Below are 125,470 nucleotides of genomic sequence, written 5' to 3'. Positions count from 1 at the left end.
AAATTCAATTATAAATTTAAATTCAAAGGAAAAAAGTTTAAATTTCTAAATCGTCCGTATTATGGAACGAACTCACCCATTATATGGTGTTCTCGTGTCTGAGCCGGTGGTGCAAGAGGCCGTTTAGGGGGGCCTATGCCTTATGATGTCATTGCCGATGCTGCAGGAGGCCGTTTAGGTGGGCCTCTGCCTTATGATGTCACTGTCGATGCTGCAGGAGGCCGTTTAGGTGGGCCTCTGCCTTTTAGTTGTCACTGCCGATGCTGCAGAAGGCCGTTTAGATGGGCCTCTGCCTTCTAATTGTCACTGTAGGTTTTGCAGGAGGCCGTTTAGGTGGGCCTCTGCCTTTTAATTGTCACTGTAGGTGGTGCAGGAGGCCGTTTAGGTGGGCCTCTGCCTTTTATTTGTCACTGTAGGTTTTGCAGGAGGCCGTTTAGATGGGCCTCTACCTTTTTTATGACACTGTTGTGGTTGCAGGAGGCCGTTTAGGTGGGCCTTGCCTTTTAATTGTCACTGTAGGTGTTGCAGGAGGCCGTTTAGGTGGGCCTCTGCCTTTATTTGTCACTGTTGGTTTTGCAGGAGGCCGTTTAGATGGGCCTCTGCCTTTTTTGTTGCACTGTTGTGGTTGCAGAAGGCCGTTTCGAAGGGCCTCTGCCTTTTATTTGTCACTGTTGGTGGTGTGCAGGAGGCCGTTTAGATGGGTCTCTGCCTTTTTTATGACACTGTTCTCTTGTTGCGCGTTGCGGCGCACTGATGATGTTCATGCGCGGTTGGGGTATACGTTTGTAGGTGGTATTGGCGTGCGGTGTTGTGCTGTCGGCGGTGGTAGTGCGTGGTGTGGCGATGGTGGAGCTATGAAATAAGAAAGAATGCTGTTAGTGTTTTATAAGCGATAAAAACGTACAACATATTACATGGATTATGTATTGCTTTAGTTTACAATTTGGTCATAATCCGTTTTCATTAAGAACAGGGCTGCTCAACCCCTGTGCACTTGTAGCACGTTTGTTTTGTTTTGCTCCGAATCATATGCGCAGATACAAATTCATACTTTAATAAAAAAAATTTTTCATGCGCTCGCATATGCCCTCACATATAATTTTGAGTCGTATGAAAATGCTCGAATTTCTTATGACAGTGCCAAGAAAAGCACTTACGTATGAAGCTTAGGCACTTGTGTAATGCAAAAATGTATTCAAAAATAAATAGCACTGAAAAAAAAGGTAATTAAAATTGGTTCATAAATAAAATTGTAATAATGATAATTAGAAAAATAGATAGCTAACCGCATATGACCAAAGAATATAGGCAAAACTGTATCCAAAAGAAGAGGAGCCTCTTTGCACTGGTTATTTTTATGCTTGGTCGAAGAACGTTAATGAAATCTCTTCTTGCTTTAACAACGTTAAGTCGGTAGATCTAAAATTTAGCAAGCTTTTGAGAGATTTCTTGGAGCAAGCTTAATATGAATGAATATATATTTTTACGCAGTTATGTGCGTTTAATTTCAATACTTCCGCCAATATACCCTTGAGCGACTTTTAGTACCACGAATTAGGCTTATTATTGCCATGTTTTTACTTCCCGGTTTACAACAAAATTAGTTAAAACTAAAAATGGTCTAAACTTACCAATTTATTGGGTTTAATTTTAACAAAAACGCACTTTTTATTCCTCTTTTTTTTCACTACCACTCACATTGAAAAATTCACTTGGTGGAACATACCGCCGCCACTGATTGCAATTTCGCGAATGATTTCTACAAATGGCGCCCCCACGCCGTCACTTGTTAAAACAAAATTCCACCATTATTGCGACTGCGCAGTGGAACGGCGCCGTTAAACCGCATGATTTAACTGTAGTTGCCATGGTGGAACCATACGAGGTGGTGGTCGCTGTGACATTCCTGCAGCCATCATTAAGAGTTCCATATACTTTGTTTTTGTGAACCGATGGACTAATGTCAAAATCGAACTGCAATGAAAGTTGATGTGTCAAATCGTATAAAACTACAAGTCAGCTGTCACCTTGTATAGTTACGCCATTGGATTATTTCGCTATGCCACCTGCGCGAAATTAACAAAAATTTGCTTTAACCACCCCAGGCAGACATGAGTGAGGGTGAATCCTACATTTTTCCCTATCACTAGTCAACTGGTACGTTCCAAGGGTGAATCTCCCAAGTGGACCATAACAAAATTTCTATAGCACTTTAACTTACAATTTACACATCTTTCAAAACTTTAATCCACATACATATTTATATAAATTGGCGACGATAAACTTAAATTGCATTCTTGTATATTTCACATTTCATTTTGCATTGTTTTTACTAATTATGAATATTTTTATTAAATCAATCGCGCTTTTGTAGCAACATGCACATTTATATATATGTGTTTTATTGATGACATTACAAAGCTGTGCTGCCACATCAACAAAAAAAAAAACATATATAAATATTACCTTACCACCTTTCAGTTAATAAAGAAAAAGGAAAATATATATTTTTACTACTTATTTTGAAAAGAAATTATAAAATAACAAGTTAGAATTATGTCTCACAAAAAGCACAAAAAGTATGAATCACAAAAGCACAAGAAACAAACTAAATGAAGAAAATGACGCTACTATGCAAAAGCAATCAGTGGTGCCGACAAAAAAAATTCTAAGCAGAACACCTTTCCGCGTAGGCGGCCTTCGACCGCACTTATAAAAATAACTCTTAGCCGGTCCAACAATGGCTTCGCGAACCACAGTATGTATTTCCGAGTAGAACGCGTTTCCATGTAGGTGGCCTTCGGCCGCACTTATAACAAATAACCCTTAGCCGGTCCAACAATGGCTTCGCGAACCACAGTATTTCTGAGTAGAACTCCTTTCCGCGTAGGCGGCCTTCGGTCGCACTTATAAAAAATAACCCTTAGCCGGTCCAAAGCCGGCTTCGCGAACCACAGTATTTCTCAGTAGAACACTTTTGTGCGTAGGCGGCCTTCGGCCGCGCTTATAAAAAATAACCCTTAGCCGGTCCAACAATGGCTTGGCGAACCACAGTATTTCTGAGTAGAATACCTTTCCGCGTAGGCGGCCTTTGGCCGCGCTTATAAAAAATAACCCTTAGCCGGTCCAAAACCGGCTTCGCGAACCACAGTATTTCTGAGTAGAACACTTTTCCGCGTAGGCGGCCTTCGGCCGCGCTTATAAGAAATAACTCTTAGCCGGTCCAACACCGGCTTCGCGAACCACAGTATTTCCGAGTAGAACACCTTTCCATGTAGTCGGCCTTCGGCCGCGCTTATAAGCAATAACTCTTAGCCGGTCCAACACCGGCTTCGCGAACCACAGTATTTCCGAGTAGAACACCTTTCCATGTAGTCGGCCTTCGGCCGCGCTTATAAAAAATAGCCCTTAGCCGGCCCAACTCCGGCTTCGCGAACCACATTATTTCTGAGTAGAACACTTTTCCTCTAAACCGTGTGAAATCAGACGAATTTTTGCAATGAAGACGAACCAACTGCACCATAAAATAATAAAAGGGGCAGGACCCCAGAATCCTATTACTACTACTACTGTTAATTCGTGGAAATGGATATGGTAAGACCGCACTTATTCTACTTGGTTTTTTTTTTAGATGTGGCAGCACAGATTTTTAATGTCACAAAATATATATACGTATACACATATACAAGTTGTATAGAAATTTGCAAACTTTAACACAAAATAACATTCAAATTATAAGTTTGCGGGGGGTTTTGGCCATTTTTCCCTCACTTTAGAAGATAAAAAAGTAAAACTTGGTGAGATATTTGCTACTAGTTCATAAAAGGCTTTTTACAAAATCACTTCGATCGAAGCTATATATAATATACATATATCCCATACAACCGATTGTTCAGATATGGGCTTTTCTTCATTGTACCCTAACCTTGGCAGCTACAACATGAAACTTCGTGTGATATATGTATCATTGAAAATCATTTTACAAAATTATCAGGATCGGAGCTATTTAAGCGTTTAACAATAAACAATGTTGTCATAATAACCTCAGTATGATAACAGAAATCATATAATCCTATTTCTGCTCCGCTTTATGCCTTTCATAAACGTGATATGGTAAGCATGAGAAGCAGGCGCATAAATAAGGATTTCTTTATCCTTATTATCAAGACGATGAGCTAAGTTCATTTAGGTAAGTTCGTCTGTTTAATTATATTGAGTTTCCACATAAAGGGATTCCTGGCACAACTTTTCCTACTAAGTAACTAAAACGTATTTTGGTTTATTCATAGCTTTGAAAAAAGGTTAGATTTTTATACCTTTCTTGAACATGAAATGGTATATTAACTTTGGTCCGATGTTTGTAACGTTGAGAAATATAGAAGATTGACTCACCATTAAGTATACCGAATTGATCCGGGCGACGAACTGATAGGATTATTGTTCAGCCCCATTTATAAAAGGTATGAAGTCTTCGGCACAGCCGAAGACAGTCCCGTCTTTACTTGTTTTAATTGTATTTTTGTCTCGCAAACCTGAACGATAGGCAGCTCTTATAACTACGCCAGCGATTCCATCGAATGCACCCTTTCCGTGCGCACTAGCAAAAAGTGCCATTCTGTATCTACGCCGAAATCTGTTTTGTGTAGAAGCAAATTAATAAAATTGTACTTGTTCTTGTACTGCGAAGCCGCTCCGTCGGAAAAATAATACATTTTTTTCACATTACATCTACCAAATTTGTTAATTATGTACGAAATTAGTTTTGAATTAAATAAATTAACTGCCGAACTGTTATGGTCCAAATCTTCAGAAATGATCACAAAGCTCTTATGATTCAAATTGCGGTTTTCCTTGTAGTACACAACATATGGATGTATTGTTGCCTGAGTCGTGTTCCAGTATTCAGATTGAACAAAATTTTGGATACGACACGAATAATTTTCTGAAAAATCCAGACACAAACTCCTTTTCACCTAGTTGCTCTTTAATGCCCGTAAGATATTGAGCTTGTGATTTTGCAAGGAAACCATGTTTTAATACATCACGCAAATCTTTCATCAAATTTTGAACGAGTTCTTCACAAGTTCAAATTTGACTTGTTGTTGTTTTTGTTGTAGCAGTGCTTCGCCCCACCTTACAGCTGCGACCGATCACAAATTGTCATCAATATCCTCTAACGGGAGTCCAAGGAAACTTGCTGCTTCAACAGGGGTGGACCATAATGAAAGGGGTGTTAGAGGCATTGTTTCCACATTACAATTAAAGAGATGGTTGGTGTCATGTGGGGACTTATTGCAAGCGGGGCATACATTTTGTATGTCGCGGTTGATTCTGGATAGGTAAGAGTTTAACCTGTTACAGCATCCAGAACGAATTTGAGCTAGAGTGACACGCGTTTCCCTGGGGAGTATGCGTTCCTCTTCCGCAAGTTTTAGGTACTGTTCTTTGAGTAGTGGATTCAACGGGCAATTCCTGGCACCAAGGACCTGCTTGTGTTTTTTTGCTTCATACGGCTGAGTTCCCAGGTACCGTATTTCCTCAAAATGCTTACGAGATGACTCCTTAAGCCCCTAGGCGGTATTGGCTCGTCAATCAGATGTCTGTTGGGATGCCCAGGTTTCTGGGTATTCAACAGGAACTGTTTGGTTAGCATCTCATTTCTCTACCTGACGGGGAGTATTCTCGCCTCATTAAGTAGATGGTGTTCTGGGGACATAAGAAGACAGCTCGTGGCGGTTCTGAGAGCAGTATTTTGGCAGGCCTGTAGCTTCTTCCATTGTGTAGATTTTAGGCGATGCGTAACATGCAATCGGCTGGCCAATTGCTTTGTAAGTGGTAATGACCTTTTCTTTGTCTTTTCTCCAAGTCCTGCCAGCAAGAGGTTTGAGGATTTTATTACGGCTCTGGATTTTGGGAACAATTGCGACTGCGTACTCACCAAAATGTAGATCCTGATCAAACGTCACACCCAAGATTTTGGGGTGTAGGACAGTCGGTAGCGTAGTGCCATCGACGTGGATGTTCAAAACGGTCGACAATTGGGACGTCCATGTTGCAAATAAGATCGCAGAGGCTTTAGTCGGTGATGCCAGGTTTCGCGAGGCGAAAAAACTAGAGAGATCAGGAGGTAGCCGTATATTCTGTTGCAAAGTTCATCGATCTGTGGGCATGGACCTGTGGCCATTATTGTGCAGTCATCGGCGTAGGAAACGATAGTAACTCCTTCTGGTGGCGAAGGTAGCTTAGATATGTAGAAATTAAACAAAAGTGGGGATAGAACACCACCCTGGGGCACCCTTTGTTTAATTCTTCTTGGTTTTGATGCTTCATTTCTAAATTGCACCGATGCCTGCCGACCAACCAGATAATTTGCGGTCCACCTTTTAAGACATGGGGGAAGGGTAGACCCTTCCAGGTCTTGCAGTAACGTGCCATGGTTGACCGTATCAAAAGCTTTTGATAGGTCTAGCGCAACGAGTACTGTTCTATGGTGGGGGTTTTGATTTAAACCGCAATTTATCTGGGTGCTGATGACATTTAGCGCGGCTTTTAAGCATCGGCATGGCTATGCCGTCTGGGCCCACTGCTTTGGATGGTTTAGCATGACCGATGGCATCCTCAACCTCTTTGGCGGTGATGGTAATTGGTGACGCGCTGAATTTATATTTATGTGCGTGTCTTTTGGCCCTCCGACTATCTTTGTCGACCGTAGAATGCATTGTATATAGTCGGCAGAAGGCGCTCGCGCATTTTTTCGCATCCGATAGCACTTTATCGCCAAAGGCGATGAAAACTTTGTCATTGTGCCTAGACGGATTCGATAGGGACTTTACGGTGGACCAAAGTTTACCTACACCGGCAGAGGGGTTACAACCGCTTAGTTGCTCCTCCCATTTCGCCCGCTTGTGTCCATCCACAAGCAATCTGATGCGTTGGTTTATGTCCCTTATTTGGGGGTCGCCGGAATCGAGCTGTCTTATAAGGTCACGTTCTCTCGCTAAATTTGCCGCCTCCGCCGGGAAGTGTGGCCGAAATTCGGGAATTCTACCGGTGGGAATGAATCGTGCCGAGGCGGATTCAATGACCGTGCCGAAAGCACGCTCCCCTTGGCGGGCATCAGTCGGGATAGGGAGGGCAGCGAAGCGGTTGTCTGTAAAGGATTTGCAGTTTAACTGCAGAATTCTGAAGTGAAGGGGGAGGCGTTACCATTCTGGGAGTAAGTGACGGCCCTTGGGTTGTGGCCCTGGGACTGGACGTTCTTGGGTAAACATTGGGGTACCCGGTGTATTTGGGTATGCGGCCTGGCAACATGGCGCAATGAAACCCGTCGAGGGGTTGCCGTCGCGGAGACCAGAACATCTAGGAAAGTAGCACCGTCCATGGCAGGAGCTGCATTGGGCGGATGTCGCAAACATATATATTCTGCGCTGGCAAACGGTGCAAAGGGAGGTGGACTAATAGTCTGTTTCCCTGACCTACACAATTGCTGCCGGAAAAGACGGGGGCTGATGCTCGGAATTGTTCCCGACTCTACTACGGAGATTGTAGGTATGAGTGGGAGCAGCCGTATGAGTTGGTGGCGCCGTGCGGTGCGAGTAGCAGCGGGTACTTGTTGTGGTTTTCTGAGCAGCGGGGCCGCTGGAAGGTAGGGGGGGGCGCTTAGGCGCAGACTACGGGACGTCCTAGGACGTGAACAGCAAGGAGCCGCAAAAGATTTATAAAAGTTACGTGGATGTCAGGTTTTGGGATTTAGCCCAGAACAACCTGTTCGATGCAACCATCCCTTACACGAGACGCACTGACAAGAGTATGACCGTCCTAAAAAGATTCTTTTCCGGCAGATGCAGCAAAACCATTTCTCAGGACCGGGGTCAGGAGACGGACCCGGATTGGGTTCGATACCTTCCCGGAGCAAGAGAATATGGAGCAGTCCCGCTGCAAGGAGCTGCTGGGAGGATGACAATTTGTGGGAGGGACGCAACAAATTAAATTGGGTTACACTGAAATGGCAGTCCTTGGTCGGGAAAAATCCCGAGTCGCTCCGGTACATAGTACCGACGGCCTTTGCTGACTTTTAGACAGCATCTATAAACAAACTACGTTCGTAAATTAATAAAAGTGTCGCAAAAGATGAAATAAGTTGATGGGTTCGAGCATGATGCAATTACAAGGTGACTAACGTTGGCTGCTTCTCCTTCTAATCCGCCATCTTGAACTCCCACTTTGAAACTAAATTTGCCTCTTTGCGAAACTACTTTTATTTTTACATAGATTTTCTACAAAAAATTCTAAAACCGAAATTGAACCAAGAGAATTCATGGGTGAGCAACACTGATCAACGTTCACTTCTTTGTTTTGATCGTTATTCGTTGTCAATTGAAGAAAAAATAACGATTTTGCCTTTGAAAAATTTTGTTTAAATTTAGATAAATTAACTGAAATATCTTAGAAAACGTAAGTATACATAAAATATCACATAAAATATTACATGCTAATTATTAATTATCATTTATCTATAGGTATTTACATTGTTTACCCACAAATATTGGAAAACTGCGGCGGTCTGACTCGCAATTCTAGCGATACACAATCCATGAATTCAGACTGGGGGTTTTCTATGGAAATAAAAGGTGAGTTGACTCTTTATTCATTGCTAAATACCGACTCTGTTTACATGTACATAAAATGTACTAAAATTGCATTTTCATTCTGCAGATTTCGTTTGCCATCGCCCAATGCGCGGTCTGTTTACAATTTTAATTGCACATTGCTTACTGGTACTTCTTTACTTTAGATCTGAACTTTTAAAACTCATAAACAAAATATCGAGAGAATTGTCAAAAGACGCGCTTTGGACCTAGGACTACGAATCGGAAAGCAGAAATTGAAAAATTTGGCAATTTTCAAGTGGTTGTTGTAATGTTGTATACAGGAAACAATTTTGTGTACAAAGAGATTTTGCACAAATTTAATTTTGATCCCACCCCCGGTTTCGGAAGTGCCCGGGGTCATTTTTCTTTTGAACGGGTTATTAATACTGATGTCAAGACCTCTTCCGATATTTTTGGACGAGTTTTAGCAGTTCTGAGCTAAAGTGAAGAATTACCAAATTTCTCTAAAAATATTAGCTCCATCAAATCTTTAGTAAAATAGCTAAATATTTTATATACATATATATTTCCATAGATTTGAACGTATCGAATGTGTGGTGTCCGCAACACTTCTACCTTTAAAGTTATGGTGAGTGAACTATGATAACAAGTGTTATTAAATTAAATTTTCGGGAAAATTGCATCCTACATAATGTCTTTAATTTTTTATTTAAGATTGTGTGCGACGGCTTTTCCATCGTTTGACCCCCTTCCGGTATATATGTATCAGCAATCTCTTCTATTCTTCGTGGAATCAGCCTTCTTAATATCGCATATAAGGTCCTTTCAAGTGTATTGTGCGAAAGATTGAAGCCCACCGTGAACCGGCTGATTGGACCTTATCAGTGCGGCTTCAGACCTGGTAAATCTACCATCGACCAGATTTTCACAATGCGCCAAATCTTGGAAAAAACCAGTGAAAAGAGAATCGACACACATCACCTCTTCGTCGACTTTAAAGCCGCCTTCGACAGCACGAAAAGGAGCTGCCTATATGCCGCTATGTCAGAATTTGGTTTCCCCGCAAAACTTATACGGCTGTGCAAAATGACGTTGAGCAACACCATCAGCTCAGTCAGAATTGGGAAGGACCTCTCCGAGCCGTTCGAAACTAAACGAGGTTTCAGACAGGGTGACCCCCTATCGTGCGATTTCTTTAATTTGATGCTGGAGAAAATTATACTAGCTGCAGAACTTAACCGCACTGGAACAATATACTATAAAAGCGTGCAATTACTGGCATATGCTGATGACATTGATATCATCGGCCTAAACACCCGCGCTGTTAGTTCTGCTTACTCCAAGCTGGAAAAAGAAGCGGTAAAGATGGGTTTGATGGTGAATGAGGACAAAACGAAGTACCTGCTGTCATCGAGCAAAGATTCAGCGCATATGCGCCTTGGCAACCACGCTACTGTTGGCAGCCATAATTTCGAAATAGTAAAAGACTTCGTTTATTTGGGAACCAGCATCAACACTAGCAACAACATCAGCACTGAAATCCAGCGAAGAATCAATCTTGCCAATAAATGCTACTTTGGACTAGGTAGGCAATTGAAAAGTAAAGTCCTCTCTCGGCGAACGAAAATCATACTCTACAAGTCACTTATCGTACCCGTCCTGCTATATGGGGCAGAAGCATGGACCATGACAACAGCAAATGAAGCGGCTTTGGGAGTGTTCGAGAGAAAAGTTCTTCGAAAGATTTATGGACCTCTACGCGTTGGCGATGGCGAGTACCGAAGAAGATTTAATGATGAGCTGTACGAGCTATACGCAGACATCAACATAGTCCAGCGAATTAAAACGCAGCGGCTGCGCTGGCTAGGCCATGTTATGCGAATGAAAGATGATGCTCCGGCCAAGAAAGTGTTTCTATCGGAACCCGCCTATGGAAGCAGAGGTAGAGGGCGGCCCCCACTCCGTTGGAAGGACCAGGTGGAAAACGATTTAAACTCCCTTAGTGTGACCAATTGGCGCCGGTTGGCGGAGCGAAGGAGCGACTGGCGCGCCTTGTTGGACGGCCATAACCGTTTAGACGGTTAAGCGCCAATTAAGTAAGTAAGTAAGTAATCTCTTCTATAAAGTTTCATCAAATTCTTGTAAGTGCTTACAAAGTTGCACAACGGGTAATTCAGCAACAACAGCGCTACACTATTGGAAGAGTAAACTAAAATATCAGCACACTGTATGCATTTAAGTGGACCTGTTACAAGAAGAACGTATAATATTCCAAGATTTATGAGTAGGTGCATCATTACAATAGGATTGCGCAACTGTTAAAAATGCAATGACTCCCTTCTTATACAGAATAAATCTTCCAAATATGTTTTTTTTAATTTTACTCGAATAGATATAAAATTATTTAATGAATCTTTTAAATGAGAAATAAATTATCTTTCAATAAATGACGGCAACTTATTACACATCTTAATAAACATGCATCTGTTGTACGTGTGCATGTGACTGAACTGATCCTTAAGGAATGTCCCTATTTTGATGCAATTTTGTATGTGTGTGTGTTCAAGAAATTCGAGGATGCTTTAGATTCACAATTTCGTCCATTTTCTTTCTTATCTTTCCGAAAAGTGAACCAGGGACCGACCCCTTCCAAAAAAAAAACTAAATTATGACGCGATTTGCTCAAAATCCGGTACAGGGATAACTCATTGACCAAGTTAATATTTGATAAACTCTTCTTTCCGGGAAAGGGACCAGGAACCGACCTATTATAAAATTTTATTTGGCCAAGAAAAAGAGCGAGAGAGAAATGGAAACTTATACAAAAAGCCATAGGCTGAAGAAAGAGAAAAAGAAAATCACAGATTGGAATGGGATTTGTAGATGGAGGGGAAAGAGAAGACTGAGAGGAATGAAAATGGAGAGGATGAGGGAGAGGAAATAAATTGGGAGTAGGAAATGGAGAAAAGGTGGAGGGAAGATAAGAACGGGGAGAACTAGAGAAGGGAAGATGATGAAGAAAAACAGGAAGTTTGGGAATTAAGTGGGAGCAGAAGAGAGGAAGGGCCAGGTGAAGACGATAGAAACTCCCTTGACCAATTGGCTTCAGTTGGCAGAGAAGAAAAAAAAAAAAGCGAGGAAAGAAGATAAAATTTTTTTTTGCAATATGACAAATACCTTTGTTTACTGAGGAAGTATACACATCGCATAGAGAAATATTATAGGGCAGTAGAACGTTTCAATTATATATCTATATCTTATATGTAAAGATTGTCACCACCTTAACTAACCCTTATGGATCACTGATCCCGAAACCCTAATCCCGCAACTAAATAAAGTGACAACACTAATAGGTGACAATAGAAACACTCCAAAAGTAGCCGGCTAACATAGTGTAGACGGTGGGGTTATCAACTGCCCCCAAAAGAACGAGTTTAGGGTTGGGTATACTTTCTGCACAACGGAAAATATAACAAAAGGTCATCACAACGCCAGCTAACAAATCTGTAACAAACAAGTGCCATTGGAGTAAAGCACACGAACACACTCACGTCAATGTTGCCTAATTACAGGCACAATAGAAAAACCATTAGCTGCCTTTAGGGTTCACTCTCCGCGGGGAGCATAAGAAAATAGGTAAAGGAGGGTGAATCAATACAAAGAAAATTTACTCTACCAGTGTGTGGAGCGCATAAAAAAAGAAATGCCAGACCACAAAACTTTTGTCGCGATCAGCCCGCGACAAGATGAATGCGATTCTAGAAATTATACCCAGGTTAATTTCATAAAGTTTTAGTGATTTATAAAAACAAATATATTTCATGTATAATTCATGGTATAAAAATTCCATGAATGAGGACATTCAGGAGAGAAAGGTAGAGGGATTGGGATTGGGAATGACAGTACTAGTAGGTTAGGTAAGGTTGAACTTTGTGCGGACCTCACATAAACTGAACGAGGCCTTAGTGTTACCAGAAGTTGGTTTAATGACCATACTGCCAAACCCCACCCTCTTCGCAAATAGTAGACGTTTTCTAGGACCTATGCCACTTCCTGATTTTAGATCTGACAGTTGTACCACTTCTATAGCAGCAGTCTTAGATGTATGCTTCTCCTTATCCCGATTGTTTCCAGGGGTTGCTTATACTCTAACTAAAAAATAACTGAAGCCAACACAAATTGTTTAAGTATTAATTTTTCAAGGAAAATTTCCGAATTCTTCACTCTCCGATTTCTAAAATTATATACGTTTTTAGTTTGCAAGATGCCTAAAGCAAGTTGTGCTCTATGCCAAAAACTTGGAAACACGAAGGTTTCAAGATGCACCACGTTCCTAAAAACATAAAAAGAAAAAATGGACAGATGCCTGTGGTGTGGAGCTATCACCAGAGGCAAGGATATGCAGTTTGCATTTTTCCCCAGAAGATTTCACGTCTAGCTCTGATGGCAAACGCATTAAATTTTGCGGTGATGCGATTCCCATGAAAGTTGATTTCGTGTATGATGACCCACGATTTCTTGAGGCATCAACTCAAACTGAATAAGTTTGCAATGTTTTTATTATGTTTACACATAAGTTCCATTTAGACCCATTACGAACAGCGAAGAGCTCCTTGAAGCTCGATTAAAAATCTTGGAGGGGTCAGCAAAGAAACCACCTCTCAGCATGTGAGTGAGGAAAGCTTCTCTTCATATGTGTATTTGTTATCCAAAGGTGGTTTAGTAAAGCCTGCTCGTGAATTTTTAAATAAAGTAAAGGAGTTGGAAACAATTTTTTATCAAAACAATGGAGCAATAATAAAGACAAAGAGCAAATTTATTGAAGGTTTAATTTAAAAAAAAAGTGAGGGTTGCGACTGCGAAATCGATGTAAAAAGATTGTTTTTTAAAAGTCGAATGTATTTTCGGATAAAAAACCTTAACAAAGCAAAGAAAAATAAGTAATGAAATTCGCATATATGTAAATAATCGAAATAACTCCATAATTTCCTTTGGTTTTTTTTTAATATGTTCTATAATATATGTGAATTATCGTATTCATGTTTCGTTTGAGAGAAAGTGTTGCAAAAAATATATGCTGAGTACCTATAATTAAAAACTGCAACTTGAAAAATGTTAGTCAATTTAACTTGGTTTATATTTTATAAAAAATAGCTTTCCCCTGTCTCAAGGTATTTTAATATAATTGGTATTTTCATAAACAAATGAAAACAAAATCAGTTTCTTCTCCAATTTTATTTGAACACTTTTATACAAAATGTTGAATAACTGAATTATATATTTAACCCTGTGTTCCTCTTGCTCTTTTCTTTTTTCTCTTTTCTTTCTTTTGTATAATATGCAATGTACGTTATACATCCGTTCTTTTTACTTATAATAAACTTACTTAACCAATAACAGGTTATGGGCCGCATGCCACGCGTTTTCAGTTTTCTTTAAAAATGAACACGTCATCTACCTCATTAGTTTATCCCGTAGAAAGATTACGAGGTCGCGAAAACTTTGATACGTGGAAAAGGCAAGCTAAATCCTGCCTCGTCATCAAAGGCTGTTGGAAGGTGGTAGAGACAGGTGCATTATCGGATAAAGACAACGAAAGAAATGAACGTCCGTTAGCGGAAATTACGCTGATGATTGACCCGTCTAACTTTGGCCACATAGCATCTGCTTCGACGGCAAAAGAGGCATGGGAATCCTTGCTAAATGCATATGAGGACAATGGATTGCCAAGAAAGGTAGAACTGTTGAAACAGTTGGTCAATATCAAGCTTGAAAATCATAGTTCGATACAAGAGTATGTAAACGAATTTGTTATGATTGCTTTGAAAGTTCGAAATGCTGGTTTTAATATAGACGATGAGTTGGCTGCATCCCTCATTCTAGCGGGTCTTTCGGATGATTTAAACCATTAGTAATGGCTGTGGAAAACTCGAAAGAAAAGCTTACCGCTGATGCGGTGAAAAATCTTTTGCTTCAAGATACAAAATTTGATGGCGGTTCGACAACAATGAATGCATTTCATACAAAGAACATCAAACGAAAAAATTTAAGATGTCATACATGTAAAGAGATAGGCCATTTCTCACGAAATTGCCCCAATAAAAGAAGAGACAGCGCAAAGAAAAAAGAAGTTCCCTTTGCATCTAGCATGAAAGCATACGAGAAAACAACACGTAGAAAAGTAAAAGAATATATGCACAACACCAACGCGCAGTGGTACATACAGTGCGCGGACTTTTAAAAAGAGAATGTTGGTAGACGAAAAATGAAAATAGTGGTAGATGTTGGTAGATTTTTTTTTTTTTCAAGAAAACAATAGCTACATTTTATATTTGTACAAAATAATTCATATTTTATTGTAAAACAAATAAAGCACATTTCACGGAAATAACACTTAAAAAAATGTAAACAAAAGAAAAAAAATTCATGTAAATTTGTATATACATAGCTAATGCCTATATCATACTTTCTTTTTTCCTGTATTTTGAGCTTGAAATACTAAGGAAGCTTTACCGATACGTCTCATTACAACAACAATTTTCCAATGTACCAGTATTTTTCTGCCACAAAATAACTGACTTTGGCTTGTTATCGTTTACTTAAATTTTTTTATTTTCGTTCAAAATTATTCATAAAAAACTGATGAAAATATAGCAGGAAAATATTTGCGAGCTCATTTACCACATTTCTTTCATAAACAAATTTATTTTTTGTTTGAATTTGTACACAAATTTTTCAAAATAAGAACCGAATTTCAACAAAAAAAAATTGTCAGAAAAAGCAAAAGAAAAATCTAGTTCCATATGGGTGTTATTAAATACAAGGAAAAAATCACCTTCTACAAAGTAAAATTTTTTATAAAATCTTATTAATTTAATTGGAGGCTGAAATAAAGTCCGTCCGATACAATACTCTCTTATTAATATTTGATTGGAAATGCTTGAAATTTTTAATCCATTACACTTGGCGGTTTTTATGCCGTTCATTATAGAGAACTACCTTTCTGCGGCTGCACTACTGTGAGGTAATGTTGCTAAGGAGTATATTTATTCACTCAAATTTTCTTTTAGAAGACTCTTTTTAGTTCCCAATTTTATCCATCCTTCAAGAGTATCGTCGGAAAATATCTTTTCTATTGATTTTCTATGATCGCCATTCGTTGTTAAGAATTTCCATGGAAGTATTGTGAAATGGAAAAGATTTAAGTAAGGGAACAATCATTGTCATTTGACTAGAATTAACATTTTTTTCATCAACATTTTCCAAAAGGTGTAACTTTTAGTATTCGAAATTGAGTCGTTTCTTAATTTCCTTACAAAGGCAAATGTTGGTAGATTTTTGGGCTTTGGTGGTAGAAAATGAAAATGGGCTAAAAAGTTGGTAGATCTACTAATAAAGTGGTAAAGTCCGTGCACTGGGTACATATACTCTGGCGAATCATATGACAAATAATCACCCCTATTCTGCATTTCGATTACGTTCCCGTTCTACGCTCCGCTTTAATCGAAGTTGGGTATTCTGCATTTCAACGGAATCGTAACGAGAAGAGGAAGGTCAAATGATTTTTCGAAATCAGCTGTTTGTACGGAATGTGTGAACATTGGAAAAAAATAAATTAAAGAAAATTTGTAAAAAAACACTGAAAAACGTTTATATTTTATTATCCACGCCATTTTGTACAAAAAAAGGCAATAGAATATATTGCCGCAGTGTAATATTTTTTTGAGTGAAGTGCTTTCATAATTGTATGTGTGTTTTTGTCGTTCTTTTGGCCACTTCCCTGCCGTGACCACAAAGTTTTGTTACAACGAATTCCTGCACGAATATAGTTGACATTTTCTGAATTCTATGGATGCGAATTTCATTGCACTGGCCTAAAATACTTTATTATAAAGATTTATTTATTCTTTCCGCAAGGATTGTTTACGTTTTCGCTTCACCTTCTACTCCCGCAGCTTGCTTTGGCATATAACTGGACCCAACGAACAGACACAAATTATAGATGTCTATTATACTGGAATCAATATCCGCGGTATTATTTGTGGAGTTGGAAAGCAACTCATACGAAAATGGCCAGGCGAGAATGGAAAGGCAAATATTGCGAGATTTGTGTAATCCATTTGAGATGAGTGACGAATTGTAAGAAATTGATCTTAAAAGTGGTAAAGTTTAATGACTTATTTTCTTATTTAGGTTCAAAAAAAACTTTCGACTTAATAAGGATGCTTTCAAGTATGTGTTAGATACTTTTGCGGGGCAAATACGTCCAAGGACTTCGACATCGACATGTTGTTTTTGACCTGGAAACATATAAAAAACAATCATCATGAAGCTTTTTACGTTTCTTAACAAGTTTTACTTACATTTTTGTTAAAATTCTGTTATAAATTAATAAAAAAATAAAAAGAAAATATTTTTCCGCCAAGAAATTTGCAACTTAGAAAAACGGAACTACGATCGAAATGCAGAATACACAAAATCAAACGATTCGAAGTTGGATCGAAAGAGATTGGAACACGGAATACCAAAATTGACAAATCGAAAAAATTCAAATCCAAGTCGAAGTGCAGAATAGGGCTGAATAATGTTGTTTTACATAACGAAAGAAGTACAAATAACAAAGTAATTGTTGTTGCGAATAACAGCGAGCTTTCCGTAGAAAAAGTGGAAGATGTTGAAATGCGAATTTTCGCCGAAAAATTGCAACAAAACGGTAATGTCAAAAATCTCGAACATGTGCCAGGCTTATGCGCAAATTTGCTGTCAGTAAGTCAAATCACGAAGACAGGAAAAACAGTAATTTTTGATGAAAGCAAGTGTAAAATTCTTGATAAAAATAATAAATTAATCGCCACTGCAACTAGTGAAGATGGACTTTACAGAATGGATTGTGAAATTGATCTGAAAAAACCAAGTGCGTTAATAGTTAAAGATAATTCAAGTTTGTGGCATCGTAGATTAGCGCATATTTGTGACAGCAGCATGATTAACGTGAAGAATTCTTGCACAGGTGTAGTGTTGGACAAAGGTAAGTCCGATACATGTACAGTTTGCGTGAAAGGTAAACAAACACGAAGACCAAATAAAGAAGTTGGTACACGAGCTGGCGGTTTGCTCGAATTGAAGGACGTTGTTGGACCATTCAAACGCAAATCATTTTCAGGCGCTCGATTTATGCTAACCTTTGTAGACGATTATTCGCGCAAAGTATTTATCTATCCTCTCAAAAATAAGTCCGACGCGTTCAACAAATTTGTAGAGTTCAAAACAGCGGTAGAAAATCAGTGCACGAAGAAAATAAAATCGTTGCGTACAGATAACGGCAGAGAGTACGTAAATAAAATGTCTAACGATTTCTTGGTGAGACATGGTATTTTACATCAAAAGACTTTCCCTTATGCGCCCGAGCAGAACGGCGTTGCTGAACGCATGAACCGCACGATTGTAGAGCGTATTCGTTGTATACTTACTGATAGCAGCCTGAATGAAAGTTTCTGTGCAAAAGCTGCTGTAACAGCTGATTATATCGTAAGTAGAGTACCATGTAGGGGTAATAGCCGAACTCCTGAAGAAATTTGGTCTGGTAGAAAACCTGATTTGAGTCGTTTACGCGTTTTCGGTTACACAGAAATGGTGCATATAAGTAAAGGAAAACGACATAAGTTAGACCCAAAATCTCTTGAATGTATTATGGTAGGCTATAGCGCTGAAAGCAAAGCATATCGCTTATACAACCCTAAGAAGCGAGAAATCATAATAAGCAGAGATGTAGTGTTTCTTGAAAATTAACGTAACTTATGCATCAGAGTCCGGTAGATCATTACTATCCGATGTTAGTAGAACCAGAGAGTGCAAATTCTGGGGGCGATGCTAGTGGTGAAGAACTTGCACCTGTAATTGAAAATAGCAACGCAGATTGTCAGAATGAGAGTTTTAATGAATTTGAAAACGACAATAAGTTGCGAATGAATACAAGCTCCGTAAATGAAAAATCTAATTAAACCGATTGTGCGGTGAACACAATTGAAAGTTATGAGGGTACAAAATCAGAAGATGACTCTGACGGTACAAGCTGTGTGGAAGAAACAGCCGAAAGTGCTGAAATTCGCAGATCTAAAAGGCTCTTGAAAAAAACCCCGCAGTCGTATAACCTTTGCAGCTGGTCTCTAATGACCCTGAAACGTTCGAAGACGCCGTAGCTGCTTCCGATGATTGGAAAACGACTATGCAAAGTGAAATTGAGTCACTAATGGCGAACAATACTTGGGAGCTTGCTGAATTACCTCCAGGAAGAAAAGAAATAGCTTCTAAGTGGGTCTTCAAGAAAAAGCGGCATGAAAACGGTGTTGCAATTCGTAGAAAAGCTAGGCTTGTACCTAAGGGGTACAGCCAACGTGAGGGCATAGATTACGCCGAAACTTTTGCTCCGGTTGTACGGTATGAATCTTTCAAGATTTCTTATAGCATTGGTTGTTAAGTAAAATATGGTAAACCATCAAATGGATGCCGTGTCGGCATACCTCAACGGTACACTGAAAGAGGAGGTGTTGGGTCATAACCACAAGGGTTTAGAGGTGGGTCAGACAAGGTGTGCAAGTTGCGTAAAGCTATTTATGGACTAAAGCAGTCTGGGCGAGTGTGGAACGAAACACTAAATAATGAGCTGCTCCAAATAGGCCTTAATAGAAGCGACGTTGACCAATGCGTTTACTATAAAATCACCGATAGTTATATGATATACATGGCAATTTACGTGGATGATGTTTTGATATTTTCAAATGATGTGAAGCAGATCGATTCCCTGAAAGAAAGCCTCGCTAAGAAATTTGCAATGAAATACATGGGAGAAGCTTCTTCGGCTTTAGGTATCCGAATCACGCGCTCATCACATTCCATTAAGATTGACCAATCGGAGTTCATAAGTGACGTGCTGGATCGCTTCGGTATGGCTGACTGTAACCCGGTAACAGCACCATTCGACTATAATCAAAAGCTTTCCATTGCAATGTGCCCGAAAGATGAAAGCGAAAAACATATGATGGCTAAAACACCATACATGCAGGCAATCGGTTGTTTGTTGTTTGCGGCACAGGTAACGAGACCAGACATATGCTACAGTGTGAACGTTTTGGGTAGGTATATTACAAATCCCGGCAAGCCACATTGGGAAGCTGTTAAGCGATTGATGAGGTATTTAAAAGGTACCATCGATCTAGGGTGAGAGTACACGAAGCAGCCGGAAGGTCACACCACTGGTTATTGTGATGCTGATTGGGCTGGAGATATAGATGGTGGGCGTTCAACTATTGGGTACATTTTTACATTCCAATCTGGGGCTATAGCTTGGCCAACGAAAAGACAATAGCAGTTTCATCAACGGAGGCGGAGTTTGTCTGTAGTTGCTGCAATCCAAGAATCAATTTGGCTGAGGCGATTGGAAAGCGAGCTTGTACCACATGATGTTCATTGCTTGCCTTTATAAAAAAAAAAAATAAATGTAAGGCGCGATAACCTCCGAAGAGATCTAAGGCCGAGCTTCTCTTCCAATTTGCGTCGTGCTCCTTTTGATTTTCCCTACAAATTGGCCGGACGGGGCCTACATGTTTTATGCCGACTCCGAACGGCATCTGCAAGGTAGATGAGTTCTCACTGAGAGCTTTTCATGGCAGAAATACACCCGGAGCGCTTGCCAAACACTGCCGAGGGGCGACCCCGCTTAGAAAAATCTTCTTCTAATTTAAAAACCTTATTTCTAAAACTTTGATGTTGCTTTGCCCGGGGTGCGAACCCAGGGCATACGGTGTGGTAGGCGGAGCACGCTACCATCACACCACGGTGGCCTTTATATTTTGCAATAAAAGTGCCACCTTGGTGGCGCAAAATAATTCATATTCGTCACGCACTAAACATATTGATATTAAGGCAAAATTTATCCGTCAACAGATAGAAAATAAAGCTGTAGAATTAAAATATATACCCACTAATGAAATGTTAGCAGACATCCTAACTAAAATAATATTGCTAAATGAATTGAATATCTAAATACATATGTATGTAAATGAAAAGCATGAGCAACTTCAAGTTTGGCAATAACTAATTCAGGGAAGGTGTTGAATAACTGAATTATATATTTAACCTTGTGTTTCTCATGCTCTTTATACCCTCCATTTGTATAATATGCAATGTATGTTATACATCCGTTCTTTTTACTTATAATAAACGTAGGCAAAGTGCACACGAGGCTACGCGTCATAGACGCTGCAGGCGATATTTGTACGCTTTGATGCCGAACATATGTATTTGAATGGACCGCTGCATACGAGGAGTCAGCTGCATGAAAGCGACAAAGCATGAAATTTTCATGTAGCTAAGCGTACAGCAATGTTGGTCGCTGAGGGTACGTACGCTTGAAAAAAAGGAAGAACAAGATATTTGTTTACATTTTTTTGTATGCAAATTTGTGTAATTAGTTAAAAAATTTTACTTTAGTTAATAAAAGTGCGTGAAAGGTATATTACCAAAGCGAAAAAGAGTACTAAACACTACAACAGCTCGGTTAGACATTGTTGAGGCGTTTAAAAGGCTAAAAAATGTTGGAAACTAGAAATCACCCATTTCTCTAGTCCGCGGTGGTTTAAAATTGCGTTTCATAATTTACAAAGGGGATGCAAACAACGTTTAATACCTATTTTCCTTTGGTTTCGGGAACGGATATAGCTGAAGAAAGTAGCTTCGTGTGCAGATTTTGAGGCACAGAGAAATTGTAGCTATATGAAATATCTTGTACGCTTCTATGACGCGTAGCCTCGTGTGCACCTTGCCTTACTTAACCAACAACACAAAAAAGTACCATATTTAATAATATTTCACAAAACGGCCTCTTCTGTTCTTCCCCTTTCTCTCATCATTCGTATTGTATGGGAGTTTTCAAAATGAGCTGTCACTAGATATACCACCTTATCGTTATTACATAATGGGTTCGAGAACCTCTTGAAAAAAGAATTATTGCACATATCCACGTCTGATTTTTCACTTTGGTTTGAATTAAGTATATTTTTTTATGAAAAATAAATAATTAAAATAAAAAGTACCTGTCAGTACTCAGCCATTGGTCGTAATTAACATTCAGAACATTCCAACAGAAAACACTCGCAATTAGGATTTGAACACACTATGCCGTTTAAATAATTCCGTTAGTGTAGTTGTTCTTCTGCGTCATTTATCACTTTCTTCAAGCCAGCGAATTTCAGACGAATATTTTGGTGAACCTTGCAAACGCAAACATTGTGCGTATTTTTTGGACCCACAAAAATGGACTCTGTTGCTTGTAATTTTTTAAGTTTCGAAAGTGATATTTGCATGTTTGGGAACCTCTTACAGAATTGCTCGTGCATATTTTTGATTTTAGTCTTTTCTGTTCATGAGTCCGAATTCCAGATTCTTGACCGATTTATGTTCTTTCACACCCGTAGTCATGCGACTTATTGCATCAGACCTATAAAAGTTCTGAACAGCTTCTATTATATTTTGGCCCATGGGTCGACCTTTTTTACATCAGGTCAGGAGCCAATGCCATCGAATTTTCGTAGTTTTTTCGCTGAAGCGGCCATTCCTCGAGACACATGAAAAAATTCACGAATTTTTTTAATCGTCCATGATTTTGGGACAAGAGTTAGCACATATATTTTATCTCTTTGCTTTTCTTGAGCATTAAATAAATGTGGTAACTCTTCACAATTGGTCTGATCAGTGCTTTTTTTAAAATCTGAAGAATACGCCGAACTACTGATGACAGTATTCCTAATGTAATTGACACTTCATGCATTTTTTTGTCGATCTGCTCTCGATGGTTTGGATATCTGTTGAATTTTCAAGGGGATTACGTCGCATTTTTGAAGAACGTTATTGACTTTTTTTTATAATTTTTCAGGTCAATTTATTTTTGTAGATTTTTGTTGGTAATAGGCTTTTTTGACCAATCGTTTCTTAATTGCAAATAAAGATATTTATTTCATTAGAATTTTATTAGGCTTTGCTGGTCTAGTGTAGTTAGTCCAAGTAAAAACTCGTACTTTTTCTCCAATATCACCCTACGTTTCGCCAAGCTCCTTGGCATCCTCAGGGGTATAATCTTTATTTTAAACAAAAATAACAAAAAACCAAACAAAAACAAACAGAAAATCAATTTTTGAAAACACACAAATCACTATAAAAACATTGGTGACAAACTTACATAAAAAGTATTAAATTAACGTGTAAACATCACACAACATAAAACAACAAACACGTAAAACTAAAATCATCCATCAGTACCATGGTCATTGGGTACTTTTGTCATACTAAAAAGTCATAAACAAGCCAAATAGCTACCAGCAATAAACTTGGTGTTTTCTTTTCTCTTCATCGTTCTCTCCCTTCTTTGTAATATGTGTAAGCTTTCCAACGTGTATCTCGTCTTTTCTCTCTTCTCCACGTCTATTATTGTTGCATTTTTTAGATCAGGTGTATGTCCGTGTGTTATTGCGTGTTGAGCAAGTGCAGTGCTGTTCTTCTTCTTTTTTATATCGGCGTCGTGCTCTGCCAGTCGGATTCCTAGTGCCCGTTTCGTTGTTCCAACGTAGATTTTGTTGCAGTTCTCGTTGTCTCCACCTTTGCATGGAATTTGGTAAACCACGTTGTTTTGTTGGTGTGGTTCTATACTATCTATACTATTATTTTTGTATTTGCCAGGTCAGCTGAGTGTCCACTTGTTGTGGTATGCTGCGCTAATGCGGTGGTGGTTTTTTTATTTTGTATATCAGCTTCGTGTTCTTTCAGTCGGATTCCCAGTGCACGTTTGGTAGTCCCTATATATACCCTGCTGCAGCTTTCATTTTCTTTACCTTTACACGTTATTTCATATACCACATTGTTTTGTTCTAATTTTTCGGTTGGGCTTTTTGCGTTAGTAAATATACTTGCTAGTGTGTAGTTTGATTTATATGATAAAGATATGTTTTGTTTGTCGTGGAATATAGTTTTACTGAGGTTTTGGGTAAGTTTAGGTATATAGGTTACACTGAAGTATTGTTTTGACTTATTTTCCTTATGTGCCGTTGTGTTGTTTTGTGCGTTATTTATTTCTCTTATTATTTGTTCTATTAGATTTTTAATTAGGGTGTGTGGGTAGCTATTGCTTTTAAGCATTTTATCAATTTTTTGCAAGTTAGAAAAATTAGAACAAAACAATGTGGTATATGAAATAACATGTAAAGGTAAAGAAAATGAAAGCTGCAGCAGGGTATATATAGGGACTACCAAACGTGCACTGGGAATCCGACTGAAAGAACACGAAACTGATATACAAAATAAAAAAACCACCACCGCATTAGCGCAGCATACCACAACAAGTGGACACTCAGCTGATCTGGCAAATACAAAAATAATAGATAGGAACAAACACGGGAGAGCCAGATATACATTGGAGAGTCTGAGAATATTGGAAAAAGGGTAAATACGATAAACAAGAAAGAGGACACACAAAATATAGCAGCTGTTTACCTTTTATGTTTATAGTTAAGAATCAGTATGACAATGATACCAGTGTTAAATGGTACTAATGCTTTTAGTTTTATTAATTAAATAACAAATATTTTACGTAAGTGTTGTCCATGTTTGTACGTATGTAAATCAATGTTAGTGTTGTTCTTGTTACATATATAAAGTAAATTTATATATATAAATTAATGTAATCTTTATACCACAAGTTAATGTAATATTTTTATCTTTATTGTTGTTAATAAATTAGATCGCCTCTGAAGATGTTAGGAAGTCTAGCGAAACGTTAGGTGGAAAAATTGAAATAAATATCTTTATTTGCAATTAAGAAACGATTGGTCAAAAAAGCCTATTACCAACAAAAATCTACGAAAATTATTAACGTTTCCAATTTTAATGGCACTATCAGCTGCCCCGCATATAAAATGAGGATCGCTTTTTTCACTGTCGTCCGTAGGATTTTCCACAATATTTTGCGAACCGTCTTCAACAATAGAATTTATCTACGTGACATGAACAATTTTTATAACCTTTGCACAGGGTATGAACAGTACTTACATTAGGAGACGAATGTAGTTTTCCGTTGTATAAATACTTCCTGCACGTTCGTATTTTCCGGCTAGTTCACTAAATTTAGCATTTTTATCACTAATTCGAACCAAATTTGTGAACACTCTCTATTATGGTTCTTTTTATGAAAGGGGTTACAGCAGTGATTTGGTTTCGGCATTTTGTTCACCAATATGCTCGTTTCAATATCAATGCAAAGAAAATAATTATTAAAATTATATTTTTACTTTTTTCTCTACTGACAAAAAAGTTTTTAGTACTAAAGGTTTCCTAAAGCAGTGTGTTCAAAGTATGTCGGATCTCAAGCATTTTTTTTTTCGTAGATTATCCCAGAAATGGTTTTTACATAAGCTGTTCTTTCAAATTTCCGTCTGCATGGCAGAGAAATTGTTTAAATGTTCAATTGTCTATAGAAAATTTATTGCAAACCAACAACAAGAACAATTTTTGAAAGAAAAAATTATTTTACCCTGTACTTGAATGCCTTTTGAATCTATTTCTAAAAAAATTTCTCATTCGGACGCTTACTTTCGGATAAACAATTAATTTCCCAAAACAATCCAAAAATATTTAATTGCCAATTTAAAAAAAAACTATGCAGAATTTTGCAACAAAATTCACACAGTGTTCTTCTCGTCTACAGGACTCGGCGCTTACCAAATATCATCGCAAAATATTGACTTTGGTGAAAACGGTGCTCAGTTGAAAAAGCCTTACCCAGATATAGCATTTTAGAAAACACAAAAAAACTAATTACTTAGTAAAGAATATATCTAGAATGTTGAAATATGACGTGTGGACTAATATTGAGACTATTGATAAAAATTTGAAAAAAGTTTTAAAATGGGCGTGGCACCGCCCACTTGTGATAAAATCAATTTTACAAATATTATTAATCATAAATCAAAAATCGTTAAACCTATCGTAACAAAATTCGGCAGAGAGGTCGCCTTTACTATAAGGAATGCTTTGAAGAAAAATTTACGAAATCGGTTAAGGATCACGCCCACTTTTATATAAAAGATTTTTAAAAGGGTCGTGGACGAATAAAATAAGCTATATCTTTGCAAAAAAGAACTTTATATCAATGGTATTTCATTTCCCAAGTGGATTTATAGTAATAAATAGGAAAAACTTCAAATTTTAAAAAATGGGGGTGGCACCGCCCCTTTTATGACTAAGCAATTTTCTGTTTCCGGAGCCATAACTCGAAGGAAAATTAACGGATCGTATTAAAATTGGGTACACAGATTTTCCCTATAGCAGGATATATTTCTAGAAAAAATGGACGAGATCGATTAAAGACCACGCCCAATTTTATATAAAAGATTTTTAGAAGGGTCGTAGACGAAAATAATAAGCTATATTTGAGCGAAAAAGGGCTTTGTATCAATAGAATTTTATTTTTTAAATTGAATTATAACATTAAATTGGAAAACACTAAAATTTTTGAAAATGGGTGTGGTACCGCCCCTTTTATGACTAAACAATTTTCTATGTTTCGGGAGCCATAACTCGAAGAAAAATTAACGGATCGTAATAAAATTGGGTACACAAATTTTCTCTATAGTAGAAAATATTTCTACTAAAAATGGACGGCATCGGTTAAAAATCACGGCAACTTAGATATAAAACAAGCTTAAAAGGGTCGTAGACTAGAATAATAAGCTATAACTTAGCAAAAAATAGTTTTGAATCAATGATATTTCACTTATCAAGTTTTATTGTAAGAGGAAATGGGGAGAAATTTTTTTTAAACGGGCGGTGCCACGTGTTATGAAAAAAGTAATTTATCTGAAATGAAATGTGCAATTGAAGCTCACGTTGAGTACATAATGTTCGGTTACACCCGAACTTAGACACCTTTACTTGTTTTTATTTTATTTTGTCTTGCCCTTTCTATGTATAAGATTTTTTAGCAAGGGCACAGGGGAGACGAGCCTATAAGCAACAGTCGGTTAATTTGCAATTCTATTTACTCACTACTTTCCATTCCACAGTTATCTAAGGAGTCGCATTTATTTCATGCATTTGGGCCCGGTTTTTCGGTACAAATTCAACTGTTGAGTTAAACTACGTTTAAACTTATTTTCAGTCCACTTCGACTGAAGTTTCAGCTGAGCTTTAGCGGCCGATCTGGCAGGGTTTAACTATAGTTAACCTATCAGTTATTTGCGTTCGTTCGCAATTGCCATCATCCCTTTGCAAAGATTCTAGATAAATAATTTTGCATGTGAATACAACGATTTGAGCAAGATAAATCCAGATAAAAATCTGGTTCAATTTGCATCACATATGACAAAAGATAATTATTTCCTGTGATATTAAATTTTGTTTTACCCAAAGTGGGAGATGCCTTAAGTTTCGAAAATATTCACACCCAATTTCCAATTAAACCTACGCAGAATATATAAATTGCATTCAATGAATTTCGGATAAAACACTTATTAAGACATTGAAAACGAAGTTACAAGACGGTATTGCACGCAGAAATTGGCACTTAAGTACGTTTTTGGCGATTACCCTTCACTTGGTTATTATTAGGTAGTAAATAACTAAAGTTGGTTGGAATTAGGTAGTAAATAACTAACGTTTCTTTGTAACAATTCACTGAGTAAACTTGTCGTGTTGGATAAAATATGGCTAAATATCTATGTCTATGATATTAAATTTTATAAAAAGTATGTTCTGGAATAAACTATAGCAAGAGGCTAATATTTCGAGAATTAGGTTTAGTGTCCAAATGTCAAAATGATATCTTTGTAATAAATAAATTTTATGGCCCGTAATCATAGTCGAAATAAAATAGAGTTTTATTGATTTAAATATGGTTCTAAATTAAATATCGTTTTAAGTCTGTTATAGTCCCTTTAAACACTATTTTACCTCTAAAAAAGCATTTTAAATTTAAAATGACATGAGGCCGATTTAAATTTTTTAAAATAGGTTTTAAGTTGGTGGTCTGCTGTCAAAAGTTGCGAGAAATTAAACAATTTGCTCTTTAAACGCGATGAACTTAAATTGAAGTGAAAAGCTTCCCCGACAAGCAAATATACGTCAGGAGCTAATTTATTATACCTGGAATGAGTATTAATATGTTTGTGACGAAAATTACACAATCTTAAAATGAGGAATGGTTACTTGGTTCCATATATGCGAAATCTTTAATTAAGACTATTCCGCATTCAAAGATATTTGTGAGTTTTGATATTTTAGTATCTTTTGAGGAAAAAGTAGCATCCTATACTGATTTGGCATGAAATTTAGAAATAAATATTTAATGGAAGGAATTATTTACCACAGGCGTCGATTTTTAATACATGTCAAAAAATTTCGGGAGAGGTGTCAAATGACGCGTTTTAATTTCGGAAGCAATAATCCGAAGGCGGCAAAGTAATACTTGTACTCTGTCAAGATATTTTTGCAAAAAAAAAAGTTTAAGATTTTCATGTGGTTGATGTAATTTTGGTGATATTGTTGTACACAGAAAAGAATTAACAAAAAAGGCGTTTTGCGCTGATACAGTTTTCACCAGTTTCGCAGCCTTTTGAGGGTAATTATTCGGTTTTTTGTTAATATCTATTAATAAAAGAACAATTTCTTATTTCCGACTTCTAATTATTGAATTACATTACAGAGTTTTGAATTCATTTCTGCTGGCATTTCTTTTGGTGTCTTCTATTTCCGTTTACATTTGCCAATTCCTCTTAAAAGAAAGCATGAAATAAAACACGGAATACAACAAGAATTAGCAAAGAAAATTTTAAGAACTGCTTGGCACGGGTGCTGCTGAACTACTTCCCCCATTTATCACCCTCTTAGTCTATGTTATGATCGACTTGAGTTCAATGATTTTCTAATGTAAAAGGGACTTACACTTTGCAGGTGCATGTACAATGGCTCAACATTCTAGGTCACTTCTTTTCTATGGAAAAATATACTAAACTATACTAAGCGATACGGGCAATCCCCGGTTAACTCATATAAGTAGACAAAATTTGATTAATTCGTTGTAGTTCTATAAATAGAACAAAAAACAACAACAAAATACCAAGTTTCTCTGAAAACCGCCTTACAAACAGGCATAACTTCAACACATAACTACATACGAATTATGTAATGTGTGGAAGATAATATATGCGAAGAAGCAATTGGGAGAAACTTTACAACAACTAAGGCATGACGTAGCTGAATGCGTTTATATCGTAGGAGTGCGGGTTCGACTCCCACTCTCGAGAGAAAAGGCTTTGAAGAGATTTACAAGGTATAATCGAAACAGCTGTCGCCTTGTCCGTCCTGATGTCACGTTGTTTAAATTTTTCCCAAATTATCAAATAAATTATAAAATTAAAAATTGCTTGAAATAAATGTTTTCATACATTTAAAGCGATACGGGCAATCCCCGGTTAACTCATATAAGTATACTAAACTCCTTTTATTTATGCTGACTTTGCGAAGACAAACCTAAAATTGATTTAACCTGATTATCATTGAATGTCCTGCATACTTATTAGTATCGAGGTTAGAGATATCCCTATTCGGTTTTGGGTCTACTAAATTAAACGGCGTTAACGGTTAGGGCCACCTAACATTTAAGGTTTGCATCATTTTGGCCGTCACATCTGTCTTAATGCAAACAACTTTTCTTTACAACATTCTTACAAACTATATAAACTATTCAACATGAATACGACTGTATGAGTGGATAGCCTTGTTGTTTCGTTTGCGTTAAGGAGCCCAAATCCGCTTTAACTACTTATTCGTTTATGTTCCGAGATTTAAATAATTTTTTAAGAACGAAATTAAGTAAATTTTCTTCAAATAAGTATGTTCATGTTCAATTAAAAGATTGTGCACTCAATTTCAAATTGACTCCTGATAAAAAACAGCGAATTTTTACAAAACGTTTGCTAATAACTTTTAAATAGAATTGAATGATAATTATCCGCTACCGGATTATGATCAAAACACATTTTCAGGTACTCCTTTAAAAATTTTTGTGGTATTGTAAGAGTTTTTGTCAAGTAAAAATTTACCATTTTTTATACGCGGAGTCAAGTAACCACGGTTGTAAGGAACAGGGTAAACTTTTGAAATTCCTAAAAAATTTCTTCATAGCGCCAATCAATACCTTTTTTTCATGCGGAGACTCTGTCCATGCTTATTTTAGCTGAAAACTGTGTTTAATATGTCTATGACAGACCAAAATTTTAAATCCCATTTTTAATTTAGGCAAGATTTTAACTAAAAAGTATTTTAGTTAGCGACTATGATTACGGGCCTATGAGTTTGAAACGCTTTCACAATAATTTCTTTTCAAGATTTTCGACCCGTTCAAAAGTTATCCGCGAAAAACAGTACTACATACAGCTACAGTTTCTACACTATTTTGTACCAGAGTAGCGCCACGATGCCGAATAGCTTCCACAAAATATGAGATAGAACAAGCATTATGGTCAGGTGAGCACAGCTGTGAACGAACAGCTGATACATATCTTACTCATAAAATTTACGTGTAGATAATTTGAATTACAATTTATAAAATCAAAATAAAAACAAACTACCAAATAACGAAACAACGAGCCAGGAGTGATTACAGCTGTTATATTTAAGAATTTTTAAAATATTAGTAAAGAAGAATACTGCATTATGAGCATCCAAAAAAATATGTTCTGTGTATGTTAATTACATATGAATTACTGTTTCACTATGTTACATATATTAATTACAGAGATAATAGCAATAGCCGTGATTTTTTTTTTCATGTATATACATCTACATTTGTGGGTAAAAAAACGCTTATCGTCACTTAGATCAACGTTTGGGAGGCCCATCTAGCGGCAATTATTGAAGACTCGCTATAAAATGGGTTGTACTGAATAGCGTAGACACGAACCTTTGTTGGTCATAGTGTATAAGGTATAGCTGAATCGGTTGCGATGAATAGTGGACACACTCACTTTTCGGTCATAGAAGAGGAGAATAGCAACTGATTATAATGCATACTGAAATTCAACAGTACTAATATTTTGCGCAATTCTTTCCTAAGTGTAGATAAAGGTATTCACTTAGCAGTCCATATAAAGTTTAAGTGCATATGTATATACATAAAAAAAAAACAGATCTAATTTAAAAATAAATTAATTATGCTGATAGAGTTGTTCGCAGAAGAATGAAATTTTGGAACCTGTGAAAACAAAAAAATTATTTTATGAGTAGAATTTTATATATAAATCACATTCGCAACTCCAATTATATACCTTAATTTGCAGTCAAAAGACGCGATATGACACAAGAATTCGTTAAATTGCAGCATTGACACAGGAACTCGTAAAACTGCTTTCAATAGTATCTTTTTAAGACCTGTAAAAAAATAATTTCCATTAACTTTTATTATTAAATACAGGTGTGTATATGTGTGTCTTCTTTAAAATGTATCGTTCAAATAATATGTAGGGACACGAATTTTTATACAGTACCTTACCATGTCGATACTTTTGACATTCGATATCGACTATTTCGAAGGCAATAAGTATCTATTTAGGGGTAAAAGGTGGTGGAATACACAGAAGTAAAAAGCTAATCGACCAAATAGACAGCGCTCTAATTTGCTTGGCGAATCGAAAAAAATATTAGCTGAAGAAATACCCTTTAGATTTTATTCGTCTGCTCATCTATGTGTGTGAAATCATCATTGGAAACACTAAAAAAACACAACCTGTCAACTACTTAGTGATCATTTTCTGAACGCACCGTTAAATATTTCAAACCTTAGTGAGCACACATCTATTGTGAATCCAGTTAATTTGCACAATAAACGCAGCTATGCAATTGACACTACGAATGAAAGCCAAATGTATAGCTGCCAACCGTGAAATGGTTTCTAACTTCCACTTGCCGGTAATGCGAACAAGAAACAAAGATGAAGTTTTTGCCGTGACACCGACATTGTAAAGGCCACGGCACAATGAAATTTTTCATATAGATGCGTTTACCACAAGCTTATGCATTCCAGTAACAATCGTCACAATCAACCTAGATGTTGCGTTTATAATTATTGTGACGAATATTAGCAACACTAAGGGATACTATCATCCCTAAGCCGATGCTAAGCAGTGACTTGTATGCACATCAATCATTATGTCTACACATATGTACGTACACGTAGCGGAGAAGAGACGCACAAACACTCGAAAACTCGAACTTCAAGCACGACTACGAGATACAATGGAAGCAGAAGGAATTAACGTGGAAGAGTATGTCTTTCATCCCGATGTCGACGAGACAGTAACAAAAATTGAAGAGAAAAACGAAACATCGCAGACAGTTACGAGCACAGACTTGAAGACGATTTTGGCTGCAATATCTGCTCAAACATCGACAGTGTCATCTCAACTGGCAGAACAGAAGACAATATCACAATTGGAATCGCAGGAGAACCGTATAACATCCAAGATGGAGACACGCATAACAGAAATGTCATCACAAATATCCACAAATATGTCAGCACAGCTCGAAGAACAGAAGACAAATATGTCAGCACAGCTCGAAGAACAGAAGACATATATGGCATCCCAACTGGAAGAGCAGAAGACATATATGGCATCCCAACTGGAATCACAGGAGGCACGTATTTCAGAAATGACGTCGGCCGACGCACAGTTAGTTTTTTGCCTTATATCTTTTAATTTTATTGTTTTTATTAACTTCAAAAAAAAAAAAAAAAAAAAAAAGTGTCATCTCAACTGGAAGACCAAAAGACATATATGGCATCTCAATTGGAAGCGCAAGAGGCACGTATATCTGAAATGTCGGCAGAAATTTTGGAACATGTATCATCAAAACTGGAAGCGCAGGATGCAAAAATGGCTCAATTTCAGGCAGAAGTAGATGATTTAAAAGGTCGCATGGAGCAGTTACCACTAAATCGCCCAGCTGTTTCGGCAAGCAATGCAAACGTAAAAACACCATCCTTTGACGGTTCTGTTCCTTTCCAGGTCTTTAAGCTACAGTTTGAGAAGACCGCAGCAGTGAACAACTGGAATGTTGAAGATAAAGTTACAGCTCTATTCGTAGCATTGAAGGGACCAGCAGCCGAAATCCTACAGACGATTCCCGAAGAAGAGCGGAACAACTATGAAGCATTGATGGCCGCTGTCGAGAGACGTTATGGAAGCGAGCATAGAAAACAGATATACCAAATTGAGTTGCAAAATCGTTACCAAAAAGCTAATGAGACTTTGCAAGAGTTTGCTTCGGATGTTGAAAGGTTAGCTCATTTGGCAAATGCAGACGCACCCGTGGAGTACACCGAGAGGGTAAAAAATCAGAGTTTTATAAATGGCATACGGGACGAAGAAACGAAACGAGCTACATGTGTGAACCCAAAGCCAACATTTGCTGAAACGGTATCCCATGCACTGACTCAGGAAACTGCCTCACTTTTGAGTAAGCCAGCGTACAAAGCTCATCGTGTGGAAATGGAAAGACCAGATTGGGTAGAAACAATTTTGGAAGCACTGAAGGGATCACAACAGAAAAATGCCGGAGTTAAGAAATGTTTCAAGTGCGGCAACCCAGGTCACATTGCACGACATTGCAGCACCGGTCCCAATAGTTCCAACAATGTGGGTGGCCGTAAACGCAGAGCTGAAGGAGATGAGCAAATCACCAAATCTACTCAATCGTTAAACTAAAGCGAGTCAGCCGCAAGGGGCGACAGCTGGCCCCTCAATAGAATGCCCCATAATACCTATTTCGCAAATTGATCGAGCAGTCTTGCCGTCAAAGGAATGCTGGATGGCAAGGAGCGTGTACTGACTGTAGATACGGGCGCCTCTCACTCTTTATTCCGATCTGATTTGGTCAATAGGACAGCAAAGCCATTATCTGGAGCAAGGTTGGGTACGGTCACAGGTGAGTATAACCAAGTCCAGGGAGAAGTAATATGTGAAGTCTTAATTGGGAAGGTCATGGTTCTACACAAATTCATTGTGGCGGAGATTGTTGACGAAGTCATATTGGGAATGGACTTCTTAGTTGACCATGATATCAAGATCGATATGAAGAGAGGGTTATGCGTTATGAGAACCAGGATGTACCACTTAAATTTAGTTTGGAGGAAGGGTTCAGCAGTAATCGAGTACTGGTGGAGAAGACTCGACAAAGACCACGGAAATCAACGGTAAAGGTTGATGGATCGAATGGGCCAAATAAAGCGAAATCAAAAGTACCTGCGAGAGAAACACTGGCATTGACAAAACCAAAGGGACACACGAAAACGAAGGAAATAATTTCCCAGATGGAATGCGAGGGTAGTTTCAAGCCAGGGCGCACCCCTGTTGTGAAACGTGGGAACGATACTGATTATGCGAAGCCAATCCGTCAAGCGCAAGCTCTGCGAAGTAGTTCATTGGCCAAACAACAGAGTGCGAGGGAACGATCCAGGATAATGAGTAGTAAGATGAAACGCGGGTACGATGAGAACAATAATTCGGAAGGTTTCTTGGCGGGAGATTTGGTACTGCTATACAACCCTCACCGGCGGAAAGGTGTTCCATCCAAATTTCGGTGCAGTTGGGAAGGCCCGTATAAAGTTGCGAAGATCAGTGATACCATGTACCGCATACAAACCATTGGGAAACCACGAAATAGAAGAGTGGTACATTTGGAGAAGCTAACGGCGTTTAGATCGAGAGATTTGTCTAATTAGGACGATCAGACTTAGGTGGAGGGCAGTGTGACGAATATTAGCAACACTAAGGGATACTATCATTTCTAAGATGATGCTAAACAGTGACTTGTATGCACATCTTGTTGTATTGCAGTTTTTCATTTCGAAAAATGTTAGAAAGGTTACCAACGAGTGCTCAGCACCCCTAGCCAAAGCAAATGTCAAATTTTTCTTGTTGTCGTTGTTGTAGCAGTGCTTCGCCCCATCCAATAGGTGCGACCGATCACAAATTGTCTTCAATATCCTCTAACGGGAGTCCAAGGAAACTTGCTGTTTCAACAGGGGTGGACCATAATGTGAAGGGCGTTAGAAGCGTTGGTTCCACATTACAATTAAAGAGATGGTTGGTGTTATGTGGGGACACATTGCAATCAGGGCATACATTTTGTATGTTGGGGTTGATTCTGGATAGGTAAGAGTTTAACCTGTTACAGTATCCAGATCGAAGTTGAGATAGAGTGACTCGCGTTTCCCTGGGGAGTGTGCGTTCCTCTTCCGCAAGTTTTGGGTACTGTTCTTTGAGAACTGGATTCACCGGGCAATTCCTGGCATAAAGGTCCAATGCCTGTTTGTGGAATTCACTGAGGACCTGCTTGTGTTTTTTGCTTCTTTCGGCTGAGTTCTCAGGTGCCTTATTTCCTCATAATGCTTACGGATTTGACTCCTTAAGCCCCTGGGCGGTGTTGGCTCATCAATCAGATGTCTGTTGGGATTCCCAGGTTTCTGGGTATTCAACAGGAACTGTTTGGTTAGCATCTCATTTCTCTCCCTTATGGGGAGTATTCTCGCCTCATTATGTAGATGGTGTTCTGGGGACATAAGAAGACAGCCCGTGGCGGTTCTGAGAGCAGTATTTTGGCAGGCCTGTAGCTTCTTCCATTGTGTAGATTTTAGGCGATGCGTAACATGCAATCGGCTGGCCAATTGCTTTGTAAGTGGTAATGACCTTTTCTTTGTCTTTTCTCCAAGTCCTGCCAGTAAGAGGTTTGAGGATTTTATTACGGCTCCGGATTACCGGTACAATTGCAGCTGCATGCTCACCAAAATGTAGATCCTGATCAAACGTCACACCCAAGATTTTGGGGTATGGGACAGTCGGCAGCGTAGTGCCATCGACGTGGATGATCAAAATGGTCGACATTTGGGACGTCCATGTTGTAAATAAGGTCGCGGAGGATTTAGTCGGTGATAATGCCAGGTTTCGCGAGGCGAAAAAACTAGAGAGATCAGGGAGGTAGCCGTTTATTCTGTTGCAAAGCTCATCGATCTGTGGGCCTGGGCCTGTGGCCATTATTGTGCAGTCGTCGGCGTAAGAAACGATAGTAACTCCTTCTGGTGGCGAAGGTAGTTTTGATATGTAAAAATTAAACAAAAGTGGGGATAGGACACCACCCTGAGGCACTCCTTGTTTAATTCTTCTTGGCTTTGATATTTCATTTCTGAATTGCACCGATGCCTGCCGACCACCCACATAATTTGCGGTCCACCTTTTAAGACATGGTGGAAGGGTAGACCCTTCCAAGTCTTGCAGTAACGTGCCATGGTTGACCGTATCAAAAGCTTTTGATAGGTCTAGCGCTACGAGTACTGTTCTATGGTGGGGCTTCTGATTTAGACAATTTATCTGGGTGCTAATGACATTTAGCGCAGGGGTGGTGCTATGGGGTTTTCTAAAGCCATGCTGATGACAGGCTAGCTGCAAATTTGCTTTGAAGTGGGGGAGCAAAATGGCTTCAAGCGTCTTGGCTACTGGCGATAGGAGAGATATCGGGCGATATGACTCTCCTATGTTAGCTGGTTTTCCAGGCTTTAGTAGCGGGACCACCTTGGCCATTTTCCATTGTCGGGTATGACAAAGGTGGAAAGAGACAGGTTGAAGACATGTGCTAAATATTTGAAACTCTCTTTCCCTAGGCTTTTAAGCATCGGCATGGCTATGCCGTTGAAGACATGTGCTAAATATTTGAAACTCTCTTTCCCTAGGCTTTTAAGCATCGGCATGGCTATGCCGTCTGGGCCCACTGCTTTGGATGGTTTAGCATGACCGATGGCATCCTCAACCTCTTTGGCGGTGATGCGCTGAACTTATGTTTACGTGCGCGTCTGTTTGCCCTCCGTCTATTTTTGTGGACCGTAGAATGCATTATGTATTGTCGGCAGAAAGCGCTCGCGCATTTTTTCGCATCTGACAGCACTTTGTCGCCAAAGGCGATGGAAACTATGTCATTGTGCCTAGACGGGTTCGATAGGGACTTTACAGTGTACCAAAGTTTACCCACACCGGCAGAGAGGTTACAACCGCTTAGGTGGTCCTCCCATTTCGCCCGCTTGTGTTCATCCACAAGCAATCTGATGCGTTGGTTTATGTCCCTTACTTGGGGGTCGACGGGATTGAGCTGTCTTATAAGGTCACGTTCTCTCGCTAAACTTGCGGCCTCTGCCGGGAAGTGCGGCCGAATTTCGGGAATTCTACCGGCGGGAATGAAACGAGCCGAGGCGGATTCAATGATCTTGCGGAAAGCATGCTCCCCTTGGCAGGCATAAGTTGGGATAGGGAGGGCAGCAAAGCGGTTGTCTGTGTAGGATTTGTATTCGTCCCACTTTCCTTTTTTAAAGTTAATGAAAGTGCGTTTTTCTGCGACGATGAAGTCGGCGGGACGATCGAACGAAATAAGTATAGGCAGGTGGTCGGATGCCAATGTTACCATCGGCTGCCAGTTGACGCAGTTTACGAGTTCTGCGCTCACGATTGAAATATCCGGCGAACTGCGACAGCTTCCTAACATACGTGTGGGGGCGTCTCCGTTTATAGTGCAGAACGTCGTTTCTTCTATTTGATCCGCTAACATCTCACCCCTACTGTCCACCCGCAAGTTTTAATGTCATAGATCGTGGTGGGCATTGAAATCGCCTAAGATAATGTGATTATTGCCAGTGAGTAAGGCGCTGATATTAGGGCGGTATCCACTGGGCAGCAGGTGGCAGGAGGGATATAGATGTTGATGATTTCTAGGTTTGCATCGCCTGGCCGGACAGATAAGCCTTGACGTTCTAAGACAGTCCCTGCGGCCGATGTCGGGATCAAATAAATGATATTGCACAGAGTGGTGTATGATAAACGCGAGGCCACCGCCATTTCCACTCTCGCGATCTTTTCTTTATTTCTTTATATCCAGAACAAGTCTGCAGAGCAGATCTTGCTGTGAGTTTAGTCTCTTGAATCGCAGCAATGCGGATGTTGTGCCGCTTCATGAAATCAACTATCTTAGTGATCTTCCCAGTTAATTCATTACAGTTTAACTGCAGAATTCTGAAGTGCAACGGGGGAGACGTCGTCACTCTGGGAGTACGTGACGGGTGACTACGCCTGGGTAGGACGCAACTGCTGTTATGGCCCTGGGACTGGACGTCCTTGGGTAAGCATTGGGGTACCCGGTGTGTTTGGGTTTGTGGCCTGGCAACATGGAGCTATGAAACCCGTCGGGGGGTTGCCGTCGCGGAGACCAGAACACCTAGCAAAGTGGCACCGTCCAAAGCAGGAGCTGCATTGGGCGGATGTCGCAAACATATATATTCTGTGCTGGCAAACGGTGCAAAAGGAGGTAGGGACTAAAATTCTGTTTCCCTGACCTACACGATTGCTGCCGGAAAAGAGGGGGGAAGACGGGGGCAGGGGCTGATGCTCGGCATTGCTCCCGACTCTACTACGGAGGTTGTAGGTATGAGTGGGAGCGGCCATATGAGTTGGTGGTGCTTTGGGGCGCGAGCAGCAGTGGGTACTTGTTGTGGGTTGCTGAGCAGCGGGGCTGGTGGAAGGTAGTGGGGCGCTAAGGCGTAGACTACGGGACGCCCTTGGGCGTGAACAGCAAGGAGCCACAAAAGAATTATAAAAGCTACGTGGATGTCGGATTTTTGGATCTAGCCCAGACCAACCTGTCCGATGCAACCATTACTTGCACGAGACACACTGACAAGAGTATGACCGTCCTAAAAAGATTCTTTTGCGGCAGACGCAGCATACCCATTTCTCAGGAACGGGGTCAGGAGACGGACCCGGATTGGATTCGATACCTTCCCGGAGCAAGATAATATGGAGCATTCCCGCTGCAAGGAGCTGCTGGGAGGATGACAATTTGTGGGAGGGACGCAATAAATTAAATGGGGTTACACTGAAATGACAGTCCTTGGTCGGGAAAAATCCCGACTCGCTCCGGTACATAGAACCGACTGCCTTGGGAAGCGAAATTCTTCTTCTTATGCTTTGCTTGCAACAAAAGCTGGGAGTTGGCTACTTTTACATATCAGATGGCGCCAGTGTCACTCAGTCTACCGTTCTCCATAAAAATACGTACAATCTACTGATAATGCATACGATTGAGTAAAACGCATCTATATGAAAAATTGTTGTTGTTGTTGTTGTTGTTGTAGATTACTCTTTATTATCTTATGAACTCATATATCATTGGCAATAATAAATAAGTATACATATATAAATAATTTAATAAAATAATAGTTAATGACGTTGAGTGTCCAAATATAAGAACAGTGATAGAGTCATTTCATTTAATAAATACAATAGGATGTTGAGTATTGTGGGGTGCAATACAAAAATCATATAAAACAATAGGTATACAAAATTACGCTAGAAAGTGCATTAAACTTTGGTACATAAGTATTTAGAATTTTTAATAATATCAAAAACTAAACTTATATAAACTATAAAAAAGCATTAAGAACTTAATAAAGGTAGTAAGAAAACAACTTTCGATATTTAAGAAGTAAAATAGATTATGTGATAGGCCTTAACAGAACCTCTATATCATTATGAGTTAAATCAAGAATCCACAATTTCACCTTCTTTAGAAAAACTGGTAACCTTCTGATACTTTTTATTTCATTAGGAAGCTTATTAAAAATCATACAAGATACTATGGTATACAAGTTGCGGAAAAGGGTAGTTCGATCTGTAGGAACTGTAACATTTGGGTGTGACTTGCTTCTTAATCTGTGGGTGGTATATATTGGATTACGCAAATATCCACTCCTCATAAAAATGTGGATATTTGCGTAAAACTTTATAGTATTACAAGTGCCTCACAGGAAGAGTATTTAGACTTCTAAAAGGATTCATAGTGTGAGCTAGACGGCTAGCGTTACATATTCTTCTTATGAGACAATTCTACAACGTTAAAAAGAGGACGAATTTTAGTAGCATATGCACTTCCCCAGCAAGTTATACCATACTGCAATTTAGACTGTCTTATGCCATAATACACCATTTGCATTATGCTCCTTAAACATATTTTTTTTAGACTATAAAAAGATCTTACAGTTGATAGCATATATTTTTTCAAAGCAGATATATCCGATGACCAACTCAAGTTTCGATCGACTATAACTCCTAGGTACTTAAAATTAGATTCTAATTCGATATGGAAACATCTACTGACACAATCAATTTCCGATTCATAGTTAGCTCTAATCCCTTGTCCAATACACGCATGACTACATAGTATGTGCCGCTTACAGTTTGCAGAGTGAAAAATAGTATCACCACATGGTGCTTCTTTACCAGGCGGGTTGAAATACAATAATTTTGTCTTACTGCTTCCAATCAGCTTATGCCTAGCGAACCACTCCCTTAGCAAGTGCACATCAGTGTACAGGCAATCGCCAGGTCATCGGCAAATGCTGTGACTTTTCCCACGAAAGGTAAAGAACACAATGAGTTGATATATGTTGGTTTTTAACACTCAAGTGGAGTGGACGTGTTTTGCTTTGTGTTTTGGGGTGCGCGCTAAGTAAAACCAAATTAAATTAAAATATAATAAAAATCTAAAGCAAAAAAAAACAAAACAAAAAATATGAATTGTGCAACTTGTAACGACAAGGTAGACCGCGCTGATGTAGCTAAAGTTGCATGTGCGTATTGTGGCGCCTTTTTTCATGCCTTATGTGCAAAAATAAACCCGGAAGACTTGGACTACATGAAGTCCAATAATATCAAACATCGCTGCGACGGCTGTAATCTCACCCGTCGTAAATCCCTGTATCTACAGCCATTACCAGGAGCCGCAGATGCAGATACTAATCCTAAAATTGCAGCACAGCCAGCCGCCAAATCTTTACCAAATGTTTCCAACAAACAAAAATTAAGTGGAAATAACCAAAAACAACATACCCAAAAGTATGTAAACAATAGCAACAGAAACAATAGTAATAACAATTTCACCATCAGCTCAACAGATCGGGTTCAAAGTACACAACAAGTGCACGAGAATCAAATTTCTGAGAACGGTGCATTCTCTAAACAAATTACATTGTAGTTGTTGTATGAGGAAATATTAAGCTTGAAAAAATTCAATGCTGATTTTTTCAGCACTGTGAAGCAGCTGAAAGAAAATGCAAAACTCAGTAAAAAAGTAAACAGACTTGAAGGTATGGTTAATTGGAGAGAGCAACAATTGCTAGAGTGTGCTGTCGATATTGTTGGAGTGCCAGAGCTTACCGACGAAAACGTGAGAGAATGCACACATCGAGTTTTAAACTCAGCCTTGGGCATATCAGTCTCTCCCGATCAAATAATGAAATGCTATGTGAAAAAACAGAACCATAAACAAAGGGCTCATGAGCTGAAGGAAAAAGTAATAAAAATGAAAAGGAAGTCTAAGGGCAAATTAACGGGTGAACATTTTGGAGATGACAAAAAGGGGAATATTTACATAAACGCAACCTTAACAGCATACAACGCAGCTTTGCTTGCAGCTGCGAAAAAGCACAAAAAAAATAAAAACTATAAGTATGTTTGGGTTACTAATAATACTGGTAAATGGTAATGGTTTTGTGTCGTACTTGAATGAGCCAACGCGTTATGTCTCTGTAACTTGTCTTGACCATGTATTTTTTCGATCCAATTCTAATTACTTACTTACTTAATTGGCGCTTAACCGTCTAAACGGTTATGGCCGTCCAACAAGGCGCGCCATTCGCTCCTTCGCTCCGCCAACCGGCGCCAATTGGTCACACCAAGGGAGTTCAAATCGTTTTCCACCTGGTCCTTCCAACGGAGTGGGGGCCGCCCTCTACCTCTGCTTCCATAGGCGGGTTCCGATAGAAACACTTTCTTGGCCGGAGGATCATCTTTCATTCTCATAACATGGCCTAGCCAGCGCAGCCGCTGCGTTTTAATTCGCTGGACTATGTTGATGTCTGCGTATAGCTCGTACAGCTCATCATTAAATATTCTTCGGTACTCGCCATCGCCAACGCGTAGAGGTCCATAAATCTTTCGAAGAACTTTTCTCTCGAACACTCCCAAAGCCGCTTCATCTGCTGTTGTCATGGTCCATGCTTCTGCCCCATATAGCAGGACGGGTATGATAAGTGACTTGAAGAGTATGATTTTCGTTCGCCGAGAGAGGACTTTACTTTTCAATTGCCTACCCAGTCCAAGGTAGCATTTATTGGCAAGATTGATTCTTCGCTGGATTTCAGTGCTGATGTTGTTGCTAGTGTTGATGCTGGTTCCCAAATAAACGAAGTCTTTTACTATTTCGAAATTATGGCTGCCAACAGTAGCGTGGTTGCCAAGGCGCGTATGCGCTGACTCTTTGCTGGATGATAGCAGGTACTTCGTTTTGTCCTCATTCACCATCAACCCCATCTTTACCGCTTCTTTTTTCAGTTTGGAGTAAGCAGAACTAACGGCGCGGGTGTTGAGGCCGATTATATCCAATTCTAATACCCATTCATTTAATAGTCTTAACTTTGACCTCAATATTACGGATCACAAAATGACTGGCTTGATTATTAATAAAGTTTCTGAGGAAGGTGTTTTAAACAAAAAGGCGATTACGAATAAAATTAGAATCAATTTCAGCCTTCTGAAGGAAAGCCTTTTATTTGAGTCCTGGAGAGAAGTTTATAATGAGACTTATGTATCCATGGCGTACAGTAACTTTTCAAACATCTTAAAAAATCATATCGTAGCCTCAACCTATACGCTTAAGCCCCGTAAATCGGCTACAACTCTAAAACCGTGGATTAGCGGGTCACTCATTTCTAAGATAAGGTTAAAAAATAAACTTGCGAGAAAGTTTAGTAAGCATGCCCAAAATCACAAACATCGTAGACGCTATGCTGTCTTGTGTAACACCGTGAAAAAAGAAGTTCGCTTGCAACGTGATAATTTTTATCGCAATAAGTTTACTGCTTCTCAGGGTAATTCAAAGAAAGAATGGGATGTTATTAACAGTATGTTAAACAGGAATAGTAGGACAAAAGACACGTCAATTGCCCTATCAAATTGTGATGAGGTAATTACTAACTCTATGGAGGTAGCAAATCTTTTCAACGAACACTTTTGTTCTATTGAGCATGCTTATGCAATGATATCTTCATGCAAATGCCTTGAGTTGGAGTTTATTGAGTCAAGTACGAACAGTAGTTTTTTCTTCGAACCCTTTACCGGATTAGAAATTTTGAAAACCATTAAGTGCTTGAATAACTCAAGATCATATGGCTATGACGGTATATCAAACCAGATTTTAAAAAATGTGGCTTTTATTTTGATTGATATTCTTGCACACCTTTTCAGTTCTAGCGTGTTCTCTGGAACTTTTCCGTCCGACTTGAAATGTGCTATTGTCATTCCACTTTTTAAGAAAGGCAACAAAAAGACAAAAACAATTATAGACCTATCTCTTTGCTGTTCTCTATTTCAAAGGTTTTTGAGAAACTGATTAAAAATAGGATTCTTTCGTTCCTGATAAATACAAACTTTTTTAGCTCAATGCAGTTCGGTTTTAGATCAGGAAGGTCTACTGAAGATGCTTTACTTAACTTTTGTTCCCTTATAAATGCCGACTTAGATAACAGAAAGAATTGCGCTGGCCTATTTGTGGATATTACCAAGGCTTTTGATATGGTAGATCATAAAATCTTGCTAGTTAAATTGCATTTCGCCGATTTTCGTGGATTTATTCATAATTGGTTTAGTTCCTACTTAACAGGAAGAGTTCAGAGGGTAAGAGTCAATGATTGTTTAAGTAATTCAGTCTCAATTAACATGGGAGTGCCACAAGGGTCTGTATTAGGCCCAATATTGTTTTTAGTTTACTTGAACTCAATTTTTTTATTACCTTTCTACGGAAAAGTAAATGCCTTCGCGGATGACCTCGCGATTGCATACGGTTCAACGAACTTTTTAGATTTGGTGGCAGGTATCAACCATGATGTGTATTTGCTAAGAGCGTGGTTTGCTAAGCATAAGCTTGTTGTAAGTAAAAAAACACAGATGATGTTTTTTAATCTACATGCGAGAGATATGCCTGACGGAGATATTGTTTTCCATTCTACTAAATGCACGTTTTTCCCTACATGGCTTATCTTGTCCAATGAGTTCTTTCAATTGCAATGCTCATTGTAGCGATTCCTGCTTTACAATTGAAAAAGTTAAGGAGTTTCAATATTTGGGTGTGTCTCTTGATCAGTCTTAACTGGTCTTCACACATTTCGCGTTAAAAAACCAATTTGCGATGTACGATTCGACACTTTAATAATCTTAGAAACATTTGCACAAATGCAACCCTCAAAGTTCTGTATTATGCGCTAATCCACTCCAAACTTCCGTATGGCATAAGCTGTTGGGGTGGGGCATCGTTTAATAAAATTCAACCCCTTCTAGTTAGTCAGAAATACGTTATCCGAAAAATCTGCAATGTTAACCGATTTCATCACTCCATGGAGCTTTTTACAAAACTTGGAATTCTGCCGATAAGACACATGTATTACTATAAGACATTAAAAATATTTTTCATTCGATGCGGTTATTTACATAGCCTAGCTTCGGATAATTATAATCTGAGGGCAAACACACACGGCCTAGTTGTCATTCCTGCATATCGTACAACTCATTACAGTAACTTTTTCACAATCGTCTCTTGTAAGCTTTTCAATGCCCTGCCCTCCAATATACGTCACATAAGAAATTTGCACAAGTTTTTAAAAAATGTAAAATCGTATCTATTCGAGCTATCACATAACGATATCAAAGTTTTGCTGGACCCTAGTATTTAATTTGACTTTGGATCTGTAAATATTGCATATTACATATTTATATTATAATCGCATATCTAAGTGCCATTTTCACCCCACACACTAGCTTTGTATTCTATTTATGTATGGCATTCCACACTATTATATTATATTTTACAGAATGATTTACCTTTTTTTCTTACATATTAATCTAAATGATGTTAATTTTAAGTTGAAATGTTACATTGTAAGAAAAGAATGAATGAATAAATCTCTCTCTCTCTCTCTCTCTCATATAAACCAAAAAAGAATAGGCCCAATGACTGAACCTTGTGCGACTCCCAAATCCAATAGCCTTGTTGAGCTGAGATAATTGTTTACTTTAACCATTTGCCTTCTCGAAGTTAAATATGATCTAAACCATTCTAGAATGTTGCAACGAAAACCAGCTGCGTTTAGTTTACTTAAAAGAATACTATGGTCAACCATGTCAAAAGCTTTTGTTATATCAACAAAGAGACTCGCACAACTTTTTTTATCATCAGTAGCTTTATATATAAAAGACCAAAATTCTAGAAGAGCGTCTTCAGTAGAAACTCCTGCGCGGAAACCAAATTGCATTGGACTGAAGTACTTAATTTTTTCTAAATATGCCAATACTCTGCACTTCACAGCTTTCTCAAAAACTTTGGAGATTGCTCGCAAGAGAGAGATACGTCTGTAGTTGTTTTTATCCTTTCTACTACCTTTCTTATAAATGGGTATAACTATGGCACATTTCAGTTCCGATGGAAATACTCCTGCGACTATACTACAGTTAAATACTTCAAAATGTCGACAACATAGGGGGCAATGTTCTTTAAAGTGCGATTTGAAATATTATCATTTCCTGATGAATTTGAGTTATTTAAAGACTTTATTAAACTTAAAATTTCTGAGCCAGAGATTGGTTCAAAGAAAAACCTGCTCCCGAGGGGTATGTTCATAGTTCGGTATTTGGTACACATACATTGCATATCACTGTTAGGTGCGGACGCTTTTCCAATTGTAACAAAAAAATTATTGAGTTGATTAGCAACATCTAATTGGCTAGAGATATCCAAAACAATAGAATTAGTTTCCCTTTCCGAATTTCAATGTAGAATATCGTTAACAACATTCCATTCTTTTTTCAAGTCACCACTGGCAGCCACTAATTTATTTTTATAAAAACTATCATGACTTGAACGAGTTTCTTTTTGCAACCGGTATGTAAAAAGTTTCACATGCTTTCATAAACGGAGATTTGATGGGTGCTTGCGACATTTAATTCGTAATTTATTCTTAAGCTTAATTTTTTTAAGTAAACTTCGGCTGGTCGGCTTATGTGTCGGGGCTTTTAGGGCTTAGAAGCACGGTTGCCACACCATGTTTTCATTTGGGACCAAAATTTATCGAAAAAAGGACCAAATCTCAAAGAAATGGACGAATCTTTTGTATTCTTTAATTGGTTTGCAAACTATTCGGCAATTCAGAAATGTGTCGAATTCGTTGTAAAATCTTAAATTTCAGGTTGTTTCCATAGTTGTTTTCATCAAACCAATATAACTTTGTGAATAGCCTAAATATGTATATGTTAAAAATTACAAAAGGTTGCACGAACAAAAATAAAGTTTATTTTTAGATATTACTTTTCCGCATTTCTATGATTAGTCTGCTTTGGTAAAGTACAATATCACACACACTTTCATTATATAAAAATATGGCCTCAAGCTAAACTATTTCAGTTTTATTTACATAAAAATTTCTTCAGAGCTCGGCTGTATCAATTTTATCATAAAATCAGTCCTAACAGTTAAAAAAAAATGTCCAATAACTGGGTGTTAAAACTTCTTTAATGACACACAAATTTAATTCTTTACTCTTCCGTTTACCAATACACCCTCACGCTTCAAATTTTCCGTTTATGGCCTAGATTCAGTAAGTGCGAATTTCGAAATGTACACTTTTTTCCATATCATTTGTACACTTCAAAACTAACATTTATTGAATCTAGCCACAGTTCACATATGAACCATTGAAGTCTTAGAAGTTTCAACTGCTTAGTATGGAATTTTGATCACATTTAACTAGGTACGAGAAATTATTTAACAATTTTATTATTGTTTTTTTTGGGTTCTGATCTCCAACGGGAAAAATTTGACACAGAGCGTTTATATTAAAAATGCGTTGAGCAATTGTAAACCTATCATTTTAAAAGCATTTCTGCCTTACTTCCAGTAAAAATATTCCTGGGTTAAGATACATAATATTCTAAATTTTTTACACTGAAATTTTTTAAATATCCAATATTTTGATATAATCATTGTACCTAAAATTACTCAAAATGTGCTTTATATTGACGGTATGATATTGGCAGACAAACTTTTTCTGATTGAACTCTTTAGTGCAGGCCGGAAATATATAAACTTTTAATTCTGTAACTGATATTGAATTTGACAGTTGTATAGCAGAAACGCCATTAACTTCCAGACACAAAAATAGAACATATAGTTTGTAAGTATTAGTGTAAATAGGTATTCTAGTATATAGGAAATATTTGTATGAAAGAACCAATTTTTGTCAAATAAGGAATCAATTCTATTCGATCACCTGATTGAAGCGATACATAAATAGTTGTGTTTTAAACTCATTACAAAACGTCATTTGACTTTCACCGGCTTTACCTTGTAATATTTGTATCATGCTGCTACGACTTTATTGGTATAATAATTTTTGAATATATACAATTATATTGGTTTGGTAATAAAGGGGGGTGGCGCCAAAAAAATATTTTTCTCCGGTCGTAAAACCTCACTACCCCACTGACTCAATTTTCAATTTTTTTGTAAAGCGGTAAAATTTCGGGTTCCAGTTCAATAACAAATTTTATTTTTAAACAAAGGAAATGAAGTTAAATATCCCACTTTGAAAATCATATTAGAGTTCAAGGGAATTATTGTATTTAACGGGAGTATTATTTTGGCGGCCGTCGTGATGTGTTGGTAGCGCACTCCACCTACCACACCGAGGGTTAACAATTTTTGTTGTTATATCGGCCTACTGATTTGTAAAATCGCGGGTTCGTTGTTGCCGATGAAGGAATTTAGCAGTTCCCGAAATGGATCTATAAAACGAGCTTTGGCAGTTGTCTAAAATTTTTTCTTTCTTCTATTCTAATTTAATAATTTTTTCAATTAAGAAAAAATTTATCATAACAATAATAATGATAAAATAATTATTGTTAGGCCTTGGGCTCGATTAGAACCCGCGATCTTACAAATGAGTAGGCCGATATAACAACAAAAATTGTTAATACATCCCAGAGCACGGGGAAGTGTCAATAAAATATGACACTATGGCAGCATTGCCATTAAACAAGTCCAGTTTTCACATTCATTCTGCAACAGATGTCGCAGTGTTGTGAATGTCAATTGGCAAGAACCAGAATAGAAGTAGGATTAATGACGACAAACGAAAAACCGCTGTGAAGGCTGAATGGTTATAGCAGCGGCGCCTAAACGTTGCCGATGAAGGAATTTAGCAGTTCCCGAAATGGATCTATAAAACGAGCTTTGGCAGTTGTCTAAAATTTTTTCTTTCTTCTATTCTAATTTAATAATTTTTTCAATTAAGAAAAAATTTATCATAATAATAATAATGATAAAATAATTATTGTTAGGCCTTGAGCTCGATTCGAACCCGCGATCTAACAAGTTTTTTCAATAGAATATAAAGCTAGCAAACCGATTCAGTAGTGTTCTTAATTTCATTAACAGCTTACATATTGTGACGAATATTAGCACACTAAGGCATACTACTATCATCTCTAAACCGATACTAAGCATTCATTTGTCTGTACATAAACAAATCAATAATTATATCTACAGATATGTACATCCAAGCAGCGGAGAGATACACACAAACACATGTATATATCTGAGATACTCACAAAAGTGTGCAATCATCGTTGGAAGTATTACTCACATATACACGCGCATATGGCTATGCGATAGGCTATAAACGTGCATCTGTAGTTTATAGCTGGTAACTAAGTAGTAAATTCTAGAAGAAGAAATGTCTAGAAGTATGCGAACGAGGAAACCGAAGAGTATAAAAGCAGCACAAGCCGAGGCATTATCATGATTTTGGTTGTGAAGTATAAGTGTTATTATTGTACTTTCAAATAGTCCAATAAAGACTATTTTACATTATTGAATATTGGATTTATTTATTCAACAATTTAGCGATACGAACGTTAGTAGAAGGTTTAAAATAAGTGGAGTTCCACTAAATTCGTTACAATATATAAGTTTAAGCTTGAATTGTTTTCTATTTTTAACTAGTTTGTAAGAAAGCATGTACTTTTGACTGAATGAATTAAATAAATAAATAAATATTTGCCGAACCAATGCTGGGGCGAACCCAGAAAGACGTATATTGTTGTTACTCTCCTGGACTTGAACCCAGGTCCTTCGGCGTGTTACCCGAGAACGCTACAACACTGTAGGGTTTGTCTTCTAAACAACATTTTTTGAGTACAGTATGCGACCACCGTGGTGTGATGGTAGCGTGCTCCGCCTACCACACCGTATGCCCTGGGTTCACACCCCGGGCAAAGCAACATCAAAATTTTAGAAATAAGGTTTTTCAATTAGAAGAAAATTTTTCTGAGCGGCCCTCGGCAGTGTTTGGCAAGCGCTCCGGGTGTATTTCTGCCATGAAAAGCTCTCAGTGAAAACTCATCTGCCTTGCAGATGCCGTTCGGAGTCGGCATAAAACATGTAGGTCCCGTCCGGCCGATTTGTAGGGAAAATCAATAGGAGCACGACGCAATTTGGAAGAGAAGCTCGGCCTTAGATCTCTTCGGAGGTTATCGCGCCTTACATTTATTTATTTTTTTATAAACTCTGCCCATTTGGCTACTTCAACTAAGTTGAACTGCGAAATTGTATGTTATCGACCTCGGTGACATGGTTAACCTCCACTCATCTTTAATTGTAGTTTAAACTCGCACTGAAAACTGGACCCAAGGTTTAGTGAATGCTCAAAGAACTGTTTTTGTGGAGTCTAGGCACATAATAGCATAATTAATAAGCTTTTATATAAATTGATATACATATGTATATGTATGTGCTATATCGTAAAAGTATAATCCATAGCAAATAAGTTTTAATTTGTTTATGATAAAATTTATTTAAATATTAAGGTTATATAATATTATAGTATTTTTACCATTGTTTTTAAAATATTAATATTATAAGGATTTCAATATTTGATGACAACGAATAATACCGTTATTGATTTTATTTGTATTTACTTAGAATTGTTTTGTAAATAGGCTTATAAATTTTAACTGGAGGCTCGCGAATGCGCTTATATCCAGATTCCTCAAAAGACGTTGGTGGTCGCTTTGCGGGAGCTGTCGATTGAAAAACTTTCATTAAATTATATTTTTTATTATTTTATGCGTTTTTATTATTTTCAAATTAAATGTAAAAGTTGTTATTTCATTATAACACCTTTTATTATAATTACATATGTATATATTTATTTTTATATACCAAGCAAACAATCGGAGTTAAAAAAGAGCCCAAAAATATACATTAATCGTTATGAGTTCATTTATGAATCCAAAAAGATTGTATTTCCTTTCTTGCAATCGTCATCCGATATGAACCTTATTTCATACATTATAAGAGGCTATGTAGAAGGAAGTTCAGTAAGACTCCTAATACGCTCGTAGTTTGCCTCTTTTCAGAGTTATTTATGTGCTTTAGGGATTAGGATTTGCACAAATACTAATATTTTAAATAAAAGTTTTCATTTTCAACACTTCTGTAAACGATAAGGCGGGCTAGGGGGTCAGAATATACCCGCTGTAGGTATGTTTGTCGTAAGAGGCAACTAAAATACCAGTTTCAAGGGGCTGTGTAACGCAACCCTTCAGGTTGCCAGCGCAATATATAGCTTCTCCAAACCCAATTGTCAACCTCACCTATCCGCGGCGAATCCTGTTTCACTAACAGACGAGGCTCTGGCGACCCCAAGCTCCTCATGGAACTTGGGGGTGGGGAGAGAGGGATGGCCTGAAGGTTTAATGTGGCCATACAAATCGTTCCCGAGATGGTCGGGCTAGCACCTTAATGGTGCTGTGTTACCGGAGCGTACCGGATCTGTATCCGGAAAAGGACCATTACATCGATAACACTCCCCAAAGCCTTCGGGGAGCAACCTTATCGCTACAACAACAACAACATAAGGTAAAAAAATATCATACCAAATAATTCCTGGGGTATCAAAGATGTTCTTCGATTATATCGTCGCCATCCAGCAGAATAAACGTAAAAACTTCCACTAGTACGGAGCAGCAGCAATTAAGATCAAGATTAATGGCATCTTGTATTTGCTATAGATTTTAATTTCAAATGAAAAATATGGGTCATAATTTTCATAAGCGGGTTAGGGGATCAGAATATACCCGCGGTAGGTATGCCTGTCGTAAGAGGCGACTAAAATACCAGATTTAAGGGGCTGTGTAGCGCAACCTTTCAGGTTGCCAGCGCAATATATAGCTTCTCCAAACCCAATTGTCAACCTCACCTATCCGCGGCGAATCTTGTTTCACTAACAGACGAGGCTCTGGCGACCCTAAGCTCCTCATGGAACTTGGGGGTAGGGAGGGATGGAATGGCCTGAAGGTTTAATGTGGCCACATAAATCGTTCCCGAGATGGTCGGGCTAGCACCTTAGTGGTGCTATGGTACCGGAGCGTACCGGATTTGTATCCGGCAAAGGACCATCACATTGATAACACTCCCCAAAGCCTTCGGGGAGCAACCTTATCGCTACAACAACAACAACAACAAAATTTATTTCATAATTTATAAAACTCATATTTCCCCCGTAAAGTAACATGTGTCCCAATATAAAGGTCGTAGCTTTAAAGTTTTGTTAACAAGGATGTGTCTGAAACATTCTGTTCAAGACTGGTTAAAAAAAATGTAGCTGACAAAATATTTTTTTTTTTTGAAAGAAGATTTATGTATACGAGCCGGACCCGTGCGCATCTTGCGCAACCAACATAAAAGTATCTTATCAAATATCAACAGAAATGAGCTGTTCTATAAATCAATTAAAACTTACAGCTTGTGCTGCCATCTGGCGTATGGTAGCAACTGCCGCTAATGCAGTGCAAATATTCACAATAGTGCCATAGTACAAATAGATTTCTTTGTGTCCTCACAATCGTTTATTTTTAACAAATTATTTTAATAAAATATAGCTAAAGAAAAACACTACGAACAAAATTGCCCAAAGCTCTAATATCCAGAATCTCCATCTTTACAACCAAAACTTTATTTATAAATTTGGATTCGAAATAAGAGCGCAAAGGGGACCCGTACATAAAAACAGCAATTAAAAAAATTATATATCATATTTAATTCAAGTTAATCACTTTTCGCACAAATATTATGGATCAATTCCAGGTCTATTTTTTGTTTTTTCGTGAATATTCCTTGAAAGAGGCAATTTCTTTTTTATTTCGGCCTTTGGATTACACTGGTTTACAGCCAAAATGCACCAGAGACGCCATTATGAAATTCCTATGTAGTCAAGGTTATTTTTAATTCAATGGTAACGTTTTTGAGATATTTACGAATAACCGTTTAAAAAAAAAATGGCTCCACTTAATCATATATATCTCAAAACGGTTTGAAGCTTTTAAAAGGTAATAAAATTTGCTATAAACTGTGCATACAACACATTTTGCTAGGCCCTGCAGATTCAAAAGTAACGAACAATCATTACGGATTTTTTCAATTTTTTTGTAAAAATATAAAAAAATGTGTACTTTGCGGGGAAGGATCTCGAAAACTTTTTATTTTTTTGCAGACTTTTTTTCTCTCTAAGCTCTGTTTTATTACAAAAAAAAAATAAGCTTTCATTCAACAAACCCGATGAACTAATACAAAAGTTATAAGTATTCAAATAAATATATCCATATAGTAAAACTTAAGTACCCTACAAATAATAGCATATGTACATATGATTCTGTCATAACTCTATGATCTTATTTTAAAATTGAAAAGTTACGTGTCTTGTTTTGGCGCTTATTTAGATTAGGATCGGTTTCTCTTATGAGAAATCAACAGTAGTCACCTATCATAGCGACATCCCAGAATCCTTGATGCCGACTTTCAATCATTTTCATTTAAATGGGAGTTGAAAATGAATTTTTAAAGACATATTTACTCCTGAAAGAAAATAAAAAAGTAAATTAGATAAATACATAAGTGACACATTAGTATATAATTTTCTTAGGCTGGATTTATCTTTCAATTCAGAACAAATCAAATCGGAACTGGACGATGAATTCAGATTTAGGGCTATATATTATCATGTAAATTTAAAAATTTTCATACACATTTTTTGTTTATCAGGCAGATAGGTTTTAAAGTTAACTGAGAAAACGGCCTTAAATATGTTTTTTTTATTTACCCATTTCCGCATAGTTTTTGATTATTATTTATACTTATATCAAGTGTAAATTCAAGCCTACCTAGACAAAAATGTTCCCTAGTTCTACAAAGAAAACACTACCTGCCTTAAAAATATGCTCTAACAGTTTTTTGTATCTAATAACCCTTCGAAAATCTGCCTGCTAACTAACTGATATACGAATACCAACACATATGTACCAGTAGGGCCCTTTAATGGATATATTTACTTGAATGCTTATAACTTTTGTATTAGGCCATCGATTTTGTTGAATGAAAGCTTATTTTGTTTGTAATAAAACAGAGCATAGAGAAAGAAAAATCTGCAAAAAAATAAAAAGTTTTCGAGATCGTTCTTCGCAAAGTAAAATTTTTTTTATATTTCTAAAATTGAAAAAATTCGTAATGATTGTTCGTTATCTTTGAATCTGCATTCGTTCTTAAGATATATATGATAAAGTGGACCCAATTTTTTTTTTTTTTTTTTTGAAAACACGGTAATTCGTAAATATCTCAAAAACGTTACCATAGAATTAAAAATAATCTTAATTTTCGGAATCAGGGGGTGATTTTGCATAGGAATTTCATAGTGGCGTCTCTGGTGCAAAAAAAAAGTTGGAATTTGTGATCCAGTGTTATTGATATCGAACTCAAAACGCGACTTGCGATACCTTTCGGTATGTTTCAGCTGTCAACCCCTGATGTACAATATTTCCTCTTAAAAGAACAAGAAAATAATCATAATATTAAAACGCGCGTCGTCTACCTATTCTCTTCCACTTTAACCCTTTTCCTTACTATCCTTTACTGTTGTTGTTGTAGCGATAAGGTTTCTCCCCGAAGGCTTTGGGGAGTGTTATCGATGTGATGGTCATTTGCCGGAGAAAGATCCGGTACGCTCCGGTAACACAGCATCATTAAGGTGGGAACGATTTATATGACCACTTTAAAACTTCAGGCCATCCCTCCCTCCCCACCCCCAAGTTCCATGAGGAGCTTGGCGTCGCCAGAGCCTCGTCTGTTAGTGAAACAGGATTCGCCGCAGATAGGTGAGGGTGAAAATTGGGTTTGGAGAAGCTGTATATTGCGCTGGCAACCTGAAGGGTTGCGCTACACAGCCCCTTGAATCTGGTATTTCAGTCGCCTCTTACGACAGGCATACCTACCGCAGGTATATTCTGACACCCTTACCCGCTGGGGGAACTTTCTCAACCTCATCGCGTTCTCTCCTATTAAAGTCTCCCAAATATGCACGCTATTCGAAAGTCTACCTAAGTACCAAATATCAAACAAATCGCTTCATAAATAAGATTTATTACGGCCCAAATATTATCCTAGCCTAGAAGGTACCCCTGTACAAAATTAAAAAAAAAAATCGCCCCATACATGAGCTTTTTTATATTAGTCGACCCCTGGTCAACTTCTCGAAAAGGAAAGTTTCTCAAATACTAACTTAACAAAAGGGGTACGAAATTTCAAGCAAATCATACCACAAATCAGATTTGTGAAAGAAAAGTTTCTCGAATATTCTCGTAGCCATAGCAGTGACTCTGTACCAAATTTCAAACAAATCGGAACATGAAAAATAATTATTGTTAAACAAAACTGTTACTTTTAATTCAAATTACAAATTAAGTAGTCTAAGAGCTATAGCCACTGTGGCCTTAAGCTAATTTAAATTTTCTTGTAGGTGTGTATTGTGGCGAATATTAGCATCACTATAATGTTGGTAAATAATCACAACAACAAAAAAAAAAAAAGGCAAGCATCCACACTTACGGCCGGGGCACAATGAAAATTTTCATATAAATGCGTTTTTATACAAGCTTATGCATTCCAGTATAATATGAAGCAACTTCAGACTTGGCAATTGAAGTTTATTTCGCCTTGCCCATTCACATATAAAATTTCGCGAAGCACTGTTTTAAACATTCTCCCTATACAACGAAAATACTTGTATATTTTGTGTCGTATTCATTTGTTATATTGCAGTTTTTAATTGCGAAAAAATTTTAGAAAAGTTACCAACGAGTGGGGAAATAATTTCACTTGCAAAGTGTGAAAGCACCCTTAGCCAAACCAAATGGCAAATTCTTCTTCTTATGCTTTGCTTGCAACAAAGTTTGAGAGTAGGCTACTTTTTCATATCAGATGGCGCCAGTGTCGCTCGATCGTTCGTTCTCCATAATATTACTGTGACGAATATGAGCAACACTAAGGGATACTATCATCTCTAAGCCGATGCTAAGCAGTGACTTATATGCACATCAATAAATCAATCATTATGTCTACACACATGTACGTACACGCAGCGGAGAAGAGACGCACAAACACATGCAGAAATGCAATTATAGTATGCAATTATATACGTCTTCAGTTGCTATGCCCCTCCGAGCATGACCATCGCCGAGTTCGAAGACATTATATACGGGATCACCATTGAAGCACGAGGTAAACACCCGATTTTAGTGTGTGGAGACTTCAATGTATGGTCATCTGTGTGGGGAAGTAGACGAACCAACGAAAGAGGGAGAGTTCTTCTCGAAAGCCTTACTTCTTTGAGGCTAGAACTCCTAAATGAACCAGGGATATATACCTTTGATACAGGTACCATACGATCCGTTATAGATCTCACCTTCGCTAGCAGCGAAATAGCAAGACGAGCAAAATGGTCCATAAGCAACGTCTACACACACAGCGACCATAAAGCTATTAGCGTAGAGCTGCTCGAAACTCCACGAACGGTAGCAGCAAGACATCGACAATGTAGGAAATGGAAACAGCACCTTTTCGACCCACAAATATTTGACATTATCTGGAAGGACGTTATAGTACGAGAATCGCATGCGGAAGACCAGTCGGTTCAAATCACTAAGTTGCTATGTATGGCATGTGATGCTGCCATGCCCAGAAGTCGCGGAAAAACACAGCGCACTCCGGTATATTGGTGGAATGACGAAATTGCGGAAGAGCGTAGAAAATGTCACAAAGCACGAAGAATAGCGCAGAGGGCACGCTCATCACCACGATATGGGGAGTTACACAGCACCTATGTCGCACAAAGAAAGGCACTTAAAAATGCCATAAAAAAGAGCAAGAAGCTATGCTTTAGGGAACTGCTGGATAATGTCGACCTAGATCCTTGGGGATCAGCCTACAGAACTGTGATGGCCAAAGTTAAAGGACCGATATCACAGCAACCTACGTGCCCGATACTGATGAATATTATTGTTGAAACACTTTTCCCGGCGCAAGATCGCTGGACTTATCCAAGCGACGATCTAGAAAGTACGGAAATTCCGGAGCAAAAGGTGCTGGAAGCTGCAAAAAGAGTTGCTGATAACAAATCCCCAGGACCCGACGAAGTACCAAACATAGCCCTTAAAGCCGCGATCACAACTAGGGCTACATTATTTACTGATCTTTTTAATACCTGTATGCAAGAAGGCGTGTTCCCTCGCCCGTGGAAACGACAAAGACTTGTCCTATTGCTGAAACGTGGTAAACAGCCGGACCAACCATCCTCATATAGGCCACTTTGTATGCTGGATTCCCTAGGGAAGATTTTCGAGCGTATAATTAGTGAGCGCCTATAGCTGACTCTAGAAAGACCAGGTGGCTTATCGAATAGTCAATATGGATTTCGCAAATCAAGATGCACCGTAGATGCAATACAAACAGTCGTCAATATAGCTAGAGTAGCTATCTCTGGAGGCCAAAATAAAAGGAAGTTCTGTGCACTGATTATGTTGGACATCAAGAATGCTTTTAACACTGCGAACTGGATGCAGATAATGGCAGCGCTGCAAAACTTCGGCACTCCAGCTTACCTACGCAGAATAATAGGTAGCTATCTTAAAGACAGAGTACTTCTCTTTGACACAGATCAAGGAGCAAAATAGTACAAAATCACAGGAGGCGTCCCACAGGGATCTGTTCTCGGTCCAACGCTTTGGAATGTAATGTATGACGGGGTGCTAAAGATTGATCTACCAGAAAACACGCAAATTGTGGGATATGCTGATGATATTGCAGTGGTAGTAGTGGCCAAGAAACTTGACCTGCTTCAAGCATTATGTAATGACGCCGTAGCAAGAATAAAGGAATGGCTGACCAATACGGGACTAGAGTTGGCTAGCCTAAAGACGGAAGTGGTATTAGTAAGCTCCAAACGGTCGGCGAACGAGTTAGTCTTAACTGTCGGGGATCATCAAATCACCTCAAAGGATTCCTTAAAATACTTAGGAGTGCACATTGACTCTAAGTTAACTTTCAAAGAGCACTTCAGAGCGGTGGGGGAGAAAATTACCAAAGTTAATGGATCACTTATGCGAATAATGCCTAACATTGGTGGTCCGAGCGAAGCTACATGTCAGCTATTGTCCACAGTAACCAGCTCAATAATACTATACGCAGCACCAGTGTGGTATGGATCTAAACAGAACCATCAAAAATATATATTAGCAGCGTACCGACTTGCTTCTTTAAGAATAGCAAGTGCTTATCGGACGGTGTCCGACGACGCGATCCTGGTTCTAACCCGGGAAATCTCAGTGGACTTACTGGCAAGCGAAATGGCCGATCTGTATAACACTAATATCGAGCGACCATCTGAAGAAGACAAGAAAAGAGCAAGGACACGAACAATAGCTAAGTGGCAAGAACGGTGGGAGGCCTCGAACAAAGGGCGTTGGACTTTCACACTAGTTTGGAACGTAGCTCAATGGAATGAGCGAAAGCACGGCGAACTGATCTACCATCTCACGCAGATAATGAGTGGACATGGCGGTTTTAAAGAGTAGCGTAGGATAGAGGAAGATCCTCATTGCCCAATGTGTACCACGGAGTTAGAAAACGCAGAACACGTCATGTTCCACTGCCCCCGTTTCCACGAAGAAAGACTCACCTTGCATGGAGTCTTTGGGGAGGAACCTACCACGAGAAATTTAGTATCACATATGTGCAATAGGAAAGAGTGAGCAAAATGGCAGAGAAATGCGCATGCGAAGCAGCGCCGATTAAATGGACACTCATAGCAAATAGCGGGAACCTGGACGCAGGGACAACAGTAGGCTCTTAAAAAATGAGAAATATGGAACGCCACCCTGAAGTAATGCGAAAGTGGTGCTGGGGTAAGCGACGGTTCCAGAACGGGGCTGTTTTTTAGTCTCGGACACACGGTTGCTGCGACGGCAGCAATTATGGTGCATTCGGCATTTTTCAGCCTCCCCGCAAAAAACAAAAAAAAAAACAGGATGCAATTATAATTGTGCTCACATATACACGCGCATATGAGAAGCTATAAACGTAGTAATTTTATAGCTGATAACCAACTAGTAAATTCTAGAAATGGAAGCGCCTAGAAGTATGCGAACGAGAAATCACAGAGTATAAAAGGCAGCAACAGTATAGGCACGGCAGGATAAAGTGGAGGCCGAGATGGATGCTTTGAAAGATCGGATTCAGGAGTTACAATTGAACCGCCCAATCACTCCAACGTCTACTCTGAAGGTAAAATCGCCAACGGTTAATGGTTATGTTCCATTCCAGATATTTAAGCTCCAATTTGAGAAGAAGTCAGCAGCGAACAACTGGAATGCTGAAGATAAAGTTGCTGCATTGTTTGTGGCTTTAAAAGGACCAGTTGCTGAGATATTACAGACCATCCCAGAGTACGAACGTAACAGTTATGAAGCTTTGATGGCTGCTGTAGAACGGCGATACGGAAGCGAACACAGGAGACAGATATACCAAATGGAGTTACTGAACCGCTTCCAGAGGCCTGGTGAAACATTGCAAGAGTTTGCGTCGGATGTTGAAAGGCTGGCACATTTAGCGAATGCGGACACACTCGTGGAATATACCGAAAGGGTAAAAATCCAGAGCTTTATTAATGGAATACGGGATATCGAAACGAAGCGAGCAACATCGTAGACCCAAAACCTACATTCACAGAAACGGTATCACATGCTCTGATTCAGGAAACAGCATCGCTTCTGTGTAACCCAGCGTTCAAAGCACGCCGTGTGGAGGTGGAAAGGGTGAACACAATATTGGAGGCGCTGAAAGGATCGCAAAAGCGGAGTGAAAGAGTTATCAAATGCTTCAAATGCGGGAAACCCGGTCACATTGCACGTAATTGCGATCTAGATCCTAGTGGTTTCAACAGCATGGGTGGTCTTAATAAGAAAGCTGGAGGGGATGAGCAAGAGCGAGTAAGATGTAGAGATCGAGAGCTAGCTCCAGCTATTGAATGTCCTGTGATATATGTGTCGCAGATTGGAAGAAAATCGAGCAGTCTTACCGTCAGAGGAAATGCGGATGACAAAGAACGTGTACTGACTGTATATACGGGGGCATCTCATTCCTTAATTCGATCTGATTTGGTCAATAGGAGAGTAAAGCCATTACAGGCTGCGTACGGTCACTGGCGATTATAACCAAGTCCAAGGAGAAGTGGTATGTGAGGTATTAATTGGAAAGGTCATGGTTCTACACAAATTCATTGTGTCGGAGATTGTTGATGAAGTCATATTGGGAGTGGACTTCTTAGTTGACCATGACATCAGGATCGATATGTGGAGAAAGATTATGCGCTATAAGAGCCAGGATATACCACTTAACTTTAGTTTGGAGAAAGGGTTAAGCAGTAATCGAGTACTGGTGGAGAAGACTCGACAAAGAGCACGAAAGTTCAAAGGTAAAGGTTGACGGATCGAATGGGCCAAATAAAGCGAAATCAAAAGTACCTGCGAGAGAAACACTGGCATTGACAAACCCTAATGGACGCAGTAAAACGACTGAAAGAATTTTCCAGAGAGGATGCAAGGGTGGTTTCAAGCCATCGCGCACTACTGTTGTGAAACGTCAAGACGATACTGATGATGCAAAGTCAATCCCTCAAGATCAAGCTCTGCGAAGTAGTTCTTCATTGGTCAAAGAACAGAGTGTGAGGGAACGGCCCAGGGTAATGAGTAGTAAGATGAAACACAGGTACGACAAGAACAATAATTCGGAAGGTTTCCGGGAGGGAGATTGCTATACAACCCTCACCGGCGGAAAGGTGTTCCATCCGAAGTTTGGTGCAGTTGGGAAGGCCCGTACAGAGTTGTGAAGAGGATCAGTGATGTCATCTACAGCATACAAACAATTGGGAAACCACGAAACAGAAGGGTGGTTCATTTGGAGAGGCTAGCAGCGGTTAGATCGAGAGATTTGTCTGATCGGGACTATCAGGCTTAGATGGAAGGCAGTGTAACGAATATTAGCAACACTAAGGGATACTATCATCTCTAAGCCGATGCTAAGCAGTGACTTGTATGCACATCAATAAAGCAATCATTATGTCTACACACATGTACGTACACGCAGCGGAGAAGAGACGCACAAACACATCCAGATATCTTATCTGACACACTTATGTACAAGGCAACCCAGAATATTCCACACACATAACCAGCAGCTTGAAGCAAAGAGATTATTTCATATGTATTCATCAGCTAAGAGCAGAAGTTGTTACTCACATATACACAAGCATATAGCAAAATAACCAAGTATGGGATACAACTGTTCCGAAAGGCATGTTGGTGAAAAGCCTAGACCTTAGGAGAAATGTGCGAACGAGGCAACAGAGAGTACAAAAGCAGCGCAAGCTGAGGAATAACGAATCAGTTCGATTTAAACACGCGTTTGTGAATTACGTGATAATTGTGAACTAAAGTTGTAAATAAGGACCATTTTGTCATACTGAATATTGGAGTTATTTATTCAACAGTTCAGCGATTCGAACGTTAACAGAAGATAATCAGAAATCCCCTAAATTCGTTACAGTATTTACATTTCATTATTTCATTTTGTAATTTTGTATTCAGTCTTGTAAATATTTATAGTTGTATATATATAATTTTTTTAAATGTCCTGTAATTTTTAAGAATTTTATTACTGTTTCTATATTATGTATTGAGGGATTACTAAGGAAGTGAATTGGATTAAGACTGAAGTATGTCTGGTTTCTAGAAAAATAAAAGGATGGGCATTCGAGGAGGATATGATTTATTGTTAGTGGGGTGATGTTTCTACAGTAAGTACTAGTGTAGCTATGGTTGTAGTTGGGTATGTTTTGATGTGAGATCTTTGTGTGTCCAAGTCGTATTCTTGTATACTTTGCGAAGTCTAGTCGGGTTTAGGGCTTGGTGGGTACTTGTGTTTGGGAACTGGATTACACTAGTTCTGTTTATATTATTTAATTTGTACCATGTGGATGTTCGTTTCCAGATTTGTGGTGCGGCCTTTTGGTTAGAGTATTTTTCTTTTTTGGAATTTATTCACGTCAATGTGTTTAAGTTTTTTATAGTATGTACTGGTGAAGTTGTAGCTCTTTTGGCGACTTCATTTGCATATTCGTTATTTTTTCATTTCATTTTAAACATCCACGTCGATGGCACTACGTTGCCGATTGTCCTACACCCCAAAATCTTGTGTGTGACCTTTAATCAGGATCTACATTTTGGTGAGCATGCAGCCGCAATTGTTCCGAAAATACAGAGCCGTAATAAAAACCTCAAACCTCTTGCTGCAGGACTTGGGGAAAAGACAAAGAAAAGGTCATTACCACTTACAAAGCAATTGGCCAGCCGATTGCATGCCACGCGTTTCCTATATGGTCGCCCAAAATCTACACAATGGAAGAAGCTACAGGCCTGCCAAAATACTGCTCTCAGAACCGCCACGGGCTGTCTTCTTATGTCCCCAGAACACCATCTACATAACGAGGCGAGAATACTCCCCATCAGGGAGAGAAATGAGATGCTAACCAAACAGTTCCTGTTGAATACCCAGAAACCTGGGCATCCCAACAGACATCTGATTGATGAGCCAACACCGCCCAGGGGCTTAAGGAGTCATCTCCGTAAGCATTACGGAGCAAAAAAACACAAGCAGGTCCTCAGTGAACTCCACAAACAGGCGTCGGACCTTTATGTCAGGAATTGCCCGGTGAATTCAGTACTCAAAACTTGCGGAAGCGGAACGCATACTCCCCAGGAAAACACGAGTCACTCTTGCTCAACTTCGTTCTGGATACTGTAACAGGCTAAACTCTTACCTATCCAGAATCAACCCCGACATACAAAATGTATGCCACGCTTGCAATGTGTCCCCACATGACACCAACCATCTTTTTAATTGTAATGTGGAACCAACGCCTCTAACACCCCTTTCATTATGGTCCACCCCTGTTGAAACAGCAAGTTTCCTTGGACTCCCGTTAGAGGTTATTGATGACAATTTGTGATCGATCGCATCTATTAGGTGGGGCGAAGCACTGCTACAACAACAACAACAGTAAGAGTAAAACGGCGACGCCCCAGTTGGGCTTAGAATATACCAGCGGTAGGTATGATGCCTGTCGGAAGAGGCGACTTAAATACCAAATTGATTCAAGGGGTTGTGTAGCGCAACCCTGTCAAGGGGTTGCCAGCGCTATATATAGCTTCTCCAACCCAACTGTGAACAACAGCCGATGCTCTGGGGACCACGAACTCCTGATGGATCGAGAGGGTGGGAGGGCGGTCTGGCCTAGAAGGTTTCATGTGGTCATACCAAATCGTTCCCGAGATGGTCGGGCTAGTACCTTTATGGTTCTTGTTACCGGAACGTACCGGATCTGCATCCGGCAAAAGAATATCAACATCGATAACACTCCCCAGCGCCTTCGGGCAGTGTCCTTATCGCTACAACAAAAAAGATTGGACATTTTGTCGATAGCTGTGTGGTCAGGTTGTAGATTTTGTCTGATGCGATTTATGCAGGCTTCTTCGTTGGTGCATTTCATCATTGACGTGATAGTTATTGGAGTTGGACAATTTTTTCGCTTTTGCAAATCTTTGCTTTATGATATAATGGCAAGGTGATGTACTTGTATCTTTCGTAGCCAACTCTGATGTCCGAGGGAAGATTTTTAGAACTAAATGTAATGGTGATGAGACTTGTTTCTACGAGGTCATCTTCTAAAAGACCTCTAAGGGCATTGCATAAAATTACTTTTTTTTTGGTTAAGGGTTTTATATTCCGAAATTTTTATTAAAGTATTGTCGTCTAAAGCTGATAATGATGTTAGCTTGTGGGCTTGTAGATTATTTTTAGATTTAATTAGTATTGACCACTTCGGGTTTTTTACACTCTTCTATTTCACTGCCGTAACGAAGGCTTTATTGACAAGGGAATGTGAGATATTTGTCAGTGTTTCGTTGCTATTTTTTCTAGTCATGATTAGGTACATATGTTCATGGAATTTAATATTTTTGAGTTATCTCACATAAGCATTGGGGTGTTTGGTTGAATTTATCCGAATTGAGTGAGTTGCCCATTTTACATTCCTAGTTTTTTGGTTCAGTTTTTATAGTATAACACGTGTTGCGCACAATTAAGTATATGTACACACCTTCTCAAAATAATAGTTACACAGCAGTCCTTCAATTTCAAAACAAGAAAAATCCATTTTATTAATCAATATTATGAAAATAAAACACACTTTAATCCTTGTCCTATTTATTAATGAAAATAAGCAAACTTCACATCTAAGCTGGTCAAGAAATCCTTTGAAGACCATGATGTTAATGTTTTGAAGTGGCCTAGTCAGGAGATTTAAGAAAGAAATTGGGAGGTCAAACTTTCTCCAACAAAGACCAATTATGGGAATGTGTTCAAAAAACTTGGTTTGAGATACCCGTAGAAACCTGCCAGACTTTAATCAATAGCATGCTCAAAAGAATCGGAAAGTAGTTCAGAATGGAGGTGGATATACTGGTTATTAGCTAAGAAATGTTAAATGTGTAAAAGAAAAGTTTTGTTTCATATATTTTTTCATACTTACTATCTCATCAAAATTGTACCTATTTTTATGAGCAGGTTAGTTTCGGCCAAATAATGTTTTTAAATAATAACTAATATGTTTTTCGTTACTTTAATGTGAAGTTTGCTTATTTTCATTAATAAATAGGACAAGGATAAAAGTGTGTTTTATTTTCATAATATTGATTAATAAAATGGATTTTTCTTGTGAGCTGATATATTAGAATATAATTATACTTACTAGTGGAGCATTCAAGGTTCGAATCGAGCTCAAGGCCAGAACAAACAAACCACCGCTGTATAGCTAAATGGTTAGCGCAGCATGCCTAAAGCGTGCTGATGATGAAGGCTTAGCACCCTTCGAAATGGATCTATCTGCGCAGCTATGGCAGGTTGTCTGAAAAATTTTCTACTTACTATTTCAAAAACAAAATACAATTTTTCAAATTTAGAAAAATTAAAAAATAACAATAATTATCATTAGAAAAAAATTATTGTTCTGGCCTTGAGCTCGATTCGAACCTTGAATGATTTATCAATAGGCCGATAAAAACAAAAACAATTATTACTAGTGGAAGTTTGCTTTGAGTTCGTTACTAGAACCATAAGTAATATTTTCCTAGTTTTTGCATTATTCCTAATTTCTTAATTTCACTCATTTATGCATTTATTGCAAAGTTTGAATATATTAAATTATTATGCAATGGAGACAATATATAAAAATTAACTGCTGAGTTCGGTAAGGTTAGGTTGAACTGTCCGGCCCATGAGGACCTCACATAGTGTGGTGACCTGATGGTCGTCGAAAAAGGGTGAATAAGGCTCGAGAGCGGATCTCTGGGCTTCCTACAGTTGCCGGAATGTTTTTAAGAGAAAAAAAAAGGCATCATGTGTTTGATGTTCATATTCAATCTGTCTCTTTATTCAAAATCTTGATCTGTTTATACAATTTTTGGTGACACAAATTTAGTTTCTAACTCAGCCTTACTTGTCTCGTTTCCCCATGACTTCCAACGCTTGGAAATGCTTTGAAGGGCAACCAATCAGATTTCCGTTAGGTAAGCAGAAATATTTACATTTATAAATGTTCATTGTCTAACTGCATTCCGATGCAAGCAATGGCATTGCAGTAGGTCAGTATTTATATTTATGTACATATATATCTGACATTGCTACTGCTTTGATCGTGTGTATACACTACACCATCGCCCTTGAGATTGAAAAATTATTTCGTTTGCATAATGAAATAATTTTTCTGTTTGTTGAGTTAGAAAATACATTTGTGTTTTGTTTGGATTTGTGTATACTAATTTCTTGTAGTTCTTATGTTGTTGTTGTTGTATCAATGCATTTTGTATATCGGGGTTGATTCTGGATATGTAAGAGTTTAACCTGTTACAGTATCCAGAACGAAGTTGAGCCAAAGTGACTCGCGTTTCCCTGGGGAGTATGCGTTCCTCTTCCGCAAGTTTTGGGTACTGTTCCCCGAGTACTGGATTCACCGGGCAATTCCCGGCATAAAGGTCCGACACCTATTTGTGGAATTCACCAAGGACCTGCTTGTGTTTTTTTTGCTTCATACGGCTGAGTTATCAGGTGCCGTATTTCCTCAAAATGCTTACGGAGATGACTCCTTAAGTCCCTAGGCGGTGCTGGCTCGTCAATCAGATGTCTGTTGGGATGCCCAGGTTTCTGTGTATTCAACAGGAACTGTTTGGTTAGCATCTCATTTCTCTCCTTGATGGGGAGTATTCTCGCCTCATTATGTAGATGGTGTTCTGGGGACATAAGAAGACAGCCCGTGGCGGTTCTGAGCGCAGTATTTTGGCAGGCCTGTGGCTTCTTCCAGTGGGTAGTTTTTAGGCTTGGCGACCATATAGGGGACGCGTAACACGCAAACGGCTGGCCAATTGCTTTGTATGTGGTAATGATCGTTTCTTTGTCTTTTCCCCAAGTACTGCCAGCATGGGATTTGCGGATTTTATTACGGCTCTGGATTTTCGGAACAATTGCGGCTGCGTGCTCACCAAAATGTAGATTCTGATCAAACGTCACACCCAAGCTTTTGGGGCGTAGGACAGTCGGTAGCGTAGTGCCATCGACGTGGATGTTCAAAATGGTCGACATTTGGGACGTCCACGTTGTAAATAGGGTCGCGAATGATTTAGTCGGTGATAATGCCAGGTTTCGCGAGGCGAAAAAATTGGAGAGATCAGGAAGGTAGCCGTTTATTCTGTTGCAAAGCTCATCGATCTTTGGGCCCGGGCCTGTGGCCATTATTGTGCAGTCATCGGCGTAAGAAACGATAGTAACTCCTTCTGGTGGCGAAGGTAGTTTTGATATGTAAAAATTAAACAAAAGTGGGAATAGGTCACCACCCTGAGGGACCTCTTGTTTAATTCTTCTTGCCTTTGCTATTTCGTTTCTGAATTGCACCGATGCCTGCCGACCACCCAGATAATTTGCGATCCACCTTTTAAGACATGGGGGAAGGGTAGACCCTTCCAAGTCTTGCAGTAACGTGCCATGATTGACGGTATCAAAAGCCTTTGTTAGGTCTAGCGCTACGAGTACTGTTCTATGGTGGGGCTTCTGATTTAGACCACAATTTATCTGGGTGCTAATGGCATTTAGCGCGGTGGTGGTGCTATGGAGTTTTCTAAAGCCATGCTGATGACAGGCTAGCTGCAAATTTGCTTTGAAGTGGGGGAGCAAAATGGCTTCAAGCGTCTTGGCTACTGGCGATAGGAGAGATATCGGGCGATATGACTCTCCTATGTTAGCTGGTTTCCCAGGCTTTAGTAGCGGGGCCACCTTGGCCATTTTCCATTTTTCGGGTATGACAAAGGTGGAAAGAGATAGGTTGAAGACATGTGCTGAATATTTGAAACCCTCTTTCCCTAGGCTTTTAAGCATCGGCATGGCTATGCCGTCTGGGCCCACTGCTTTGGATGGTTTAGCATGACCGATGGCATCCTCAACCTCTTTGGCGGTGATGGTAATTGGTGACGCGCTGAAATTATGTTTACGTGCTCGTCTGTTGGCCCTCCGTCTATTTTTGTCGACCGTAGAATGCATTATGTGTTGTCGGCAGAAAGCGCTCGCGCATTTTTTCGCATCCGACAGCACTTTGTTGTCATTGTGCCTAGACGGATTCGATAGGGACTTTACAGTGGACCAAAGTTTACCTACACCGGCAGAGAGGTTACAACCGCTTAGGTGCTCCTCCCATTTCGCCCGCTTGTGTTCGTGACGCGTTGGTTTATGTCCCTTATTTGGGGGTCGCCGGGACCGAGCTGTCTTATAAGGTCACGTTCTCTCGCTAAACTTGCGGCCTCTGCAGGGAAGTGGGGCCGAATTTCGGGAATTCTACCGGCAGGAATGAAACGAGCCGAGGCGGATTCAATGACCTTGCGGAAAGCACACTCCCCTTGGCGGGCATCAGTTGGGATAGGGAGGGCAGCAAAGCGATTGTCTGTAAAGGATTTGTATTCGTCTCACTTTCCTTTTTTAAAGTCAATGAAAGTGCGTTTTTCTGCGACGATGAAGTCGGCGGGACGCTCGTATAGGCAGGTGGTCGGATGCGAATGTTACCATCGGCTGCCAGTTGACGCAGTTTACGAGTTCTGCGCTCACGATTGAAATATCCGGCGAACTGTGACAGCTTCCTACCATACGAGTTGAAAGGTTGGCTTTTTAACGCCAACTATTTTTAAGTAACTTATATACTCACGCTTGTGGGTATGCAGCCCAATGCGCACACCCGCACCCACACGCAACAATAAATCTCCTTTTTTATGTTTGCTTAGATTTAGTTGGTTTTTATTTAAAGTAAATTTTATTTGTCCTTGTTTTGTTATTAATTTAATAAACGTTCTTTGTTCTAAATTCACGTTACACTTTTGGTTATAATAAATGTTTCATCGTTCTTAGTTTCGCAAATTTAGTTTAAGACTTTCAATTTCAAAATCTTTATTTTAGTTTTCTTCACTACCTAGATTTTACGACCAGTGCAAAAGTCCAAAAACGAATTCACTCGGGTTCGTTTTTCGCCCACGCTCAGCGGCCATCATTTGGGTAACGCCGTGCGGTTATAGTGTGGGGGCGTCTCCGTCTCAAAAGATTTATAGAAGTTACGTGGACGTCTGGTTTTGGGATCTAGCTCAGAACAACCTGTCCGATTCAACCATCCCTTACACGAGACACACTGACAAAGAGTATGACCGTCCTAAAGATTCTTTTCCGGCAGATGCAGCAAAACCATTTCTCAGGACCGGGGTTAAGAGACGGACCCGGATTGGGTTCGATACCTTCCTGGAGCAGTCCCGCTGCAGGAAGCTGCTGGGAGGATGGCAATTTGTGGGAGGGACGCAACAAATTAAATGGGGGTACACTGAAGTAGGTCAGTACTGTTGTTGTTGTTGTTGTAGCAATGCTCGCCCGCCGCGACCGATCACAAATTGTCATCAATATCCTTTAACGGGAGTCCAAGGAAACTTGCCGTTTCAACAGGGGTGGACCATAAGGAAAGGGGTGTTAGAGGCGTTGGTTCCACATTACAATTAAAGAGATGGTTGGTGTCATGTGGAGACACATTGCAAGCGGGGCATACATTTTGTATGTCGGGGTTGATTCTGTATAGGTAAGAGTTTAACCTGTTACAGTATCCAGAACGAAGTTGAGCCAAAGTGACTCGCGTTTCCCTGGGGAGTATGCGTTCCTCTTCCGCGAGTTTTGGATACTTTTCTTTAAGTACTTGATTCACCGGGCAATTCCCGGCATAAAGGTCCGACGCCTGTTTATGGAGTTCACCAAGGACCTGCTTGTGTTTTTTCGCTTCATACGGCTGGGTTCTCAGGTGCCGTATTTCCTCAAAATGCTTACGGCGGCCACCGTGGTGTGATGGTAGCGTGCTCCGCCTATCACACCGTATGCTCTGGGTTCGCACCCCGGGCAAAGCAATATCAAAATTTTAGAAATAAGGTTTTTCAATTAGAAGAAAATTTTTCTAAGCGGGGTCGCCCCTAGGCAGTGTTTGGCAAGCGCTCCGGGTGTATTTCTGCCATGAAAAGCTCTCAGTGAAAACTCATCTGCCTTGCAGATGCCGTTCGGAGTCGGCATAAAACATGTAGGTCCCGTCCGGCCAATTTGTAGGGAAAATCAAGAGGAGCACGACGCAAATTGGAAGAGAAGCTCAGCCTTAGATCTCTTCGGAGGTTATCGCGCCTTACATGTATGTATGTATGTATGTATGCTTACGGAGATGACTCCTTAAGCCCCTAGGCGGTGCTGGTTCATCAATCAGATGTCTGTTGGGATGTCCAGGTTTCTGGGTATTCAACAGGAACTGTTTGGTCAGCATCTCATTTCTCTCCCTGATGGGGAGTATTCTCGCCTCATTATGCAGATGGTGTTCTGGGGACATAAGAAGACAGCCCGTGGCGATTCTGAGAGCAGTATTTTGGGAGGCCTGTAGTTTCTTCCAGTGGGTAATTTTTAGGCTTGGCGACCATATGGGAGACGCGTAGCACGTAATCGGTTGGCTAATTGCTTTGTATGTAGTCATGAGCGTTTCTTTATCTTTTCCCCAGGTACTGCCAGCGAGGGATTTGAGGATTTTGTTACGGCTCTGAATTCTCGGAACAATTGCGGCTGCGTGCTCACCAAAATGTAGATCTAGAATCAGCAAAAGGCATAGGTCCTAGAAAGCTTCTAGTGTTTGCCATTTGCATTTTATAACATAGGTCCTGGTTTTTGATAGAGGTTTTTCAGTTTTGTCGTTAAACAAACTTCTGGTAATCCTACGGACTTATGTAGTGTATACACACGATCAAAACTAGAGTAGCAATGTCAGATATATATGTACACACAACCAATGAACATGAGTACTGACCTCAATCGTGAGCGCAGAACTCGTAAACTGCGTCAACTGGCAGCCGATGGTAACATTGGCATCCGACCACCCATACTTATTTCGCTCGAGCGTACCACCGACTTCATCGTCACCGAAAAACGCACTTTCATAAATTTCAAAAAAGGAAAGTGGGAAGAATATAAATCTTTTACAAACAACCGCTTTGCTGCCCTCCCTATCCCGCCTGATGCCCACCAAGGGGAGCGTGCCTTCCGTAAGGTCATTGAATCCGCCTCGGCACGTTTCATTCCCGCCGGGAGAATTCCCGAAATCCGGCCCCACTTCCCGGCGGAGGCCGCAAACTTAGCGAGAGAACGTGACCTTATAAGACAGCTTGATCCAGGCGACCCCCAAATAAGGGATATAAACCAACGCATCAGATTGCTTGTGGACGAACACAAGCGGGCGAAATGGGAGGAGCACCTAAGAGGTTGTAACCTCTCTACCGGTGTGGGTAAACTTTGGTTCACCGTAAAGTCCCTATCGAATCCGACTAAGCACAAAGACAAAGTTTCCATCGCCTTTGGCGACAAAGTGCTGTCGGATGCGAAAAAATGCGCGAGCGCTTTCTGCCGACAATATATAATGCATCCTACGGTCGACAAAGATAGACGGAGAGCCAATAGACACGCACATGAACACAAATTCAGCGCGTCACCAATCACCATCACCGCTAAAGAGGTTGAGGACGCCATTGGTCGCGCTAAACCATCCAAAGCAGTGGGCCCAGACGGCAGAGCCATGCCGATGCTTAAAAGCCTAGGGAAAGAGGGTTTCAAATATTTAGCGCATGTCTTCAACCTGTCTCTTTCCACCTTTGTCATACCCGAGAAATGGAAAATTGCCAAGGTGGCCCCCCTACTAAAGCCTGGGAAACCAGCTAACATAGGTGAGTCGTATCGGCCGATATCTCTCCTACCGCCAGTGGCAAAGACGCTTGAAGCCATTTTGCTCCCTTATTTCCAAGCAAATTTGCAGCTAGCCCCTCATCAGCATGGCTTCAGAAAACTCCATAGCACTACCACCGCGCTAAATGCCATTAGCACCCAGATAAATTGTGGTAACCCGCTTTTCCTACATCTGCTATCACTGACCAAGCCTAATTTAAAGGCACGGGACGCCAGAAGGCAGTCAGAATACCCGTAATGAGTCTAGGGCCCTCTTATTTTAATGATAGGAGCAACTTTGTTACTGTAAGGTTGTATGAACTACACATGATCTTCGACATTTCGCAGGTCCGCGCCTATCCCGCTTGGTCGATAATGTGCACCTCTCGCCTTCTCGTTATCTCACCCAATCTAATTGGGACGTTCATTTCCATCTATTCCCATTCGCCCTAGGACACCATATAGATGTATGCTACTCCCTGCCCCACACACTTTTAGATCCTGTGCTATGCGAGATTATTGCCTCAACTGCTGATTGGTTGTCAATATAAAAGTTGACGCGTCTGCTGTTTAAGCTATTTTCTTCCAGTGTTTCTACTGCTTTGGTTACGGCTACTAATTCGGTCTGAAAAACGCTGCAGTGATCTGGCAGCCTGTAGGGTCTGTTTATTCCTGTAATTTATGACGCTATACGTTCTCCAAGAGTGCGGTACATTGTTCAGTTTTATGCACCAATCGAATATTATTTATTAATCTATTCCACGACTGCTCTACTTAAAATTTGTAATATTGCTGGCATATATACCATCTGGGCCCTTCGATTTAAAGTTAGAGAAAATATTCACCGCCCACTCGATCTTTGTATCGGTCAACAAGCTCGCACTACCTGCTACGTGATCGAAGTGTAAGTGTTGTCTGCTGTCTCTCCTGAATTATTTCCCGATGGAAAATGTGTGTTGAAAACTACCTGAAGGGACTCCTCACTATCAAGTGACCATTCTCCGTTATCTTTCTTTATTAGACCCTGGACTATGTTTCCCCTTACTTGGACTTTCCTCAACCGCGCTGTTTCGCTGGAGCACTCGATGTCCACACAAAAATATATCCATGAGACTCTCTCCGCCCTGAACATATCACGCAATCATTTGAAGACGGTGTCCAAAAGTTATTATAAAGGTGCCAAATATGAGTGGGGGTGCAGTGGCAACAGGAGTGGGAGTGAGAGTTGGAGTGTGAGTGGGAGCAAGAGTTGGAGTGGGATGGATATAAATGGAATAAGAGACGGACAAAAATAAAAAGAAAAATAGACGATGGGGTAGACGAGAGTGGTGTACAGAGAAGAGAAAAACGAGGCTCACTTTTTGAATGTAGGCAAACCTAGTTTGCCAGGAGATTTTCTTTCACTGGAATCGCAAAATTCGCCAAGATGCATTTAGCAATGGAGATTCAGCCTAAGTGAGGTTCAGAATCCGGCTGCTGGTTTCCAAAAATCGCCAAGTTTGCGACAAGTTGTCAATACTGGCCACAATGTATATGGCCCTTTGATATTTGTTATTTTCTACAAACGCGAAGTTCTTTTTATCGGAATTAAGTTTATTAACAAATCGATTTTTTTTTAAGCAACCAAATTTAAGAATGCCATTAAAAACCAAAGAGTTAATAAAAAAATACCTTGTACGCTTAAACAAAGTACAAAAGTGGGAATATCTTACCTTTGCCATATGGTGATACTACTGCTCGTCTTAGATAGCGTCCGTGATACGCATATCCGTCGTCCGATTCTTCCATGCTGTAAACCGAAAGAAAGACAAAGTGCTATTAAAATGCATATAAGTTGGTAATTACAAAAAACATATTTTAGAATAAAATGTTCATCATTTAATTACAAAAAACATATTTTAGAATAAAATGTTCATCTTTTAGTTTGTAGCTCCGCACTCATTAGTCAAAGAGTAAAAGTCGATACATGGAGCATTTAATGTTTTGTACGGGACAAATCGTACGCATTTTTATAGTTTTCGTCTTAAACTAAAGACAAGCCGTATCCTTATCAGATCTCTGCGTGAAATTGATATAAGGTTGTTTTTGATGTTGTTTTTCATTTTTTGTATACCATTTTTATACTCAGCGTTTTCTTGTATACAAATACATTACAAATTAATTCCCTAATTTTTAATTTAATTTAAAGGAATTAAGATAGATATAGCCTTCGTTATATCAAAATAGTCAGAACCGAAAAAAATGCTTGATTAAGCCATGCCCGTCCGAGTAATACGAAGGATGGGTGAAACTAGCAAGGAATTATCTTTAATAGTCCACCGGATTGTGTCTGTTGTCGACTTTAAATCAAACAAATAAAGCTAGACTAGTGAGAAAGATTTTTACAAAAGTACTGTAAGCCTAGTTGACAAAATTACAACTCAATTGTCGTGACCACGCTCAAAGTAACGATATTTGATACATATTGTGACGAATATTAGCAACACTAAGGGATACTATCATCTCTAAGCCGATGCTAAGCAGTGACTTGTATGCACATCAATAGATCAATGATTATGTCTACACATATGTACAATATGGCAAAAAAAAATAGTTTTGCTCTTTGACATATTTACACATATCTAATACAATACTTCATGCTGTTATTGTTTTTATGAAGCGACGAATTTTAAGGGAGTTTATATGAAGAGAAATAAACTGGAAATGACTTTGATTGGCATACTTACTCGACTTCGGTCGCATTCCTTTTAATTAGCTTTATAAATTTGGAGTCTCCTCTAGTTGGATATTTACCTAACACAGTTCTAAAAAAATAGATTTAGTTTTGTTTTTAATTTTGAATTGCTAAATAATCGATACTACTTCTTACTTTGAATATGATTGTGCTGATTTCGGATCTATTTCCATCAGTTCTCGTAGTTGTTCTTGTGAGACGTCATCATTTTTATCTGGTGTAAGATATTTACGTAATTCAGCCAATGCATATGCAACACGAGCATGCGCTTCGGCGGGTGGTGCTACTGTACTTATTTCTATAAATAGATTACGATGGAAATGTGCATGTCGAGGGTCATTTGACTGTCGTAGCTCCTCCTCTTTATTCCGGTCACGCATAGACCCACGTCCTTTTATAAATATCTTGCACTGTGTTTCTGCATGCAAGCGACGCAATGAATTTCCCTTTGGGCCTAGTAATTTTCCAGTAAAATTAAACTGGAGGAAGAGGGATAGTTAAAAATAATATAATTTATAGAGATAAAAGTAACACTAGCTATAATTTACTGCAGACAGCCTTCAAAAGAACGCTTTTTTAATTACATCGGAAGCAACAACAAGAAATAGGCTATCCAGTTGATACAAGCTTAAGCTAGGACCAACCTGATAACTAGAGTTGTGCAGCGTTTCAAAGGATAAAATCAATTCCATTTAGAATGGGACCCTGGATAGGGATTCAAGTATTGTGAATTGATACATTTAAAAAAAACATTCACAATAATAAACCCCTTGGATCACCTGTTAAATAACCCCATCGGTTTAAAGCGCGTTAGAATATACCCGCGGCAGATATGCCTGTCGTAAGAGGCGACTAAAATACCAAATTGATTCATGGAGTTGTGTCTTTCAAGAGGTTTTCAGCGCAACATATAGCTTCTCCAACCCAATTGTCAACCTCACCTACCCGTTGCGAATCCTGTTTCCTTAACAGCCGAGGCTCTGGCGACCCCAAGTTCCTCAAACATTTAGGGGGTAAGAGGGCGGGATGGCCTAGAAGGTTTCTTGTGGTCATACCAAATCACTCCCGAGATGGTTGTTGCTGTTGTTGTAGCAGTGCTTCGCCCCACCCAATAGGTGCGACCGATCACAAATTGTCATCAATATCCTCTAACGGGAGTCCAAGGAAACTTGCTTTTTCAACAGGGGTAGACCCGTAATGAAAGGAATGTTAGAGGCGATGGTTCCACATTACAATTAAAGAGATGGTTGGTGTCATGTGGGGACACATTGCAAGCGGGGCATACATTTTGTATGTCGGGGCTGATTCTGGATAGGTAAGAGTTTAGCCTGTTACAGTATCCAGAACGAAGTTGAGCTAGAGTGACTCGCGTTTCCCTGGGGAGTATGCGTTCCTCTTCCGAAAGTTTTGGGTACTGTTCTTTGAGTACTGGATTCACCGGGCAATTCCTGGCATAAAGGTCCGACGCCTGTTTGTGGAGTTCACTGAGGACCTGCTTGTGTTTTTTTGCTTCATACGGCTGAGTTCTCGGTACTTCCGAGATGGTCGGGCTAGTACCTTAATGGTACTTGTTACCGGAATGTACCAGTTTCATATGGGCATAAGCTATTTATATACAAATTTACCAAAAAATTTTGTTTTGTTTACATTTTTCTTAAGTGTTATTTCCGTGAAATGTGCTTTGTTTGTTTTACAATAAATTACGAATCGTTTTGAACAAATATAAACTGTAGCTATTGTTTTGCTGGAAAAAAAATCTACCAACTTCTACCACTATTTTTATTTTACGTCTACATTATCTTTTTCAAATATAAAAAAAATGCTCTGCGGTGTTCGCCGTCGGCACAATTTCTTTAAATCATTTGTGGTTCCATGCTGGTCACGCACAAAGGCAACTTACGGTTGCTATCAGCTATCTACTAATAGTCATGACTCTCATTGCACAGTCTTAACGATTAGCATCAATGCTGGCTTATCGCTTCCCAAGGCAGCCGCTTCTATGTACCGGAGCGACTAGGGATTTTTCCCGACCAAGGGCTGTCATTTCAGTGTAACCCCATTGAGTTTGTTGCGTCCCTCCCACAAATTATCATCCTCCCAGCAGCTCCTCGCCATATTCTCCTGCTCCGGGAACGTATCATTTATCCAATCCGGGTCCTTCTCCTGACCTGAGAAATGGTTTTGCTGCGTTTGCTGCAAAAGAATATCTTTAGGACGGTCATACTCTTGTCAGTGTGTCACGAGCAAGGGATGGTTGCATCGGACAGGTTGCTCTGGACTAGATCCCAAAATCCGACGTCCCAACTTTTATAAATCTTTTGTGGCTCCTTGCTGTTCACGCCCAAGGTCGTCCCGTAGTCTACGCCTCAGCGCCAATACCCAACAGACATCTGTTTGATGAGCTAACCCCGCCCAGGGGCTTAAGGAGTCATCTCCGTAAGCATTATGAGGAAATACGACACCTGAGAACACAGCCATATGAAGCTAAAAACACAAGCAGGACCTCAGTGAACTCCAGAAACAGGCGTCGGGCCTTTATGCCAGGAATTGCCCGATGAATCCAGTACTCAAAGAACAGTACCCAAAACAGGGAACAATACCCAAAACGCACACTCCCCAGGTAACCGCGACTCACTCTCGCTCAACTTCGATCTGGATACTGTAATTAACATTGATTTTTATGATACATAAAATTTGGATGATTGAAAATAAAATTATCCGGGGGGGGGGGGGGGGGGGGGGGGGGAGAGGGGATGGCCTGAAGGTTTAATGTGGCCACATAAATCGTTCCCGAGATGGTCGGGCTAGCACCTTAATGATGCTGTGGTACCGGAGCGTACCGGATCTGTATCCGGCAAAGGACCATCACATCGATAACACTCTCCAAAGCGTTCGGGGAGCAACCTTATCGCTACAACAACAACAACAACGCACTCTCTCTAGGGAAACGCGAGTCACTCTAGGTCAACTTCGATCAGGATACTGTAACAGGTTTGTAACAGCAACCTTAACAAATAATAAAAATGTCACCCTGTTTCCAAATTGCTGCAATACCCTTTGTCTACTGTGAACGAACAAAAGGTGTTGGAACAACTTGGAAACAGAGCAATTCGGCTCGGCAGAAAAAGACCGGTCATCATTATAATTTGGACAAGGAAAGAAAAAGCGACAAGAACGTTGGCAAAAACTAGAACTAAAATATTGAGTTGGATAAACTAAGTAGTAAATTAACTAAGGAATTTAGTGAACATTTTACAAATTTACAATTATAAATAAAGAAACAAAACTGTATTAAATAAAGAACACAAATTAAAATTAAAATACGTGTTTGTGTGGAGTGTGCAGTAAGGGTGCAGGTAAGGACAATCTTTTCGGAGGTTTATGAAATGGAACCTCACATGGCGACCGTGAGGCTGGAGCCCGGTCATTTTTTCAATTTCGGCGAGTGGTGAGTAGAGTGGTGTAGGAAAAGTGGCAGTGGCAGTGAAATAAACGTTTTTTTTTTAATACAAAGAGTTCACATTTTTAATACAAAAAGAAAATTATTGTAAAATAAAACTAATACGACAAATAATGCTAAATTTAAAAGAAGCAGAGATAATAGAACGTAAGGACATTGGATAAATAATAAAACTACCTAAAACAAAAATGCGAATAAATTAATCGGAGGTAATACGAAACTAAAGACTACGAATAAATCCAACAGAAATAATACAAAATCTTTAATTTAATAAAACTAACTAAAAACTACAATAAACATAACGGAGATAATATAAATTAAAAATGGAAAAATGTTCATACAATATAACGCTATTAACTAACGGAATTTAAAACACACGCCACTAGCCAACAGTAAAACATCGCCATTTTTAAACACCACCACCACCGCCAGCAGCAACAACACCGGCAGCTACTTTGGCAGCAGAAACAACTCCGGCAGCAGTAGCATTGGCGACATCAGCGGCAGCCATCATTTTAGCGGCAGCGAAGCAGTACAATAAGTATAATATATATATTAGGCCGGGTCGATTTGTGGGGAGGGAAAAAAATCGCCCATTGCTCTGTGAAAATCATATTCTAAGGATCAAAATAAGAAACTTTGCCGAAGGAACCATACCTCTAAAACGAATTCTGATGCCCCCCCCCCCCCCCCCCCCCTTTGGGTCGTAGGGGCAAATTTTGAAAAATCCCACTTTGAAATGCCTATGTTTTTTCTTTTTGGAGTTTAGAGGTATGGTTCCTTCGGCAAAGTTTCTTATTTTGATCCCTAGAATACGATTTTCGTAGAGCAATGAGCGATTTTTAAATCGGCCCGCCCTAATATATATGTATTTAATAAATTTTTGCCTACGTTTTTTTTTTAACACATATATGTATGTATAGAAAACAGAAAATTTCTTTTATGCGGTGCGTTACAATATATATATACATTTTGGATTTTTTACTAAAACGATAAAGTGGTGCGTTCTAAATTTAACTATTTCAGTTTCCAACAACTTTTAAATTTTCGAAGCATTTTATAAAGTCCAACATTTTCACCAATTTCTTCAAATTTTTCATGTTTTCAAAATTCTAAATTAAAAATTAATCAATCTACTTTACAAATTCACATATTTTCAAGATTCCATTCTTCAAATTTGCAGTTCATTTCACAAACCTATTTAAAATTTCAAATTTCGGATTTTCCATTTTTTAGACTTTTATTTACTACAGGTAAAAGGAAAATTTTTTTTTATAGATACGCCCATTTTCTAACATAATATTAATTTTCACCATATAAGACTGTTGAACTTGATAAGCAGTTTGTAACGTGTAAATTTTGGATTTTCGATATATGCGGTAGTTCCGTTAAAACCAATTAAAATTTTTTATATAAACGATGGTTCCGTGAAAAGCCAACTGAGATTTTTTTATATAAAGCGGTGCGTCCGTGAAAATATACGAATTTTTCTTACAAAGCGGTGCGTCTGTGAATATAAATGGATTTTTTGAACAAGTTACAACAATTTTGAAATTTTTACGAATTAATACCTATATACTTTTGTGCAAAGTTTAAATTCAATTACTTCTTAAAGATTTTTCTATACAAGTATAATGCAGTTTTCATTAAGTCTTCAAATAAATTGTTAAATATTCTTTAGCGACTATTCACCTGTAAATCAGTTCACTTTTACAAATTTTTTTCTTTTTCCTCAATATTTCAGCTTAACTATAAATTCAGACATTCAAACAAGTACTTCATTAATTTCATAGTTTGAACTGAATTATTTTTGCTATTCTGATAACTACATATGTACCTAAGAAATGGTAAGCAAGTGCAAAAAAATTCAGACTCAGAAACCGATTCCGATAATTCAGCCTCGAGCTACGAAAGTTTAGCTTCATCTTCGACCGAAGAAGTCACAAACCAGGAAAATAGATTTTCTTTGTCAACAGATTTTCCAGGCTTCAAAGATTCTTCCAGTAAAAATTTAACTTCTAATTTAGTTTCAAATCTTAACGATTCAAATAGCGCACAATTAACTTCAACTTTTTCTACTTTAAAATCAGAGCTTAACGACTCAAACAGTACAACCTTAGTTAACCCTTCTACTAACTTAAACAAAGATCTTAACGATCCAAAAAGTACAAACGTGGCCTCACCTAATTCAGCTCCAGATCTTAACGATCAAATCATGGCAACACCTGAGGAAAAGAGAATTTTCATCAACACATGTGCTAATTCTATTAGAGAAAACTACAGTGGTGATCCTCTTGCACTTGATTCTTTTATAGACAAAATTGCATTACTTGAACAATTAACGTTCTTAAAATCAAAACTAGAGGGTAAACCCCGTAAAGCAATACCAAGACAAGTAAATTCAGTTAATGAAATTAAAACAGCTCTACGTAGTAGGATCAAACCGGACAACTCGAAAGTTGAAGCAGGGAGAATTGCAGCGTTGCACGTTAACGGTAACAATTATACAGACTTTGCCAAAAAAGTTGAAGATTTAGCTGACTCACTTGAGCGGTCTCTTATTATTGAAGGGATCACTCAAGCGAAAGCTCATGAAATGGCAACAAACTGTTAACGTGTGTCGTTTAAACGCAAAATCCAATTTAGTCAAAACCATTTTAGCCTCAACGGCATTTACTGATCCGAAAGACGTAGTAGCGAAATTAATTGTAGAACAAAACAACGAAGTAACTGAGCGTCAGGTTTTAGCTTTTCGATCACGTAGTAACAATACATTCAGAAATTCACGTGGTAGTTACCGTGGCTTTTACCCAAACCGCGGCTATACCGGTTATAGAAACAATAGTTCATTTGCATACAACGACAACCGTAACGGCAACAATAATCAGAGATATAGGAATTATAACGGAAATAGATACCAGAATAATAACAATAATAATACGCGTTCAAATACAAATCCTAATTCAAACAATAGTAACAAACGTCATTATAGCTGTGAAGTTGCATTTTATTTTGCTGTGTTTATTTTGCGAGTTTTAAATAATAATATCCAAATTGTAATACTAGTTTGTGACAAAAATAAGTGCGAAAACCTAGAGTTCATTTTAATACAATTGGTTTGCTTTGAAAAGTTAAGATTTTGTGAATTTTTAAAGTTTTTAATCAATTTCTTATTATTAATTTTGTGTTTGCCGAGTCATTGTGCATTTGTGTTTTTGTTGCAATTTTGATTGGCACCTTTTCACCTTGCAATTGTTTTTGTGCGCACACTTTTTGTTTTTCTCGCAATTTACTGTCTTCGCAGCTGTTTGCGTCGCTTTTTAAGTGTCAAGTGACAGTGACTCTAAAACTACTAGCTACCGCTAAGCTCCCAAACTTTCAGAGTTGCTTTATATATAACCTTTCTCATTCTCAGTGCTATTTCAACTGTTTTTTCTGTGTAATTTACAAACATATCTTTACCATTTCTATATTCTTATACTAGTCTATTTTCACCTTTCTATAAAATATGACTTGCATTTTCAAAAACTGTCAGGTAAAAAGCGAATCCAAACGTTTTGTCTCTTGCTGGCTTTGCGATGGGCTCGCCCATGGAAAGTGCGCGGGACTGACGGCTAGAGTTGTTGACTCTGTCAATGATGGGGAGAAGGGAGTACGTTGGTCATGCATTAAATGCAGATCAACTGAGGTTGAACTATTTAAACTGTTTAGAGGTTGAACTATTTAAACTGTTTAGACAAACACGAAATGCGTTTTCTGAAATTGCTAAAGAGGTTTACATAATCACGGAAAAGTTCAATCAACACGATAGCTTGTTCAAGTCCTTCATGTGTTTGGATGAGTTACCGCATTGTTTAAATAGAAATAAAGACAACCGCGATAATAAAAAAAAAACACTCTGAAGACTCACCTAACGCTTTGAATCTTAATCCTGCTCAGAACATTAATCTTCCGCAAGTGGAGCTCATAGACTTGGCTTCCCCTAATCCGCAAACTGTGGTTCCATCCACTTCTAAGGCCGCGGAAAAAACCTTAGAGTCTCAAACTGTAACTTCTGAAACTGTAACTTCGGAAACTGTAACTTCTTATTCAGAAGCACCGGCTAAGAAGCTGGTTGTAGTCCCGCTCAAAAAATCGATTTTTGTATCTCGCTTTGACAAAAACACTTCCGTTGAGGATATCAAGTCTTATGTCACTTCGAAAATTAAGGCTGACGGCATGACTTTAAGAAAATTTAAATTTAATTACGAAAGAAACATTTCTTCATTTAGAATTGATGTATACTCAAAAGATTTTGATAAACTTTTGGACAGCGCATTTTGGCCGCCAGGAGCTTTTGTTCGCGAATTTGTGCATAAGACTATTGAGATTACTCAAAATGTAGCAAAAATTCCTCCTCAAAGTTCCGATCCAAAAAACTTAATTTAACATCTTGCTTAAGCATTTACTATCAAAACGTTAGAGGCTTAAATACTAAATTAACTGACTTATATTTGAAAACCATTCACTGTAACTATAATATTATTGCTTTTACCGAAACATGGCTGAAACCCAATGTTTTAAATTCCGAAATTTTTTGCGGTGAGTATCAGACCTATAGAAATGATCGCTTAAATAGGACCGGAGGTGGTGTCTTGCTAGCTGTACATTCTTCAATTCCATCTGAAGATGTTAATTTAGCCGAAGTTGATTCCATCGAGTTTAAATGCATCCGAATCTTACTAGGCCGGGGTCATATTTACTTAGCCGTTTGCTATATTCCACCGTCTTCTGATCTATCAGTGTATATGGACCATATTTCACTGTTACAATCAGTCAATTCGATGATAAAGCCCACGGACTCAATGATTGTTTTAGGCGACTTTAACCTGCCACATATATCTTGGAATACCGTTGATCACAATATTGTCCCCGTGTCATCCAAGATGCATAACAATGACTTTTTGGATGGAATTACTGATCTTTGCCTTAATCAGATCAACTTCTTTCCGAATAAGTATGGAAAATTCTTAGACTTAGCATTTGTTGACGACATATCTAAATTCTCTATAAATCGGTGTGAACCTCTTGTTTTGCCAGAAGACGTTTACCATCCTTCTCTTGACATAACTTACGAAATCATATGCAACGAAGTCGGCTGCACTAACAAAACACGTGTCTCTACCAGATGCTTTGATTTTTCCAAAACTAATTTCAACAATTTAAATAAAGAGCTTTCTGAGAAAACGTGGCCCCGATATAAAGAGGATGTAGAGGAAAACGTTTTTAATTTTAATAAAACCATTTATACTTTATTTGAAAAACATGTGCCCAAACGCACATGCTCGTACATTGAACCAGTGCAAGCCTGGTTTACTAAAGATTTAAAAGCTTTAAAAAATAAGAAATCACGTTTATTCAAATTATATAAGAGAACCGGTTTATATTCTAATTATGCACAGTACGCTATTTTCCGTCATAAGTATTTTGAACTTAATAAAAAGTGTTTTAAAGCTTACATATGTAAAATTAAAAGAAACATTATTTCCCACCCGAAGTCTTTTTACGATTTCGTAAATTCTAAACGCAGAACTAACGGGTTTCCTTCTGCCATGAAGTTTAGAAATAGCATTTCCAGCGACGACCAAGAGATTGCAAACTTCTTCGCTCAATTCTTTCACTCTAATTACTCTGCTGTGGTTGATTCATCACCTACAAATTATCCGTATGAGCTCCATTCTAGTAACTCAATATATGCCCCACATTTGCTGCCTGAAGATGTTCTACTACATCTAAAGACCCTAAAAGAATCCTTCAAATACGGTCCCGATTTGATCCCAAATGTGCGGAATACATTTACCAGCCCCTTACTGATCTGTTTAACCTCTCTTTAAAAAATGGCATTTTCCCGACGGCTTGGAAGGAATCTCTTCTTATCCCACTCCATAAAAAAGGAAGCAAGTCGTCTATTGAAAACTATCGTGGAATAGCAAAGCTCTCCGCTATCCCTTTTCGAAGCAATCGTTACTAATCATCTTATATTTTCGATTTCTACATTGATAGATAGTTCTCAACATGGCTTTTGTAGAGCCAAATCAACCAATTTGCTTGAATTTACAACTCACGTCTTTAATGGGTTTAGAAACAATCATCATACCGACGTTATATACACTGATTTCAGCAAAGCATTCGACAAAGTACGCCACTCATTACTTGTTTATAAACTCGAATTGCTTGGTTTTCAACCTGGCCTATCTCGCTGGATCTCCTCCTATCTTTGCGGTAGAACTCAAAGAGTCATTTTTAAAAACATTTGTTCGAATGTCATCGATGTTCCCTCCGGTGTGCCTCAGGGCAGCCATCTCGGTCCTATTCTGTTTTTGATCTTTATAAACGATGTTTCCACAACTAAGGTTTATAAGTGGCGCGAAAACGAACGGTCGTGTTTAATTTTGCTCCTTGAATTTTATATTGAAAAATTGTAAAACCTCATAAAAATATTAGATAACATAATCTAATGTGAGAGATAGAGACTCAGGAAACTAATTTGGAAGTTATTTGTGTCACTAAATAAAATAAAGTCTAAATTAATCAATTTTTAATATAAATAAGTCATACGCAACCATTTGCACCTGCATTAGTGGCTACATGCATATATATATATGTATGCACATATATGTATGTAAGTTACTTAAACCAAAATGGAAAAAAAGTGCGACAAGTGTAAAAGTTCGATACGCGGAGAAGTGGCCAATATACGATGTGAAGGGGTGTGTGGCAAATATTACCACCTGACCAAATGTTCTGGGTTGGACCAATACAGCATTAATAAACTGCAAGAATGTGAAATGCTAAGATTTATGTGTACTGACTGTGTACAGTATGTACATAATGTAGATGACATATTAAAAGACATGCAAATGGTAGTGAAGCAAAATGGACAACAACTACAAGAATATAGAAGTGAATTTGATAATGCACTTAGAAATAACGAAAAAGAAATAAAGCATCTTCTACAAGCGGTGGAAACAGCTTTCAGTGAAAGAATTAGAGCTATGCAAAAAGCGCAAGAATCGTGTGAAAAAAGTGTAAAAGAGGTTAATAAAATACGGGAAATAGCAGAAGGCTTTAAGCGAAGCAGTGAACAGGTATGTGTCGAATTAAAAACTAACAAAGATGACAATAAGAAAATGATTGAAGCAATAAGCAGCGAAAACAAAAAAAAGGGCAATGAACTGAAGCAGAATGTCAATAATGTTGAAGCAAAAATATCATATGCGAATATAACAAAAAGTAGTAAACAAAAAAAGAAGCGTTGCCAGATATAAAAAAAAAATCATCCACTAATAGTAAAACCGAGCAAAAAACAAGATGCGCAAAGGACAAAAAATGACCTTAATTCAAATGTAGACCCTAAAGAGCTGCAAATAACGAATATAGTAACTAGGCAAAGCGGGGTAGTGATAGTTGAAAGTAAAAATGATCAAGAACGAGATAATATTAAAAATGCTATCGAGACTAATCTTGGAAATACCTATGCGGTCAAGATCCCTAAGAAAGTGAAACCGACAGTTGTTGTATCGGGTATACATTTTAAATATGATAGTGAAGAACTGGCGCAGAGAATTAAACGACAAAATGCGTGTCTTTCTGAAACGGACATTAAAATTATAAAACAGTATTAAAAGAAAAGGGCTCGAATGTGTATTACAACGCAGTACTGGAAGTGGACGTAGAAGCTTTCACGAATATACTAGCTGGAGAAAGGTTAAATGTAGGCTGGGAACGGTGCAGAGTGTATGATGCAGTCCAAGTACTTTGTTGTTTTAAATGCAAAGGCTTTCATCATAAGGCCAGTGACTGTAAAGAAAGGGAAGTGTGCACAAAATGTCTGGGTGAACACAAACATACGCAATGCGATAAGGAACCAGTCAGGAAATGTATCAACTGTAGGAGGGCAAATAAGGAACTGAATCTTGGGCTTGATGATAACCATGATACTATGGATAGAGCATGTCCTGTATATCAGCAAAAATTATCCGCAAGGAAAAAAAAGATTGTTTATTAGCAACCAAAGCATAAAAAGTACAAAAATAGAAGTAGTGGGGTGCATAGCTTAGAATGTATATATCTCAATATTTGTAGTATAACAGCAAACAAAAGCGAACTGGCGAGGCTTGACGAAATAAGAAAACCAAACATTGTACTATGCGCAGAAACATGCACAACTGATCATATAATGGATACCGAATTAAACATTCCGACATACAAATGTATTCGTTGCGATTCCCATAGTAGACATACGGGTGGTGTTTTGATGTATGTTCATGAAAATTTAGAGTTTAGTATAGTCTGCAATATAGCCATTAACATGAATATATGGTGCATTATTATAAAAATCAAAAAATGTGCGTTAAAATGGCAAATTGGTGTACTTTATCACTCACCGAGTAGCAGTGACGCCGACTTTATTACGTTTTTAGATGAAATCCTGCCTGAAAACCTCAAGGAATCAGACAATAATATCATAATTGGAGATTTTAACATCAATATGAATATATCGTCAACATACTCGAAACACCTATTAAGCTTATTCGCACAAAGGGCAATGATTCAAAGAATTAATTTCAATACGAGAAAAACAGAGAACTCGTCTACCAAAATTGACTTGCTCTTTAGTAATAATGATCAAGTTAGGTCGGAAAATATAGTTGAATATAGAATTTCGGATCATGAAACAATTAATTTCAAAGTGCCAACAACAAAGTTTTGCAAAATGAGAAGCTACTCTACTTTTACCTCATGGGAATACTATAGTTCCTAAAACCTTTTAAATAAGCTAAGAACATGCGATTTTAGCTTTATGCGTAATGTGGGAGTAGAAAATAAAACTACAGCCCTGAACAATATTCTTACTGAAGTAATGCAAGCACTGACATATGTGAAGAGAACAAAAATACAACTTAGAAATAAGTGGTATGACCGTGAGCTTACAGCTCTCCATAAAAGAAAACTTGAGCTATATAATATTGCCACAGAAACAGGATACTGGGATGAATACAATGTATTAAAGAAAATATACAAAAGTACTATTAAGTATAAGAAGAAGATGTATATGGAAGGCAGAGTTCACAGCAATAACGGAAACATGAAGCGGATGTGGAAGTGTCTGAAAGACCTCGCAGAGCTTACAAATAACAAAAAACATATCACTAAGTGGTAATACATGGCGAATGCCTCGATAATGAGTATCATATAGCTAATGCCCTAAACAATTTTTTTGTACAGAGCACAGTCGAAATTAGTGATAGTATCGAAGAAATGCCTACTGCATCCGAACTAAACGTTGATCGCTCGTTCGCAATAGAACCATTTCGTTTCACTGACATTGAGTTAGATGATATAATGAATATCACAAAAGCTTTTAAAAATAAATATGGCGGAGAAAAGCTTTTATCTGAGGGTATCTTCAAGGATTACATGATATACATTGGTAACTTTTACAAAGACATAATAAATGAGTCCCTAAATAATGGCATTGTTCCAAAATGCTGGAAAGTTTCAACAATAGTACCAGTGGAAAAAGAAAAAAAAAAGTGAAAACGGAGGAGCTACGTCCAATCAATACGTTACCCTCAGATGAGAAAATTACGGAAATGGTGGTGAATAATCAATTGGTGGCATACCTAGAAAAGCACAAAGTTATTATACCAGAACAGTCTGGATTCAGGATGAACAGTCTGGATTCTTGTGAAACAGCAAGAACGACAAATTAACGTTAATTTGACGATCTTAACGTTAATAAACGAAACGAAGTGACTTCGTTTCGTTTATTAGCGTTGATTATCGTAACGAAATGATATCGTTTCGTTCGTTAAGCATGCCTGGTAAAAACTATTTCAAAATACATGAACAAAAATAATTGAACAATTCATATATTTTATTTCTTTAGTTTGGGTTTCTCGAGTTAACCATATTATATTTAATTTGTTCCCTAATGTTTTTGGCGATATTTGATAAATTTCGGCTTTCTTGTGCATCGACATTTGCACTTGAAGGGTCATTTCGCTCGAAAACAATGTTTGAAGGATCTTCCAGTTTGTATAAAATGCAAATATTATGCAAAGCACAGCATACGTTTAGAATTTGAACTACTTTTTCGGGTGTATAATGCAACTCTCTTGCAGCTAAGAGGCATCTAAACCTGCCTTTTAATACTCCAAAAGTTCGTTCGATTAACGATCTTCCTTTGCAAAACTTATCATTAAAAAAAATTTCGTCAGAGTTCTCTGCTGCGTTTCTGCATGGTGTTAGCAGCCATGGCTCGAGGGGATATCCAGAATCTCCTATAATAAAGTAACATAAGTATGTGGTTAGAAAAACTGCGAAGCAAATCCTCAGGCGAAATACCTAAAGTATGTTAATCTTACCAAGAATTCTCACTCCTCTGTCTCCATTTTCAAAATTCGCCTTTAAGCAAGCACGCTCTGAAGATAGGCTCCAGACGTGGGAATCATGCGAAGCACCTCCAAACCTTCCATCTACTGCCCTTATGCGCATTGTGGTCACAAATCTAAAATATAAAAATACATAAATATGTAGTTGCATTTAAATGTGTATTTATAAATACTGTATCACTCTTACCACCATTGCATTAATGCTATGTTTGAGCTTACGGTTAAAATATAAATGCTAGTCTCGAGCCGGTCGTACCAATTGAATGTGAGTTCCATCGACCGCACCAATCACTCCTGGAATTCCGCAAGCCGAATAGAAACTTCTATTTGCTTCATTCTTTTCCGCTTCAGACAATGGAAACTCTATATGTTTTTTACATAGCACTTTTTCAATGGCGCTACACACCTCGAACATGCAACGGGAAAACGTTTGCTGGGCCATACCCGTGTGGCGATCTTGACCAATCAAGTGTTGATACGCCCCCTGGCCAAGAAACTTCAATGTGCTCGACAACTTTAAAATGTTTGGAACTGCGGTTGACCTTTTTGGGCTCTTGAATTCGCCGTTTATGCTATCTAGCACATATAAAAATGCATCCTTATTCAGGCGGAAATTTTTAACAAAACTAAACACAAAAAATAAACTTTCTATAGGTCACAAACTTACAAATTCATAGATTTTGCATACCTCTTATCACTAAGGTTCATTATATTGGAGCTATCACGAATAATTCGTCTTTCAATGCGCTCCTCGTTTGTGTTATCCCACAGTGCCATTGAATCCATTTTATACACTTTTAAATCTTTATTGTAACTATTAATTTAAAACACAAGCCGAATTGAACGCGTTCTTAATCGCAACATACAATTGTTTATTTTTTGACTTTATTTGTTTTGTTCTTACATTCTTTGACATCTTCTAGCAGTAATGACAAACCCACACAGGAAAATACGCAAACAGCAAAAAGGCAACACTGTTAGCAATGCTATAGCAATACAGAGTACCATTTGCTTATCGACTCGTATTTGACAATCGCATCGAATTCGTTTTCGAATCGCAATACAGAGTAGCCCCCCAGAACATCATACGTAATAACGATTTAAACAATCTAACCCTGAAGATAAAAAACAACTTAATTCAAAGAGTAAATGAAATGAAGTACTTAGGAGTTTTAATTGATGAAAACCTGAACTTTGGAGAACATATAAATTATCTTGAAAGAAAAATTGCGCAGAAAATAGGATTCATGTACAGAACATGTAAACATATTAGTCAGCGTCATAAAATAATGGTGTATCGTTCAATTATTGAGCCGCACTTTATATAAAAAAAAAAATAAAAAAATTAAAAGACTACAAATTCAACAAAACAAGGCAATGCGATTTATATTAAAATATCCCCCAAGAACATCAAAAACTATAATGCTGAATCGGTTAAACTGGCTTAGTATAAAACAGTCAATAAGTTACTTCACTTTGAAATTTATACATCATGTAAGATTAGGAATGCTACCGAGTTACCTGAGCAATAAAATATTACATAATCACGAGATTCATAGTTATGGAACTAGATACTGCAATAATATAAGACTGCCTAGAGTAAGAACAGAGTTCGCAAAGAAGACTTTAGAATACACAGGGTACAAAATGTACAATGAACTACCTACTGAGATAAAAGATTGTGAAAATATTAATAAGTTTAAAGTAAAATTATTTTTATATTGTAAAACAATTGATGTTTAATGAAGCAAATGTTTACTTAACATCAACTAGGTCTTGAAGACCGTAATAAATAAATATAATAATAATAATAAAATATTCTAAAATTTTAATGTATGCCGACGACGTAAAACTTTTTAAGTCATCGTCGGTTGAAGAACGTTCTGTACTCCAGGCGGATTTAAATCGTTTAGCTACTTGGTGTAATGCGAATTTAATGCCTCTCAACATAGAAAAATGTAAATCCATGTGTTTTTCACGTGGGAACATACAGCCAGCTTTCTACACAATTAATGGCCAAACTCTGGAAAGCGTTGATGTTTTTGTTGACTTGGGAGTTTCAATGAATTGCAAACTTAGTTTCAACCCTCATATTAATGCCACAGTCAATAAAGCGAGAGGAGTTTTAGCATTTGTGAAAAGATGGGCAAAGGAGTTTAGTGATCCTTACGTTACAAAAACCCTTTTTACATCATTGGTGAGGCCGATATTAGAATATGGATCGATAATTTGGAATCCGCGTTATCAAGTTCATGTGGATAGACTAGAATCAATTCAAAAACAGTTTTTACTTTTCGCCTTGAGAAATCTTCTATGGGACTCTCCGTATAATCTTCCTCTTTACACTAATCGATTAAAACTAATAAATCTTCCTACACTTGCAAGTCGTAGAGAAATGCTAGGTGTACTATTTATGGCTAGACTTTTAAATGGATCGATTTCAAGCCCATTTCTTTTGAACGAAGTAAACTTGAATGTTCCATGCCGAGTTTCAAGGCATTATAAACCTATAATTCTTAAACAATGCAGAAGCAATTTCCAACAACACGAACCTTTTTTATGTTTGTGTGAAGATTATAACTCTCACTCGAGAATAATTGATGTTTCGGACTCGCTCTTTGCCATAAAAAAGACGGTTCTATCTTCTCTTAATAATTAAAAAATTATATTTATACTTTTAGTCTATTGTATATTGTGAATCTATATTTCTCAGCTGATGAGTTTCTCTGTAGCTGAGCGGTTTTGGATCTCGGCGTTTAAGAAGCCACTGCCTCTCAAAGGCTTGGTAACAAAAAAATTATAAATAACACATAAATAAGAATAAAGTCTCGATTTCATTATAGCATATATGTTGTCAAATGTTGCCAAAATAATGAAAACGGGCTGCCAAGTAGTGTCAGTTGCGTTTGCAGTCAGGTTTGACAGCTCACTGTCAAACAAAATTGCATCCCAGTGAAAACGACCAAGTTTCAGTTTGCCAGCGCAGTTTGCAACGTTTGACACACAAAACAGATTTTCCAACATGCTGGCGAATCTGTCATTAGTGCACAGATGATTTCACAACAAAGGTAAATTTTATAAAATTTGTAGAAAATGTTTATACTTATATTAATTTTTTGAATTTTAGTTTAGAGTTTATAGTTAAAATGGAGAGCGATATGGACGGGTTAACTTCCAATTGTACAACTTTCCTTCACCCACCCAGCGATATGGACGGGTTAACTTCCAATTGTACAACTTTCCTTCACCCAGTCGGTACCACGGAAAAAAGAAGCGTGTGCGAAAACTAACAGAGAAATGGACAGCGGAGCAAACTGAGAGGCTGGTCCTAAAAGTAGAGGTAAGGGACGGTACCTGGAATCTTCTGTCGCCTCAATACAGGGACAGGAATTTGAGGGAGGCTCAATGGCAAGAAGTGGCAGATATCTTACAGATGTCGCGATCTGAGGTATCTGCCAAATGGAACAGCCTGCGCTGCTCTTTCCGCGTGAGTTCTTTTTTTTCTTTATAAATATATATGTAATTGCTAAATCTAACATTTATAATAGGCGGCCATTAACAGAAAACATAAGAGCAAAAGTGGACAAGGTGCGGTACGAGTAAATGCAGTAAATCCGCTATACAACTCCCTCAAGTTCCTGGAGCCGTCGCTGCAAATTGAGGCCAACACAACGTCCAATCTTCCAAGTGTAAGTATATATGTATTTATAAACATACAGTGACTTATATATGTATGTAAATGTATACACATATATTTTTCATAACGATCGACATGATTTAAGGGGTCAGTGCTGTTTGCCAAAAAAACGCTCAAAAATTTCTTGATCGTTTTCTTGCGAATAACATTTAGCTCTTTAACAAAAGAAATAAAATAATCAGGGGATTCGTTTATACGCTTATATTCGTCGTAAAGCACAAGTGGTGTAACTCGAATTTTCGTTGTTTTAGATAGGCATGGTACTGCGTATGGAAAAATATGCTCACTTTTACTTTCGCATTAACGGGGTACCTCCTAGCTCCCATAGCCACCCCATAAATAGCAGAACTAACTTATGTTGTCAGTGCTTATTGTTGTGTGTTGTAAAACTCGTATATGTATATCTAATTTTTCAAACAAGTTTAAATTACATTATACAAGCTTTTCGAGGCATATATAGGAAATGAAACGAATACCCTGAATATATTCTGCGAAAAAGCTATTTTTAACCGTTGTTCAAACAAATTATGAGATAGGGTGATTTTGAAATTTTTTTGAAATAGGGTAATCTTCCACTCAGGCGCATTTTTTTTAATAATTAGCGGTTATTTAACATGTACCTATTGATTTATAGAAATGTCCATCGCAGCAGAGTTCACCTGCTTCCCAGGGTGACACAGACGGTTCTGAGGACTGCGATGACTCGATGTCAACACCGTCAACATCCCGAGGATCAGTGTCACGACGTCGCGCTAAAAAAGATGAGGATGGTTTCTCCGAGGTGATGGAACGATCATTGGAGACAATGTCAACGGCCGCAAAAGCTGATGCTTGGGATGACCTGGGCAATTTTGTGGCATCAAATGGCCGTGAATGGTCAACTGAACTCCCTCAACTGGGAAAGGAATTCAAGGCTGAGTTGTATGAGCTGGTATTAAAATACCAGAACAAATTTGCACGGTAAGAGCAAAAGCAATAATATTGATAAAATGTTAATATCTCTTTTTCTTTTTTTTAGCAAAGAATAATGCCGTCGTAATTTTTACAATTATTTATGTATTTTCAGATTTACATATGTATACATTCACTAGCCAGAATAACTATGTGTCCTATATTACAGTGAACTAAAGATAGACTGAGACAAAATGGAAAATGTTAACATAGTAATTTATGTGTATTTAATAATTTTCGTAAAACTTTATTTTTTTTGTGTTGTATGAAAGAAATTGCTTAACACCCTCGAAGAAAAAGAATTTCACTATATTTTAAATGAAAATATACAAAAATGTAGGTACATATGTTACGAATGAAACCATTTTAAGTTTTGTCCCAGTTTACTTCGGTTCACTGTATACAGTGTTCCACAAAAGTCTAGTTAGATGCAACTAAATTTCTTTTTTCAAAATTTACATAACAATTTTCAGAATTTTTTAGAGTATGCAGTTTTGCAACCCATTCAATTCTAATACAATAATGTGTAACTTCCAAGGAGATTGTATGTTTCCTTGGTTTTTGGCAATTTTTTTTCTGACGTCTTTGGGTAAAAAAACTTAAGATCGAAAAAAAAATTGTCAAAAATTAGGGAAGCGACGATCTGCTTGTAAGTTACACATTATTATACAAGAATTGAATGGGCTACAAAACTTCATATTCGAAAAAATTCTGAAAATTGTTATGCAAATTTTGAAAATTCTGATGCAAATTTGGCGAATTTTTAAGGAAATTTAAGTAGGAAATTTGTAAAATATACAATATACGCAGAGTTGTTCTGCTAAAGGTGTATTAACAGCGATCCAAATGAAATGTGTGTTTTTATTTTTATTTATTTCAAGCCAAATGAAATGTATCTTATTATCTTAATATATACATACCTATTTACCACCCCTGTGAATAGCGTAAATGTACAAAGCAAAGACTTAAACAGTACAAAATGTTATTTAAAAAAAATGTATATTAAACTGACACCTTTATTGATGTTAATGACAAGCAAAGACTGAATTTTAAAAAAATTTTTGTACACAAGCCATTTTTTGTTTGTTCAAAAACTTAAAAACTACAAAATGTTATTAAAAAATGTATATTAAACTGACCAGCTTTATTGAATTTAATAATAAGCAAAGACTGAATCAAAAAAAAATTTGAATACGCAAGCCACTTTTTATTTGTACATATCGCTCGTTTCACAGAAAATTTATGTAATCCAAAATTAAAATTTGAGATTTTATGATACCCCGAAACAGCCTGCTGGTGCGATTATACTCAGAGATTAGAATACTCCAAAGTTCAAAAATGGCGGTCATAGCTATCTTTGAATCTCATTTTTATAATGGAGCTTTATGAAAAAATAAAACATTGTTTGCGTTTTCCCAAAAAATATAATTACAAATAATTTCTATCCTATTTTTTCAACTGTCAATAACTTAGTGAAAAATTGACCGATTCTCATGATTTTTTCTTTGAAATTTTCGTTATTACCTTTACTTTTACATAAATTTATAAGCAATTGCATATAGTTTAAAAAAAATTTTTAGAATCCCAACAAGCAAAGTAAACGTAATTAAACGTAATGTAAGTTTCAAACCACTTTCACAGGAAAATATTTTTGTAAAAATAAAGCTTTTTTCTAAATAACTGTTCAAATGCTTTTCCAATCGATAAATTTTTATTTCAATCAGTTCATTCAAACATTTATACCTTTTTATCAATTTACTTTCACAATTTATATTAATAAACATTTACCCTAAAAATTAAAAATATATTATTAAAAGTAATAAAGTATAAATTTAATATCGAATTTATTATTAACGAAAAAAAAAATTTCAGAGTTTTGTGCATTTGATAGCCTATGAATTGTAAGCAATTCAATTAAAAACATTTCTCCAAAAAAAAAAAAAAAAATTTTTTTTAATTTTACCATTTGCACAAAATTCTGAACTCTCCCATTTTTGATATGCCATTAAATGAAATTTTTGCCTTAAACCACGTAAATTTAATAGGAAAAATTAAAATAGGTATTTCTCTAGCCTATAATTTAGAGAAAATCCGCAGACCGGATGTTCCTTTGTTTTCGAAAAAAAAAAAAACAAATTATATAATTTTCTTAACCAGACTTACCATTTTATAAAATTTATACCAAACGCGACAAATTTTAAACGGATTTTTAAATAATACTCGGATTTACAAAATATTTACCTGAATTATAAAATTTTTCTTTTAAAATAATTTTCAATAAAATTACCGTATTTCAAACACATGTCCGATTCTGAGGGCAATTCCAGCAATAAATCAAGCTCTAAAGGAAGGTGTTCACTAGCTCGTCAAGAAGATTTTTTAGGATTTAATGACTCAGATATCGCAGAAAATAATAATTCAAATTTTCAGTCAGGAGCTGACTTTTCCAATTCTCACTCTACTTCAAATTCTTCTACTTTGCCTTCAACAAATAATTCTTCAGATTTACAATCAAATAACAATATTTCAATCATGGCAACCTCAGAACAAAAAAAGGTGTTCATTACCAGTTGCGCTTCAATTATTAGGGACAACTACAGCGGCGATCCACTGGCATTAGAATCTTTTATCGACAAAATAAAATTAATTGAAGTCTTCTCAGATGAAAATTTAAATAGCACTTTTCTTGCATTTTTGAAATCCAAACTTGAGGGAAAAGCACGCGAAGCATTACCAACCGTAATAAATTCAGTCGATGACATAAAGACTGCCTTGAGAAATAGAATAAAACCCGACAACTCGAAAGTTGTTTCTGGTAAAATCGCGTCTTTACATGTCATCAATAATAACTACTCAGACTTTGCTAAGCGCGTTGAAGAACTATCCGACGCATTGGAACGTTCTTTGATTATTGAAGGTATGACACAAGCCAAGGCACATGAAATGGCCGTAGAGCAAACAGTGAATGTGTGCAGGTTGAACACTCGTTCAGAGTTGGTCAAATCCATCCTGGCTTCAACTACCTTCAGTGATTCAAAAGACGTAGTTGCAAAAATGATAGTCGAACGTAATAATGAAGTTAAAGAAAGACAAGTACTAGCATTCCGTACTCGTGGTAATTGGCAAAGTAGTTTTCGAGGAAATTATAGAGGTAATAATTTCAATAATAGGTACAACAATCCAAATGCAAGATTCAACAATAACAATAGAAATAACTACAACAATAATAATTACGGGTACAATAATTCTAATAGAGGTAATAATGACAGATATAGCACTAATAGAAACAATCAGCCTAGTAGTAGTAACAATAATGCTAATAATAATAATAGACGTTCAAATTCGCGAAGTAATACCAATGTACGCGCTTTAAACGTGAACGACCCTCAGGAGCGAACACTGGGGGATCGGGATCACGATTTAGACAATTAAACGAATATTCTCCAAAAACATTAAAATCCATCTACTGCTTGAACCTTAATTATTCGGATTTTATTGAACTTCAATGTAGCGATTCTACAAACCATGTACTTTTTTAGTAGATTCTCAAGCAGATATTTATTTACTCAAAATTTCATGTTTATCGCAAAATTGTAACTTTAATAGTAACGAAATAACCAACATAACAGGCGTAACACCTGAAACAATTTCAACTTTAGGAACCTTAAAAACCAACTTAACGACGATTTCAATATACCTTCAGACGGAATTATCGGCAAAGACTTTTTAAAATTAAATAAATGCATTATTAATTATGCAAGCGATAGCATAACTATTAATACCGGCTTAAAAACACTAAATATTCTAATTTTGCACGGCACATGTACCGATTCTTTAGTTATTCCTCCGAGATGTGAAGTTTATCGGTTATTTAAATTACCAAAATGCGATAATCCTGTTTTTGTAGACTCGTAAGAAATCTGTAGTGGTGTTTTTACGGCAAAGTGCATTGTTGACACAAATAATCCAGTTCTAAAAATTTTAAATATTACTGACGAAGTAAAACATGTCAAGAATTGCAATATCGTAAGGGAAGATATCACCAACTACAAGGTCTACAAAATCAATGAAACTTCAAAAGATCAAAAACACTTAGAGGAATTAATGAAAATATTAAAAAATCAAATGCCGGGTTATGCTCAAAAACAATTACTAGATTTATGCTTAAAATATGCCGATGTATTCGCTTTAAAAACTGATCGTATGACTTTAAATAATTTTTACGAACAAAAGCTACGTTTAACTGATAAAAATCCAGTCTATATAAAAAATTATCGTTTACCATATACACAACGTGAAGAAATTAATAAACAAGTCGAAAATTTATTGCGAAATGATTTAATAGAACCCAGCTTTTCTAATTATAACAGTCCTTTAATTTTGGTGCCGAAAAAAGATCCTTCAGGCCAAAAGTCTTATCGTATGTGCGTTGATTTCAGAGCAGTCAACAAAAAGCTTATCGCAGACAAATTTCCGTTGGCACGCGTAGACGACATACTCGACAATCTTGGCAGAGCCAAATATTTTTCGACTTTAGATCTTTTTTCTGGTTTTCACCAAATACCACTTCATGTTAATTCTAGAGACGTTACATCTTTCAGTACAGATCGAGGAGCTTTTCGTTGGAAAGTTTTACCTTTCGGTTTAAATATAGCACCAAACTCTTTTTCACGTATGATGTCATTAGCATTTTCAGGCATTTCGCCAAATCAAGCTTTTATGTACATTGACGATGTTATCGTCATCGGATGTAGCGAGACACATCACCTCAAAAATTTAGAAAAAGTTTTCGAAACTTGTAGAAAATTCAATTTAAAATTAAACCCCAACAAATGCAATTTCCTTCGTTCTGAAGTAACTTTTTTAGGCCATAAATGCACCTCAAAAGGCCTACTGCCAGATGAGTCAAAAATTGACGCAATTAAAAAATACACTAAGCCTAAAGACAAGGACGTTATTAGGCGATTCGTGGCATTTGCAAATTATTACAGGCGTTTTATACCTAACTTTGCGTCACTGGCAGCCCCTTTAAATCGTCTAAATCGAAAAAAAGTTGAATTTGTTTGGGATGATGCTTGCGAAAATGCTTTCGAAAAATTAAGATTATCATTAATGTCTCCTCAACTATTACAATACCCTGAGTGGTTGTGGGGCTATATTAAGCCAAAAGCATGGAGATAATGATTTACCGATTTACTTTGCATCAAAATCTTTCAATAAAGCCGAACAAAAAAAGGCAATCATAGAATTAGAACTTTTAGCAATACATTTTGCTATAAAACATTTTCGGCCGTATGTTTACGGTACACATTTCACTGTAAAATCAGACCACAGACCATTAGTTTATCTATTTAATATGGAAGATCCTTCGTCGAAACTCTCTAGAATCAGATTAGATTTATCAGAATACAATTTTACAATTGAATATATTAAAGGAAAATCGAATGTCGTGGCTGATGCTCTTTCGCGTATAAGTATAGACGAGATTAAAGATTCGACAAAACACGTTTTAGCAGTTAAAACGCGTTCACAAACTAAACAAGAATTACAAAACGAAAAAATAAGTTTAAATGATACGACTTCTAACGATAATAAAGTTTATGATAAATTTTCATACGATTTTTCAAAAAAGATACCTCGAGTAAAATCAACAATACAATATAATACAAATAAGGAGATCTCCAATTTACAAATTTATGCGCATTTAAAACATAAAAAATATAATTTACTTAATCTCGTGACTGTTAACGAAATAACGAACTTAGATGAGTTACTTTCGAGGCTGGAAAAAGCAGCCGACAATCACAATATTAAACAATTAGAATGGCCAAAAAGCGATATATTTTTCAATAATTTTACAATTACAAATTTTAAAATCCGCGGAAATGAAATTTTAAAATCATTACAAATAATATTGACGGACCCTGTAGGGGATTCAAGGGGTTGTGTAGCGCAATATATAGCTTCTCCAACCCAATTGTCAACCTCACCTTCGAGCGGCGAATCCCGTTTCACTAACAGACGAGGCTCTGGCGACCCCAAGCTCCTCATGGAACTTGGGGGTGGGGAGGGAGGGATGGCCTGAAGGTTCAATGTGGCCATATAAATCGTTCCCGAGATGGTCGGGCCAGCACCTTAATGGTGCTGTGTTACCGGAGCGTATCGGATCTGTATCCGACAAAGGACCATCACATCGATAACACTCCCCAAAGCCTTCGGGGAGTAACCTAATCGCTACAACAACAACAACAACGGACCCTGTAGAGACCGTAACAGACAATGAACAGAAACAAAAACTTATGACAATTTATCACGAAGATCCAGTGTTAGGAGGTCATTGCGGAACAAAAAGGTTATATGCCAAATTAAGAACTAAATATTACTGGAAAAACATGACACGTGATATACCGAAATTTGTGAAAAATTGCAATAAATGTCTTTTAAATAAAGTGAGACCAAAAACAAAAGAAAATCTTGTCCTTACTCCAACACCCTGTAAACCATTTGACATAGTAATTATCGATACAATAGGTCCACTTCCACAATCAAACTATGGTAACAAGTTCGCTGTTACTATGATATGTGACTTTTCTAAATACCTGGTAACAGTAGCTGTACCAGATAAATCAGCAAAAACTATCGCATGTGCTATTTTTGAAACCTTTATATTAACATATGGTACAATGAAAGCCATTAGATCCGATTTAGGGACGGAATACAAAAATGAATTATGCTCGGAATTAACAAAACTTTTAAAAATTAATCATGATTTCTCAACAGCTGATCACCACGAAACTGTTGGTGCTGTTGAAAGACACCATAGAGTCTTTAACGAATATTTACGTGCATATTCAGATTGGGATATGTATTTGAAATATTTAACATTTTTACATAATACTACAAGTAGTTCGGTTTTCGATAATAAATTTACTCCTTTCGAATTAATATTTGGCAGGAAATCTACAATGCCACATGAATTACAAAAGGAACAAATCGATCCGATCTATAATGTAGAAAATTATACAAAAGAGCTAAAATATAGAATGCAAAAATCTTAAAAAATGGCAACAAATTTGATTAATAAACATAAAATTAGAAATAAAGAATTATACGATAAAAAGGCAAGCCTTTAGAAATTAAAATTAATGATAGGGTTTTAGTAGAAACAGAACCGAGAAATAAACATAGAAATATATATCAAGGTCCCTACATAATAAAGAATATCGATGGACCAAATGTAAAAATTGTTGATGAAATTAATGAAATTGAAAAAACTGTACACAAAAATCGTATACAAAAAATTAATTAAATTGATAGCCGAAAATAATCTTTAAATATAAACCTACTTTAAGAACTTGCCAATGAAGGCCAAACTAAACAAACTATTAATGTTAATTTTTAATACGGCCTAAGGTACAAAATTTATATGTTAAATTGAAATACTTAATAAATATATATTTACCCAATTTAATAATAAGCATACATTTAAAAAAAAAATAGTAACGGCTCACTTCAAACTAAAAACATTATTTTTTACATATTTCATTTTTAAATCTTAATCCTAGTAAAGCCTAAAGAAGAATGTGGCAAGACCGATCACCTTGCCAAATTCTTCTTTTCTAAACGGGGATGATGTAGTGTCAAATTGGGTCACTGCATTTAAATCTGGCAACTCCTCCTCTAATAAATAAAAAGATGCAATGCTCATATTAACACTTGGCATCACTTAAAATGTTAGAGTTGAATGACGCGGAGATTCAACCCCATTGGTTGAATCTCCCGTTACTCGAATTTTTCACGCCATCGCATCATACAATTTTCCCGTTATGCGCAAAAATGCATACCGAGATGGTTGCTGCTGAAAGCGCAGTTTAGTTTAGTTTCATTTTGAAGTGAATCGGTGTCCTATACAGAACGAAAAATAAAAGTCGAAGACTCTAAGTGTGTAGACCAAAACTTAAGTGAAAAAACTAAAACTAGAAATAAAGACTAACTAATTTCAAAATTAAATAAGTTTTTATTAATTGAAAAGGAAACAACAAAAGAAAACGCAGTGAGTGTGTGCGTACAGGCGTGGGGCTGCAAGCCCAAAATTAAGTGGCATTTAAAAGCCACGCTACAGGGCGAAATGGGAGGAGCACCTAAGAAGCTGTAACCTCTCTGCCGGTGTGGGTAATCGTTGGTGCACCGTAAAGTCCCTATCGAATCCGTCCAAGCACAACGACAAAATTTCCATCGCCTTTGGCGATAAAATGCTGTCGGATGCGAAAAAATGCGCGAACGCTTTTTGTCGACAATACATATTGCATTCTACGGTTGACAAAAATAGACGGAGGGCAAACAGACGCGCACGTAAACATAAGTTCAGCGCATCACTGTAAGTTCAGCGCAACCTGTCTCTTTCCACCTTTGCAATTCCCGAAAAATGGAAAATGGCGACGGTTGTGCTACTAAGGCCTGGAAAACCAGCTAACATAGGAGAGTCATATCGCCCGATATCTCTGCTATCGCCAGTAGCCAAGACGCTTGAAGCCATTTTGCTTCCTTACTTCAAAGCAAAATTGCAGCTAGCCTGCCATCAGCATGGCTTCATGAAACTCCATAGCACCACCACCGCGCTAAATGCAATCAGCACCCAGACAAATTGCGGTTTAAATCAAAACCCCCACCATAGAACAGTACTCGTTGCGCTAGATCTATCAAAAGCTTTTGATACGGCACGTTACTGCAAGACCTGGAAGGGTCTACCCTTCATCCATGTCTTAAAAGGTGGGCCGCAAATTATCTGGGTGGTCGGCAGGAATCGGTTCAATTTAGAAATCAAACATCAAAACCAAGAAGAATTAAACAAGGGATGCCACAGGGTGATGTCCTATACGCCGATGACTGCACAATAATGGCCACAGGCCCAGGCCCACAGATCGATGAGCTTTGCAATAGAATAAACGACTACCTCCCTGATCTCTCCAGTTTTTTCGAATCGCGAAACCTGGCATTATCACCGACTAAATCCTCCGCGACCTTATTTACAACATGGACATCCCAAATGTCGACCATTTCGAACATCCACGTCGATGGCACTACGCTACCGACTGTCCTACATTTTGGTGAGCATGCAGCCGCAATTGTGCCGAAAAACCAGAGCCGTAATAAAATCCTCAAATCCCTTGCTGCCAGTACTTGGGGAAAAGACAAAGAAGCGCTCATCATGAAGCATATTTTCATAAAAATTAGTTAACATAATAAATAAACTCGAAGCTCGTGTTGAGAGGGTTTCGGAAAATTTATTTGTTTTTTTATCCTTACAAAAACAAATATTTTTTTTAGTGTAACTTTTTTATTTGACATCCGATTGATATGGCAAAATGTTTACCTTGAAAGCCAATTTCGGTAATAGTCTAGTTGAGGGGTCGACTGCTAATACGCAACCAAAAATATCGAGAGAGGTGTCAATCGACGCGTCTTGATATCAGTATGAATAATCCGAAGGCGGAGAATAAAAATATTAACTCGTTCAAAAGATATTAACGAAAAAAAGACCTTCGGGTACTCCGAAACCGGGGGTCGGATCCATAGTATTTTGGCGCAGAACACCTTTCTGCGTTGGCGGCCTTCGGCCGCGCTTATAAAAAATAACCCTGGGCTACGCCATGCCAAGTCCGGGTGTGTGTGGTATAACCGTGGCTACCGCCACGGTGATGCAAAATTTTTGTTGATGGGTACAACACAACAACAACCTCATGAAAATCGCCAACTTCAACTGCAAATATCTCCGGACAGAGATACAATTTTTCTTTTCCGCCTTCGGATTTTTGTTCCCGAGATTAATACGCGTCTTTTGACACCTCTCTCGCTATTTTTGGTAGCGTATTAGCAGTCGACCCCTCAACTAGACTATTACCCCAATTTCTTCTAATGTTCTTTTGAGCTCGGAAGTCGTTTTCACATAGTTGTGTCAGCTACCGAGTTGTAGGCCCTTAAAATATTATTTTTCTTTCATCAAACATAAGTATAAAAATATTCACCAAACATAATAAATATTGGAACTTCTTTGTTTCAAAACTTTGTCAAATAATTCAAAAATAACATTGCCATGAATTTCGAAGCACGATAATTTGACGAACAAAAAGAATATTTTAAGGAACAACCCGATCTATTGCACACTTGCTTCTAAACTACCAAAATGAGTCATGTAGTATTGTTCTGTTGTATTTCCACGCAACTTCACCATGAGGTGTCATGAAGTACTCCATAAATTGTTCACGCACATTTACTGCATTGCTTGCTGGCCTACCTAAAGTACTGCTTGGCCGAATTGATGGGAGCATTCCGCTTTCTCCAAGCTCCATTCGCCAATTACCTTGAACAGCAACACCATTTGTCTCACTATCTACGTCAGATGTTCTCATATATACTGATTTGCGGCTTAAAAGAAAATTGTGTAGGACGCAAATGGCCAGAACAATAGCTTTCACGTATACTGGTTTCTCGTCCATTGGCCTTCTCAGAATTCGGTACCGCGATGCACATATTCCGAACACATTTTCATCTACATTTCTGGCTCGAGATAGCCTATAGTTGAAAATTTTGTGCGACATAATTTGTTCACGATAACAAAAAGGTTTCATTATGTACGTTTTCAAAGGAAAAGCGTCGTCAGCAACAATGACAAAAGGCATTTCATTTCCTTCATGTGGAAGTGGATTCGGTGGTGGAAAATTAATTGTATATGTAAAGTGGACATCTGTGTATTTTGGAATAAGAGTTAATGATTATTTACACTAAATTCCAAGATTTTGTAGCAGAATTACCTTCCAAATACACCACTATCAGATTCACGGTCATATGCTCCAACTTCTACAAACAAAAATTTGTAGTCGGCGTCCACTGGAGCCTTGAGAACAATGCTGTTGAATTTTTTATAATTGAAGTACTCAGAGCCGCAGTTTGCAGGTGCCTGAATAGCTACATGCTTTCCATCAAGTGCCCCACAGCAATTAGGGAAATTCCACCGCTGTTGAAAACGTTGAGCAATTTCTGTCCATTCATGACTGCTGGGAACCTTGACGAAATATAACCACCATTAATATATGTGTAGAGTTCTGACTGATTAAAGAAATCACATGAATACTCACTTCTAAAAAATCGTCTTTCAAAGCTTCATAAATAGCACATGTCTCACGTATTGCATGACAGATGGTAGTTTTTCCCAATAGGAAAACAGTCATCAGGCTGGAAAAGCTATCTCCTGTTGCCAAGTAACGTAAAGTTACTGCCAACTTCTCCCCTACCGAGATGGCATCCCGGAACTTCGTATTAGATTTGTAAACGTACGGGGTTATGCGCTCCACAAGAAAGTCAAAGTCCTCCAGAGTCATCCTCAAAAAATGTTTACACCATTTTGGATCTAGCACGAACAGCTTAGAACGCAGTGTAGCGTAGAACCCACATATTCCTCTATCGCGAAGCCCTGGCCTAACCCACCACTGCTTCCGCTTCCTTAGCTGGTGCCGCTTTCTTCTCCATGCCCTTAGGCTTGTCACAAAACAAAGAGCAGCTATCGCCATTTGTTTATTTTTCAGCATTTTTTTGTTTAAATTAATTATTTGATCGACTTTTACAAAATTTAATTCACTCTCGCCTGGATGACAATCGACTGACACCAGAATTTGATGACAGTCTTTAACACACACTGCTATATCGAGACTTCATTCCAGTTTTTTATATGTAATGAAAACACATTAGACACCAAATCGCCATGGTGACAGTTAAGTCAGTATTTGATTTCAGTGATTTTGGCATAATGAAAACCAGCCTTAAGGATACAAAAAAAGAAAACCCCCAAAACAAAAAAAAAAAAAAAAGTATGTATGAATTAAAAAAAAAAAACAGGATTAGCCTGGCTTCATCGGGCCACTTGAGGGCAGTGCGCTGCCACAACGTCCGAAAAAAAAAAATAGAGGTAACAATTCGAGATAATCCAACGGTAGAGGTAGAAATGCAACGTACGCGCTTTAAACGCGAGTGCCCCTCGGGAGCGAACACTGAGGGAGGACGAACTAAGCGAGTAAGGGAACTTCCCTCACCAATAGCAATCTATTGTTTAAACCTAAATTATTCACATTTCATAGAATTACAACTTAACGAGTCACAAAAATTTTGTTCTTCCCTAGTAGACACTCAAGCAGACATGTCTTTAATAAAAATATCATGTGTAGACAGTATCATTTCCTTAAATACAAACGACATTATTAACATTACCGTTGTTACTTCTAATTCAGTTTCTACCTTAGGTAAAATTACAGCAAATTTAAATTTTTCAAACATTTCTATTAAACATACTTTACATGTAGTAAATGAAGACTTTAATATTCCATCCGATGGCATACTGGGTAAAGATATTATGAAAGTTAACAAATGCATTATTAATTATGAAAGAAATAGTATTTCCTTTTGGATAGGCAATGAAAAAGTCGCGATACCAATCCTGCACGGAACAGAAAGCGACAGTTGTATCATTCCACCAAGATGTGAAATATTCACTTTTTGATTTAGGAGATTCACCCGAGCCACTTATCGTGGACTCGCAGGAAATTGAAAAAGGCGTTTTCACAGCTAGGTGCATTGTTAATTCCAGTAACCCAAAATTAAAGTCATAAATACCACGGATGATATAAAGTATGTGAAAATAAACAATATTCGGACAGAAAAACTTTCAAATTATAATGTTTATACAATTAACACGACGGAAACAGAAGACAAACATACGAAAAAACTTATTTCAATTTAAAAAAAAACAAATACCTCAACATGCTCATAGTAAATTAATTGACCTTTGCATAGATTATGCCGACATTTTCGCTCTTGACACGGACAAAATGACTTTAAACAACTTATACGAGCAATAATTAAGACTGACAGACAACAGGGGGACTCATGATAGCATATAAACTTATAAGGTGTAAAATTATATCCCTTTACACACGCGGTTATATGAACGCACCTAGTAATACTCTTGATAAACTTGATTGTTTATCAGCTGTATTATTGCCAAACAAAAATTTTTTGATTGTTATACAAATTAAAAAATGCCAAGATTAAGTGAAAAATCAAAACTAAAACGCCTTTACTTGCTGATGTTGGAGATTTCTGATGAAAATGCCGGCTGTAATGTCTGCAAGGTTGCATACCTTTGAGTTTACCGCGTTTACACAATGAAATGTGCGCGTAAATTTATACAAATTGTGTAAATGATTTTTCATACAAAATTTGACAGCTCGTTTACGCACTAGATAAATTTATACGTTTACACACTTTATGGCATTTATACGGTTACATGAGTCCCCCTAACGAGCCGGTATATGTTAAGAATTATCGATTGCCATATTTATTTACGCGAAGAAATAAATCGCCAAGTAAATAAATTATTACACAACGATTTGATTGAACCCAGTTACTCTAATTACAATAGTCCTTTGATTGTAGTCCCAAAGAAAGATACTAAGGGTCAAAAATCTTATCGATTGTGCGTAGATTTTCGCGCAGTAAACAAAAAACTCATTGCTGATAAATTTCCACTAGCTAGAGTTGACGATATTTTAGATAATCTCGGTAGAGCAAAATATTTTTCCACATTAGATCTTTTTCTGGATTTCATCAAATCCCCTTGCATCCTGACTCACGTGACATTACTTCTTTCAGCACTGACCGAGGTGCATTTAGATGGAAAGTGCTTCCATTCGGTTTAAACATAGCACCAAATTCATTCTCACGAATGATGACAATAGCTTTTTCGGGTATACCACCCAACGTCGCATTTCTGTACGTCGACGATAATATTGTCATAGGTTGTAGTGAAGCACACCACATTAAAAATCTTTCGAAAGTTTCCAATACATGTAGATCTTTCAATCTCAAACTTAACACAAATAAATGCAACTTTTTACGACCAGAAGTTACATTTTTAGGTCATAAATGTTCAGCCAAAGGTTTGTTGCCAGACGACTCTAAAATAAACGCAATTAAAAAGTATACAAAACCGACTGATAAAGACGTGGTACGACGATTCGTCGCGTTTGCAAACTATTACAGACGGTTTATACGTAATTTTGCGTCTCTGGCAGCGCCTCTAAAACGATTAAGTAGAAAAAGAGTTGAATTCGTATGGGATGTTGAGTGCGAAAGAGCATTATCTTTAAAAGCAGCGTTGCTTTCACCAAAATTACTTCAATATCCAGATTTTACTAAACAATTCATTATTACAGTTGATGCTTCCACATCTGGATGTGGCGCTATTTTAAGTCAAGAACAGCAAGGTAGTGATTTACCAATTTGTTTCGCTTCTAAAGCATTTAATAAAGCAGAGCAGAAAAAACCAATTATAGAGTTAGAGCTTTTAGCTATTTACTTTGGAATCAAGCAATTTCGACCATACGGTTATGGCACCCATTTTATTGTAAAGTCAGATCATAGACCTCTAGTATACTTATTCAATATGAAAGACCCATCTTCAAAACTTTCAAGAATAAGACTAGAACTAGCTAAATATAATTTCACTATTGTATATATTAAGGGTAAATCAACCGTTGATGCTGATGCACTATCGCGTATTACAATCGATGAGATCAAAGAATCGAACAAACAAATTTTAGCAGTTCAAACAAGATCAATGACAAAACAGCAAAACGACAATAATCTTCATATTAAAACAGACAAAAACCACGAAAAACAACTTACTTTACACGTCTACGACAAATTTTCATTTAATATTTCTAAAAAAGTTCCACGGATAAGATCTGCACTTACGTACGATAAAAATAATAAAACAAATTTAAGAATTTTTGCGCATATTAAACATAAAAAACTCGAGTTACTTAGGGGGGCGCTAAGGCGCAGACTACGGGACGCCCTAGGACGTGAACAGCAAAGAGCCACAAAGGATTTATAGAAGTTACGTGGCCGTCTGGTTTTGGGGTCTAGCCCAGAACAACCTGTCCGATGCAATCATCCCTTACACGAGACACACTGACACGAGTATGGCCGTCCTAAAAAGACTCTTTTCCGGCATATGCAGCAAAACCATTTCTCAGGACCGAGGTCAGGAGACGGACCCGGATTGGGTTCCGCTGCAAGAAGCTGCTGGGAGGATGAAAATTTGTGTGAGGGACGCAACAAATTAAATGGGGTTACACTGAAATGGCAGTCCTTGGTCGGGAAAAATTCCGAGTCGCTTCGGTACATAGAACCGACGGCCTTGGGAAGCGTCATTAAAAAAAAAAAAAAAATTGATGACAATTTGTTATGTTGTTGTTGTTGTAGCAGTGCTTCGCCCCACCTAACAGACGCGACTGATCACAAACTGTCATCAATATCCTCTAACGGGAGTCCAAGGAAACTTGCTGTTTCAACAGGGGTGGACCATAGGGAAAGGGGTGTTAGAGGCGTTGGTTCCACATTACAATTAAAGAGATGGTAGGTGTCATGTGGGGACACACTGCAAGCGGGGCATACATTTTGTATGTCGGGGTTGATTCTGGATAGGTAAGAGTTTAACCTGTTACAGTATCCAGAACGAAGTTGAGCCAGAGTGACACGCGTTTCCCTGGGGAGTATGCGTTCCTCTTCCGCAAGTTTTGGATACTTTACTTTGAGTACTGGGTTCACCGGGCAATTCCCGGCATAAAGGTCCGACGCCTGTTTGTGGAGTTCACCAAGGACCTGCTTGTGTTTTTTCGCTTCATACGGCTGTGTTCTCAGATGCCGTATTTCCTCAAAATGCTTACGGAGATGACTCCTTAAGCCCCTAGGCGGTGCTGGCTCGTCAATCAGATGTCTGTTGGGATGCCCAGGTTTCTGGGTATTCAACAGGAACTGTTTGGTCAGCATCTCGTTTCTTTCCCTGATGGGGAGTATTCTCGCCTCATTATGTAGATGGTGTTCTGGGGACATAAGAAGACAGCCCGTGGCAATTCTGAGAGCAGTATTTTGGCAGGCCTGTAGCTTCTTCCAGTCGGTAATTTTTAGGCTTGGCGACCATATGGGTGACGCGTAGCACGTAATCGGCTGGCTAATTGCTTTGTATGTAGTCATGAGCGTTTCTTTATCTTTTCCCCAGGTACTGCCAGCAAGGGATTTGAGGATTTTGTTACGGCTCTGAATTCTCGGAACAATTGCGGCTGCGTGCTCACCAAAATGTAGATCCTGATCAAACGTCACACCCAAGATTTTGGGGTGTAGGACAGTCGGTAGCGTAGAGCCATCGACGTGGATGTTCAAAATGGTCGACATTTGGGACGTCCATGTTGTAAATAAGGTCGCGGAAGATTTAGTCGGTGATAATGCCAGGTTTCGCGAGGCGAAAAAACTGGAGAGATCAGGGAGGTAGCCGTTTATTTTATTGCATAGCTCATCGATCTGTGGGCCTGGGCCTGTGGCCATTACTGTGCAGTCATCGGCGTAGGAAACGATTGTGACTCCTTCCGGTGGTGAAGGTAGTTTAGATATGTAGAAATTAAACAAAAGTGGGGATAGGACACCACCCTGTGGCACCCCTTGTTTAATTCTCCTTGGCTTTGATGTTTCGTTTCTAAATAGCACCGATGCCTGCCGACCACCCAGATAATTTGCGGTCCACCTTTTAAGACATGGGGGAAGGGTAGACCCTTCCAGGTCTTGCAGTAACGAGCCGTGGTTGACCGTATCAAAAGCTTTTGATAGGTCTAGCGCTACGAGTACTGTTCTATGGTGGGGGTTTTGATTTAAACCGCAATTTATCTGGGTACTAATGGCATTTAGCGCGGAGGTAGTGCTATGGAGTTTTCTGAAGCCATGCTGATGGGAGGCTAGTTGCAAATTTGCTTGGAAATAAGGGAGCAAAATGGCTTCTAGCGTCTTTGCTACTGGCGATAGGAGAGATATCGGACGATACGACTCTCCTATGTTAGCTGGTTTACCAGGCTTTAGTAGCGGGACCACCTTGGCCATTCTCCATTTCTCGGGTATGACAAAGGTGGAAAGAGACAGGTTGAAGACCTGCGCTAAATATTTGAAACCCTCTTTCCCTAGGCTTTTAAGCATCGGCATGGCTATGCCGTCTGGGCCCACTGCTTTGGATGGTTTAGCGCGACCAATGGCGTCCTCAACCTCTTTAGCGGTGATGGTGATTGGTGACGCGCTGAATTTGTGTTTATGTGCGTGTCTGTTGGCCCTCCGTCTAACTTTGTCGAACGTAGAATGCATTATATATTGTCGGCAGTAAGCGCTCGCGCATTTTTTCGCATCCGACAGCACTTTGTCGCCAAAGGCGATGGAAACTTTGTCTTTGTGCTTAGTCGGATTCGATAGGGACTTTACGGTGGACCAAAGTTTACCCACACCGGTAGAGAGGTTACAACCTCTTAGGTGCTCCTCCCATTTCGCCCGCTTGTGTTCATCCACAAGCAATCTGATGCGTTGGTTTATATCCCTTATTTGGGGGTCGCCTGGATCAAGCTGCCTTATAAGGTCACGTTCTCTCGCTAAGTTTGCGGCCTCCGCCGGGAAGTGGGGCCGGATTTCGGGAATTCTCCCGGCGGGAATGAAACGTGCCGAGGCGGATTCAATGACCTTGCGAAAGGCACGCTCCCCTTGGCGGGCATCAGTCGGAATAGGGAGGGCAGCAAAGAGGTTGTCTGTAAAGGATTTATATTCTCCCCACTTTCCTTTTTTAAAGTTTATGAAAGTGCGTTTTTCGGTGACGATGAAGTCGGCGGTACGCTCGAGCGAAACAAGTATAGGCAGGTGGTCGGATGCCAATGATACCATCGGCTGCCAGTTGACGCAGTTTACGAGTTCTGCGCTCACGATTGAGATATCTGGCGAACTGTGACAGCTTCCTACCATACGTGTGGGGGCGTCTCCGTTTATTGTGCAGAACGTCGTTTCTTCTATTTGATCCGCCAACATCTCGCCCCTACTGTCCGCCCGCAAATTTGAATGCCATAGATCATGATGGGCATTGAAGTCGCCTAAAATAATGCGATTGTTTCCAGTGAGTAAGGCTCTAATATTAGGGTGGTATCCACCGGGGCAACAGGTGGCAGGGGGGATGTAGATGTTGATGATTTCTAGGTTTGCATCGCCTGACCGGACAGATAGGCCTTGACGTTCTAAGACGTTGTCCCTGCGGTCGATGCCAGGATCAAATATGTGATATTGCACAGAGTGGTGTATTATAAACGCGAGGCCGCCTCCATTTCCGCTCTCGCGATCTTTTCTGTGGACATTATACCCAGAGCAGGACTGCAATGCAGATCGTGCTGTGAGTTTAGTCTCTTGAATCGCAGCAATGCGGATGTTGTGCCGCTTCATGAAATTGACTATCTCCGTAATCTTCCCAGTTAGTCCATTACAGTTTAACTGCAGAATTCTGAAGTGCATGAGGGGAGACGTCGCCACTCTGGGGGTAAGTGACGGGTGACTACGCCTGGGTTCAGGAAGGCCAGGACGCAATTGCTGTTGTGGCCCTGGGACTGGGCGTCCTTGGGCAAGCATTGGGGTACCCGGATGATTTGGGTTTGCGACCTGGCAACATGGCGCGATGAAACCCGCCGAGGGGTTGCCGTCGCGGAGACCAGAACATCTAGGAAAGTGGCACCACCCGAGGCAGGAGCTGCATTGGGCGGATGTCGCAAACATATATATTCTGTGCTGGCAAACGGTGCAAACGGAGGTAGGGACTAAGAGTCTGTTTCCCTGACCTACACGATTGCTGCCGGAAAAGAGGGGGGGAGAAGACGGGGGCAGGGGCTGTTGCTCAGCATTGCTTCCGACTCTACTACGAAGATTGTAGTTATGAGTGGTAGCAGCTGTTTGAGTTGTTGGCGCCGTAAGGCGCGAGCAGCAGCGGGTACTTGTTGTGGCTTGCTGAGCAGCGGGGCTGCTGGAAGGTAATGGGGGGGCGCTTAGACGTAGACTACGGGACGCCCTTGGGCGTGAACAGCAAGGAGCCACAAAAGATTTATAAAAGTTACGTGGACGTCGGGTTTTGGGATCAAGCCCAGAACAACCTGTCCGATGCAACCATCCCTTACACGAGACACACTGAACAGAGTATGACCGTCCTAAAAAGATTCTTTTCCGGCAGATGCAGCAAAACCATTTCTCAGGACCGAGGTCAGGAGACGGACCCGGATTGGATTCGATACCTTCCCGGAGCAAGAGAATATGGAGCAGTCCTGCTGCAAGGAGCTGCTGGGAGGATGACAATTTGTGGGAGGGACGAAACAAATTAAATGGGGTTACACTGAAATGACAGTCCTTGGTCGGGAAAAATCCCGAGTCGCTCCGGTACATAGAACCGACTGCCTTGGGAAGCGGACAATTTGTTATCGGTCGCAGCTATTAGGTGGGGCGAAACTTTGCTACAACAACAACAGTCTTAAGAGTAGAAAATATAGTAACGCGCCGATATTTTTGACATTCGGCGGCGGCATACGAATAACGACGGAAATAGGCGTATATTTCTAATCCATACATACATACAAGTGAAGCTAATATAAGCGAATTGTGGATAAGTACATAATCGTTATTGGTTTTTACCTTTGGAAATTGCTTTACTGGTATATAAACTTTTTGTATCACTTTAATTGGTCTTTGCATATACACATCTGCAAGCAATTCCGTGCCTGGTATGCGACCAGTGGCATAGACACGATTAAAAGCTGTAATTTTAAATAGAAGTGATGTCAAATGTGTATGAGCAAAATTATAAGCATTTTTGTAATGAGCTACCTTCATCGATGAGTAGACCACACAATGGAAATTCGTTCCCCAAACGCTCACGTTCTTTGTTCATGTCTGCAAGAAATTTCTGTGCCACACCGTTTATACGTGGACCATCATTGTTCTCTATTTTTGGAGCTTCATTACTTTCACCAGCACTTTCGACCATTTTTGAATAAAATATTACTTTGCTCAACCTTTATATTATTCCTTGAAACAGTTTAATTAGCACCTCAACCATAGATCTTTGAAAAGGTAAAACTGTACAATGCCGTCATCTGTGACAATGCCATAGATGAAACCTCAACTGCAAAAAATATGTATATATGTATACATATATATCCTAGAGGAAATACAAAAACGATAGTTGATTCGATAATCTTGCCTTCATGAATGATGGCATTTCTAGCCCAAAAAACATTCTTTTTCATATTCGTTCAACGCAGTCTTATACTATGTCTACACGATACACGATTACATTCCTGGGGAAAATTTTAGAATAGCACCCCCCGAGTTCGGGGTAAAACTTGGTATCAAATGAAAGAGGGAGTTGTCCCGATCACAAATATATATATTTTAAAGTGCGCAAACTTATAATTTAAAAGTTATTTGTTGTTAAAATTTGCAAATTTAGCAAATTTCTATAGCTCTTTAAATTAAAATTTACATATCTTTCAAAACCTTAATCCACATAAATATCTATATAAATTGGCAACGATAAACTTAAATTGCATTTTTGTATATTTCACATTTCATTTTTGCATTGTTTTTACTTATTATAAATGTTTTTATTAAATCAATCGCGTTTTTGTAGCAACATGCACATTCATATATATATATATATTTTATTGATGACATTACAAAGCTGTGCTGCCACATAAACAAAAAAAAAAACAAATATAAATATTACCTTACCACCTTTCAGTTAATAAAGAAAAAGGAAAATATATATTTTTACTACTCATTTTGAGAAGTTGAAACACCTTTCCGCGTAGGCGGCCTTCGGCCGCGCTTATAAAAAATAACCCTGGGCTACGCCATGCCAAGTCCGGATGTGTGGTATAACCGTGGCTTCTGCGCAGAAGGGTGTACTACGCAGAAGGACATCGCCGTGGCGGTAGCCACGGTTATACCACACACCCGGACTTGGCATGGCATAGCCCAGGGTTATTTGGTATAAGAGCGGCCAAAGGCCGCCTATGCAGCCGGTGTTGGATCGGCTAACATAACAATAAACAAATTTTCGGTAAATAAAGACTAGAAAAGTTAAAGATATATATACATCAGATGAAACGTATCTTTATAAGTTATTTTTAGATTCTGCACTTGTTCCGTTTTTTAGATGTGGCAGCACAGATATGTAATGTCATAAAATATATATACTTATACACATATAAAAGTTGTATAGAAATTTGCAAACTTTAACAACAAATAACTTTTAAATTATAAGTTTGCGCACTTTAAAATATATATATTTGTGATCGGAAGAACTCCCTCTTTCATTTGATACCAAGTTAAACCCCGAACTCGGGGGTGCTAAACTAAATCGCTGCCCATTCCTGTCCAAACGATTATGCTTCTTCTTTTGCATAATTTCAAATGACATTTGGGTAATTGTGAAGTTTAGGGGCCCCACCCTAAAATTGGGAATTTTTTTTGATTGAGGTATCAAAAGACGCGTATTCACGTCTAGATCAAGAATCCGAAAGCGGAAGTTAACTTTTTTTTACCGTTTAAAAGTTATGCGCGAAAAACTGGTTCGTCTTGTACTTATTGTTCCCGCACATTTACAATCTTTTAAGCGCAGCAATCACATTCGGTTTTGTTTTTGATAGATTAATACAATTTGATATTCACGAATTAGTGAAAAAAATTTGCTTAATTCCTCTAATTAATATTCAATTAGGTAATAAAAATATAGAAAATACACTTTAATCACTTGATTCGTTGTTGAAGAAAAACAACTAATGGTGAAGAGTGCTGCCAGATGGGCAACAATAGAAATTAACTGAACAAGAAATTGCTCTTGCTTTTCTCAAGTCGTCTGCGTAGAACACCCTTAGCCGATCCAACGCAGAAGGGTATACTACGCAGAAGGACATCACCACACACCCGGGTTTGGCATGGCGTAGCCCAGGGTTATTTTTTATAAGCGCGGCCGAAGGCCTCCTATGCAGAAAGGTGTACTACGCAGAATTACTGTGCATGTTTAGTTAAGCCTTTTTTGAAAAAAAAATAAAATTAAAAGTATTTTGTCAATAACACATTTGTTCGACTTATTATTCGATTTATGATAAGTTAGCAATCATTTTCCCATAAAAACATAATTTTATTATAGAAATTTCTTCTAAATGTAGATGTTTTATATATCAAACAAAACCTTGTTTTATTACCTGCTGAGCTGGCAACACTGTTCACTTTCATATGTTTTCATTTGAACAGAAATTTTTTGCAGTATTTGTGTTGATATTTTGTAAGTAAATTAGTGAAATTTAATATAATTTTTTCGTTAATTCGTGCAAGTTAGATTATGTTAATATACCAAGTATAAAAAGTAAAGTGATGTGTGCGCTTAAAAGATTGCAAACATGCGGGAACAATATGTATCACAAACCTGTTTTTCGTCGATAACTTTTGAACGGGTGAAAAAAGTTAACTTCCGCTTTCGGATTCTTAATATAGACGTAAATGCGCGTCTTTTGATACCTCACCCGAAAATATTGGCCCAGCTTTAGGGTGGGGCCCCTAAACTGCACTAATACCGACATTTGTTTTCGCTTTTTTCCCACAGCCGAATTAAAACGTTCAGGATAAACATATCGTCGCTGCGCTAACGAAAACAGTTATTTGTTTTTCTTCAAATTTTTTTTTTGCATATTTTATTATTACTATATAGAGCCCATATTTCTGCTTATGCCGGGTTTTTATATCTCTTTTGGTTTGGAAGTGATCGTAAACAGCTATGTGCTCACAGTACTAGAAGTACTCTGGAAAACGGTTATGTACTTACTCATCTGTACTACATCATCAGCTCATAATTTTTTTTTAATCGCTGGCGAAAGTCCTGTGACTTCAATGTAAAAAATAATTACAAACCATCTCGCTTCCCAAGGAAGCCGGTTCTATGAACCGGAGCTACTTGAGATTTTTCCCGACCAAGGACTGTCATTTCAGTGTAACCCCAATTAATTTGTTGCGTCCCTCCCACAAATTGTCATACTCCTAGCAGATCGTTGCAGCTTGCCTGCTCTATACTCTCCTGCTCCGGGAGGGTACCGAGCCCAATCCAGGACCTGTAACTGATCCCGGTCTAGAGAAATTGTTTTCCTGCGTTTTCCGGAAAAGAATCTTTTTAGGACGGCCACCCTCTTGTCAGTGTGTCACGTGCAAGGGATGGTTGCATCGGGCAGGATGTTCTGGGCTAGACCCCAAAAACCCGAAGTCCTCGTAATTTTTATGTGGCTCCCTGCTGTTTACGCCCAAGGGCGTCCCGTTGACTGCGACTTAGATTCTTAGGTCCCTGCCACCTTTTGTACCGTTTTCCAACAAAGAATATATATTGTCACGGATATTACCATCACTAAGTTATACCATCACTAAGGCGATGCCAAGGCCACGATAAGCAGTATTTACGTCAATAATCAAATCATGTATACACGTATATAAGGCAGCCGAAAGATGTCACACACAGATGCATTTACTTATACGCCTATGTATGTGCGAGAGACTGTAAACTACAAACATTCACATCAATAATCCAATCATTATGTATCTACATAAACGAATAAATAATTGCGTCTACACATATGTACGTATACGAGCAGCGGAGCGGCAATGCACAAACACATGCATATATCTTATCTGAGTTGTCACAAGAGAGAGCAATAATTTGTGCACGTAGTTGTGGCTGGCGATTTTGTAGCCGAAACAACTAGTAAGTTCTGGAAATCGAAGAGCCTAGAAGTATGCAGCGTAAACTATAAAAGCGGGGCAAGCGAGTAAGAAGTAATTCAGTTTGATTTGAGATTTGGATTAAGCGCTATCTAGCGAGCTATAGCAGTATTATTTTGAATAGTAGAGTTTCATTTGAGCTGTCAATCAGTTTGGTTATTAAGTAAGCTATTCGTTGCAAAGTACAAGTGTTATTGTGAAGTACTTGAATAAAGGCCATTTTGCATTATTACATATTGGAGTTATTTATTCAACAGTTTAGCGATACGAGCTTAGCAGAGGGTTGCAAATAAGAGGATTTGCAAGCAAATTCGTTACAATTGGTGTCAGAAGAGGAATTGTTGAATAAATTCCGAAGACTTCGAATAAACTTGGACATGGCAAAGTTCAGTGAATTGAAGATCCAGCAACTGAAGAAGGAGTTGGAGAACCGTGGATTAAATACAACTGGCAATAAGATCGAACTTCAAGCACGACTACGAGAGGCAATGGAATTAGAAGGAAGTGCTGGTGGAAGAGAGTCAGCGAATACCACCAAAATCCGAAGCAGTCATCTGGGCAAAGGTTGATGGAGATCGTGGGACAAAGAAATTGTGGGTTGTGGAAGCAGCAAACAAATCAGCACTGAACATACTTGTAGGAAAAACCCTGGCTATGACAAAACAAGATGGACGTATTCCGGTAAGAGTACTCAATGAGTTCAATTCACCACTCAAACTGACTAAAGGAGCTATTTTGGGAAGATGCCAAGAGGCTGAAGTAGTTATTAACTGTGAACAGCTCCAGGAACACGTTTCAGCTAGTAATACTAATCTTTCAAATGACATCACGGCATGGACGCAGGGGCTAGAGGAAGCATATCAGAGTAAGGCAAAACAACTGCTCCTAAAGTACGCGAACATATTTGACCAGGATGGTTCTAAACCAGGCCGCACCAACGTTGTGAAACATCAAATTGACACTGGAGATGCGAGGCCGATCCGTCAAGCTCCACGTAGTGTTCCACTGGCGAAGCGGGAAGTTGTGAGTCAAATTATACAAGAAATGAGCGACAGCGGCGTCATCGAACCATCAGCTAGTCCCTGGAGCTCACCGGTAGTACTTGTAAAGAAGAAGGATGGAAAAATGAGGTTTTTCGTGGACTACCGGAAGTTGAATGACGTTACGAAAAAGGATAGCTACCCATTGCCAAGAATTGACGACACTCTGGACTCGCTCTCTGGTACGAAATGGTTTTCCACACTGGATTTGAAAAGCGGCTACTGGCAAGTGGAGGTAAAGGAGCAAGACAAAGAGAAAACAGCCTTCAGCGTCGGAGATGGTCTTTGGCAATTTACAGTAATGCCCTTTGGACTATGTAATGCACCAGCTACTTTCGAGAGACTCATGGACCAGGTATTGAAAGGTCTACATTGGAAAACATGCTTGGTGTACCTGGACGACATCATCGTATTGGGCAAGAATTTCGATGAACATCTTAAGAACTTGGAGGAAGTTTTCCAAAGAATAGCTGGCGCTGGTCTGAAGTTAAGTCCCAAAAAGTGTTCGCTGTTTAAAAAGGAAGTAAATTATTTGGGTCACAAGGTAACGACAGAGGGCATCTGCACTGCGAACGAAAATATAGAGGCTGTAAAGGATTGGCCAAGACCACAGAACCTACATGAATTAAGAAGTTTCCTTGGGCTGTGCACATATTACCGCCGATTTGTACAAAATTTTTCCAGCGTAGCCCATAGCCTCCATGAGCTTACAAGTAAAAATAAAGCTTTTGAATGGAAGAAGGAGCAAGAAGTGGCTTTCCAAACATTGAAGGACCGTTTATGCACTGCCCCAATGTTAGCATATCCGATTCCAGGAGCAACATTTATTCTAGATACAGATGCGAGTGGATATGCTATAGGAGGCGTTTTATCACAACTGGTCGATGGACAGGAGAAGGTAGTTGCATATTACAGCCGGTCGATTGGAAAACCAGAGAGGAACTACTGCGTTACGCGGAGAGAGCTGTTGGCATTGGTAGAGTGCGTTAAACATTTTCACAAATACCTCTACGGCCAGCGATTCCGTGTCAGGACAGATCACGCAGCTTTAAAATGCCTACTGCAGTTCCGTAATCCGGAAGGACAATTGGCACGGTGGATCGAGCGACTACAAATCTATGACTTTTCCATTGAGCATCGAAAAGGTAGTACCCATGGAAATGCCGATGCAATGTCACGAAGACCATGTAGTTTGGAATGCAAGCACTGTTCAAAAGCCGAGGCTAAAGAAGACATTATAGATGTCCGGCTAATGACTATAACATGTACAGATGAATGGGACAAGGAACAGCTAAGAAAGTGCCAGCTAGAAGATGCAGATCTGTCACGTGTTATGCAAGGGCTCGAACGAAATGAAAGACCAAACAGAGAAGAGATGTCAGCAGAGAGTCCCATTGCGAAGTCATATTGGGCACAGTGGAACAGTTTAGAATTGATATCCGGTTGCCTTCATCGAGTATGGGAGAGTGAGGATGGTAAATACAAGAATAAACTGATAGTTGTTCCCAGAAAGAGGATTCCTGATGTGCTCAGCGAGCTGCATAATGGTCCAAGCGGAGGTCATCTTGGAATCACGAAGACGCTCGAGAAGATTAAACAGAGATTCTATTGGGTTGGTTGCCGTCAGTCGGTCACTGAGTGGATTGCGAACTGCGAGGTTTGCAGCAGAGTGAAAGGGCCCAGAACACGAAGTCATGGCCAGATGAAGCAATATAACTCAGGTGCGCCATTTGAAAGGATCGCTATGGATGTCGCCGGTCCATTTCCTACTAGCAACGGGGGAAACAAATATGTACTGGTAGTTATGGATTATTTCAGCAAATGGCCAGAGGTATACCCAATCCCAAATCAAGAAGCGGAAACGGTAGCAGAAGTGTTTATAAACAATTGGGTTGCAAGGTATGGTGTACCAATGGAGTTACATTCTGACCAAGGCAGGAATTTCGAATCAGCTGTGTTCCAGGAAATGTGTAAGTCATTGGGCATTCGAAAAACACGGACAACTGCATTGCATCCTCAATCCGATGGTATGGTAGAACGATTCAATACAACATTGGAGGAGCACTTAAGGAAAGTAGTAGACAAGTACCATAAAGAATGGGATACCCGCATACCATTATTCTTGATGGCTTACCGATCAGCAGTGCATGAGACAACGGGCCAAACCCCTGCAAAAGTAATTTTTGGCAATGACCTTAGACTGCCAGCTGATTTGAAGTTTGGGATAGATGCCAATGCGGAGAGAAATGTCAGGAAATCCACTAGTGATTTGGAAGAAGAGCTAAGAGAAATACATGATCTGATAAGGCAACGAACAAAGATTATGAGTGACAAGATGAAAGCCAGATATGATAAAGCAATTAATTCAGAAGGTTTTCAGGAAGGAGATTTGGTGCTGTTATACAACCCGCAACGAAAAAAAGGTTTGTCCCCGAAATTGCAGTGTAATTGGGAAGGCCCATACAAAGTTGTAAAACGGATCAACGATGTAGTGTACCGCATACAAACCATCGGTAAACCACGAACCAAAATGAAAGTGGTTCATTTGGAGAGATTAGCAGCGTTTAGATCGAGAGATTTGTCTGACCGGGACGATCAGACTTAGGTGGAGGGCAGTGTCACGGATATTACCATCACTAAGTTATACCATCACTAAGGCGATCCCAAGGCCACGATAAGCAGTATTTACGTCAATAATCAAATCATGTATACACGTATATAAGGCAGCCGAAAGATGTCACACACAGATGCATTTACTTATACGCCTATGTATGTGCGAGAGACTGTAAACTACAAACATTCACATCAATAATCCAATCATTATGTATCTACATAAAAGAATAAATAATTGCGTCTACACATATGTACGTATACGAGCAGCGGAGCGGCAATGCACAAACACATGCATATATCTTATCTGAGTTGTCACAAGAGAGAGCACTAATTTGTGCACGTAGTTGTGGCTGGCGATTTTGTAGCCGAAACAACTAGTAAGTTCTGGAAATCGAAGAGCCTAGAAGTATGCAGCGTAAACTATAAAAGCGGGGCAAGCGAGTAAGAAGTAATTCAGTTTGATTTGAGATTTGGATTAAGCGCTATCTAGCGAGCTATAGCAGTATTATTTTGAATAGTAGAGTTTCATTTGAGCTGTCAATCAGTTTGGTTATTAAGTAAGCTATTTGTTGCAAAGTACAAGTGTTATTGTGAAGTACTTGAATAAAGGCCATTTTGCATTATTACATATTGGAGATATTTATTCAACAGTTTAGCGATACGAGCTTAGCAGAGGGTTGCAAATAAGAGGATTTGCAAGCAAATTCGTTACAATATGTTTGCAACATCTGCCCAATGCAGCTCCTGCCTTGGACGATGCCACTTTTCCAGATGTTCTGGTCTCAACGACGGCAACCCTCGACGGGTTTCATCGCGCTATACTTCCAGGCCGCAAACCCAACTACACCGGGTACTCAAATGCTTACCCATGTCCTGCCCTCCCTGGCCTCCCTCAACTCACATACCCCCAGAGTAACGACTTCTCTCCCATTGCACTTCAGAATTCTGCAGTTAAACTGTTATGGGTTAACTGGGAAGATAACGGAGATAGTTGATTTCATGAAGCTCTGCAGAAAAGATCGCGAGAGCGGAAATGCAGGCGGTCTCGCGTTTATCATCCACCACAGAGTGCAATACAATATATTTGATCCCAACATCCCCATTACTGTACCGACTGTCTTACAACATAAAATCTTGGGTGTGACGTTCGATCAGGATCTACTTTTTGGATTGTACCGAAAATCCAGAGCCGTAAAAAAATCCTCAAATCTCTTTCCGGCAGCCCTTGGGGCAAAGACAAAGGAAGGCTCATTACTACTTACGGAGCAATTGGCCGGCCGATTACATGCTACGCGCCCCCGATATGGTCACCAAGCCTAAAGGTTACTCACTGGAAGAAAATACAGGCCTGCCAAAATACTACCCTCAGAACCGCTACAGGCGGGCTGTCTTCTTATGTCCCCAGAACACCACGTGCGCAATGAGGCGAGAATCCTTCCCATTAGGAAGAACAGATATCTGATTGATGAAGCTATACCTCCCAGGGGCTTAAGGGGTAATCTCCATAAGCATTATGAGGAGTAACGGCAAAAATTGCATGCATTTCCCTACCGCCGAAAGCGAATTTGAATCATGTTTGAAAGCAGCTATGTGATAAAAAACGGGGCAAATATTTATCACACCGTAATGGGTTAAAAAACATGATTTTTTCCTTCACATATCAATAACGTACGTGCCATAAAATATTTCAAAAATACGGCATTTGCAAAATTTTGTAAATGGACACCAGGGGCCCTATTCGCTAACTGTGAGTTTTAAAGTGTACACAAGAAATTGTGTAAACTTTGAAATTCTGATTCCGTAAAGCAAAACTGTGAACAAAAAACTCACTGATAAAAACTTCTTGAGTTTTCTTGGCAGCCAGTGTACACTACTGTGACATTCAAAACTCATGCTTGAAACACAATGGCGAGCAACGACGATATACGCCGCGTCGGACGATGACATTTTTCAAATTACGCCCAGACATTTAAAACACAATGCCGGGCGAAATTGACGCTGTTTATTCGGAGTGGCCATTATTTAGAAATAAAGATGAAAACAATTAAAATTTTTTTTAATTCTCCGCCTTAGCACTTGACTGCTAAAACACGCCCAAAATGTTAAGAAATTAACAAAACAAAACAAAAATGTTAAGAAATTAAATTAAAAATTATATGTAAAGAAAAAAAATTTATATTATGTTTTCTTTTTTTATACTTAAAAAATTGAACAGCAGCAACCCTTGGGATGTTTGTCGTCATCGCCCGGCGGCGACGATAGAACTAAATCTATCGTCGAAAATGACGTCGCGTAAATTTCGCTCTTGGCGTTCATCGTGTTCACCTTCATGTAATTATGGGGATTCTATTTTTGACGAGGCGATGTTCGTCGCGTTTATTTCGCGCCGTCAAGGCATTGTGTTTCAAGCTTCATACGCACTGTTGCAGAATGACTTTTTTGTTTTCATGGCGTTTGATGAATATTTTCTCACTGACATAAGACTTTTACATTCAGCGCTCATTCAGCAAAACAATGTGCACAATAAATTATAGGATCGCATGAAAATTTAAAGTGTAAATTGTGTGTGCAAATGAGTTTTCAGTGAGTGTACATTTTTCAGGTTTTCACAGTTAGGGAATTGACCCCCAGAAAGACGGTTTTTTGATCCCATGAAAAATTACTGAAAAACACATAACTGTTTTTGTGAGCGCAGAGACGATCAGCCCAATTCTAAACGAAAATTCCGTGCGAGGGTTTTTCCTTCTCCCATTCCTCGTATTCTAAATAAAAATTCCTTGTGAGTTCGAAAAAGCGGAAACCGGTTATGGGAGAAAAGTAGGTATTATGAATGTGAGGGAGAGGGAGATTTCTCTGCCATTTCATAGGAGTTTTTTCACTAGTTAAATTAAAGGGAATGCATCAAAATAGTTAAAGGAAATTCGTTCTTTTAAGAAAGGACACTTATTCGTACAAATTTGTGCTAAAATATGTATTTACATTCTACCACAATATTCTCACTGTTAATACAACAACAACAACCACAATATTCTTTATTTTAAGTCGAAAAGTATATCATAAGCAACGGAAGAGCTCTTTGTATTGTAACGAATGTTAGCAGTACTGAGCGATTCTATCGTCTCTAAGCCGATGCTAAGCAGTGACGTGAATTCACATCCATAGATCAATCATTATGTATCTACATAAACGAAACAATAATTGCGTCTACACATATGTACCATGTACGTATACGAGCAGCGGAGAGTCAATGCACAAACACATGCATATATCTGAGATACTCCTATAAGTATGCAATGAGAAAAACTATAAAATTGTGCAATTATAGTTACAGCTGAGAAGTTTGAGAGCTGCTGGACTGGTAGATTCTGGAAGCGCCTAGAAGATGCGAAGGTTGAAATCAAAGAGTATAAAAGGCGGCAATTGTAGAGGCACTGGAATTCAGTTTGATTTGAGTTGTCAAGCAGTTTCGATTAAGACGATATCTAGCGAGCAATAGCAGTATTATTTTGAAAGTGAGTTTCATTTGAGCTATCAATCAGTTGGGTCATTAAGCCAGCTAGTTGCAAAGTATAAGTGTTATTGTGAAGTACTTTAATAAAGGCCATTTTTCCATTATTCAATATTGGAGTTATTTATTCAACAGTTTAGTGATTCGAACTTAGCAGAAGAGCAAATAAGAGGATTTGCAAGTAAATTCGTTACAGTATATTTGATGCAGCCATCCAGAAATTGCGCAAGGATTTTTAAGAAGGCTTAAATAGATTTTGGCATATGATGAAAGACTAATTCAACTCGACTTGGCCGCCAGAAAATAGTTTTGCTGATTGAAAGCAGGCAACTCCGGCGGATTTGTGTTATCCCGCCGTCTTCTTCTTCTTATGCTCCTCTGTTGATGTTGCTGTGGCACCAACTCATTTCAGTGAAAACACATGAAATGCAATACTATGCATTGTTTATATTTTATTTCTTAATTTCAAACAAATTCGCAACAATAATTAACTTTTTCTATTTTTTAAACAAAATAAGAAATGCGCAACGAAATTTCAATTCAAAACAGCTGACTTCGAAAATTCGAAATTCCTTTTCCCCAATTATTCTTCTCCCTAGGAGAAAAGAATTGGAGGAATTTTTCCGCGGGAATAAAAAAATTCGCGAGAATATTTAGAATTGGTGTGGATATGTGTTTGAAATTTGACAGCTAGTGCGGGCAGACCAATCGATTATTTTGTGTAATTTGTAATCGACCACAGAGTAATGTTGGCAGATCCCGTGATTTTTGAGGAACAATTTTATCTGTGATTGTGACCTCTCAGTCACAGCGTGTTTTATCCGTGACTGTGACATAGGAAGAGCTACCCTTCAAAACGGTGGTTGGTGACTTGTTCACGCACACATTCAAAGCTTTTTTTTGCTCTCCACTAGCACATGTAACATTTGATACTGTCATCGAAATGACAGTGTCATATTTAATAAACTAATAATAGCGTTTTCTTTTCTGTCAAAAGGGTTACGCTTTTTGGACTATGCGCAAGGGTTGTTGTTCTATTCTAAAAAGCAGACAACGCCTTTACGGGGTATTTCGTTCTTTTGTGAAAATTGTTGCCTGCTCGCAACGCAAACGCGCTACACTTTTACCCTGCATAAAATGGCAGTGTGGCAGTGCAACTCTGCTAAAACAGCTGATCGTGACAATTTATTTTCATAATTTTTTTAAAAACCGGCAAATTAAATATGGAAGCAATAATTGCTAATGAATTTTTAAACGAATTTATGGACTCTTCTTCATCATCTGATGAAGAAATGGAAGCCGTACTCGTTGATAGATGCGCTCATCCAAAAGTTAAAGGCTTCATAGAAAGAGTTGTGCTTTCCTACACTGATTTGGAGGTAAGTGTATCAATTTGGCCAAGAAAGCATATGTATGTATTTATATCCATTAATTATATTTTTTTAGTTCAAAAACAACTTCCGCATTTCACGTGGAAGTGCAGAATATCTGGTGGAAACCTATTCTTCCAGCAGATTTTTACGGACAGGAACTACCAGGGAGGCAGAGCGCAATCAACAGCAGAAGCCCATATGCTTTCCTTTTTATGGTATGACACTGTAATGCTCTAGGATACTGTAATACACGACTATTAATAGAAGTCCAAATTTACCGGTAGAGGTGTTAAAATATGTGTTTTGACATCGGTACCAATTGATGTAAAAAGGTATGAGCAAAAACTCTTGCAAATAATTTTGATTGACGTATTTTTGATGATTTTGTATATACATGGAAGAAAATTTACCTAATCAATACATTATCTAAAATTTTACCTTTTACAGATTGCTGGGTTTCCAAACGTTTTGGGTTGTATAGATGGTACGTACATTACCGCCAGAAAGCCTAAGGGTAAAATCCGTTCCAATTATACAAACAGGCACGACTCTGTTTCGATAACCCTACAGGGAATTTGCGATGCAAACCTACGTTTTTTGGACGTGTACACAGGTATTCCAAGTAAAATTCATGACTCACGGGTTTTAAAATTATCGTTCATTGGAAGTGAATCGCAAAATGCATGCGCACCAAAATACCACTTGCTTGGTGATTCTGCCTATCCTCTTCGTGAATATTTACTGACACCATTTCGAGATTATGAAAATATGTGCGAAACAGAGAAGAAGTAAATCTAAAATTTTGCCAAACACGCGTAAAAATAGAAAACACGTTTGGTGTCCTAAAATCTCGGTTTCGCCAGCTAATACGCCTAGATTTTCACAATGTCGAAACCATGGCGAAGTTCATTATAGCTTGCTGCACACTTCACAACATTTTCATAGCAAGAAATGATAGTTGTGACATTGATATCGACCAATTTTTCCACCATGTGAAACCATAAACATAAATATTTTAATAAATATTTCAAAGAAGTAAAAGATGTTACGGAGTGTTAGCGAAATTCGTTTTACTAAATGTTTAGATTTTTTTTCGTGATCAGTCCTGGCCTAGTGTGGCAGGTCCGTTGGAACGATATCGACATAATAGTTTAATGATTACTTCGTCATCATTCATTTGCGTTTGGCCACGTAGGCGTAGTTGGCCGTTCCGCAACAGTCATCCATATTTCGCGATAACTGAGCCAATTGGGAGCATCAAGAGAGACCAAGTTTTCTCCCCAACTCA

The 125,470-nt window shown here is 38.5% G+C and overlaps 3 protein-coding genes across 6 annotated transcripts; 1 reads left to right on the top strand and 2 right to left on the bottom strand.

Moving 5' to 3' along the window:
• Positions 1-30,302: 30,302 nt before the first annotated feature.
• LOC137249756 (KH domain-containing, RNA-binding, signal transduction-associated protein 2-like) lies at positions 30,303-112,048 on the bottom strand. Of its 4 annotated transcripts, XM_067781609.1 has the most exons (7): positions 111,707-112,046; positions 111,515-111,636; positions 73,528-73,871; positions 73,385-73,462; positions 72,371-72,447; positions 30,980-31,082; positions 30,303-30,906 (listed from the first exon to the last, which is right to left on the bottom strand). In XM_067781609.1, exons 1-7 carry the CDS (start codon positions 111,864-111,866, stop codon positions 30,864-30,866), a joined length of 927 nt encoding a protein of 308 aa, XP_067637710.1. In that variant the 5' UTR covers positions 111,867-112,046; the 3' UTR covers positions 30,303-30,863. The 4 variants fall into 4 exon arrangements, with proteins under 4 accessions (XP_067637710.1, XP_067637711.1, XP_067637712.1 ...); XM_067781610.1 differs by lacking the exons at positions 30,303-30,906; positions 30,980-31,082 and adding an exon at positions 49,672-49,942 and having other exon boundaries at positions 111,707-112,048; XM_067781611.1 differs by lacking the exons at positions 30,303-30,906; positions 30,980-31,082 and adding an exon at positions 49,672-49,927 and having other exon boundaries at positions 111,707-112,045.
• On the top strand, positions 90,722-91,949 carry LOC137247905 (uncharacterized). The gene is made up of 3 exons (XM_067778831.1): positions 90,722-90,775; positions 90,837-90,977; positions 91,635-91,949. Exons 1-3 carry the CDS (start codon positions 90,722-90,724, stop codon positions 91,947-91,949), a joined length of 510 nt encoding a protein of 169 aa, XP_067634932.1.
• Positions 101,074-103,210, bottom strand: LOC137247904 (uncharacterized). The gene is made up of 2 exons (XM_067778830.1): positions 102,748-103,210; positions 101,074-102,680 (listed from the first exon to the last, which is right to left on the bottom strand). Exons 1-2 carry the CDS (start codon positions 102,779-102,781, stop codon positions 102,112-102,114), a joined length of 603 nt encoding a protein of 200 aa, XP_067634931.1. The 5' UTR covers positions 102,782-103,210; the 3' UTR covers positions 101,074-102,111.
• Positions 112,049-125,470: the final 13,422 nt, after the last annotated feature.

The sequence above is a fragment of the Eurosta solidaginis genome, chromosome 4, assembly GCF_040869045.1.
Source record: "Eurosta solidaginis isolate ZX-2024a chromosome 4, ASM4086904v1, whole genome shotgun sequence".
NCBI lineage: Eukaryota > Metazoa > Arthropoda > Insecta > Diptera > Tephritidae > Eurosta > Eurosta solidaginis.
This window is presented reverse-complemented; position numbering and strand designations above follow the sequence as displayed.

Excerpts from the sequence above, each read along its gene's own strand:
- LOC137247904 (XM_067778830.1), bottom strand. The coding sequence starts at position 102,781 with ATGACCGTGAATCTGATAGTGGTGTATTTGGAAG. Across the intron at positions 102,681-102,747 it reads GATAGTGGTGTATTTGGAAG|ATGTCCACTTTACATATACA; the intron begins GTAATTCTGCTA and ends CAAAATACACAG.
- LOC137247905 (XM_067778831.1), top strand. The coding sequence starts at position 90,722 with ATGTCGCGATCTGAGGTATCTGCCAAATGGAACAGCCTGCGCTGCTCT. Across the intron at positions 90,776-90,836 it reads GCCTGCGCTGCTCTTTCCGC|GCGGCCATTAACAGAAAACA; the intron begins GTGAGTTCTTTT and ends CATTTATAATAG. Across the intron at positions 90,978-91,634 it reads CAACGTCCAATCTTCCAAGT|CAGAGTTCACCTGCTTCCCA; the intron begins GTAAGTATATAT and ends TGTCCATCGCAG.
- LOC137249756 (XM_067781609.1), bottom strand. The coding sequence starts at position 111,866 with ATGGTCGAAAGTGCTGGTGAAAGTAATGAAGCTCCAAAAATAGAGAAC. Across the intron at positions 72,448-73,384 it reads AGGAATGCGACCGAAGTCGA|CATGGAAGAATCGGACGACG; the intron begins GTAAGTATGCCA and ends TTCGGTTTACAG. Across the intron at positions 31,083-72,370 it reads AGTATCACCATATGGCAAAG|GTCTTAAAAAGATACTATTG; the intron begins GTAAGATATTCC and ends ATTTTTTTACAG.